The sequence below is a fragment of the Papaver somniferum genome, unplaced genomic scaffold (genome assembly GCF_003573695.1).
Source record: "Papaver somniferum cultivar HN1 unplaced genomic scaffold, ASM357369v1 unplaced-scaffold_47, whole genome shotgun sequence".
Taxonomy (NCBI): Eukaryota; Viridiplantae; Streptophyta; class Magnoliopsida; order Ranunculales; family Papaveraceae; genus Papaver; species Papaver somniferum.
The window spans coordinates 599,351-743,529 of NW_020647304.1; the positions used below are offsets into that span (position 1 = coordinate 599,351).

Consider the following 144,179-nt stretch of genomic DNA (forward strand, 5'->3'; position numbering starts at 1 on the left):
AACAACATACCCTGTCATCATTAATCACCCAGAATAAGTAAGGCTCCATAGGAAACTGAGGAGGAGGGAAGCTACCATGCAAAATCTGGCCGCGAACAAGTAATGGAACCTGGTCCCAGTATGGGTAATTAGTATGGCGAGCACGCTTGTTGGAACCTCTCCCTAGAGGATCAGCATCCAGCATCAATCGTTCGGCACCATCGGGCATAGACTTCAAGCGATGAGGGATGGCAGCAAAAACATCAAGGTCACCATTGGTAGATGTCCCACTCCGATAGTTCACAAGGAAATTGGCGACAATATATTTGGGAGCATCCTCAGGCATGTATGTCGACCAATCAGACGTAGATCCATGACCCTCGCCCTGGTCTCTCCACTCATTCATCAGACGGAAAGTGTTGCCATTCCACTAGGTCAAGGCCCGAGGCGGAAGAAGCTGCAACAACACTTCATAGTAGAAAGGGCTAGTAGGGTTATACAAAGGAAAACGAAAGCCGAGCTCTAATTGCCCACGAGTAACGATAACCGCCTCGGATGACTGATCATATCTGTCGACATCAGACTTTCTCAATACACCCCCGTCTGTCCCGAGACCAGGGATACCTCGTAGTTTTGAAGGCCAAATTCTTCCTTCAACTGTTCAATAAACTCATCATCATACAAGTCTTTTGAGACTCTCTTATCAGACCTACATGAAAAAGAAGGAGATTCATCGGGGAAAAGGGAATTTATAGCACGATAATCGTGATGGGATGGACTCTCAAGCCATAACAGGGAATCGATAGAAACGACATCGCCCTCGGAGAAGGTATCACTCACGCACCTTTTTTCGGTCATTGACGGAGAAGAAGAAGCCATGGCAAGAAAAACGAACAGGGAGATACGAGCTCTGATAAAGAGAAGAGCAAAAGGAAGAACTAACCACAACTGTCACGAATCTCACCAACAGAAACAACAAAGACGAAGATTGAAAAGAGAAGAGAGTCACCGGAATTAGTGGCGTCGGCAACAAAGGGAGGAAGAGAATAAAGATGAACAACACTTCGTTTCTCTGAAAAATGGCGAACAAGGGAGTGAGAACATAAGGGAGGGTATTTATAGGGTACATCGTCTCAACCGATAGCAACGGTTACGAGTCATAAAGGAGAGTTAGTGGGAGACTGCATGGCGGAATTCCCGGCACGCTCGAGGACGTGGGAAGATGGAACGATTTTCTTTCCCTCGTGTCAAGCACACGAGCGAAAGAAGGGGCATAAATGTAGGTGTAGATAATCGACAGGGCTAGGTGGAAAGATCCTAAGCTATGATACATCAAAGAAAAAAGAGCGGCGAAGCACAGGATAGAACCAAACGGCGCAAAGAGCGAGGTATCACGTGGGTCGGACGTGATGGCCCAATAGGTGTCGGATGTGATGTGACCCTTATCCTCTGACAGGTCGGGCGAACAATCAGAAAGCACTCGGTCAGACGAAGGAAGATGGTCAAACAAAGGAACGAGAAGAAAGAAGGGCGACATCATGCTAACCAGGCGATACAGACTCGGCCTCGGGTGAAGAACTATCGGTCAAACCAAGAAGTCGGGCGATCAGTGAAGGTCCGGTAGAGAACAACTAAAATGATGTAATGTGACCAACATTGTAATTCTGTTGTATGTTGACTTTGGCCTATAAATATAAGGGCTAGTCGAGAGAGAAAGGGAGGTCGAAGAGGGAGAGAAAACAAGGCATCCTACTTGAGTTGAGAGAACATCACCACTAGAGAGAGAGAGTACAACTTGTAACCAAGGAAGAAGAATAACAATACACATCCTTTCACCCCGTGGTCGTAGATAATCGCACCGAACCACGCAAATCCTTGTGTCTATACTTATTTATGTTTCTTCATGTTGTGTGGAATCACCCTATACTCCATCGTGGTTAGCAACTCTCGGCGGTATCCGGTGATGAAGCAATGCGAAGTTAGGTTCTATGTGATGTTTGTATGGGTCCTTTAGATAATCGATTTGCAACCGGTGCTGGTGATGGCGAGATTTAGTCGGATGGTGGAGGGAGGTGCTGTGGCTGATTTGCAACCAAGGAAAACAAGAGTAGGCAAAAACCTCGAAGTGAAGGTTATAATGTTAGAACCATCCCTTGGTTGATGCCTTACATATCTAATAAACGAAAAATGGGTCATTTGTCCAAATATTTTTAAATCACGGTTCAAATGGACGAGTAAAAAACAGTTTGGGTGAAATGGCCAAAAAAAATAGTAAGGATGAAACTGGATGAAAAATAGCAAGGATGAAACTGGATACCTCCTGTGTAAATTAAAAATAAGAAAAAATATTTAAAAATGGGCACGATGAAACTGGTTACATCCTGCCTATTTTTACATTTTTTTCCATTTAAACAGTATCAAAATCTAACTGTCCATTTCACCCAAAAATTGTTGATTTTGGTCTTTTTAACCAATTTTGTGTCTAATAAATTAGAACCAAGAAGTAAAAATTGAATTTTTCTTGGATATAATGTTACTTACAAGGGTTATATATGTCTAGACCCTTTGAAAGGTATCATTTACATCTCCAGACATGTTTGCTTCTCGTTCATCCTGATTCATCTCACTCCTCTTCTAGTGATGCTTATCTTTCATCCGTCTCAATCATCTCATTTTGACACAGCTATATATATATACATTGTCACTTCCAATTAAACATCTCAGAATACGATTTTGTCATTAAGAATGAATATAACAGGACTACCAGAGGGGAAAATGACATTTGAACACCCAAATCTTGTTATGCAACCAAGTCATTAAAAATGAATATAACATGACTACTAGAGGGAAAAATGACATTTGAACACCCAAATGTTGTTATGCAACCAAGTAACTTTTTTTTTTTTGATCGATTAACCAAGTAACCTTTGCATGGAGCTTTTATTCAAAAAGAATTTTTATATTCCCACTTGTATTACTGTTGCAAATAAAGAAGAAGTACGAAAAGTTGCTTCAATGGAAGAGTAAAATGCACTTGTTCAAGATGGCACATGGTCTCTTGTATCTCTTTACGATGCTTACAATCTAGCTGGTTGCAACTGCCCAGGGCCGACCCTGAGGCAAGGCAAACTAAGCTTTTCTTTGGGGCAGCACACAGCCAGGGGCAGCAAAAAGTGGTTTTTTTACAATGGGTTAAATATTACGCTAGAGATAATTTTGCTCTAAAACGTAATTAAAAATAAAATATGGGTTTTTTTACAGAAATAGACCTGTTTTTTTGGGAATTTTCAAAACTAAGCCTGTTTTTTTTATTTATTGCAAAGCTAGGCAAGTTTTGACCAAAAGTGATAGACGGAAAGTTAGCACAGTTAGATGTAACTTAAAAGACATAATAGTCCTCTGAATCACTGATTTAATGTTATATCACTGATTTAACTCAGTTAAATCAACATGACCACTATACACGTGGGTTCGGATATGCCATGTGGACTGCTTACGCGGGGATCTTATAACGGAGAAACTTTGTACATGTCACCATTCACAGTTCCATAATCCACAGGAGTTTATCTTATAATTCCACCATTCTTCAAATCTTCCTCCAGCTCCAAGCCTCCAATCTTCTCCTAACTGAACGTGAACACCTCTCCAATACGGCCAACATACGTATCATCTTCTGTATCCCTCCATCAAGCACAAATATCAGCAGCACCCTTCCAAACATATCGGCCATAACACCTAATCCATTCTGTGAAAGTAGCACTTAGAACCCGTTCTTCTTCCTTGAATTAGCTTGCTGTCAAACCATCATTATAGCCACCACTGCCACATGAGAAATTCCCAACTTCCAGTCCATTGTTGCGAACCAAAATTGTGTAAAAAACATCTCTACCAGCGACCAATATTTCCATCAATACCACTGACTGCAACTAAAATTTAAGCACCAGAAACCCCAAAAACTATTGAATATAATCAGTGTTGGCTGGGTATTCGCAGCACCACCAGTTAGCTCCATCAGCGAAACCCAGCTTCTTATAACTCTTGCCAGAGTACTAGCTTCTTACATTCTGACCCTCCACAATTATTCATCAACTGCCTCCTTGTTGATGTTTCAAATCACCATTCTCTGTATCATCATCCATCAATTGGGTTAAAACCCATTGATACTGCCGTCATCAGTTCAAGACTAACCGTGATTTAGGGGCAGAGTACGAATAAGGGGTTATTTTAGTGGTTCCACTGTAAATATATTTAATAATTAACCGTAAAAGGCAAATTCTAGAAGTCGTGAAATCCTCCATGTTCTTTAGTTATATGAGAACCGTGATGTTAATGCTCATCTTGATTAACACACAAAATGTCTGCAATAGAAAGACGATATCGAGATGTATACCCATTGTTATCGTTTTTCTCCTAGTTTCCAACAGCAGTTGTGGAAGAACTAACAATTCGGTTACCACTACTCCTTTGCAATTCTTCTCCATGCTCGCTTATATGAGAATTATGTTCAGTTGAAGGTAGTGCTGCAGGGATATGATATATTCATGTGGGACTTAAGCCATGTACCGATACATGAAAGATGAAAAGCGTGTCTACATTTCGGTAAAAGCCTAATCTCGTATTTTCTTGGAATTCAGTTCAACATACAGAACAATCCATTCCGTCGTTAAGTTCATCTCTTTTCGAGTACTTACAAACAGTTATCGTCTTAATTAATGCATACGTTGTGACCTTTGTTCAACCAAAGGACTTGCTTCATAGGGATTCATGTTTGGTGGGTGGTTTTTATACATAATTGGAGTGGGTGAAATAGGTTCACTACGAAATTGCTTGTCCAGCATTGAATTCGTGTTACCTCAGTATCTTTTCCTGTTTAATGTTTCACAAAATTGGTTAAAAAGACAAAAATCAAGAATTTCTGGGTGAAAAAGACTTGTACATTTTGATACTGTTTAAATGGACAAAAATTAAAAAGATACCGTTTAAATGGAAAAAAATATAAAAATAGCCAGGATGTAACCAGTTTCATCCTACCCATTTTCAAATATTCTTTTTTATTTTTAATTTATATCAGGATGCATCCAGTTTCATCCTTGCTATTTTTTAAGTTTAAGCCGCGATGAATCCAGTTTCATCCTTGCTATTTTTTTTGTCCATTTCACCCATACTAATTTTTACTCGTCCATTTGAATCATGTTTTAAATTTTTTTGGACAAATGACCCATTTTCCGTTTATGTTTTCACTCTAAACATAACAGGGTCGATGGGGCAACAATCTTCCTTTTTCTTCGGGGTAGCAGTATCTCAGGGACGGCCCTGGCAACTAGCCTCGGGATTAAGCACAATTAATGCATATGGCAGTGTAGAAAGATACAAAGTCAGATTGGTTGCCAAAGGTTATCATCAGCAACACGATCTTGATTTCGAGGAGACTTTTAGTCTTGTAGCAAAACCAACCACTATAAAGAAAACTCTATCCATAGCAGTTCAATATGATTGGCGTACTCACCAATTGGATGTCAGTAATGCATTTTTACATGGTGATCTGAAGGAAGTTTTATACGTGACTCGACCACCAGGTCTTTTGGATGCATTTAAACCTGGTCATATGTGCTTTATTTACAAAGCTATTTATGGAAGCAACTTCTAAGGGCCTAGTAGAAAACGTTAAGTTCTACGCTTACTTCAATGAAATTTGTTGATTATGCAGCAGATCCTTCGTACATCAATTGGGATCACAAATCACAGTTATGGTGGTATATGTTGACGATATTCTGCGTACAACCCCTTTTTCAACTTTTCTTCAACAAGTTGTCTCTCAACTACAAGTTCAACTTCCTATTAAAACTTAGGAAATTTACAATATTTGTTGGGCCTGGAAGGGACTCCAGTATATTGTTAAAGAACCACTTTTTAGGGACCATGGTTTCTTTGGGGGACCATGATTTTATTAGGCCAACCTCCATATATTTATAAGGGGTGTCCTAAAGTTAGGTAAGTACACATTTACCTTTTACGTTAATATAAAATAAAACAAACCTAATAATTATATAAATCTAATCATATATATCTAATCTAAATGAATTTATTAACCAAAATCAAAATCAAAAACAAAAATAGGGGGAATCGAAATTTTCTAGTTTTGAAAAAAAAATTATCCGCTTCTTCTTCTCTCTTTGTTTGACGTTCCTCGTTCGATTGAAAAATGAGTATTAACCATCAAAATGATTTGAAATGGAAGTTGCAGAGAGAAGTTCGGCTAAGAATTATGTGAAGAACTTTGTCGAACTAACCTAACCTAATGGAAATGATGATCATGAAGAACAGTTTGGCTATTTCGCAAAAAAAAAATTCTCAACCGAACCTTAGTTCGGTTATGTCGAAAAAAACATTTCCCAACCGAACCCTAAGAGTTCGGTTAGTAGCAAAAAACATTTCCCACCCGAACCCTAATAGTTCGGTTAGTTGCAAAAATAATTTCCAACCGAACCTTAGTTCGGTTGGTAGCAAAAAACATTTTCCAACCGAACGCTAATAGTTCGGGTAGTTGCAAAAAACATTTCCCAACCGAACTTTAAGTTCGGTTTGATCGTAAAAAGTTTTAAATTTTTTTATAACCGAACTATTTAATGATAACACCAAATATAGAGCTTGGTTTGATCGCAAGGAAAAATTTCAATCTTTTGTAACCGAACTTCTTACTGGTAACTAATCATTAATAATCATACTAATCATTATTAATCATACTAATCACTAATCATTATTAATCATACTAATCACTAATCATTAAGTTCGTTTTTGTTCACAAATTTGGGTAACCGAACTTAATTGCAAAAGAATTTAAAATTTCTCGCAAAGAAAATTTTCAATTATTTGTAATAGAACTTTTTAACGGTAACTAATCATTACTAATCATACTAATCATACTAATCACTAATCATTAACTAATAACTAATTAATCATTAAACTAACACATTTAATTAAGGAGGGTAAGTTTGATATTAAGAAAAACATTTAGATAAGGGATGACTAAGGATTACTTATAATGTCTTGCCTAAAATATAATCATGGTCCCCACAAAAAAACCATGGTCCCAAAAAATGGTTCTTGTTAAAAACTATCTCAGATCAAATATGTTGTGGATCTTAATTTTACAGAAACATCATATGGAAGTTACTAAACCTTGTCAGGAACTTATTGTTGCATTTTTCAAAGTCATGCAACCAAGATGCAGGAGGCCAATTAGAGAATCCTACTAATAACCAGTCTCATGTTGGTGCTCCTCACTATCTCACCTAGACAAAATCAGAATTATCATATGCTGTAAATCTGGTTTGTCAATATATGCAAATCTGGTTTGTCAATATATGGAGAACATCTAAGAGTTCCTCATCTTGTTGCATCCAAGATAATACTCGGGCAACATCAAGGGTAATCTAGGGGATGGTTTGCGTTTTACAAAAGACACTTCTTTTCTTTTGGGATTCTTTGATGCAAGTGAGACTGGTTGTGTTAATGACATAAGATCCACAAGGGGTTATAATTGTGTAATTCTAGGTTCTAATGTGATTTCTTGGTCTTTTAGAAAGCAATCCACCGTGGTTAGGTCAAGTATAGAGACAAAATACATAACATTAGCACAAAGTGCTGTTGAAATTGTGATTGTTATTTTTTCTTTTTTTGCGGTATCTTCATTTTCCGATTCTATTATTTCTAAACTTGACTGTGGTAATGTCAGCTCTATTTCTCTGGATACGAAATCCAGTCATGCACTATAGGATAAAATATATACAATTTTCGTTTCTAATTTCTTTTGTTATTAATTTTATCCATAAAGAAGAATTTCTTATCTTAACCTTGCTTATAAATGTACCACAAACCGATTGGTTGGAGACACTAAGAAATTATTAAACAACAAAATTATAGAAGCCGCTAGTCGTGCACCGATTTTTCCCTTACTTTTCCACACTCCTGTGTGACACGCATCTAATTAAACTTTAGTTTATAGCCTGTTTGGATGTAACTTCAGTCGTTGTTTTTTAACTTCGAAAAACAGAAAAAGTCAAAAATTAATTTGGACATATAATTGTGAATGACTTTTACAAGTAAAAAAGTTAACATTTTGCTTCTGACTTCTACTTCTAGTATCTAAACAAGCTTTTAGAACGGTGAACTCTTTTATGACCCACGGTGCATCATATTTGAAAGCCTTAGATCAATACCATTGCGGCTTGCGATTGGTGTAGGAATTCGGCGGATAGGAAGCATTTAAGCTAGTCGATCTCATAATTTTACAAATTTACACCCATCACCTATGTGGCAGCATCCAAATAAAATCGCGTGATGGCCTTCATTTTTGTATTTATGGTGTATAAATGAGCCTCTCTCCCCCCTTCTTTTTTAGGGAAACCATAGTTTCATAGTGTATCTGTATTTCTGAAAAATGACCACGCCTTCGGCGTGGGTGCTACCCACCTCTACCATAAAGAATTCCGGTAAAAACTTGCACCACTCTGGGTGAAACAAATGTCTTCAAAATGTAGAGATAAAACTATTATTTGACATTTCCAGGATATCAATAGTTGCAGTTGGATGTCGGACCAACACATTAATTAAAAAAAATAAGCACAAAAACGAGCACGGCGTGGGACTATCCCGGTATCTATATAAGATGGCTTCCTAGACTCCCTGAATAAACTCATCTTCTCATAATTCTCCTCTTATTCTCTCTTTAGCAAGCATTTTTTTTTTATTATCAATGTCCTTAAGGAATAACGATGATAATCAAAGGGACTTCAATCGTTTGCCAGAAAGATTCATCAAGGTCTGATCGCTGACCAACGTAATTATTCTCAGTGTTCAACATCATCTTCATCAGAAGTATCGGCTCGTCATGGAACACATCCACATGGATATATCATTAAGTGCACAAAGACTTACTCCAACCTTCTTATTTCTTTCGATCCTTGTTGAAATTGTCAGTACTATCTTCCTTGTAGTGTTTATTGTCTTTGCAGCCATCCTAAAATTCTTCATGCATTTTGTAGTAGCTTGTACTATAGTTTATCGTAAAATGCATCACCGGCAGACAACCAGCAGCTTGGAAGAACAAGAAGGAAGTGGTGGTGGTGTAAGGTTATCAATCATCATCAAGTGACCTACAGAAACTTTCTAGTTTTGAATATGAAATAGTTGAACCTACTCATCAAGATTGCATTGTTTGTTTAGAAAGGCTTAGAAAAGGTGAAAGTTGCAGAAGTCTACCAAGATGTAACCATGTTTTTCATGCTAATTGTGTGGATACATGGTTGATTCACGTTCCCTCATGCCCACTATGTCGACAAATCGTTGTTAAACTTGAGAATTGATATGGTGGAGATTAAATATATTCCCTTATATGTGGAGTATAGCAAGCCGGTCCTGATATTTTTTTTGCCCCGACGAATATTTTTTTCTTGTCCCCATAAAATTTCTTTTGATATTTCTACCTTCGTAGACATTTTCCATGTTTCTTTCATTAATTGTAGGCATTCCTAGTTTAAACCAGAATCAAAATTAGTGTGTCAAACTATGAATGAACGAACATAACTGACTTAATTATTAGTTGCAACTTGAAGTACCCAGGATGAACATGCCATAATATTTATAGAATGTGCAACAAGGGCAATTGGCATACAAACTCTGTTATAAGTGGAAATCGACAGTAAGTCAAAAATTCTAAAACCATTCAATAACTATATGTATAACTAAATTCTGGGGCCGACGATAGTGAACCATTCTGGAACGGTGACGGATCTTATGTTAAACACTATTGGCCAATATTTTTGCGACACATAGTTGTGCATGATTTTGGAATAGGAATACCCGTTAGATGTGAAGAATTTTCACCTGTTAGTCTTAAAGTTTTACAATTTTACATCCATGAATTTTATGTGCCAGCTCCCATGATGGCCGACTACTTTGCGTCTACTTGTCACATCTCTGTCTGTCCTTAATAGAGGTGGTCTCTGTAATTAATTGAGGTGGTTCATCCAGTTCTTTCTCGTATTTATGGTAAATGAATGAGCCTTCTTCCCTCTTTTATAATATAATCTTTGTTTCATAAAAATGAAAAGAAAACTAATATATGAGAAATTTAGCTTATGAGGAAACTATTATATGAGAAATTTGGTGGTGTGGAAGAGGCTTGGGTCCCTAAAGATTAGGAGATGACTTATGGGTGGGGATTTTGGCGAGGTATTCTTAATCAGTCCGCAATCCTCAAAATGGGTCGAAAATTCCAATGGGAAGAGGTAATAAAACAAAATTTTGGGATGATGTTCGGTGCCACGAAAAAACTCTTAAAGAGTTGTTTTCAAAGTTATGAAAAGTGAGTAGAAAGAAAGAATCTCTAGTTGAAGATTTAAACAATGGAAGCGTAGAATTGCCGTGTTGGAATATAGAACCCTGTAGAGGGCTTGAAGAGGAGGAGATTCAAGAGGTAATGGAGTTCTCTAGAATTCTAGACAATCAAGGGATACTGGCGGCAGATGACAAATGGGAATGGATATCTAATTCGCGAGGTATGTTTTTGGTCAGTTCTTGTTACTCTTGGCTTATGCATGATTTGGGTCGAATTTCTCAAACTAAATTTCCTTCCGACTATATATGGAACAAAACAATCCCTCCCAAAATTAATTTCCTAGTTTGGGCAGCAGCTAATAGAGTGGTGCCAACTCTATCCATGTTGTCGTGAAGAGGTATCGTAGCGGTGAATGTGTGTCCTTTTTGCGAGAACAGTGAGGAGTCAGTGGAACACCTGTTTCTCCATTGTCCTTTCATTTGGCGGATTTGGGATCATTTTTTACATCAGCTGGCATTGTTTGGACTCATCCGACGTACGTTCTCGAGTTCCCATGAAAATGGAAATTGAAGGTATCTACCAAGCCTCTTGTTTTCTTGAGATATTTCTTGCCTTTTGCTATTTGGTGGGTTGTGTGTTGGAAAGAAATGACATTTTGATTGCTAAGAAACAAGTGAAAAAGCTTTTAAATGTTTTTATTGTAGACATCAAAGTGTTGCTTCTTATTTGGTCCATTAATGTTGAATCTTTTAGAAATGTGAAGCTTGAGGACTTTATTTTTGATTGGGAAAGCTTATTTAGAGAGTACGTTTGTTGTAAACTGTCTAAGCGTTTCGCTAATCTCTTCTTGTATCTTCGAAGGTGCCATCTTAGCACCCTTTCTTATTTATTTCATCTTTGCCTTTTTCAAAAAAAAAAATGAAAAGAAAACGAAAGTTCGCATTCGAAAACAGAGCAACTGTTAGTCGAAAGCCGGCGCGAGTCAACACTGGGAACTTTGTGACCGACAGTTATCTTGGGAAGCGTGGAGAGGCTGCAAGTATAGTCGGTCTCTGTTTATAGATACGACTAACAGTTGCTCTGTTCAAATTTATTAATATTGTTGGGAAGGATATATACACTTCTTTTATAGAAGTTGAATAGTGAAATTGTTGAGAAATGAAAAGCTATTTTATAATTGGGGAAGGATTCGGTGACATGGTTATATTGACATAATCATGACATGATTTGGGTAATGTTTTTATAAAATTCAAGCGACAACGAGTTTGAACCTAATTTTTCGGTGACATGTTCCACTTATATAGCTCTACATTCCTGCCAAAAATAAGAGTATTCCGATATACGAAACTTTACCATCCACAAAATTTAATTTCAACCGTTAATCTTCAACGGTTGATTTATTGATTTTATTTTGACGAAAAGAGGGGCTTTGGAACCTAGAATTATTTATTAAATTACCTTATTCAAATTGGGATTTGAATTGTTATATAGCAAAAGTAGTAAATAAATATACCCTCACATTCTATCACATTGCACACTGATACAACCAATTTACAATGTGAGTTCTTTGATCTATATGAAACCAAATAAAATAGAAAAGACTAATCTAAATAGTGGTATTTTGATTATTCTTCAACCATGTAGAGGTTTCTTCTTCAGTAAGATGAAATCCGTCAGAGTAGCTTACGTTAATCATGTAATCCCGACCCATTCGATAGCTATTGATCTCTTTAGTATAATTCCTGATCATCGTCACATCGGAATTGATTTATTGATAATATATACTACATCCGTTTCTGGAAAAGTGTTACTTTCATTTTCTCAATTTGACCTATTTTTAAGCTAAAATGGAAGAAAATATGAAAGTAACACTTTTCCAGAAACGGAGATAGTATATTTTAGTAGGAAATACTTTTAATTTCTTAAAGTGTGTTTGTATCCCGGTCATCTGAAAAATAACCACGTCTCAACTGCAGCGTCGGTGCTACTGCTACCTAACCACCACCCTATGTTGAGATCAAAACAAAGAGGTCCAGAAAAGACATGGGCATGCATTCTGTCCCGCAGAGTAATTATCCAATTAAATAGTTGAAGTCGAAACGAAACGTCCATTCCAAGCTAGTTAGATCTCAAAAAATACCAGTAGAAATTATGTATGCCTCATTGAGTCATTGCCTTGTGAAACAGAGATGTCTTCAACATACAGTATATTAAAAACGACTATTAGATATCCTCCAGGATTTGCAGTTGGAGTGTTGGACCAGCATATTAATTTTATGTATAAAAATTATTCCCAGAATGAAGATGAACCCTGTTTTTGGGGGCACACATTTTAATTAACAAATCATCCCACTATCACATTTTGATATCTATATAAAGTGGCTTCTTAGACTTCCTGAATAACCATCTTATCTAAATTTTTCTCTCTTACTCTCTTTTAGCAAAGCTTTTCTTGGATTAGTCTCCTAGTAAAGAACAGTGATGATATGTAAACAAAGGGATTTTCAATCACTTGAAGAAGCATGAAGGTATATCTAAACGTCGATCAACGTAATTATTCTCAGTGTTCAACATCATCATCAACAGAAGTATCAACTCCTCTAAGTCCTACAACTCCTCTTTTAAGGCATGCAACTCATCTACACGATCTTCTTATTTCTTTCCTTAGTGAAATTGTCAGTACAATCTTCCTTATAGTGTTTATTGTCTTTGTAGCCATTATAAAAATCGCAATACATATTGTAGTGGCTTGTAGAATAGTTTATCGTGGACTGCATCACCGGCAAACAACCAGAACCTATGCAACAAGCTTCAACGGCTTGGAAGAACAAGAAGAAAGTGGCGGTGTTAGGTTGTCATTCAGTGACCTGCAGAACTTTTCTAGTTTTAAATATGATATGGGTGAACCTACTCAAAAATGCATTGTTTGTCTGGAAAGGTTTGTAGAAGGTGAAATTTGCAGAAGTCTACCAAGATGTAACCATGTTTTTCATGCTAGATGTGTTGATTCATGGTTGATTCAAGTTCCCTCATGCCCACTTTGTCGACGAATCGTTGTTAAACCTGGAGTGGATCAATTACTACTGGCGGATTCATCTGGTAGCAGTGCATAGTTTTCCTTGTAAGATGTGGATTCGGATGTGAGCACCAAACAATAATCGCCAAAAGTTTACATCAAAGAAAAATAACAAAAAATTGCAGCTTTAAAATCCATAGTTTTGGAAATTTTGTGGAAAATTCCCATGGGAAGAAAGCTAGCTGAGCCCAACTTTGACCAGAATGGTTGCCCGAATCATCATTAGATTTTCTATTGGATTTTACCCGAAATGTTTGGAATCTTACCATCGCCCCTAAAAATGAAAGTTTACTGAACAAATTTTTTTGCCTTACATCTTGGTACTTTTACCTTTTGGTTATTTCGTAATCGAAAATAATTCATACACAACGTTGTGTGTATACTGCGTGAGAGAGGGATGTGGCCTATTTCTGCCCACCCCTATCCCAATGTAAAGAAAGTGACATTTCTATCCCTCTCAGTGCACACAACGTTGTGTGTAGCAAAACCGTTTCGTAATCTAGAATCCACTGTCCCCATCTTAAATAACATGTTTAACAATTGTTAAAGTCCATCCACGTACGGGCCCACGTCATCATGTGCCAAAAAGAGGTAGAACTACCTTTTAGTTACAAAAGTTTAGGTAGAACTTACGCATCACAAATCATACATAACTGTTGGTTACATCAACCAACACATTTAGGTATAATTAAAGCAGTGATTCTTTATAGTGATTCTTTACAGACGGCGAAAACGGACTACAATAAAACTCCCAGACTCAGTTTCTTTTATGAGTTCTGGCGGCCCCGCAGAGGATGGCAAGGGAGCCGATATTTGTGAGACAATTTGGGGGTGTTTTTTTTCCGGTTTTTTTCTCGATCGTTAATATTTTCTGTAATCAAAGTCTATATACTCTTTCCAAAGGAATCAGACTCTCCTAGAATAGTAATGTGTCTAACTACGATATTGATAAAATATGCACGCCATGTCGCCATTAGTGCTTTTCAGTAATCATCGTTTTGCATAGTGTTTCTCTGACCTGCACCATAAAATTACTTACAGTGAAAAAGTGAAAGTACCTATAAAATTAAACCGGGCTTGATTGGGGTATACCCAACTTAATTAGGGTATACCAAATGAGACAAAATAAGGTCATTTTGAAGTAAAACAGAAAACCCTTTAACCATATATTTTCAAAATGGTTAAAATGGCCCCACAATGATTAGCACTAATTTAATTAAAATGATTAGATTAGTTAAATTAGTTAGATTAGTTAGTTGATTTATAAGTTGGGTTTTAGAAATAATTAGAGAGAGAAGTAGAATGAAGTAGTAGAGGAAGTTTTGGGCGCAAAAGTTAGGGTTTTTGTAAAATTTGTGATATGAGTGATTCTAATCCTGATTTTGATGTGGGGGAATTTTTTAACTTTCCTCTTACGATGAGTACTTGTATGATGATCAACCAAATCGTGATCAAATGGATTATATGCATGATCCTCACTTTTATTTTCCTCAAACTCAAGATTGGGATGAAGGTCTTGAGCCAAACGTAGAATCCAATGACCCAGAAGAAGAGAATGGAGCTGCAAGTAATCAGGTAGACAATTTACCTGGTGAAGATTGTGATTTTTCCGTGCAAATGATCGGTTTTGATTTTTTTTTTATTTCAACTTTTGTTTCTCAGTGTCGGCAAGGTCGGCGATTATCGACCCTGCCGACTATAAGATCCGGCGTGGTCTTCGTTTAAATAACGCCCCGGATTTTCATAAGCATTGTTTAGTCGGCAAAGTTGAAAATATGAACCCTGCCGACTACCAGATTTTTTGCAACACAGGAGACGTTATATGAAACATGCTTAAGCCGGCATTGTAGTGAATACGGACCCTTCCGACCATAGATCGGCCGACACTTTTTTATATTTCGACCATGCCGGCTGCTATTTAGCCGGTATTATTTTTTATATCGACCCTGCCGACTTTTGTAGTACACATCAACTAACTTGTGATGTTTTGTAGATTGCATTGGTACCGATGACGGATCAGCCTCAAGCTCACAGTGTTAGGGGTCCTGATACTTCCGCACATTATGCTAATGATTTGGAGTGGAAGGAAAAAAACGACGCGGTCAAGTGGTTATTGAGAAATCAAAAAAGAAGATGTGCGTTCTAGTGAAAAACACCCAGCAAAAAGATACGCGGTTTGAAATGGTATGCGAGTGTAATGGGTCGCCGGATGCATGTCACTTATGTGTATGATAAGAAGACGACGAGGGTGTACAAGACGAATTCAAAGAAGTGTGGATGCCCATTCAAAATTATTTTTGGGAGGAACAAAGAAACAGATAACATGTGGAGAATGAGTAGAGTTGATGTTGGTTGGCATGGCCATAAAGATCCGGAAAGTCTTGTTGGGCTCTGCCAAGTTGAAACCGCACGAGTTCGAACAAGTAAGAACAAGTTGGAGAATTAAACCAAGCAAGATCCTTAGTAAGTTCAAGAGGGACGACCCAGATAACCTTTCTTCATTGTCTACAACTTATTCGGCCAAGGCAACTATCAAAAGAATTGAATGTGATAGAAGAAAGGTAATGGAAGAATAAAAATGGTTGGCACACAAATACAACTATACAGTGAGGCACCATGAGTCATCGGAGGGGAAGGTGGATCGTATTTTTCATGCGCATCCCGATATGATCTAAATAGGCCGGTGCTTTTACCAAGTTTTGTTCATGGATTGCACTTATAAGACGAATAGGTACAACATTCCTTTGTTGAACATTGTAGGACAAACCTCGGATAAGCAATCGTTCACGGTGGCATGGTGTTTAATGGATCGTGAGAATGATGATAGCTATATTTGGGCATTGGAAACTTTGAAGCTTCTCCACCACGAAGACAAGACTTCCAGGGTTGTAGTGACCGACAATGAGCAAGCAATAATGAACATCGTGAGGATAATTTTTCCCAATGCACAAAATTTTCTTTGCACTTGGCATATACAATGCAATCTTAGAAAGAATTGTAGGAGTCGTATCCAAAAATCGAAGACAAAGAAAGGTATTAAACGTGAAAAAGAAGAAGATGAACGTCTTAGCAAACTAACTAAAGAGGAGCGAGAGAAGGAGAAAGAGAAAGAAGACGAAGAATGGAAAGAAGGCGAGATCAAATTTGGCTTATTCATGAAAGCGTAGGATAAGTTGGTTTGGTCAATGAGTGTGGCAAGATATGAGATAAACTTGAAGGAGTTCGAGGATGATTGGGGCGTTAATTACCCCAAAGTAGTGGCATATTCAAGAGACAATGGTTGACGCCACACAAAGAGAGGTTTGTGTATGCTTTTACTTACGATTATAAACATTTCAAACTTGAGTCCACAAGTATAGTAGAGCAAGCTCATGAGAGACTAAAAGGTCTACTTTTCACGAGTCAAAATGGGATTGTGACGTGCAACATGCTATTCATGAGTACACTAATAATGATATCGACAAGATAAGAAAGCAATTCGAAGAAAGTAGGTTCCGGAAGTTGAAGGATTTAAAGGAGGATGATTGGTTGCTTGTTGGTATACATAGAAACGTCTCTCATTGGGCAATACGTTTCATGATGAAACATCTCAAGTTGTATCAAAAGTATGATGACCCGAGCACACCTTATAAGTGTATGATAATGAAGGCTATCGGACTTCCATGTCGTCATGTGCTTGGTAGGTATAAAACTCTCATTCCGAGTGAAGATATAGATCCATAATGGAAGCAACTATCTTTCAAACCGGCTCCAAGAGAAGATCCCGGTGAAGAGTTTGGCGACATGGAACTTGGGAGAATAATCCTCGATAAGTATCCCAAATTTAATAGGTTGGACAAACAAACTATGAATCACAAGTTGATGCCGATTGTTTACCCTTTTATGGAAGAACTTGAAGAACCGGCGAAACAAGATCCTTGCGGTAGACTACCTACCACAAAGACGAGGGCGGAAGAAATTGAACAAATTAAAGAGTATTTGAGTACAAAATGCGATCCATACGGACATGACTATACCGAGGCGCAATACAAAGAGGAGCCGGCTAAAAATAAAAGAGGTCGTCCGAGGAAAGAAACAACTACACCAACGGTGTTAAACTTGAATCCAAATGAAACTCCACCTCTTGAGAGTCAAGCAAGTATTGTAAATAAAAGGGGTCGGCCGAACAAAGAAAAAACTACACCAACCGTTTTAAACTTGAATCTAAATGAAATTCCACTTCTTGAGAGTCAAGAAAGTTTTGTGAAGAAAATAGGTCGTCGAGTAAAGAAAAACTACACCAACCGTTTCAAACTTGAATCCAAATGAAACTCCACTTCTTGAGAGTCAAGCAAGTCAAGGAGATGTTGTGAAGAAAAGAGATCGTCCGAGGAAGGTAGTAAAACCGGTATTGGAAGAGTATCGCGTACAACTCCCTCAAATTATTTGAGAGTTCTTTATTGGTACTGACGACGTCCCAATAATTGGGACACCTAAGTGGAGCGATTGAGAAGAATCTCACCCAATGTCAATACATAAGAAAGAAGATGGCCTACCGACTAGAAAAAGACAAGCAGTTGTATATCTCAATGAGGCTAGAAGGTTATATGGAGGACAAAGATTTTAAAGATTTGCTTACTAGTCTTAAAGGCTCAGAGGGAAATGCACCGATCAAATGGGAGCATTGGCAGAGAATGCCGGAGTGTGGCCATCTATTCGCGGATACGTGGTCATGCATGGTACATTTTTTTAGTAAAGGACTAAGTGTAGCATTTGCACCGAAACATGCAGTTTGTGTGGAACAGCTCAGGCATAGAAGAATTGTTATGGCTTTGGTTGATGGTAATCATTTTATTGGTCTACAACTCAACAAGAAATGTCCATTACCTCCTCGTTGTAGGTTTAGTTTTTGGGAAAAGTTCATATTCAACAAGAGCAGGGAATGGATGAAACTTTATAAGGACAACATGCACCTTTGAAATGCTTTAGATGAGTCTAGGGAATGTCACATAGATTTGACTAAAGGAGGTTCAATAGTAATGAGTGATGATTGATTATGATTAGTGATTATGATTAGGGAATGTCACATAAATTTGAATGAACTCTCTCCGATAGATTTCAGTGATGAGTGATTATGATTAGGGAATAAGGAATCTTTTTGGAGTACTTTTGTAATCGCATTCGTGTTTTGTGTAATGTACTTTGGAGTACTACAAATGAATGAAATGGATGTGTTTTTTTGGTGTATACTCCTTTGGTCGGCATTGTATTTATCACACGACCAAGCCGGGTATCCAAGGGTCGGAAGGTTTTGATTTCGTCAGGTTGCCGGCTGTACTGCATGACAGCACAGGAAAAAAGGCATGGGACGATCGGCAAGGTCTTGATTTCAGCAGGTTGGCGGCTTTTTTGCGGTCAGCAGGGTTTATGAGGACAACCATGCCGACCAAAACAGAATAAGTAAGTTGTTCCTGGATGTTCTTCACACATAGTAGCGACAGGGTTTATGAGGACAACCCTACCGACTACTTTCGTCGGCTATGTTAATAAACTGTTAAGTGCCGTATGTTAATCAGCCGGAACGCTTTGAATTTTGTATAATACCGACTAAAATCGAATGCAATGATTGTTAAGAACTTTTGAAACATAATTACAACATACAAACCTTAAATACTTAATTAGAGCATACAAACCTTAATTAAAGCATACAAACGATAAAAACTTAACCCTAACACATGTGGGACATAAATAATATCTTAATCTGGTACACAATTTCTTAGGAGAGGTAATTAACTTCATCTTACCGTCGCAACATGGATCTGTGCATGGTAGAAGGTTGATTTTAGCAACTTCATCTTCATACGGAGCTAGGCGCTCATCTATCCGATAGAAAAACCCACAGCAGGTGCGTTTTGAAGCATACGGATGATATACATCTCCTATTGCAGCTTTCATGAGAAATAAGAATCCCTTACAACCATCAATAGTGCATTTTCTTCCTTCAAAGGGACAATCCTTTGCAAAATGACTACTTAGTGTACAAAGACTACACATATTTGAGTGTGTTGCACTTGAAACTTCCATTCCTTATGCAAGGTTGAAGATGAAGTTGAGAATGCTTTTATAATAACAACACATTTAATGTCTTGATTTTAAATTTTCTAACCGTTGAGCATTCAATAGGTTGTACTTTGTACCTAAAAAATAATATTTTTATACTAATAACATTTAAGTCGGCAAGGTCTACATTTAAAACCATGTCGACTACCTATCCCTGACAGCACTATAGCATATAGCCTGGGTGGTCGGCAAGGTCGAGCTTACAAACCATGCCGACTTAGTAAAACTCTAATATTGTCTAAAACTGCACAAAAATGAATAAGTTCTAAAGCAACTGAAACTGAAAATTAACATAAGTTTAACAAGTCTAAAACCACAAACTAACAGTTCAAAACATAATGTAATAGTTCAAACCACAATCTAGGTTTCTAAACAAAGTGAAACATAATAAAGTTTAAGAATTTCATGGATCATTCTCATTGTTGTCATCTTCCTCCATATCACTAGCTTTTTCACCACCACTAGCTTTTTCACCAGTATCAGCTTTTGCTTTTCCCTTATCTAGACATATGTAGTCACCGACCTCATTGTAAGGGGTTCACTCCAGAAAATTCAGATGCCCTCAAAAAAGTTCTTGGATCAACCTCCTCTTCTTCCTCCTCCGATGATGTACATTCTTCATAGTTGAGGGGATTGCTAGGACTCTCCATAAACCATAGAAATTCTTTAGGATCTTCCTTACCCATCAGAAGTAACTTTCTTACAGGGCAATTATTTTCAGTTTCATCTTTAAGATCTTCTAAACCAGGATAAATTCTGTCAATAAATTCCAATAGCTCTGCTGCATTGCTAACAAGACAAGGGATATCTTCTATTTTTGCTTCTGGGAACCTAAACAATACACAAATAAGAGATATGAAAATTCTACACATTGAAACATAGTTCTGATAATACAGTCGGCAGGGTCGATAATCTGAACAAACCTTCACATAGGCCACGTTTTTTGGTTTACAGCCTAGCCTCGTTTCGGGTTATTTGCGTGGCTATTGGTCATATGTACAACTATAGCCACGTTTTGTATTACCATGTAGCCATAATGCACCATTTGGTCATGGTTTTAAACCTAGATCTATCAATTGTAGCCATAAGCACCTTTTGGTCATGGGTTTAAGTCTAGACCCATTACATGTAGCCATTGGTGAGAATACGGTCACATTAAGCAATTCTGTAGTGTCGAATATATAGGTTGGTCTTAGACACGCCTATTGACTCGTGACAGAAATGAATCTGATTAAGCCACTTCAATTTGTTTATGTGTCCGAATGGTTGGTCTCATTAGACACACATCTTGTGACTGAGACAAAAGGCTCTGCATGGCCATCAGCCATGTTTGGCTTTTGTTGAATCTCAACTAAAGTCAGGTGTATTAATGGAACCAGGTCAAGAACTCTAGGACCTGAACAATAACCAATTCTTTTTCTCCATTTCTTTCCGCCCTCTAAGCTTTACTGGGTCATGACACTTTTGCTGGAAAGATGGACACTACGGAGACCCCAAATACAAAACTAGTATGGGACGGTTAATAATGACTGGCAGTATAAAATAACCCTACTAGACATAGCAGTTTGCAGCTGCTTTAAATTTTTCTGTACAGTTCATACTGATGGTGTAAGCTATGACTTGAACCAACAACTTACAATACGGTTGTAAACGATCACAACCATTAGAGAAGACCCAACACCACATTGAGAAAATGATATAAAATATTGATAACTAGCACCTGTTTCATAGTTTTTGTGTTTGCATTTATACTCGTTCGATTAAAGATTTTGATTTTCTATTGGTCGAATAAACACCATACAGATTATGTTGTGCAGGTATAATTCGCTTTTAATGTTTTTAAAAACATATATCCCAACAGATTATATTTTGTGTGACTTAAATACCACCTGTCAAACCATGATTGGTACCACATACCACATCAAAAATATATTTGTCGAAATATGTAACTAACCTATGTTCAATTTTTTAAAAAAAAAAAGAAAAAAAAATGGGAGATCAAATTGATGATTATGTGATCCAAGTTTGTGGTTTCTTACTGCAAGTCGATGTATGACTAATGAATCTAGTGAGATCAAACGAAGTCCCTCGACGAATTCGAATAAATCATTTAAAATGGGTTGAGGCTAGACGAAGTTTGTACTTGAATAAAAATATAAATATTTAAACCGACCAGAAAAAAACTAAATATTTAAGCATAAAAAAAATCGGGCTAGCTGAAATAAAATTCAAAGTCCAAAATTGATGACTAAAGGTGTCATTGAGTGAGACCGAAGTTAATAAGATCCAGTGAACTTGAGTAAAATTAGATTCGATTGGATGTAATCTAATTCCAACCGGTTTCTTGGTTGTTTTTTAGTTTTTATACCAAAAGAAATATATTTAAATTAAGCAACACTTGAAAGAAGTGTTCCTCCAGTAATCTAAGGCTAATAATGTTAGGTGGATCAGTAATCGGATCCTTAAATTTGTGGATAATTGGTCAAAATAAGCATTATCCAATGACCGTGGGATAAAAGATAGTACAATGTGTTTGAACTAGAAGGGATTGGGTGGGTAATCGGTCATATTAGGTATCATCAAGTAATTTTGAGTATGATTTGATGGAATGAAGAAAAATTCTCAGTAAAGTTGGATTAAATTTGTGAATAACCATTCAAAAGCGTTGCCCAGTGATTGTGAAAGAAATTTGAATATAATTGGATTAAATTAAATGGAATTAGGTAGATAATATACCATATTGAGTATGGGTATGAGCATGATCATGTGATTTTAAGTATGATTTAATGAAATTGAGCAACATTGAGTAGAACTGGAATAACTTTGTGGATACTCAAGCATTATCCAGTGATTTCCGAAGAAAGTTGAGTATAATTGGATTAAATAAGATGGATTCAGGTGGGGATGATCAGTTAAACTGAGTATTATCTAGTGCATTCAAATCCAACAAAAAAAATACAAAATATGAATGCATACCGAAAAAATTATTGTGAAACTGAAACATGAATTGGTGCGCCGAGAAAAACTATCAATTTAAACAAAAATATTCGGAAAATTATAAACTCCTATGAATCAATATCTCATGTCGAAGAAAATTAACAAAAGTACACCCATTAAAAAAATAGCCAATAAGAAGATTTAATCGAAGTTTGTGATCCGTAATTGGGTTAATTTACACTAAGATATCTAGCGTCCAATACGATCACACAGGATCGAACGAAATCCAAAACCATATAAATAATTTTTGGCATTTTTTTTGAAGCATAAAATAACGTTATTAATAAACTATAAAGAAATTGTACACGAATATGTTGTGCTTAAGGAGTCAGCTAATACAATTTGATCCATAAAAATTGGGACAATATGGTTTCATGTTGTAGTCGAGAATGAACCTGGATGGCTTCCGTCTACTGCTTGGTTTGATAATCTATACGACATCTGGTTTCCCTCTCGGTGGTTCTGATTTAGCGTTTTATGTGAAAATAATCTTATCCAATATTTATTTTTGATATCATACCTGAGATATATCAAGACACCCTTTGATATATTGTCTTCTGTTACCGTCCTTGTCTTTGTCCCTATGATCCTGGTCCAGGTTAAACTATAAAATTAAAGAGAACCAACTTAAAAATAAAATGAATTCCCATATATGTTAGCTAAAATGTTAAAATGTATTTGCATTATGCTTTAATACCACTGGACAATTATGTCAACTGACTCAAGTCTGATGAAACAACATTGCTGATGGGGGTGCTATATTGCTTGGGATGTACCCAAAACCAAATAAGACAAAACACCAATTCCCTTTGATTTGATACACCCCGAGCAATATGCTACCCCCAATTAGAGCCATGGAAAAATACCAAAACATTTTAAAGATGCGTTTTTGAAATCCAGCATTTTCCATGATTGTTAAAGGTTGTTACCACTTCTGCTAAGGGAGGATATCAATCCAAGATCCAACGATTGAGATTACTTTGTCCTATATGGATTGGTACCCGCCTCTAACAGTAGCCGTATCAGCCTTTAGCAATCGTGGCATTTTCGTCATTTTCCGAATTCATTTTTATTAGGTTTACATAAATTACACGCATTTGCTCCTTGCTTTGTTTTCTCCTCCTCCAGCAACCCTAAGAAGAAAAAAAAACAGTATGCAGCGGCGCAAGATCTGTCTCTAACTTTCCCCAGAAATCCTCTCCTTTCCCTTCAAATCAAATCTAAAAACACTGTTAACTACTGAGACCGAGAAGAAAGTTCATCTACAAAGCTATTTACGAATCAAAACCGAAAACTCGATGGGCTGATCGAAGTAGAAGAAGATGGTGTTCTTCAGCTACTGCAACTCAAACAAGAAAATGGTATTCAAGGTTAGTTAGTCCATCTCGCTCTACTGTTTTTCACGTTACATACAAGTCTCAATAGATTTATGTTTTATAGTTGTTTTCTCTGTGTAGATTCATAAGAAGAAGAAGCCCTAACATGGGTTCCTTTTGGGTTCTGTATACGGGGTTCGTATTTCTTAAAACCCCCTTTTTTACAAGACCTAGTCTAAATTTAGCATCAATTCTTTCAGAGCCTTATTCTTCTCCGTGTTTGAGAAAGAGAATTTTTTCATTGAATTCCCACTTTATTTTTATTTTTGGAATTTTACCGAAAAAAATGGAATCATATTTTTCGTACATTTTCTGTTCAATTCTTGTGCTTTAGAGAAATTTTGTTTTTTGGTTTTGCTGATTTGGGATTTGGTGGTGTTAAAGGATGCGGAGCTTGCCCAAGTAATGGAAGGATCAATTGATTATGATCCCATTACTCCTGAACTGTATCAAAGGGTATCTTCAATAATCCATGTGAAAGAGGAAGATGTCATTACCATCTCTTGTTCACCAATGAATTCTGGTTATCGTTGTCGTCTTTTGAGGTTACTGGCAGGGCAGTTCAAAATTTATTTCAAACCTTCAAGGGTAAAATTTTATTTTTCCTTAATCTTTTGCTTTGTAATTAATTTGGCTTGATTTGTTACCATCTAGTATTTGAGAACAGAACTATAATTTCCTAGTAATGTTTGTCGATTCGAGATGTTTTAATAGCAGAATACCTGACTTTGACAGGTTGCCATTGTTGTGGCTAGTATGTGTTCACAATTTTGCTCTCCAGGTACCATGGTAAATATAATTTCTTTGTCTTGATGTTCACCTCATCTTTTATATAGATTGAAATCTTACTATTGGAATTGGTTGAAGTCTTCTTATTATGCAGGGTACTTCTCGGGTGACAAAAAATCCCAAGCACAACAGCAGGTTACTTCTAGGGTGCCAAAAAATCCCAAGCACAACAGCCTGAAGCTAAAGTCGTATTCGCTTGCATACCAGGAGCTGATCCAAGTTTACTTCGAAGCGACTGATGTTATTATCAACTCTATCATTGTTTCTCAGTGTAGTGCTAAGTGGACTACCACTCCTGTAATAATATAGATTGATAATTTTATTCAAGTTTTGCTCGTTTCTATGCTTGTAAGTTTGGCAACAGGTCTTGTAACTTTATGGTCGATATACTTGCAATTTTATGCCAAGTGTCCAAGTCCTGGATGAATGGCCATTGTTATCGCATTTCCTTATGTTAAAGAGGCTTTGGTCAGAGATGTAACTACCCTTTATTATTAAAATAAATAATGTTTTGAATATTTTCGCTTCTAAATGTACATTTTTTGGGGGGGAAGAAATAGCGGTTCCGTAGATTCATATATATCAGTAGCGTAATTTGGAGGTTTAAGCCATGGCTGTACCAAATGTCACCCGTAACTATACATTGTCAATAAGCCAAATTATACTCTGCCGTCGTTAAAATGAATCCATGTGGCCTTAAGGTATACATTATCCACGTTCAAAGCTTATTGTGTGTCCATAAGAAATTTATGGTCATGCTTTTACTGGTTCCCTGTGTCGTGAAGGTATGCCATAGCCACGTTAAAAAAAATTGTGTCCTTAGAAAATTTATCGCCATGGTGCTACAAGTTTAATGCAGCGGTAAGTCATGAATTGGCCACGATAAAACAAATTTTACGTGCCTAATTGATAACAAAGGCCAGTGTTAAAATAAAATCTATGTGGCTTTAAGGTAAACTCTAGCCACAGTCAAATCAAATTGTGTGTCTATAAGGATCCTATGGCCATGGTGATAGTGAAAATGCTTAACTATTAAAAAAATAATGAGTACCATATAGACACGGTTTTAGAATTATGGCCATGGTAAATCATATTTTATATCCACTCAAAGTTTATGTAGCCATAAAGATACCACTTTGTCACGCCACCTGATGTCACATTTTTGGAGTGAAAAAAATCCATGACCAAAAGCCTATGGACACGGTGATTAAGTGTGGCCAATGTGAAGATTTGTACTAGTGGGAGGGGTTGTAATTATATACCACGCCGACTAACACACAGTCGGTATGGTCCTATTCAAGAAAGATGCCGACTATTAACTAAGGAAAATCAAGTTTCTGTGACCTAAAGTCGGTGTGGTACAAGTCTAATATAATGCCGACTAGATGTAAGTCGGCAAGTTTGGTTATTATACCTTGCCGACCCGGGTTATTGTCTAACAGTCGCCATGACTGTTATGAAAACTCGGCAGGATATTCATCTTGAGACCATGCCGGCTCTTACGAAATATCAAAAGTCGACGTGGTTTTAAATTATCGACCTTGCCGACTAAAACACACAAGTCATAATTTTTGATAATCTAACATAATATAACAATCATACAACACATCAGAATAATGGGTTTGAGTTTAGAAATCACTTACAATCTTCTTTTCGCCGGTGGATGGTTCTTCTCAACATTCTCAGGGATTGCATTCTCGGGTTTACTTATTCCAACTTTTTCCTCTAATTTGGGTCTGATGTTACATGTTAAATCTCTGTTGCTACTGGATCGTTTAGAATCAACCATTTTTTGTAGAAAATAAAAATTGAAAATTTTGGTTGATGTAATAAGATGAAGGAAGGAGAAGAGGAGAGGGATTAGAGAAGATAGATTAGGAGAAAGATTAAACGTTTTTAGTTTTTAAGTTTAGGATTTAGTTTTAGGTTACTTAGAGCAACCACAATCACGACCAAATTTGGAGACTATAACCAAATTTGGTCCGAAAGTGAAGCACAATGGGATGGACTAAAGCTAAATTTGGTATGGTTTTCTAGGGTTTGAGACTAAATGTAGTCGCCGATCGAGACTATAACTGAATTTAATGGGGCGTAGGTATAATGAGCGTTGTAGGTTAGGCGTGAATATAATGAGCGTATAAGATTGGGCGTAAGTATTGTGTGCGCTTGAGAGTGGAGCGCTAATCCAAAGAACGTCTCAGTGGGGCGTTTATATAAACTACACCAAACCAAACGTTCACAAAATGTATGCATGATATCAGACGTTAAAATTATTGCCGCCTCATGTTTTTTTTCCATCAAACTCACTTAATACTCTCGTCTCTCCCTTGGAATTAACACTAGGTTGGTGATTTTGTGAACGCCCCACGTCTGGCGATAAAAATACTTACGCCCCACATGAAGCGTGGATAATACTTACGCCCCACTCATGCGTTCACAGTAACGACGCCTGACCTCCATACGTTCATTATAACTCCGCTCACTGTCAAACGTTCACTATAACAACGCCAGACTAAATTATAGTCTTTCACCGCTGCGCTTCGTCTCTAAAAAAGCCAAAATATTTTAGTATTTAATCTCCTTTTTAGTATTTAGTCCCGTTCATGGTTGTGGTTGCTCTTAGTGCGGGGATTAAAGTAATTTTGTCACGTTTTGGCCTCCCTTTACTAAGGGCACTATGTCCATTTAAATCCGGATACCAGCAAACTAAAGAAGTAAAGGCACACTTTTCAGAAATGGAAATAGTCTATGACATCATAAAATGAAAGAAATGTAAGCAAACTTTTTCAGAAACGGGAAGCAGGCTAGGACATCAAGTAAAGACTTGCACAACTCTGTGACCGAGGACTATAACATCCCCACGCAATGTGAATGGTGCTAAGTCTAGACATGGGCATTATGCCACGCAAAGTTGTTACCGAATTTAATAGTGGAAGTCAAAACTGAATCATTCCTATTATCAGTTCACAAAAGATACACTTATAAAATATGTATATTCTTGTGAAACAAATGTCTTCAACATGTATGGTGTATACAAAATTATTATTAGACGCGTTCCAGGATTACAATACTTGCAGTTGGAGTGTTGGACCAACACGTTAAGTTTATGTATAAAATATGTATGGTTTATTGGCTTGTGAAACAAATGTCTTCGACATGTATATAAAACTACTATTATTAGACTCTTTCCAAGATAACAGTACTTGCAGTTGGACTAAGACTAACACGTTACTTATATATATAAATTATCCACACAATAGAAAAATGAGCATATATAGCGTGGTGCTATTAAGGTGTCTTCCCAGACTCCCTGAACACCTCATCTTATCTTCAAGTTTTTTCTCTTTTTTAGCAAAGCTTTTACTATATCAATCTCCTCGGAAGGTGTACAGTGATGATAACCAAAGGGATTTCAATCATTTGCAAGAAGCATGGAGGTCTTCACGTCTCCGACCAACATAATTATTCTCAGTGTTCAACACCATCATCATCATCATCAGAAGTATCAACTCCTCTAAGTCAGCTTGCAAGCACTCATCCACACGGTAGATACATGATTAAATGCACAAACACATATTCTAATCTTCTCATTTCTTTCCTTGATGAAATTGCCAACGGTATGTGCCGTGTTTATTGTCTTTTTAGCCATCACAAAAATCTCCTTACATATTGTAGTAGCTTGTACAATAGTTCATCGGAAACTGCATCACCGGCAAACAACTAGAACGGGCAACACCACAAGCATCAGCGGCTTGGAAGAAGAAGAAGAAAGTGGTGGCGTTATTAGGTTATCATTAAATGACATACAGAACCTTTCTAGTTTTGAATATGAAATGGTTGAACCTACACATCAAGATTGCATTGTTTGTCTAGAAAGGTTCATAGAAGGTGAAAGTTGCAGAAGTCTACCAAAGTGTAAGCATGTTTTTCATGCTAGTTGTGTCGATTCATGGTTGATTCAAGTTCCCTCATGTCCACTTTGTAGACAAATCGTTGTTACACCTGGAGCGAATTAATTAATATGTACTGCCGGCAAATCGTAGTTACTCAATCACCATAACAGACAAGAACTCAATTAGCCAATACATATACAATCCATTTTTTGTAAAGAAATGATAATAATAATAATCTGTTTGAAGCATTATGACATTAGTTTTGATGCATCATTTGCATTTTAATTAGTAAACCAGCCTGCACTACTAGACAAGCTGCCGCCGTTCATCTGCAATTTCACGTGTAGTTGCGCTTTAGAATTTCATAGGGCGTTTTAGAATTTCATAGGCATAATTAAGATGACCAATACGGACGGAGTCAGGATTTTAATGGACGGTAAATAAAAAGAGTAGCACATTAAAAATCGTTGCGTATCAAAATTTTTGTTGCACGTCAACATCAACCAGCAACAAGTGGTCTTGGATGGAAATGTCTGTTTCATTTTGGTCAAACAAATGAATTTGAGAAGAAAGAGGCAAGAGTTAATTACACTCGGAACAAGAAAATTACCGGTGTTTAGGTCTTGGAGAGTTGGACTCTTGGGATTTCAGGGGGTGAAAAAACCAATTGCGTTTTGATTTGGGTTTGCAAAACTAACACTCAATTCCACACCCTTGCACTACATTGCCTCCACCCCTGCCTGTACTTCAAATTTGTTTCTCGGTGTATGTACAATAACTGAAAAAAGAAAACTATAACCATTAAGTAGAATAAAATTGACTGAAGCATCAAACCGGGGATGTGGCTCAAATGGTAGAGCGCTCGCTTTGCATGCGAGGAGGTACAGGGTTCGATACCCTGCATCTCCATAATATTTTTTAATTTTATTTCGTTTTGTTTTTATTGTTTTCCCTTCGAACCATATTCATCTCTTCTACTGCCTTGGAAAGTGTTTTTATCCTCCTCCTTGATAGAGCCAGCGACGAGCTGAAACCTAACACCATCACCAGTCCACCGCCACCACCTTCTTCTTCTCTAAAACTAAAAGCAATACCAGCTTTTTCAGTCATAGAGAAGAGGAATTTCGATGAAAATGGCTGACTAGAAAGGTAAGCTGAATCGTTTTATCTTCCTATTCGTCTTTTAATTTGAGAATATGTGTTAGAATCTTATAAAATTTGTAAGTTAGGGTTTCAAAAAGTTGAAAGCACTTGGGGATTTTTCAGAATTAGATTGATTTAGACAGTCATATGAACTAGGTTTAGGTTATTTTTGATGATTTTTTTTCTGATTAATTGTGCAATTAGCTTGATTCTAGTTTATGGATGAACTGATTTTATATAATCGAGGTAAATAATAAAATAGATGTATTGCACTTCTGTCTAAGAAAAAGATTCCAATTTGGTGATATAGTTGTATTGGTGTTGAAAGTAATCACCAAATTGGTGGTATTGATGTTATCCGATATGTTCATTCGCATCAAATCCAACTCGTTAAAGTACAATAGACGCTACCTAGTTTCAAATGCTTCTTATGTTACCAAGTAGAGTATTATTTTAGCTTCATCTTTCGTATCACTGAAATCGGAATTGTCAGTTGTGTAAGGTTAACATGAGTTCACTAAATTGGGCATGAGGTCTGAGTCATAGAGAAGCATAAAAGAGAGAAAAGGGGTATAATGAGAAGCTTTTTTTTCATAATTGGATTGAGGCGACCTAATGACCTATTACCTGAGTTCAGATTAAGTTTCTAAAAGAATGCTATGTCGTTCCATGGGAATAAGTCCATTCGTGTTTTGGACTTTTAGTTTAAATGGTACAACTAAGAGCGATTGGTATCAGAGAGCTACATATTGGTATATCTTTGCAACTCTACTTTTATAAAAAAAAGAATGTTTTGCGCAGTGCTAGCCTGTTATCTCCGTACCATTTATCATCTTGTGCTTTATTGTCAACTTGGCCTTTCTATTTCCATGCCATTGTTCTCTGCTTTATCATTACCTGCAGAACACTATTATATTACAGGCTCAGGGCATTTGTTTTGGTTGCCCTGTCTTTTGAAACATTGTTTGTGTAGCCTTTTTGGAGACTACGTAAGCCAACAGACATTAGTCAACAAGTTTAGGTACAATATAAGTATTCAACTTTCAATACTATTTCCAACTGCAGATGCAATCTGTAGAGTTTGCTTTTCCATATATTTTAAATATTAGACTTGTCAAAAACGCTGCATTGGTTTTGACCATTTAGCTATTTGGATGGACAGGGACTTGTTCTCGTATTTGCTAGGTTCAACTTTGGAAAGGAACAGCCACTCAGTGATACACGGAAGTGTTTCTTTTGGAGAGGGTTTTGCTGATTGTCTTTGGGTTGGCTGGTCAGTTATTCTCAAATATCATTTTTAGCAACATTCAAGGTTCCAGAGGTATGACCAGAATTAGTCCGAAAAAGGAAAAGCATGAGAATGGGAATGAGGGCACTTCAGCCCGAACAAGACCTTTCACATTCGAGGAGATTATGCTGAGAAGGAGAAAGAATAAATCAAGTTCAGAAGCGGAAGCTGAAGAGTCAGAGAATCTTTTGGTGAAGGAAAATGATGTAACAATTCCAAATCATTCTGAACTCGGTGAAGCTCATGAAAAAATCAAGACTAAAGCTTCAGACGATAGTGAGAAGATCAGTTCCACAAGGGAACATGAGAGTACCTCTGTGGAGGAGGACCAGTTAGGTAGAAAAGATAATGTAAATTTTGATGCTAAAAGCTACTTAGTGGCGGAGAAACTAGACAAAGAGGTCAGTGAGAGGACTAAAGAGGAGAAGAGTGAAATAGGTAGTCGTGTCAGTAGTAGAAATGAGGAAGTTACAGCTGAGTTAGAAAATAAAACTGAGAAAGATACGACAAGTAGAGTTGAAGGGGATAAGAAGGAAAAACATAGTCATCACCGAAGCAGAAATGAGGAGAGATTAAAAGATAACTTGGAGAATGAGCCTGACAAAGTTACAAAAAGTACAGGTAAAAGGGATAAAAATGAAAAATCTCGTCATTACAGAATCAGAAACGAGGAGATATCAAGAGATGACATGGAGGTTGAATCTAACAAAGAATTAAGAAATGGAGCTAAAGGGGACAAAAATAAAACACAATGTCACCGTGGAAGTAGAAAAGAGGAGAGATCAACTGATGTTTCAGAGAATAAACCTGATAAAGATATGGAAAGTAAAGCTAAAGCGGATAGAAATGATAAATCGAGTCATTCCAAAAGCAGAAATGATGAGATATCAAGAGCTGACGTTGAAGTTCAACCAGAGAAGAGCTCTCGGAGAAAGGAGACATCTTCAGGCACAGAAAAGAGGAAATCTGACACTGAAACTAAAAGAAAGCAACGCCCAGGTGGTGATGAGAAGGATAGTTCTGAGGTAGACGGGAATGCTGTAAAGAAACACGATTCGGGAAAAAGATATGACTCAGAAACTGTGGGAAGAAAAGGTAGAAGGGAGTCATCTCCATCTCACTATGATGAAGAGAGGCCAAAAAGAAGAAGGTCAAGGAGTCGTGAAAAAAGGGATAAAGATAGGATGTCAATTTCTGATTTGCCTAGGGCTCACAAGCGTACTTCTTATCAGGAGCGGGAGCATGAGTCATCTAGGAAGTCGTATCCTGATTCTGATAAGAATAAAATGTCAAGCAATAGTGGGTATGGAAGTAGTCATTATCATCGTCATGGTGGGCATGAAAGTAGGCTTGGTGGCTATTCCCCTAGGAAGAGAAGAACGGACTCTGCTGTTAAGACGCCTTCTCCTACTGCCCGTTCTCCAGAGAGGAAAAGTGCTGGTTGGGATCTCCCATCTACAGGAACTGACATAAGCTCTGCTGGTTCCATGGTCTCAAACATACAAAACTCTGATCAAATCTTATCCTCCAGTGTAAATGAGGTGCCTGCTGTTCTTGTTAAATCAAATTCAGCAACGAAAAAAGCTGTATCTTCTGGGTCTTCCTCAAGCACCCTATCAGCGTCAAAGAATTCCACTGCTGATAACGTTCAACCAACATCTCCAAGGAGAAGGCTCCTTGTGGAGAATGTACCAACTTCAGCCTCTGATAAATATGTAATGGAGTGTTTCAATAACTTCTTTCTGTCATCAGATGCTTATCACATTCAAGGAACCCTGCCATGCATTCACTGTTCTGTAAGTGGACTTTCTTTTTTCATTTACAAAAAGAAATTAATTTTCTCTTCTTCTTATTGGCATTTCAATGGCTGTATGTGTGGTGCATATTAGATGAATAAAGAGAAGCGGCAAGCTCTTGTGGAATTTCTTACACCAGAAGATGCCACAACAGCCCTCTCTTTTGATGGTAGACTCTTCTCTGGATCTATTCTCAAAGTTAGACGCCCGAAGGACTTCGCGGAATCAGCAGTAAGATTGCTAATTATGTCTTGTTCTTTTTATTTCTACTTTAGTAAGTAATAATATTTCCAATTCATTATTTAATATTTTTGTTATGTTATGTTATCTTTTTCCATGACATCATCTTTCTGTTTCTTTCCATCTTGGTTGACACATAGAAGATCCTAGGCTTGTAATTTTGCACCTTGAGGTTGGCTAGGAAAGTGTACTGGTTTAGTTGATGAGACAAAAACAAAGATATGATAAGTCAATCCGGATAAGAGGTCTATATGAGGTCAAGGTCGTCTTTTAAACTTTTATTACTAAATTCATGAGACAAACTAACGCACCCCCCCGAAGCAAATGTGTTCTTGTGGATTCTAATAGAAGAGTGAAGCATTTTTATGCCATGTGACACTGTCATGGCATCTTGGTTCTTGCCTTTTGTGCCTCTTTGGATACTAAAAATGTAAAGTTTCTTTTTGTTGATTAGTAATTAGTTCACATTCTTGAAATGCTGCTGAATTATGATTGTTGGTGTATTGGTCCTGGCACTATCTTGTGGTTTATAGTGATATATATTTTACCTAGATATATTTTATATGTCATCTAAGTGGGCCCTTAGCCAGGAAATTTGAATTCTGATTAAGACTTGTGTTTATAGACAGAGTTCATCATCTTATTCTCGTGTAAGCTGGCAATATGACAACACTTCTGGTAGAGTTGCTAATTTCTTCTTTCACTATCATTTTTGTAGTAATTGTGAATGATCTGTGCCACCAGCAACAAAACAAACTCTTAACCTAGCAACTATATCAAAGCATGATATTGTAGAACTGTAGACGAACATAGCATCTTATATGATTTCCTCGTCCCAGCATCAGAGTGACAATCATGTGATAATTTTTATTAACTCCAGTGGAGCTACCATATTGTTCTTTATGTTAACACAGGTTAAAACTTTAGATGCCGTGTTTGTGTGTTGTTTGAACTTTGAACTTTCGATATTTGATCTGAAATTTGACGGGGAGCACATTGATTGCGTGTCTCCTTATACTGTATCAGTTTTTTTATGTATTTGATTTATAGCTTTGCTGGGAAGTCATGAAGTATTAATAGGAATCTATATTGGTACATAGCACTTTCTGAAGTCAATCGTGGATATAATTAGAATATAAATGCATAATGTATAGTCATTTATTCCTTTACTGTATTTTTAAGGAGGAAGCAACAATAGTAATCTACATTTCAGTTTTTGAGGTTAACTTGTGGTTATCATTCATCTAGTAGGTTTTCAGAAAGTTGCTATTTTCATGCAGACTGGTGTCTCACAGAAGCCAATGGCAGTTGTTGATGAAATGTCTGACGTCGTAAAGGACTCACCAAACAAGGTATGCATTGGTGCTAGGCGTAGTAACTGCGGTCTCTAATTATACTAATTAACTTGATTGATAATTATGGTTCTTTATTTGGTACTTTTGCCTGAATATGAATCACCCTTTGCTGTTTCATCATGTTTATGCCTCATTAGGTATGATGAGGCGAAAGTTTGAAGGTGTTTTGCACTTGATGTTTTTATTAGTTTTGAAGTATGCTATAATAGCACTCTATCATTGAAGATCGGGCTGTTTGTTTTTTCACATGCTTGCGGGAGAATCCTTAATGAACTTTTCCTTTTACATGTTTCTGGTTGTAGATATTTGTTGGTGGAATTGCGAAGGTTCTTTCATCTGATATGGTAAGTTATCACATATAGGATATTGTTCATTCTCAGAATATCTTTTTTCTTTCTCATCAATGCCCTTCGATGTTGTGTAGATTTTCTATAACCTAGACGACGTGTCTATGCTAACATGATGCTGTTTCCAGGTAAAGGAGATTGCTAGTGCCTTTGGAGCATTGAGAGCTTATCATTTTGAGGTTAATGAATCTGCCAGTGAAGCATGTGCTTTTTTAGAGGTATAAAACATAGCTATGGTTGCTTTTCTAAACCATAGTTGTGGCTTCTTTTCTTTTCTTTTTTATTTCCCCCACCTTAGTTAACCAATATCTATTATGGTCAATTGCCAATTTAGTGTGACCTAAGAATTTTGGTGATCCTTTGGGCAATCTTATGCTTCAGTATGTGGACAAGACAATTACTCTCAAAGCATGTGCTGGATTAAATGGGATGAAGTTAGGAGGGGAAGTCTTAACTGTTGTCCAAGCTACTCCTGATGCATCTATTGATGGGGTAATGATCACCACTTTTTTCGTTCTTGTTAAAGAAAGTCTCAAGTATGGTACATCTTTTTTAGTTTGTTGTTTCTTTGTTTTAATCAGGACATTGAAGAGCCACCACATTATGCGATTCCTGAGCATGCAAAGCCTCTACTTTCGAAGGCCACAAAAGTTCTGAAGCTACAAAATGTGGTAGTGTTTTCAGAGCTAATTATCGTGTTACAATCATATGCTAGCTGGACCTGCTTTTCTAACAACAAGGTTTACATACACATGTAGTTGAATGAGGAGGAACTATCAACTCTATCGGGACAAGAAGTGGAAGAAGTGTTGGAAGATGTACGCTTGGAGTGTGCAAGGTCTCTCTCCCATAATTTGTTCCGTGATAATTAATTCAACTGCGACACTTTTACTTGGTTTCACTTCGGTACATTTTAACCCCTCTCTTTTATGCAGGTATGGCACCGTAAAATCTATTAATATTGTAAGGAATGTTAACAGGCCCACCGCAGCTCCTGGTGAAATCATCAATCTGGCTAGTCTGGTGAGTTCTTCACCTCAAATAGAGGATAGATGTAGCCTGAAGAAAGTGGAGCCCACAGGTGTAGAAGTTGATCCGAACTTTGGAGAAACTAGTGGACCAGCGGCTCTAGGTGATGTCAGAGAAACCCTAGTAGATGGGGCAGATGCAGCAAATTGTAGTCCTTGCCATGCCGAAAATGAGGAAGATAATCTGGATACTATTGTTCCTACAAGTGACCTTGGCTGTGATACAGTATTTCAAAAATCCCCCTCCCAACTAGATAAAAGCAAAAATCAATTTTCGCAAACTATTAACAGTAGTGATGATTTTCCTTTGCGTAGCAACTCTTGCACTGAAAACAGTACAGCCGTTGAGGAGGAAGAAATGAAACTAGAAGAAGCAGGCCTTGAATTGCAGGAAGCTTTGATAGCATTGAATGATACTTCTTGTGCAAAGGATTCAACTACCCAAGACAATAACAAAAACATCGACATGACTGATGATTTTGAAGTAGGGTGCATTCTTGTGGAGTATGCAAGAACAGAAACCTCGTTTGTAGCAGCACACTGCCTACATGGACGACTCTATGGGGATAAAACTGTGGCAGTGGGCTATGTTGACCATGACCAGTACATGTCTAGATTCCCCAAATGAGGATTTGTAGATAGTGGTTTTTTATTTGGTCTAGTGGCTTGTCATACATAGCGTTAAATTTAGTAGATGCCATTTTTGGATAGTTGTACTCTTGTAAACGACGGTCTCACATTTTCGAAGTCTTCCAGATTTCAAAGAAGGATGGTATTTGGGTACTCCACTCTTCTTTGACAAATATTGTAAAAATGCAGCCATGGATGGAATAACTGAAACATGAGGAAGAAGCCGAAGCAAAGAAGCAGGATTATGTTATCGTTCCTTTTTATGTGCAAGTGAGGTAAAGAGCTACTGTGTTGCATTCTTGTTCGAACATTTTTGATGTATTCCGTGAATTAGAGTGAAAATCGTGTTCTGCATCTTTCTACATACAAGTTTAGTTAACTTTTCTGTCATTGTTTTTTCAATAAACTAATAGGATCATCCGATCTATGAGGTTTTTTGAAAATATCAGAAGTCATGTTTATAATTAAGTAGTGCTCTGTACATGCTTGCAGTCATGCCAGACTTCCATGATAGAAATGTTTCGTAGAATTACAACCTTGATGATTAAATTTGGGGATTGATTTTATTTTTTCCTTCCTCTTTGTCTATAAATTTGAAGTCAAGCTCTAAACCACTTCCATAATAATCTTATATTCACATTCACTTTCGTAGTTGTTGCAGGTAATCTGAAAGTTGTTTATGCTTCTTGATTAGTTGCTGAAATTTGGAGCTCCTGAAACTCTGTTATCGGACTAGAGTCACTAAACAGCTAGTTGCTCTTTTAGTATTTGGTCTTAAAGGTCTTACTGAGGTTAGCATTTTGCCAAGTTAGTTTTTAATTTGAGGATCTTACTTTGTTGTTATGTTATGTGTTCATAAAGTGAGAAAAATAGCATACTGCATCTCGACTTGTGAATCTAGAAGGGCCATAATTTAGTATATGCAGTAAAAATGCGAATAATACATCATGAAAATGCTTTCTTCTCATGTTCACTCACTAGTTCCAGCGTAATTTGGATTTGGTTTCGCAAATTGATAAGGGTTGGTACATTTGTCTTTAACCAAGTAGAACCCACAAACCATAAGATCAACCTGCAGACCAAACAATAAATTAGGTGTGTGGTTCGTATCAACTGGGTATGCTATAGACATGACAACAACAGTCTAGTAACAAAATAGTTGGACAGATTATACAGTTGTTAAGGAGCTAGTTACACTCTGAAGAGAGCTTTCCGGATAAAGATTTTGCCTTAATTCAGATTTTTGCTCTTAAATAGCTATTACACTCAGATTTTTTTATCTTAAAGAGCTATCTTGATTCACATTTTTTTCTCTTAAAAGACTATCTTGATTTAGTTGTTGTTGCTCTTAAAGAGGCATTTAGATTCAACAGTTGCTCTTACAGAAACATTTTGTTGCTAAGTTGAGACTGGTTCAGTTTCTAGCTTTCCATATTTTACCAATAGTTAGCACCGTAAGAGAATATATCGAATCTATTGCTCTCTGCTCTAATGCTTTCTACTTTATCTGGGCGAAGCCAACAGTTTCAGTTCACCTGTTGGGCAGGTTGCAGTATATTTATTCCCAAGTATTCTTTCCATTCACCCCCATGATTCATTTACCCAGAACAGGGGTAGTGGCAATGATAATCACCTAAACTTAAAACACTAGCTAATTTTCCCTTGGAGAAACATGAGCCCACAATGGATTCTTCATGACAACAGTAAACTCCTGTTTCTCTGACAAATCTATATCATCCCCAACCTTAGCCGTCCACTTGAATTCCTTGATGAAGTTAGCAACAAGATACTGAAAATGAAGCAATGCCAAACCTGAAGCAGGACACATTCTTCTCCCAGCTCCAAATGGTATCATGTTAATCTCTTTGTTCCCTGTTACATCTGATAATTCTTCATTCACACTGCCATCTTCATTCAAAAATCTCTCAGGTTAAAACACCATTGGATCTTCCCATACTTTTGAATCCCACCCGATTTCTGCAACCATGACATTCACCGTAGTTTCTTTCGGTATGACATATGCATCTAACCCTACATCCTGAGTAACTGCATGAGGTAGAACAAAAGGGCTTGGTGGATGCCTTCTAAGTCCCTCCAGAATTACAGCTCTCAAATACGGCAGTTCTTTTAAATCTTCTTCTTTGGTCTCATCACCATCTGATATTTTTCTGATTTCATCATATAATTTGGATTGAATGTCTTGATGTTTCACTAAATTAGCCATAACCCATTGTAAAGCTGTTGATGTAGTACCAGCACCTGCAGTGAGAAACTCAGAACATAAAGTAACAATTTCATCTTGTGTCAATTTTCTGCCACCTTCATCAGGTAATTCAAGATTCAGTAATGAATCAACATAACATAAACCTAAAACTTTCTCATGATTTTCACACGTTTTCTTCTTCAGTTGTTCTTCTTTTCTTGATCTAATTAAAGGAATTAGCACCTTTTGTTGGTCAGTTCTCAGCATATTCATTTCTTCCCATTTTTTCTTGAAAATTATTTTAGTCAATCTGGGATAAAAGTTTAGAAAAAAAAAATCTGAAGACTAAGATTTCTCCGGAGTAGTCTCCATAAAGGACCATCAGAAGCACTGATATTATGTTTGTTACTTGAAAATCTTTTCAGCGTTGCTGCTTCCGGTGGAAGGGCAGCAAAAACTGCTCCATTTCCGATCAAGGCTTCATGAGCCAGACTTGAGGTTGTAATGAAGATTGATTTACGATGACCGATAGATAAAGTTAAGATAGGTCCATATTTTGTTTTCAGCTTTCTAACAGTTGGTTCTAAGAACTTGTTTGTTTGCAGCTGACTCGGCGTCTGAATCTGAGTCAACTCCTGACTCGGACCGAGTCAGCAGTCAGACCGTTTGTTTTCCATTTTGAGTCAGATCTGACTCGACCTCTGACTCAGACATAACCCCTGACTCGGACTCATTTGAGTCAGGTAACAAAATACTCCTGATTCATGGGACCAAACCACTGACTCACTTATTTCCGAGTCAGATGAGTCAGATCTGACTCAAAACAAACATATCGACTCGGATTCAGATGAGTCAGGTGATTTCACTCAGATCCAGACGACTCAGATGAGTCAGGAGTAAACAAACATGGTGTAAGTCTGCAAATGATTTTCTGAGCCACTGGAAGTTTGTTATGATTGGGATTGAAATAGGACCAGGTGGTAACTTTGTAGGGGTTTTCAGGAGATTGATTACACATTTTAGGATTGCACAAAACCAAAGTGTGATTACGATTATCAGCCAAATGCATTTTTCCATTGATAGGCACAACTTGTGAGGTTATATGCTCGTTGAGGACTGTAAGGTTTCAGAGAGTTATAATATTGAAAAGATAAGATGGACAACAACAATAGTCTTTATTACAATCGCAATAATGCTGTGCTATATTCCCAACTAAAACATGGGTCGGCTCGTCTCAGCCACAATAATGATATACACATTCACTGTGGTTGTTGTTGCCAGTAATTATCTAGAAATGCAAATGTAAAGAGAAAATTGTTTAGGCTTCAAGAATCAAGATTTGTTGCTGAAGCTCTGTTGTTATTGGTATATTCTACTTCAAGAATCTGAAAGTAGTATACAACTCGCATCTAAAAACAAGAAGTACACACAGTAGAGCATTAAAATGCGAAACTGCAGGTCTTCTTCCTATCATTTAAGTTGTTTGTAAAATCTACAAATCAAAGAGGTGTAAGTGATCACTTCTGGACTGCAGTTCTGTAGCTTTCTGTTTCCCTATTAGATGGTTATGGTTCTTTTGTGAAGCGATTCTATATAATAGAGACTTTCCATTTCTCAACTCCTTGCTCATCTACAGCTTCAGAAGCCTTGCAAAGTACATTTATCTATTCAACAACACTCACTTCTGCTGCCTCTACAACTGCAATTTCTTGTAGCTGGAGGTAGAGGAGGTGAAGGTGGAGGTGGCCGCACTACACTCGAGGAGGTGGAGGTGGAGGACATATATCAAGAGTAAATGATATACTTTATGTCACTGCCCAGTCCCTAACAATAAAGAGTAATGCTACTCATACCGCCACTATTCCCGTGAGAAATCCGGTGGATCAGATCCAATTGTTGAGAAGGGAGCGATTCTTAACACTTGGGTTAGTAGCGGGCTGAGTTAGGAAATGGGACCCTCTCCCCTCCTCACACGGTATATCCTGCGAGATTCACTTCCGCTGGACAAAGCATTGTTGAACAATAAAATGTATACCAAATTGACCATTTTCTCTTGCTAAGAAAATAAATTTTGAACTACCTCTAGACAAATGACTACCGCATCCAAAAACTACCATTTCTAGCTCCTATGCATATATAAACAAAGAGACTGATTTGTATGTCACATGTTTATACAAATACACAACATTCAAAAGTCAAAAGAGAATTTTCTAAAGCTACTCGAGGGGTTAAAACAAAATCTGCCCATTACATTTTCGAGCCCGCTCATACCTATTATTCAAATAGGTACGAATGAGAAAAATAACTCGTAACCCAATATATAAAATTGGCATGAGCAGACTTGAAAATTCAGTATGTAGTTTTTATTTTGTACTTACTATTGATCATGGGTTAACGAATTATGCCTTCAAGAATCAATGAAACTCTAGCACCGTAATCGAATTAGAAGAGAAGAAACAGTAAGTTTAAAGTTCAGATAAAAAACACACTGTTCTGGGATTCTGATGATGTATTAGAAGAGAAGAAACAGTATGTTTGTGTTTTCAAGAGAAATAATCACTGCTACTTATAAGGGAGGACTGACGTGTCAAGTCCTTGGGTGAAATGGACCTTAGTAGCCAGGAACGTCCGACCACCTCACAAATCTCACCGAGAAACGCGGTTTTGCGCTCCTCACTGAGATTCGCGATGAGCGCGCTCCTAACACGATAGAAATGCGTTCCTATTCGGTGAGAAACGTTTCAATATTATCTCTCAGTAAAAGAGAGTTGACGAAAGGGGAAAAGAAAGCAGAGAAAGGGGAAAAAAAGAAGGAAGAAACAGAGAAATAAGAAACGAGAAAAGATAGTATAGAAGAAGAAAGGGAAGAAACTGCAGACGCGCGGTTGCACAGAAAGAAGAAGAAAAATAATATGAAATTTTGGTACTAAAATCCTAGAGTTGTTATCACTTACTTCCTCCGTTCCACTTTAGATGATGTTTTTGGAGTTTTCACGTAGATTAAGGAATGGAGAGAGATATGAAAATTTTCCACTAATACCCTTAAGAAAAGTCTTCAAGCATTAATTGCTATTAGTGCATTTAAAAATAAATTTAAAGTTTCAAGACAAAAATATAAGCGTGTAGTTGATACTATTTTCAAGTATTGTGGAACACAAAAATAATTCTAAAACACCATCTAAAATAAAACGGAGGAAGTATCATTTAGTTTGGGTAGGGGTGAGCAACGGACGGACGGTTGCGGATTAGGGGTCACCCGCAACCAAACCGTCAAAGTTGCGGATTTGGAAATTCAAACCGTGACCGGCCCAATCATCCGCGGATTTGCCCTTTGCGGATCAGCGGATTTTGCGGGCCGGTTGCGGATTAACCGCGGATTTGATCACAAGAATCATCAAAAAAAACTAAGTGTAGAAATTAGAAAGTTACAAACTAGAGTGCAGACGTTTTTTTAACACAAAAGAGTTATAATTCAGTAATTCAAAAGCAACAATAGACATAAGATAGTTAACAGCTAACACAAAAGAGTAGTAATTCAAATGCAACAAGTCTGGTGCCAAGCCATATGAATCTCTGATGCCAAAAACTAAAAAAGAGACCTTGGATTCAATCCGTGATAGATATGTCTGGAATTTCCTGCAAGATTTCTGCCGCATCTGTAAAATGAGGAGTTATAGATAATCAGTAAACACTATAAGGCAGATATAAGGCAGCAATAAACAAGAAGAAACAAAAACCAATCAGCATTGGTTAGTAAAGACCATTTAAAAGGGCTGATCACAACTAGACCGCAGACCCAATCGACATTGAGGAACAACAAGCCAGAGTTTTAAGATTGATTATGACTAATCAAATTCCAAGGAGACTAATAGAAAGTTATGCACGCAGACCCTATAATGAACTGATCAGGTCAAATTTGCACACAAAAAGTTATGCCCCATAGGTCTCGACGGTTGCCGGGTTAACTGTAGCCATGCTCTCATCAGGATCGTCAACAGGAATAGAAGGTCCCTTAGTACTTGAAGCCATCTGCTCTCAGATTCTCCTGTTCATACCCATTGACAGTAGATATTGAAAAATAAGATTGACAGAATCAATGATGCAATGATCTATAAACTAAAAGAGTTAAAATCAACTCAAATAAGAAGGCTCACTTTTGGGATATACCTTACCAAGGGAATGCTTTCTACTCGCAACAATATGGATTAGTCAGATTGCTATTTGAAAAGGGACAAAAAAAAAGAGTAAAAATTGCGAAAGTTATCATACAGGCATGCAACTACAGTATGCAGGCACAAAAGCTCATCATTAATAAATTTGCATAAGCTGACCAATAATATGAGTTATCGATGAGTGAAGCGGTAGATCTAACCGAAACTCTCTAATGTTGGATACGATGCTAGACATAAATATAATTAGCCGAGATGTTAGGAAACCAAGTTTCAAATTCGACCCACATGCTATTCAAAAAATCTAATCTTATAATGAATACATATTAGTAGCCGCTATGTAATCATGCTACCGTTTGCAGGAACCTAATTTTGAAAACAATAACCATCTAATAAAAATGATGTACACACTGTACCCACATATGTAATACTATAAGTACTCTAAATCAGTTATCAGTATTCACATGATTTTCCATCTTATGTACATGATTCACATCTTAAATACTACAGGAAATTGCGGATACACTAAAGCTAAATGACTCCACCAGCAATTTTTCTCTATAAGACTATTCTTCCATATTTATTAGTAAGGTATACTATTTGATAACATTTTACACAGAAGCTGTACTACTAAGCTACATACATATATGGCTACAAAGACTTGCAACATGCATAGGAGGAAAAAAATCAGTATTACAAAATGCAAATAAGAAGATATGTTACAGAATGCAGAGATAGCAACATCATACCCAAACAATTGTAGCACTGATAATACAAGCTTCACCACCTACCCAAGGATTTTAAATACTGTTCTCCTGAAGATTCTTCTCTCCAATCCGTGGATCTACCTTGTTTCATAAATAACATACATGAATTAGACAATCCACACCCACAACTGGTTTAATTTTCAGCACTGATAATGGTCTTTACCGACCAAATCACCCAAAATCTCTAAATTGGAAGAAAAAACTAATTTAAGAAAACCCTAAATCAAACATACTCAAAATTATTTTGACATCTAAGAAAATTCCAAACCAATTAAAACGAAATCAACATCACTAGAACATATAATAATCATTGAAAGTCAAAAGAAATGAAAATGAGAGAACTACTTACAGTTACTGATGCTGATGCTGCTCAGAGAAGAAGAATGAATGAGAGAACTAATTTACTGTGATGAGAAGAAGATGAATCGAAGGATATTTACTGTGAATCTGTGATGAGAAGAAGATGAATGAGAGAACTAATTTACTCAGAGAAGAAGAAGAATCGAAGTCTCTTCTCTGAGACTATTAGGTCTCTTTTCCTCTCGAAAAAAACTGATGCTATTAGGTTTCACCGAAAGCTAAAGATGTTTATATATCAAACTCCAACTTCCCATATTGTCCTTAATACATTTACTAAATTCCCTATATGTCCTACGGTGCGGGTAATCCGCGGTTATCAAATCCCAACCGCAACCGTAACCGCACCGCGTGCGGATTTGAGAATGCACCCGTGTCCGGTCCATAACTCTTGCGGATTGGTTTTCACCCGCAATTTTGCGGACGGATACGGGTCAAATCCGCGGTTCCGGTTTTTATGCTCACCCCTAAGTTTGGGTCGTTCTTACGTCATGTTATTTTGGGCTAGCTTCAGAGCCCAAGCCCAACGTCTTCCCCTACTCACTGCATACATAATACCTACACTTCCGCCTCTAAGATGAATGGATGCAGACATACAAAAGTACAAAACTAGCTTTAGAATACTCCAAGAGAAGAAAAAGTAAATAATGAACGAGATATTGTAGGAAAATCATTAGTATGATTATAAAACCTAATTTATGCTCGTGACACGCTTTTCGTATCACATTTTTGTAGAATTTCACGTTTTCCATTTCCGATCTCGTTCCCGCTCCTGGCTACTAAGAAATGGACTGTAAAAAACTATAATACTATAAGAAACTGACTATTATACCCCATTCAGTTTCCCTTCTCAGTCTTCCCTTCACGATCTCCGCCCCAGAAACACCTCACTCATCTTGTCCATCTCCATTCCCAACAAAACCAACTCCCTCAATCATCTCCTCCACCACCACCAACACTAGTACCACCGTGGATATCAAGGGTTTTATAAGTACGTTTTTTCGTCTGATTTTAGTGGTTTTTTTTCTTTTTTGTTTAGTTATTAATCTGGGGATTTTAATTGCATGTGATTGTTCATTGAGCTAATATGTTACTGCTTGGTGTATCTGAGTGTATCCTTTATTGGTAAGAATAACCTTAGTAACACAAATGTGTCTGGGTGCATCTTGTGTTATTACTTGATGTATCCATTTACATCTTGTGTTATTGCGTGTGTTTGTGTGTTTGAAATACTTATTTGTGCATACTTATGGTATCCTTGTATGTATTACTTGTGATTCATAGTTTATCTAATAACTTTTTGAACATTTAACTCATAACATGCAAAATAATTTGTTAGTGGAGGTGGGTTTATTGAATATGCGGTGGCGGCGATAAACTTTACAGTTAAAAGATCACCTGAAGTATATGCTGCTGAAGGTGCAGGCTTACCTGTAGCAGGCCTTACTGCATTCAAATTAGACTCCTGCTAGCTTTCTATGATTGAGCTGGTGTTCGGTTTTTTGAATGGGACTGCGAAGTTGAATTGTTTGTGGTGCCAGCAATTGATAATGCACCACAGCAGCTCCAAGCGGTGGTTAACTGTGGTGCTGATTATGCTCCGCAACCCATACTGAGTACCATTGGTGAATTTTCTCCACATCCTGCACTTCATAGCATTAGAAGAGGTGCATGCACTTTGTTTGCTGTAATGTAGCACACTCAAGCATATGATACGGCGTACGAGTTACTCTGCCCCTTGTTCTTCGTACATTTGCAGAGTTCACACCTAAAGTTATTTTACATATTGTATAGACTCCTGTTAAATAAACCAAAATTTAATTTGCCAGAAAGTTAGTATGAACATAAATGGCAACTCGGTAGTAATAAACGACATGATTGGAATTTCCAGAACAGGGATAACCACGGCAACTCGGTGTTATCCACTTGTCCATTTTCTTCAGCAGATATGAATATCGAGTGGTAGGCTATTTATAGATATGAAGTTCAACTAGCATAGGCTTCTCCAACCATTGAGAATTCGATGACTTAGCAACGAATAGGAGTAAGTACCGAGAATTGGAGTTGATTCCTTTTTTCTTTGGAAATGAAACTCACATGCATTTCTCTAAGAATATGTCCCCTAAAGCATGATGAATGTTACAGATGACATGTAAATACCGATAAGTTTTGACCACATTGGGCCGAGCAGATTGTTGGAAATGATCCACTAACAGCATGCGCGACAATAATCTGACATTAAGGATTTCCGTGAGACTCGATGTTAGATTTATTTCATAGATACATAATTTAGGATCTTGAACTTAATGATAATCACACAATAAAATATGCAAGAGAGTTTATGATAAATACCTTATAGTATTAATCCATAATACATGACCGATGATCTTTGTAGCAGTTGTAATACCTTGAGAAACTCTTAGTTTCTCCTTCTTGACCTTTTTTTTTATGTAATGAAATAATAATACAATTCATGAACCCAATTTTGATGGTTATAGAGTTCCTTTTATAGGTAGAAGGAGGACCAAGGTTCATAGGATTTAGAATTTTCATTTAATCTCGACCGTCCATCAAGGAAGAGGGAATATGAAAGGATCCCAAAATTGTAACCTACATGTTTAGCAATATTCATTATTAGCCAAGTTATTACATGGCCCAAAAGGATATTTCTATGTGTAGAAATATTCTTACATTCTCCCACTGGTCCATGTGATAATTTGTATTATGGTTAATTGTAGAAAACATAAGGCGCGCATAATTGCTAAACAAAATTTGATGGTTAACATAATACCTTGATCAAGCAAACTACTCATGCGAGTCATAGCGGTGGCACATTGTCCTGTTATCAACATGTTCCCTTCCATGTACCACAACACAAATAACTTACTTAACTAGGCCTTAAATTGGGATATCATAATGGTCCAGTGATGTCTTCAAAAGAAAGACAATTTCTGTTAACATTCATCCGTTTACGTAAGTGTATACTAAACATGGATACATAAATAATTCAGAACGACATTAATAAGAGCTCATAAAGTGTTCAAAAACAGGCACATAAATTAGCTGAATTCAATAATCAATTACTCCCACAGACCTAAGATTTTATTCTTTTCTTAAGAGGTCTTAAAATGTAATTGTTCAATAAGTACATCTCTCAATGTAATTGTGCTTAACTGATACATGAACAACTATTGTTTCTGAATTTCTTGATTCACGCATATATACTCAAGGTTCATGTGTTTTGTTCCTTTTGTATGATATCGTGCTTTAATGCTGTGATACTAAGACGATAAATTTCAGCAATGTAGAGACAAACTTAAATCTCTAAGTCTCGCAGTCATAAATATTCAAACTCAATTGTGGAATTAATATTAATAGATTCTTCCTTTATAGAATCCATACATCCACAAAAATTGAAGTCTGAAAACCCAATCAACTCTGTTGGGTTTGCTAACTAATTATAAGACATAAATTAAAATAGTATCTCAAAATTCTTGATAGCTTTCATGTAATTTGTTCTTCGATTCTTTAGGCATTTAGTTAACATATCAACAACTTGTTATAAGTTTCGTATCATAATTAAGACGTAATGAAGATTAAATTTATATCTTCTATCCAACATGAAATAAAATATGTTGAATATGTTATTATCTCAAAATTCCTTGAACATTCGATATATGCCTTATATGAGAGCTTTAGTAATCCATATGATATTACTATCACATGGTAAGCTTCATTAATATCATTTGTTTCAAAAAATATAGAGATATGCATAAAGTCAAGATCACTACTTGTAGGTAGTATGTCTTAACATACAAGACCAAGAGTATGAATTTCTCCCACTGATCTTGAGGTATATGCATAAATCTGTAATAATTTCATCCAAAACTTGAAATATTTATAGTTTTGTTGAATTTCATATACCATTATGGGAGGATGCTTAAATTTCATATTTTGATTTCTAAAATTTGTAGACTAAAATTTATCATTAATAAAGGCTATTTTCACATTTAATTAATGCAACTCTTAGGTCATACTGAGCTACTAATAATACTATGATAATTCTGAATAAGTCTTTCTTTGACATGAGAGAAAAACTTATTTATAATCAATGCATCGTTTCAGAGTAAAATATTTGGAATAAGTCTTGCTTTATACCGTTTAAAATTGCTATTACAGCCGTATTAGGTCGGAAAGACCCACTTTCATATACAACTGATTTGTGTCTTTCGAGCAATTAAACAATATCCGAGACTTGACTTTCAACCAATGATTTTTTCTCACATAGCATCAATCCATTAATCAAAATTATTACACACAATATTTGTGAACCTAAAACTGAGTCTTTGCTATTCCATATCAAAATGTAATAAATTCTTGTAAGAAAATCATTGAAACAACATGAATAACTTTCTTTCAATCTCTGTTGAGACCTTCTTAATGCTGGTTCATGTTGTTATCAAAAAATTTCTTTATTGGCAGTAGTTATATTATGGAGTATTGGATCACTAATTTGTGGTCTTTCATTATCTAACATTCTGATAATGAGAAGATTCACAATATAATAAAGGGATCATTATCATGATTTCTTGAACAGATATATGCACGTACTCCCACTGATTATGCTATCATTAACGAATTTACATTTTCGGTTTCAATAAGTCTCATACTACGGTTAGAATGTTAAAGAATACCATTTGGATTATGTAGGAAAACCAATAAACTAATAATAGTTTCCAAATCCAATTTTCGTTATTTGGAATGTAAGCCCTCACCTCCAACTGAAAAGCCATAATTTAAAGGTGATTTAAACTAGGTTTCCAGCCATTCTAGTCCAAAGTGTGTCTTTGAAACTGCTTTACTCGGAAATCTATTTAAATTACACAGTTGTTGAAAGAACATACATTCACTGATATGTGGTCATTATGCATAACTCATCATGCTTCTAACCATTTTCATAAAAGTATGATTTTGCCTTTTGTTATACACCATTATGCCAAGGATAATTTGGCTTTGTGTATTGAAAAACAATTCCAATTTTTTTGAAGATACTATGCAAAAGATTTAGGATATTATCCTGTTTTGTAATACCTTTCACAATATTCACCACCTTTGTCAGACTTTATGATTTTCACTTTATCTATAATTGCCTCTCAAATTCAATAATGAATGTTCAAGAAAACATCCATAGATTGGGATCCATAATGCAATCAATAGATTTACACAGTAACGCGAAAAATTGTCGGGTGATAAACAATTTTATCTTCCAAAAATTGGACCATTAAAAGTCTACAAAATAATCATAATCAACAATTAATAAGAACAAAAGCTGAAATTTATAATAGAGATAAATGACAATTAAGCTTACAGTAGTTACATACCTTCAATAAGATTCTCCTGTGAGTAAAACCTTATCAAGGAACAATGTGAGACATGAAAAACATCAGTACATATTTTACATTCTCATAATTCAACATTACGTTTGTTAAATACTACAACTAGAATTACCTGTGGGCAACTCACGTCCTAAAATGTATTAACAAACTCGAATAATTCTAAATATGTTCATCCTAATATAATGTGAATTGTAGTCACCTGTGGGTGGCTATTATTTCACATGTATATGAAACATTTGGGTAACCTTAATGCTTGTTTAAACGTGTGAACCAAAACTACTTGTGAGCAGCATTGTTCTAATCGTTAAATCAAACTAAAAATGACTCAAAATACATAATAGTTACAAGATAAGAGTTTAGTATCACTGATAACTAAACTATCTAGAAAATATGTACAATTGCAAATATCACACTCACTTTTCTTGTGATATTGCACAGTCCCACTCAATAATATGGACATACTTGATCTGATCATAAAATTAGTCGATTATAAACAATTATGAGTATCCCTAAAACATTAATCACAAAAATTAATCCAAAAAGCATGTCATATAGAAAATATGAAAACATTAACCCATTTATAGGAAAAATATTCAAACATGGTGAACATTTCTTAACCCAAAATTGAGCATTAAGCAAGTCTATAAGTATGTTTCTATAATGAATTTCATTGAAGAAAAATTCTTTGATGCATCACTAGTTTAATTTGATGCAAGTTTGAAAAATCATGATGAATAACACATATAATGTGGATTAAAATGAAGGGTGCAAGAATAGGCAATGAACATCATATATTCTCACAAATATGAAGGAATTTATCCAAAAATAAACCTTACTTTCTATAGAATATGCAACAAGTTTTAGATAAAACAACATAATAAAAATACATATAAATTTAAAAATTCATAATAGGGTACTCAACTCGATAATGAGTTAATTAACGTAAATTTTCTTTTATGCTTTTTTATAAGAAATGATGGAAACTTAAGCGTAATTTAATTAATCATGATCTTTACTGTTATGTCTAGTAAATGCAGTCTAAATTGGCACTCAAGGTAGAAAATGTGGAGAAATGATACTAGACACTCATTAAGACGAAAAAATGATTCAGATCCATAATGTATAACCAAAAATCATATCCTTAAGTGTCTTCTTAAACATGTGAACTCGAATCACCTGTGGGTAATTGGCGTTCTAATACATTTAAGCAAAAAAATATAGTAAGCACTTGACAATATAATGATTATGTCCAAAGAAATTATTTGAAATCACTGTGGTGATCGCCAAACAATCTTAACAATAATGCCATTATCATAATAATTCGATAGTCGCTAAACCTCACCTTTACGGTTTGGCGAATTCCTGCTTACAATGACAATATGATTATTGCTTAAGATAAAAACACTCCAGTATACTGTGGTGATACTAAAGAGTCTCGACATAATGATCTTGCGGACAATAATCTCGTTTAATAACAAAAAATAACGTCAGGAGAAAAAATCCTACCATGATGCACATACACATAAACCATACCGTAATATACACTTAAATTTAATAGTGTTAAAAAAATGGCTTCTATTATAAAATCATTCGATAAAAATCAACTCAAAATTTTGCTTTAACGTTTTCAATTAAGCGGAAGCATATTAGTTGGATCACATTTCTTTAAATAATAAAAAAAAAAACTTCATAATTTCTTAACATTATCGAATAAATTGGTTTTAATTATAAAATTGATTTTTTTTTTCTAATGACCTAATGAAATTCATAATATTGAACGACGAAAATCCTAAACAGATCATTTCTACAGCCAATTCCATCAAAGGCTAAACTAATGGCCAGGGTCCACATCAACGGGTTGTGTTATGCTTTAAGGAAACTTTAAGGTCCATTTAAGGTTCATTTAAGGTCCATTTAATTTTCTTAATGGAGATTAAAGACGAAACATTATTGACCCTCCATAATAAAACTTGAACGTGAAAAGGAAAAGAAAAAAGAAATCAAAACGTTATTGACTTTCCTTAAGCCTATGACTGTCAATTAATGCCCATTAAAAAACGTAACTTTAAGTTCATCATCTGTTGGTCCAAATTCTTTTGAGTTCAGACCACTGAAAAATAACGCACCCATGGCCATGATGGTGACACGTCAACGTTTCCATGTTCCCCTATGAACCTTACGGAGAAATAAAAAAAAAGTACCAATAATCTTCATTTTTGATTCCCATCATTCCACATATTATATGTATATCTGGTAATAAGCTTTCGTGAATCGAAGGCTATGCATATTACACACTGATTTGGATTTTTGCTTTTGGTCTTGAAAATTAAGCTCATAGACGTGAATACGGACATAGGTTAAAGACATCACGATTTTCGCATATCATTATCGGATGATCATGAGTTCTAAACACATGCTCTGATGCCAACTGTTAGATTTATTTTATAGATACATAATTTAGGATCTTGAACTTCATGATAATCACACAATAAAATATGCAAGAGAGTCTATGAGAAATATCTTATAGTGCTAATCCATAATACATGACCGATGATCTTTGTAGCAGCTGTAATACCTTGAGAAACTCTTAGTTTCTCCTTCTTGACCTTTTTTTTTTATGTAATGAAATAATAATACAATTCATGAACCCAATTTTGATGGTTATAGAGTTCCTTTTATAGGTATAAGGAGGACCAAGGTTCATAGGATTTAGAATTTTCATTTAATCTCGACCGTCCATCAAGGAAGAGGGAATATGAAAGGATCCCAAAATTGTAACCTACATGTTTAGAAATATTCATAATTAGCCAAGTTATTACATGGCCCAAAAGGATATTTCTATGTGTAGAAATATTCTTACACTCAATTCCATTTGTGCTGGTTTATCAACATATTGAAGACTTTTGGCAAACAGGTCTAAATTTCCAGCCCTGATTGCCACAAGATGAAACGAAATTCTCCAGCCAGCAATACACACGAGGAATCCTTAAATTTGGTTGAGAAACTTAAGAATAAAGTAGTCTAACCTAACGGTACCTTATCAGTAGCAATGTATGTTCGGTTCTCCTTGCTTTTTCCAGCAATACGCACCGTAAGAGGGTAACGCCTAAACTGTGTATGTGTATCTGTGGGTTTCCTCATATAACCAGCAGAGGTATGCCGGATGACACTCTGAAACTGCGCTTCCAGTATTCGTGAAAAGGCCTAACAGATGAAAAGAAGTTTCGCTGATTGCATCGGTGGTCAAGATGTGTTTAGGCCGTTGCTGAGCATAGGCCAACTAGGAAACAGCCTAGGGCTCCCAAATTTCGGCCCCCAAAATCCTATTCGTTATGTGTAAGACATGATACACTATATGTATCTTTTTTTTTTTTCTTTTAGTTTCCCGTCAAGTATTTGAATTTCCCATCAAATCCACTTTATTGTTTTTAATTTATAAGTTCTATGGTTTTCTCTATTTCCTGGTTCAAAATGAAGAAGCAAATTTACCTAATGAAATCAAAGTAAAATTTTCATTTTCCATTTAGTTTTCTTTTTTAAAATAAATAAATCTCGATTCCATTTCCAAACTTTTAAATGAGCAATAGAATGTACGTAGTTTTTGTGTATAAATATATTGCAAGGCGGGCAATGGGCAATAACTCATTTTAACAACGCCTATATCAAGCTTAAAAGTTATCTAAGGATTCATATGGGTTCCCACGAATAATGTATATGTGAAATTGAAATTTTGGGTAGTTTTCTTTTGCCTGCCCAAACCAGAAAAGCAAAATAATTAAGTGTCGAATTTCTTAAAATATACGGAAGATTGAAACCCCAATGAGTATACATCATATATGTTGACAACTCCAATTACAGTTGGCTTATGCGACAATTCCAATTACAGTTGGCTTATCCGAACAAGGTTATACAAAGTTAACAGTAGATTTTGATAGTATAATCCATAATTTCTCTCGAAAAAAACAGGAGTACTTATCTTTCAAGATGTAAGGTATCTTTTATTTTTGGTTTTTCTAAAAAAAAAATTCTGGCCAATTTTATCATTTGATTGTCTATAATATCTTTTTTTTTTTTTTTTTTGATAAACAAGGAACCCTTTTATTAATGGGTTTTCAAGGTTACAATGTGTTTAAGATCGAAAATAAGAGAATACAACGTAACAAGAACATACCGTAAGAGTACAATACCGAAAAATCCGACAAGAGAAAGAGAAGGATTACCGGAGTAAGACAAATACAAGTATGAAAAGATCCGATTAAATCGGAAGAAGGATGATTTTTCTCGAAATTAAATTCCAACCATTTAGTTTGTTTTTCTCGGAATGAAATCAAAGTAAAATTTTCATTTGCCATTTAGTTTTCTTTTTTAAAATAAATAAATCTAGATTCCATTTCCAAACTTTTAAATGAGCAATAGAATGTACGTAGTGTTTGTGCATAAATATATTGCAAGTCGGGCAATGGGCAATAACTCATTTTAACAACACCTATATCAAGCTTAAAAGTTATCTAAGGATTCATATGGATTCCCAGGAATAATGTATATGTGAAATTGAAATTTTGGATAGTTTTTTTGCCTGCCCATACCAGAAAAGCAAAATAATTAAGTGTCGAATTTCTTAAAAATATATGGAAGATTGAAACCCCAATGTGTATACATCATACATGTTGACAACTCCAATTACAGTTGGCTTATCCGACAATTCCAATAACAGTTGGCTTATCCGAACAAGGTTATACAAAGTTAAAGTAGATTTTGATAGTATAATCCATAATTTCACTTCGAAAAAAGCAGGAGTACTTATCTTTGAAGATGTAAGGTATCTTTTATTTTTTGGTTTTTCTAAAAAAAAAATTTGGCCAATTTTATCATTTGATTGTCTATAATATCTTTTGTATGAACTCAAAAGAAAAGAAAAATATTTTTTCCTTCGTTTCTTCTAACTTCGCCCAGATCCCTAAATTAATTTGCTACGGCCCTGCTTGGGAATTATGTTTGGTCGGAATGAATTCCTAAGCTGCGCATATAAATACATCAACAAAGACAAGATGAAGGGGGATTCCTCTTCCAAGTTTTCTTTCGCTGCTGGTGACGGACAGTGACAAGGGAAGGAGGCGAGAAAGTTGTGTTAGCTGTAAAATTCATTTGGAGTTGAAAAAAAGAGAAGGCGACGGTTTAATTTTTTTTTTTTTTCTCTTATGATTATTTTTGGATGGTTTTAAGAAACCCATAATTATGTATTGCTAGATTTTCGTAACTAGGGTTTCGTGGTTGAAACCACATGGAGTTGTAGGTTAATTGAATTGATCCATATTTAAAAAGACCTTTATGATTTGAATTAATTAATTAATTCCATGATTGTATTTTTTGATTTAATATAGAAATTGGTTGTTGCTTCACCAATTATGTATGATACAGTGACTTCTGTGCATAATTGATAGGTTCATAAATATATTTTTCTCATTGTCTTGGGAGCTCATATTTAATTTCGTATTATGTTCTCGCTAATGCAATTTGATGGTGCATTATTGGGTTAAGCATTTTGATGTGCTATACTTAGGTATACTAGTGATATTTGCGACTCTAATACATATAATATGGTTTTTTTTTAAGCATAATACATATAATAGGTGATGTCGATAGAACAGATAATAAATAAATATTCATGAATTATGTTTCATTACAGTAATTGAATAGAATTAGTTGTAGATACTGGCTACCGATTTTCCATTGGATTCATTCTATCAGTTTAGTTAATTTTTTTTGTTTTTATACTTTCAAAAATTAGAAATTCATATCTTGATTGGTTAGTCGATTAGGAATACTGGTTACGGTATTTTCCACCGCTCTCTGTGGGTTCGACCCATACTTTCCGTTGTCGACATTATACACGTCGTGCAGTTGCGGTTATGTATATGTATAAGTTTTCAACCCTATCAGATATCTTGAGACTATCTCATGTTTTGAAATGAATTATTTTAATTGTTATATAGTGTAGGGAAACGGTGGTTTCCTAGTTTAGGTTAAATTCTTAGTTTGAGTTAATTACCATATTAAGATGGAATACCTAAATTGACCATGGTTTCCTAGTATGAGTCGGTTTCCTAGTCCAAGGAGGCCAAGACTTGGGAACCAAGTTTGTGACTCCTATATAAGGAGGTCTAGGCTAAGTGTTTTAGTCATGGAATCCTCAATGTAAATCTCGTAGAGATGTGAGGGATTCATCCCACCTATTGAGGTGGTTATGTGAGATACCTAATGGTGGAAGGATGATGTGATTTGTAGATAGTGGTAAAAGTGGCTCGATTCTCAGACTTGCGAAGGATAAAATATAGACTTAAATTCTAAAACTAAAATAGAAAACAAACTAAAAATTGTCACAAACTCAACCAAAAATGATATCAATATTAAAAGAACACTGAGGCTAAGATTCCACTATTTTCCAAGTTCAAAGTGATTTAATCCCAATATTTATATTTATGCAATTTTCTCGTTCAATTTGATTGTAACTATTACAACAAGTAGATTCTCAAAATAACAAGTGTAAATCCGAAGCATAGAACATCAAAAACCTAGGTCCAAGTATGCTCTATCAAAAGAAATAACAATTGCTTAACAAGGATCATTCAAACAATTTTCAACCAAGGCAAATAATCATAAAATAATTGCAAATAAATAAATAAAATAGAATATACCACTTCTTGTTGGAAAAATAGCTTCCTCTATCGCCTCAGCAATGGTATTTAGCTCCTCATATTAATTACTTGCTCAAAATATTTGTTTATGGTTCAAAAGTTGATTAAAAGAAACTATAACACTGATTTTTTGCAACGATGTAATGGAGTTGCAAAACAAAGGACTGACTGTTACAAAGAAGTCACTGTAGCAGCGTTACAAATTTGAGACGATGTTCTTATTTGCAACGTTTGTTCTTCAACAGCAGCAGCAGCAGCAGAAACACAGGTTTTCCTGCAACTTGATCAATTCAGCTCTGTAGTGCTACAAACTCCTCTGCGACTGCTCCAATAACTTCGTAACCTTCTCTGGAACTCGAACACACCTTTTATACTGCTCAGAAACCTAAAAATAGCGTTTAATTCTCTCTTTTTCTTTTCGTGCAAGCCATAGCAATAATCTTCTCTTCCAACTTCCTTATGCGTTTCTAAGACTTCCAAATCATCCGAAACTCTTCCTTAGATAGAATCTCACCTTAGGAAACAATATCACGCCTTTAGTATCCCTGAAATTCCTAAAATAATTCCATAAAGTTTCCGTATACAACTCAACCTCTGTTTCCTTTTTCCGAATTATCTAGCCCAATTTGATTGATTCCAGCGCACATACCAAGCCTGTTATGCTCAATCACGTCCAGCCCAACAAATTTCAGCGATTGAATCTCTCTAAACACCTTCGAAATCCAACCCAAAGTTTGGTTCTTTACTGGATATTTTTCCCGCCAAAATTTCATTCGAATTTGAGAAGAAAATGACCCCCCTATCCTGTGCTGGTCTCCCTTTAGCAGATGCCTGGAAATGGGTCACCCCGTAGTAATTAGGTTACCCCTTATCCAAAGTGAGAGTCCGTATAATAATTTTCTCCCACGAACGCAAAAACCATTTTTTTTAGCCAATTTCGCCGCAAAAGCTTATTTCTCTAAAAATACCTACAGGGACATAAAAAACCATAATAAATATAAAATCGAGCACTAATAATATATACAATTGAGATTATATAAGACACAAAAATGTGCCTATCAAATACCCCCAAACTTATTATTTGCTAGTCCTCGAGCAAATCAAATAAAAAATAAAATCCTAACTCACTGTCGCAGGCATCGTCGATTGCATTTAGCGTATGCAATAAGCCTTTAAACCCCTAGGTGGCCCTAGTGGCCGAGTTATAGTCTCGGGAGGGCTTACAAGAGATATACCCACAAAACCTGTACTCCAGACCTTAGCTATCTACACAGAACCTTGGAAGGCACTAAAGAATTTCCTTGGTTGGCATACTTATTGAATACAGGAGGAAGTACCCTGATGCGAAATTCCAATTGTTGTACACGAGTTTGCACTCAAGCATACTAAAATTCATATAAAGTGACAGAGCTCTACTCAGATAGTCGCACTATGGACATCAATATCCGGAGTCAAAACTAATCACATGGATAGATCAAGAAGATGGATATAGAAAAACATAGATGGTTTTGATGTTTACTAAGTGAACGGCGTTTCCCATATCTGTCTGAAGGCCTCCGCCAAAATGAACCTATCCTAATGGATTGAGATACTAGTCTGACTAATATCAACACACTGGCATATACAAGGGAACCAGTGGTCGATAACCTAACTCTAGGTCAACACAACTGGCATATACAAGGGTACCAGTGGTCGACTTTATTGAATTTATTCCTTTTGGTCAAATGGTCTGGTCTCAATTTCTTTTTTTTTTCATCTTTTTTTTTTTTTTTTTTTCATGGTATCTCAATCACTCTAATTCACCCTAGCATTGGTAACAACTTGAATCGTGAGCCCCACCTAATCACTTAGAGAAACATAGTTTAAAAACAAAACATCAAAAGAAGTGAAAAGGACTCAACGAGATATGGTGAAACTATCATGTTATTCTAACACTGAGCTCTGTGCTTTTATGAATACTCTTTAGATGTTTCCATCTAATCAGATTGGTTCCTCAACTCCTACAACCAAAATGCTTCCATCCACTTAGATTGGTTAGTGCATCCTTAATAAGCATAAATTTCTAGGCTCTGGAGTTTATTATGCAACTAAAAAGTTTCTCCCATACCCCAAACTTAAATCTAACATTGTCCTCAATGTTCTAAAGATGAAATTAAAAGCATGAACAAGGAGAAACTGTTACCATTGAAGCAAAAGAGTTAAGGAAAGATATTACCGTGTTGCATGAGATTGGGTTACCTCCCAAGAAGTGCTAAGTTTAAAGTCTTCAGCCAGACATCAAGTTTCATAAATGGCTAGTTACCTTTCAAATCATATATCAGTAGTCGAAATAACTGTGGGTCATCAAAACCAAATAAAACTGCCACTAATATGAAACAACTGCACAGGATCAGAAAAAATAACATAAGGAGCACAACCTCATTGAAAGTTTCTTGCAAGACAACTGGATTTATTTGGGGCGCCCATTGGGCTTCATATGAGTGTCTTGAAAAACAGATTCATCCGAAAACGGGACTTTAATAGCTGGATTTCCTCCTGGACAGTATCAGGAGGATCGGGTTGAGGAGTCTGAATAGACTCAAGTGATACCTCATATGCAGTAGGCGAGTCCCAAGTTAGGGACTTCTACTGGGGATAATTGACGATCACTACCCCCAACTTAGAATTTTGGGTGTCTCTAATAGACTAGTCACAATATTCCTAATTTCTAGACCATCAGGTTCTGAAAAAGGTCAATTGCTTTCTCTGAGTTATAATGGTGGTTCATCCTCTAAATTCTTTTGAGGTATACTAGCTGTAGGACTTATATGTTTCATATCCTGTATGGTCAACCCTAGAGTTTCCTTATTGTCTTGAAGCACGATTTCTGGCCTGCTGTCCTGATCGGATGCTATAATCACAGGCAAAGTCTTAGATGGCCCTAAGAATGCAGATTTAGGGTCCAACTTAGGAGGCTCTTCTAAACAAGGGATTAAGGTAGACTCAAAAGCTAGTAATGGTTCGAACCTAGCTTTCCATTTATCAGTATCTAACATAGGAATAGAATCCAACATAGCATTCACTTGTTCAATGCTATCTTCGTCGAAATCCATGTAAAGTGGGCTAGACAACTCTCTAATGGATCTTCTGGTGCGATATTTGGTAATGACTCCTGAACTAAGGTTCCTATCATGTTCACCTCTTCAATGCACGTGTCATATAGCTCAGAATGTAGCTTATTGACATTAAAAATATTTAACTCAATAGTCATATTACCAAAAGATAGATTCATAATACCATTTCGACAGTTTATGATCGCATTAGACGTAACTAAAAATGGGCGACCTAAAATCACAGGTATCTGGTTCTCTGGGTCTGGGACAGGTTGGGTATCTAAGGACACAAAATCCACAGGACAAATAAACTTGTCGACCTCAATAAGAACATCTTCTATCACACCACGAGAAATCTTGACAGACCTATCAGCTAATTGCAATGTTATCTTGGTAGGTTTCAATTCACCGAGCCCTAGCTTTAAGTACACATGGTATGGGAGTAAGTTCACACTGGCTCCTAAGTCAAGTAAAGCTTTGTGTACCCTGTGTTTTCCTATCGTACAAGCAATGGTAGGCGCACCTGGGTCTTTATATTTAGGAGTTGTGGGGTTCTGAATGATCGAACTTACATGACTAGCTAAAAAGGCTTTTTTAAGGACACTAAGCTTTCGCTTTCGGGTACACATATCCTTAAGAAACTTGGCATAAGCTGGAAGTTGCCTAATTGCTTCTAGTAACGGAAGGTTTATGGTAACTTTCCTAAAAACCTCCATTATGTCATTAAAGTTGGATTCACTCTTTGTTGGTACTAATAGCTGTGGAAATGGGGCTCTAGGCATAAAATAGGGCCTCTCAGGAACCGAATTGACATCATCAGAAACTTTATCAGTCTCCTCATCTATGGTTGGTCCTGAGGGGTGAACTACAGTATGCTCACTATCGGGCATGGTTACCTGATTGTCTACTACTCTACCACTCCTAAGGGTTCTAACAACATTCAATTGATTCGATGGTTTTGCACCTACTTCATGAACTCCTCTAGGATTGGGATTAGTCTGACTAGGGAACCTTCCGTTATCTCTCTCACTTAAGGTCTTAGCTATTTGGCCGACTTGAAGCTCTAACTTAGCAAGAGGCTGAGCATTAGTTTGAAAGTTCCGCTTGGTTTCTTGTTGAAAACTAACTTGGCTCTTTAATAACATGTCCTGGCTCTGTGCTAACATATCCTGGCTCTTTCTTAATATACTAAGAGATTCCTCTAAGCTCGTTATTCTATTCTCTGAAGAGTTCTGAAACTGACCTGAAGAGTTCTTATCTGAACCAAAACCTGGGGGAGCATTAGAATTACTAAACTGACCTTGACTATGGCCTTTAGACCACGAAAGGTTCGGATGGTTTCTCCAACCAGGATTATAGGTTTCTGAATATGGGTCAAACTTCTGACGGTTATCGAATCTAGTGTTATTATAGAGAGCATTGGCTTGCTCTTCATTATTATGGCCTTCCCAAAAAGGCTCTAATCTACCACTAGTGTGACACACTTATAAAGCTTCTAACCTTTTTGCTATAGCAGCAATTTGGCATCTGATTCAAAGTTTCCTTCTACCCTATTAATATTTCCTCTGCCTAGAAGAATTGTTTTCTGGGGTCCCATATTACTTTCCCATTGTTGGGTCTTTTCGGCGATTTCATGCAAATATTTCATCGCATCATCAACTGTTTGGTTTTCAACCCACCTGTACAAATAAATTCTACTGTGGTTGTAGTGGGATAATCTAAACCCTCATAAAGGATCTGAACTAACCTAACCTTTTCTAAACCATGATGAGGACATTGGGCTAAGAGATCATTGAACCTTTCCAAATACCTATACAAGGATTCTCCCTCCTGTTGAGAAAATGTGCAGATTTGCGTCCTAATAGACGATGTTTTGTGCCTAGGGAAAAACTTGTTCAAAAAGGTAGATGTAAGTTGTTCATACGTTTCAATTGATCCGGAAGCCAAACTATATAGCCACGATTTGGCTTTATCTTTCAAGGAAAAGGGGAATAATCTGAGTTTCAAAGCATCATCATCAAGGTTTCTAATTTTTAGTGTACTACAAATTTCCTCAAAGTCCCTGACATGGAAATAGGGGTTTTTATTTTCTTTCCCTAAAAATATTGGGAGCAACTGTAAGGTTCCAGGCTTAAGTTCATAATTTGCTTCAGTTTCAGATAACCTGATACACGAGGGACGAGTAGTCCTAGTAGGGTTCAACAAAGCTTTTAAAGTTGCCATTTCTGGCACTATTGGAATATCAGGGATTTTCTCCTCAAACGGACGTTCAAAAACAAAATCTTCAAGATTCGGTCATTCTAAATTGAGGTAATCGAGACGCTTAGAACTATTAGGTTTCTCTTTAACAAATCTACCTAGGGCGTCTCTTTTACGTTCAGGCATGCAAAAGAATAAAGTGGGGAATTCTATGCAATCACAAAACAAGGCTGACTCAACCAAATCAGACCTATTGATTTCTAGCAAACAAAAAGCCTGATGGCTCCACTTAGATTGTTTCTAGACCAACTTCTATTCTTTCAAAAAGGAACTCGTTATAATCTGAGCAAACCCCTCTGGAATCAATCCGAGTCAAAGTAAGTTGAATCGAGGCGAGGGAAGCTCAGTGGAGCTTTGATACCCAAGGCCTTACCGGTTACAAGGCGACGCAGTCACGCATTCAACTCACAGAAACCTTCAAGAACTTCGAAGTATGCTCAAAAGAGTAACCAAATAAAATAATATAAGTTTTTTCTTGGGAAATATTTTGTTTTAGGGATTCAAACCATGAGTCTTTCTTAAAGAAATATCAAAGTAGTATTGATCAATTTCGCAAAACAACATAGGCATAGCTTATGACATCTAACCAACGAGGACTGTTGGTAAATGGGAAATATTGACTAACAGGCATGCCATGTCTGACTTCTTGGAAGACATTTTTCTGAAATATGTTCTAGGGGATGATGATTCCATTAGAGAGACTTACTCATGATAGTAATGTCCACCAAATTGGCTAGGGGGTGTCCTAGTGTCATGTTGATGGTCTAGATTACCCTTTCATCTTTAAAGAACTAAATTACCCTCATCCCATCCCTTAAAAAGACTAAATTACCTTACAGTGAATTTAAACCTAATGAATAAATAAATAAATAAATAAATGAAATTAAAAATTAAAATCAAAATCAGTTTTTTTCATCTTTTATTTTCTCCTCCAGTTTTAACTGTTATTCTCCATTAATTTTTTTTCAATCCCTTAAACCACTGGATGGAGTAACCAGTATGCGTAATGTAATGTAAGGTATGAGTTTTTTGTTTTTTTTTTTTGTGTTCGAATTAGATTAGATACATTCAAATTTAAGTTAAATTAGGGTAGCATTTGATTGAAAACTCAACTACGATTGGTGTTACGGTTACGGTTGGTTATTCTTCAATTACCAAACGAACTCTCTAAAGGTGTTACGGTAGGTGATTAAAGAACTACCAACCGTAAATCCTTAAAAACTATTTGAAATATCCAGCTACGGTTCATTTTGTAACCGTAAAATTATTTACGGTTGGTTTCGAATTTAACAGTACTAACTGTAAAAATTCATGAGTAAAATAATTTAAGTTTTTGAGTTTGATTACGGTTAGCGCTGACTTAAATGTTATTAATCGTAAATAGTTACGGTTGGATACTAGCAACAGACAAACGAACCGTAACTTATGACCGACTTTGATTTAAATGGTATCAATCGTAAACGATTGCGATTGGATACTAGCCATCAACAAACAAATTATAACTTATTTACGGTTCGTCTCACAGGACAACAATCCAACCGTAACTGGTTTGTGATTGGTCACAATTTTAACCAGTTACGGTCGGATGTTCTTCAGATATTAACCGTAATTGACCCGTACGATTGGCTTCTATGGCTAACTGCAACCGTAAATGGCCCCTACGGTTTATGGTTAATTCCAACGGTAAATTTCCCTGAAATGGACGTTTGAGCTAAGAGATTAACCATTATAGGATCTCCATCGTGGGTATTTGTAAAATATGGTTTCTCTAATATATAGAGATTCATCCATCTCTAATTTTCCACTGAAATCATTCATTTTGGTTGAGCAAATCAAAATCTAGTTTTTTGAAATAAATCTAAAAAAAAAAAAAAAACTCTATTTCATCAATCCATCGAACCTAATCTGATTTAATTTTTCACTAAGTCCAAACGGGCCTTAGGCTTAGACTTAAACTTAAACTTAGAGCAGAACCAAGGCCAGAAAAACTAAAAGTCTAAAAAAATCTTCTTCTTGTAAAAGGAGAAGGAGACAGAAAATAAGAGAAGTAAAGAGAGAGACTTCTTATTCATGTGTGTATAGAATACAAAAGTTTATGACTCTATTTATAGAGTTTACATACTTGGTTCCCAAGTAATAGGGTTTCACTAAAGTGGGCATCTATATAATAAACTGCCGTTTATAACACTCCCCCTAGATGACCACTGTATCTAAGCTTACTGCCTCGTTAAAACCTTGTCAGGAAAATCCTAAGGGACAAAACCTGATCGAAGGAAAAATAGTACAATTATGAAAAACTTTTAACAGACTTGGACATGTATATGTTGCCTCATTAAAACCTTGACAAGGAAAACCTAATGGGACAAAACCTTGACGAAGGAAAAAGAGTACAACGTGATAGTCCAGTAAAATACCTTTTATGATGCTCCCCCTGATAAGTACTTCATTTAAGTCTTGGCTTGCAAATCTTCAAGTCGACACTTCCTAATTTCGATAAACGAATTTCTTGAATGCTGGAGACGGCAATGCTTTCGTGAGAAATCTACCAGTTGATGAAGTCTTCTTTTGTGTTAGTCTTCTAACAGTAGTGTTCCCAAGTCTTCATGTTTCTTTCAATACATTAAGTACTTGTGTCTTGGATTGCTAATTTCTTGGAGATGATTTGCAGAAATAGTTGATGTTTTTCTTCAACAAAGTGCCAAGATATGAATACCTTATCATACTGAAAAAAATCGTATTTGTGAGAAGGAAATCCAAATTCTTAGGAGATGATTAAGTTGATTTGGTTCAATCAAATGTGGGCATCCATTAAACAACCAAAATTGATACAACTCCCCCTTGGATTACCATCATATTGAATTATATTACCTTACTAAAACCTTGCCAGTAAAACCCGATGGGAAAAAAATTGGATGAAGGAAAAAGAGCATAAATATCAACATTTTGAAAGAAAATTAACGTCAACGAGATGTTGCCTCATTAAAACCTTGTCGGGAAAACCACATGGGATAAAACCTGAAACGAAGGGAAAAAAGTACAACTTTTGACGTAAATATGGATGCTAACCCAACTATATGAGTTTTACAGTAGACAAGCATCAAAATAAAAAAAAGAAGAAAAAAAAAACAAACAAACAAAATATTTTTTCCAAGCAAATAATAACCCAGTATGAACAAATTGGATCTCTAATTACTCTGACGGCCGCCAAACTTAAACAAGAATAATTGTCATCACAAGGCAAAGAGTTGCACGGTTGCACCTATCCGATGGGCTAAATCAGATTAGGTTAAGACAGAGAAAGCGCTTATCTAACTCGAGAAAAACGCCTTGAGGCTGATTTAGATGCTGCTCTTGATAAAATCAAGATGTTGGAAGATGACTTGAAAAAGTTCAATACTAGTTCAAGCAAATTAACCACTATGCTAGGAGAAAGTAAAAATCATCGTGATACACGAGGATTGGGCTATAAGGGAATAAATGCTCCAAGTACTAGGAAAGAGGTAAAATTTGTCAAAGCTAGTGATTCTTCTCAACAAAAGGTTCCCACTGATGGCAAAAGTGAAATACCTTCTCCAGCATTTAAGGTTCAAAAGAGCAAAGTTTATCAACCTCCAAAGTTAGCACACACGGATCGAGGTAAGAACATTCCTTATGTTTGCCACCATTGCGGAAATAAAGGTCACTTGGAAAGGAGATGTCGTTTCCGTATAAGGAATGAGAAACTTTATGATGTTCTTGTTTGGGCATCACAAGAAGTTGTGAAACCAAGATCATACGTTAAGACTGATCCTCTTAACGTTACAGGTTGTAATTGTCCAACCTTTAGGCAAAGGAATCAGTGTTATGATAGACCTAGATTTTACTATAAACGTCGTACGAATCCTTTTCATAATCATAATGGTTATCAAAAGGATAACTTCGTAAATAAGAAGACAAAATCCAATGCTCCCAATTGGAGAAATACTAACTTGCAAAAGAATAGTCAATCCAATTCTCTTCCAAGAATTCTAGAAGAGAGTGATGGGAAGAAGATTCGGAAAATAAACACCTGCGTAACATCTTCTCAATTTCTTGTTTTCTCGACAAAGAGGAGTCAGAAGAGGTGTGACATGAGAAGTTTTAATCTTCTTCATACTCCACGAATCCAAAAACTTAACATACTCTGAGACTTCCTCATCAACATCTCTATCAATATCTGAATCACCTTCATCAGAAAGTTCATCCAACTGTTCTTCTAGGAGAGTTTCCCAATCAACAGTTTTTGCATCAAGAGAATGTTTTGATATTGACTTAGATGTGACAGTTCTCTCAGGTGAATCCAAGCTTTTAGAATCATATGGTAATTTCTGAACTGGTACATTATTAGAGATAGACTCGTTCATAATCAGATCGCTACAAACACAGACTTATAAGGTCTTTAACATGTTTACCTGCTCTGATACCAATTGAAAAAGAGGGGGTCTAACAACACCACCCAATATTTCGCTTAGCAATCTGTATGGACTAACTCCGAAATACTTTGCTAGAGAATCAACTAGACGATCAGACTCAATCTAGATTAAAGTATCTCAAGGAGTCAATATCTCTCACTTGTTTTGATTTACTCAAGCTAAAACAATAGCGAGTCTTTAATCAAACACAAGGAATAACTTGGACGGTACCAAAGACCAATATCCAAGGATCAATCAATATCAATCAACAACCAAAGGTTGGATTTCCAATCGATAATCTTTAACGCACAACCTGTATTATTTCAATTATAAAGATAAACAATATAATACGGAAAATGAAATAACACAGACACCAGAAATTTTGTTAACGAGGAAACCGCAAATGCAGAAAAACCCCGGGACTTAGTACAGTTTGAATACACACTGTATTAAGCCGCTACAGACACTAGCCTACTCCAAGCTAACTTCGGACTGGACTATAGTTGAACCCAAATCAGTCTCCCACTAATTCAAGGTATAGTTGTACTCTTACGCCTCTGATCCCAGCAGGATACTGCGTACTTGATTCCCTTAGATGATCTCACCCACAACTAAGAGTTGCTTCAACCCAAAATTGCAGACTTGATAATAAACAAATTTGTCTCACACAGAAAAGTCTATCAAATGATAAATCTGTCTCCCACAGAAAAACCTTAGGTTTTGTTCCGTCTTAAAATATAAAACCAAGGTGAGCAGGAACCAATTGGTAATCCGGTCTTATATTCCCAAAGAACAGCCTAGATTAATCAATCACCTCTAAACAATCCTTCTTGACTACACAAGCAGTTTGTCGAGGAATCACAAACAGTGAGACGAAGATGTTTGTGACTTATTTATATTGCCTATCGGAGAACTTTCACGATCTCAAGCCAATCAAAGATTGTACTCTCACGATAGAAGATGCAACATCAGATCACACAACTACGATAAAAGTAGTATCAGTCTGGCTTCACAATCCCAATGAAGTCTTTAAATCGTTAACCTGGTTTTAGAGAAGAAAACCAAATGTTAAAGGAGAATCGACTTTAGCGAGCGCACTAGTATCACACAGACGTGTGGGGATTAGTTTTGCCCAATGCTAGATGTCTCCTTTATATAGACTTCAAATCAGGGTTTTGCCTTAGTTGTAAAGCAATCCATATTCACTGTTAGATGAAATCCAGATTTAGATTCAAGCTAATATTTCTCAACTATTAGATCAAAAACTTAGCTTGTCACACACACTTGGGTAGACGTTTACTGGGTTTGTGAAAACCGTGCCCAAACGTGTATGTGTATGTTGGTTCAACATAGTAACCCAAAAGGTTAACCATATGAGCATTTCATATTAACCTAGTTTTTCTTCACCATAACTAGTTCAATTGACTCAAATGAACTAGTTAAAGAGTTGTTCAATTGCTATGAGATCTTATGTAACTATACAAGACACAATTGAAACAAAGATGATTCGATTCGATGAATCGGCTCATGAACTTTATAGCCACGGTTTGCATAAAGCATTCCTTAGTAATTTAAGTTTTATGTTCAGAGCACATCTTTAGATCATAACCACTTAAGCTCACAAACAGGTTCGCGGACTTAAGGCAACCGACAGAGTTTTCCAAACTCAGCAAAAAATCTCGGCAAAGAGACTTCCGCCAGTTCACGGACTAGGTTCGCGGACTGAGTTCGTTGACTAAACACGCAAACGAGTTTTTGGAAAATCCCAGCAGAAATTCTCGGTAAGAGAACTTCCGTCAGTTCGCGGACTGGGTTCGCGGACTTGGAAAAGCCAGTTCCTCCGGTTTCTCTCAATCAACAAAGTTCGAAAACTTCGGATTAAGGAATACATGGTTATGTAATCTAAACTATCATTCCAATCATTGAGACATTCTCAGAGGAGGTTATATAGCCGTTATTCACAGACCGTTTCATGTCAGAGCAATTCTCAAAGTAATTGAAACTTTTCACTGAATTTCGTCACTAGGTGAAGATAAACTTGATCAAAGCGAAACGCTTTACCAATACACGATTTCGAGAAAAAGATAAGTAGTGAATACTCAGCTCGAAATGTCAAATGTGTATGATTCAGTCTATATAACATACGACTTTTTGTCTCATAAGAAGTAGGAGATAGAATAGATATACTTTTGAGTGATATATAATTTCAAGTCTCCACATACCTTTTTGTTGATGAAGTTCCACGGTTCCTTGATTAGATCTTTGTAGTTGTATGATGAATCACCATGAAGTCCTTGAGCTCAACTACACTTTTCTATCCTAATCCAAGACTTAACTATGTAGACTAGAAATCAAGACTCATAGTTTTGATCACTAACATTAACAAACATGCTTGATATAGAAACGCATGCGAGGTCGACCGAGTTATGCTCTAACAGTTTCTCAAGGAGATTAAAGTCTTGGATGGTGTTTGATAGATAATGGCTGCTTGTTTTTTTAATTTTCTAAATTTTCTTATGTCTTTAGCTTTGTGGGAAGTATTTGTTTGTGTTCTAGTGTGGGTTTCCAGTTTTTTCATGGTTATGTATCTTTCTAGTTGTAATTTGTAATTTGTCTGCTAATTCTCCACTCTTTCAACCGTATGTTGGAGGTTCATGGAGGCTCCAATACACGTACAATGCTGCTTGTGGATTTCTGAAATTCCTTCACCTTGGTGAACCACACTGTTATGTTGAATGAGGTTAGAAAGCAATGCCCTTCTATCTCTTATTGGGTGGAGTTTTTCTATTCAGCTCCTGCGAAGTTGTATTATATGAACCAAACTCTTGTTTATGCGCAAGGAGTGCAGAAAGGGGATCCTCTCGGGCCTCTTCTGTTTGCCTTAACTCTACACCCTCTCATTCACAACATTGCGCGCCAGTGTCAACTGGAACTCCAGGCCTGGTACCTGGATGACGGAACTCTTATTGGCGACACCCTGGTGGTGGCTAAAGCCTGGATATAGTGCAACAAGAAGGGTCGGCTCTTGGCTTACACCTTAATGTGTTTAAGACGTAGATTTATTGGCCCACAGTTGACGCCAGAAGTGTTTTTCCAGGTGTTTTCCCTGATGATATTAGCAGACCCTCAGACGACGTAAAATTATTAGGCGGTCCAGTGAGTACGAATGACCAGTTCTGTAAAGAATTTGTGGTTAAAAGAGTTCAGAAAACTGTAGTCTTAATGGAGGCTATCAAGAAGCTTAAGGATCCACAGTGTGAGTTACTTCTTCTGCGCAATTGTACAGGGGTATCTAGGATCTACTTCTCTATGCGAACAGCCAAAACAACACATTTGAGTGAGGCCCAACCTTTGATTGATGAGATTTTGATGACATATCTTCAGCACCTTGTCACGGGAGATGGCCAAGGATTTGGTAAGCTTCAACAAAGGTTAGTTACTTTACCCATTCAACATGGTGGTGCATGTGTTTATACTATGTACGATACTATGCAATATGGTTATGTTGCATCTAGTTTACAAACTATTTCGCAACAGAGTAATATCTTGCGCCACTCAGAGGTGTCTGATTTTATCCCTAGTCTGGAGCATGCTATAAGTGTTTACAATCAAGTATGTGGTATTGCTGAATCACCACTTAGTATCCATCATGCCTCCCCCCAATCTATGCGTTCTCTGGAGGTTAGATACTTTAGTGCTGTGTTGAAAGACTTACCCATTAACTTTAATCTGTCGGCACGTGATGTTGCTCTTTGGCAATGTAACAAGATTAAACATGCACAAGATTATTTGTTGGCTGTTCCGATTGAGGGTCTTAACCAGAAGATAGGTCCTAGACAATTCAGCGCGGTTTTGTGTTATAGACTGGGTATCCCTCTTTTCGAAGAGGGTAGCACTTGTCCTTGTTGTGGCAGAGACATGGATATTTATGGAGACCACGCTCTACATTGTGTCAAGGATATTTGGATTAAGTTCCGTCATGATCTTGCTCGTGACACTTTTGCTGACATATGTTACCGTGCTAGTGTTCCTGCCAGGAAGGAAGTCGACTTAGGTCTCATCTCCAATACTGGCTCGGATTTAAGACCTGGGGATATTCTAGTTCATAACTGGATTGATGGGCGTGATGTATGTATGGACGTGACTGGTGTCTCTCCCTTCACATGTGATGGAGTACGTGCTTTTACCCCAGGGCAAGCTCTCGCTAAGGCTATTGATCGTAAACGTGTTAAGTATCTTGAGAAATGCACAGAGCATGGGCTTGGATTTGGGGTCCTTGCTTTCACTACCTTAGGTGAGCTCGGTGATGACACAATCAAATTCCTTAAGAGATTACATAATTATATGGCTAGTAATGATGCAAATGTCAAAGTGGAGTATTTTCTTTTCCATAGGATATGTGTTGTCATTCAAAAAGCGGTTCGGATTCAGCTTGTTTCTAGACTTCCCTCCAATTTCTTGCCACTTTGATAATGTATCCGACAGTTTTTCTGATTTAATACAAGCCTGCTTTGGCCTTAAAAAAAAAAAAAAAAAAAAAATCACTCTAACGTTGGGTGTGGTCCTGTGGAGGACAAAGTATCACCTCCATTTGGGAAAATGTGTTCCTGTAATTTTGTTAAACTACCCAAACGAAGCTGCACGTGAAGTGGTATGGTTACATACAAATTATTGGTACATCTTGCTAACTTCTCAACACAAGACCAGAATTTCATACACTTTATATAGAAACTAACCGAGTAAACTACCGTAGCTAAAAGGAATACGTAACTTATACAATGTGCTTCATTAATCACAAATCCTGCTGCAAATTTGTCTTATAACTTCATAATCATTTAGGAAATTGTTGAAGTCCACATAAGCAAGCTTATACTGTCTCATGGGAAATTTTAGTATTCCAAGGAGAAATTCAAATTGGAAAAAAAAAGAAAAGGATGATGCGCAAAATAGGATGAAGTGTTTTCTTTTTACTTCGAAAAAGCTTTAGGATGCGTGTTGGATATTTTCAGTAACATAGAAAACAAAATGGTTTTCGTTTTTGGTTTGCCGACGGGGAAGCGTCCTGTGTTGAATAGACACAATGGATGTTAGTTGGAGATGAAGTGGCACCCCTAATGGGTGTGATGATTCACAAAAGAAACAACCATTCCCATTAGATTTCTTATGTGTCTTTTGAAATGAGGAGGCATCTCCAATATGTATGAGTTCCCTATAAGTAGTGATGATTGGCTTCATTTGTAAGTATGAACAACATCTAAAGCTTTTGTTTTCTCTCTTCTAAGCATTATCATAATCTCATTCTAGTGTGTTCTTGATTGGGTCAAGGGGTACAAACCCTGAGTCTAATTTATCTGTTGTAGGGCTTTCATTGTATCTTGAAGGCATTATTTCGCATACCTATTGTAATCGCCAATTTATATTGGGAGGATAGAAATTGTCTAAAAGAAATCTATTCGAGCCTTGAAAGTCATCAATACAACATTATCTTTGTGTTTATTTCATCTTCTATTTTGTGAAAGGACAAATAGTCCCACATCGCTATAATACGCTTAATTAACTTAAACATAATATGGAAGGGATGCTCCACTCATTGCCAATTGGTTTTGAGTTGGATGCCCGCAGACTTTAACATGGTATCAAAGCTAAGCCCCAGATCTAGACCTGCGTACGCCGAGTGTAGGCTGAGTTACTGGCCGAAGTGTTTAACCTACCACTTTGTCACTTGTACACCCGAGGTGTAGTATCAGCCGAGGTGTTACCTCCTGATTTAGTCACTCACCTGTGTACACCTGTTACCGATGGACTGATAACTCGTACGTAGGTCCACGTGTAAGGCCCAGTGACTGGCCTTACACGTGTGAAAGGACAAATAATTCCACATCGCTATAACCCGCTTAATTAACTTAAATATAATGTGGAATTGGCCCGCTCCACTCATTGTCAATTGATTTTGAGTTGGATGCCCGCAGATTTTAACAAACCCTTTTTCCAACAATGCAAAGGGAGAAAAACTCAGATAAGAAATGGAGAGAAAAACACAAATGTTTTGAGATAGAAAGAGATTGATGGCGTTTGAGAAATCCTCGAAAAAAGACTGAACCTAACTAAAAATGATAAGAAGTGGAAATCGTCTTTAAAAATCATGTGGAAAGAGAAGAAACCAAGGGGAGAAAGCTCAGATCGACACTTTGTGCCTGTACGTCATCTTTCTCATTTTTATTATGTAACCGAGCATTGATGTCACAGAATCAACATCCAATTTTATTTTATTTTTGAAGAGAAACAGAAAATTTATTGATATCCAATTGAGAACCATAACATTTATTGCTAAATGTAGAAAGAATCCAAAAAATATCTTAGTATCTCTTATCTTAATTGATAGAGTAGAGATACTATATTTCTTTTGTTCTATATAATGGGCAGGAACGTACACAAATTAATTTTCACGTCTATAAACTTGACAAATATTTATAATGGGTGGTGTTGTAAAGAATAGAAGCAACAACAATGTCAAAATTGTTTTTGTTTATTTGCTCATGTTTTTGCTCTTGATTCAGAATTGCTCATCACAACTCTTAAGATATATCCATGTGCATGTAGCTAATGATCTGGGTGAAAATATGGATCTTAAAATGCACTGCAAATCCAAAGACGACTATATTGCTGAAAGATGGGTCCATTATAAGGAGGACTACACTTGGCAGTTTAAGCGAAGGGTTATATTAGTACAACACTATTTTGGTGCTGGATGACATGGTACGACAGTTCAACTGGACACTGGATTGTAGGAGACTTCGAGATCTACAATGCCAAAACAGACGTCAGAGATTGTGGCCTTAATTGTAAGTGGTTGGTGCGTAAAGATGGCCTCTATCACCATTTGCCAAGGGGCTGGGTAGGGATATATACATGGTGAGGCCCCTGACCAGGTGGATCTGCACCGGATATGTTGGTAATAAAAGTAGAGGCTTGTTTAGTTGTTGTTTTTTCTTCATTGTGTCAATGGTTGTATGATGCAATCATGAAAATATTTCAAGATTTTGATATAAAAGTTCCACAAAAATAATATTGTGGATTTCAATATTTATTTTTTTTCTCAAGAATCTTCTTGGAATTAATATAAAAATAAATTTTGTATCGAAACTTTTTCCTTCTTTTTATCTGATAAAAAAATATTTTTCTTCAAAAATGTAAAATTTTAATTAGTAATTCAATTATATTAATTTTTCAATCAAAGCTTCAAACTTTAGAAAATTAAGTAAAATTGACTGAATTGAAATTGGATGAGGTTGGTAATCGGTATTGATCCATGAAAATCGACTATACCGATTATTAACATACAAAAACACCGAATACACTAAATGCGAGTCGGCATTGAATTCAAACAAAATACAATACCAATTAATATTGTCGGTATTGCCTTCATTCAATAAACAAAACAAACAACAAGAATCGGTATTGCTTTCATACTCATATCAATATGACTGCTTAACCGTGAACCTAATTTTCACTTAATTTTTTATTTAAAACCTGTAAAATTCAACCAAATCAATGTGAAAATAAACGGGAATCACCCACCTTTTCTCCGGAACCATTTAACTAAGTGGTTGATCACCGGAGTTGTCTTCGTCTTCTTCCATGATATGTTGCTTTATTTGAGCCGTAATTCCCACATTAGGATCTATGCATTTCCGTTCATATAGTTTGATTCGAAGGAGCATGTTTATAGATGGTATTGATCGACGAAGAAATTTTTAGAATCATCGATTAATTGACGATGAAATGAAAAAATTATCGAAAAAGAGGAGGGGATGAAATGAGTGGGGGATGAATTGGATAAATGACGGGATACAAAGATTAATTCTTGTTTTAGTTTTTATTGGATAAAGAGCAGTATTGACATTTCACCATTAGAAAATGATCCTTAGCAGGGGCGGAACTGTGTGGTTACTTGGGCCGGCTTAAGCCAGCCCAAAGTCTAAGAAAACTTACATTTTTATAGTGCATTTGTGTTTGGTTCACAAAGATCAAGGCTAAACAATAGGCTTAAACCAGCCCAAGTTAAGCCAAATTATTTTCAAGCCATCCATCAATTATTTTCTAGTTCCGCCACTGCTCCTTAGTCAAAATCTGAATTGAACAGCCGAATTGTCTAAAAAATTCGGTACGCGCTGGCATTATTCATTTCAGTTCGGCGCTGTAATAATACGGCCATATTGTGAGGGATGATAGTACGTCAAATTTTCGTGAAGAAGATAGGAAATAGGAATTGCTAACTAGGGTTTCGGGTTGTCTTATCAAACCCTAAAAAAAGCCCGAAATCATTTTTTCCCCTCTCCAATAAAACCAGCCGCTCTGCTTCCTCTCCTGCACCTGAAAACCCTAACCAGCAAAATCCTACTCTGCCTCCATTTACATATCAAATCAAAAAGCTGAACCGGAAAAAACCAAATCATGGGTGAGAATTAAGAAATGAGAATCATCCGATCACTAATTCGTCACAAGCTTAACTCTTAGTCTTACCCAATTTGCCATTTGAAAGTACTAATTTGTATCAATGTCAAGCCTTCCGGAAGAAGTGTACCTGGAAATCCTATACAGAGTACCAGTGAAAACAACATTTGTATGTAAGTGTGTATGTAAATCTTGGTTATCCTTAATTTCTACTCCTGATTTTATCAAAATGCATCTCAATGTTTCAATTCAGAAAAATAACCCTAAAGTTATGATTAAATACCATGACCCGGTTAATCAAGGTACTATTACTTTCTCTGTTAGCTACGATTCGTTATCTTCGTCGACAAATGAGTTTGAAGACGAAGCTATTGCAATGGATTACCCATTGGAATCTGATGGTTATCTGTTTAAAACATGGGGTACTTGTGATGGTTTGTTTTGCTTAGGTTTTGAAGTTGGTGTCGCTGATGTTCTTTATCTTTGGAACCCAGCAACACGAGAATACAAGGAATTACCTGAATCACCAAATGAATCTTCTGAGAGTAAAGAGATTGGGGTTTGTGGGTTTGGTTATGATGATAGGAATGGCGATTACAAAATTGTGAAACTGTTGCAGTATAGGAGAATGGTGGAGGATAGTTATCCGGTAGACAGGGAGGATCCAAGTCAAGGAATGTCTTTAGTCGATGTTTATACCATGGGGTCAAATTCATGGAAAAGCATTGCATCTGTTCCGTATAGTTTTCCTATTTGTGGAGATCCTGGGGTGCTTGTTAATGGGGTTCTTCATTGGTTAGGATATACCCAACCCAAGCACTACAACGTTCTCTTGTTATGGTCTCTTTTAATATCAACGAAGAGAGATTCGAAGAATTGCAACTGCCAAAACAACCCTTTGAGAAAAAGAATGTATTTGTAACTGTGGGAGTGTTGGAAGGGTGTCTTTGTGTCATTAATAGTATTGATCCCAATTACTTTCAAATATGGAAGATGGAGGCTTATGGAGTTCGAGAATCGTGGAATTTACGTCATGTTATTACCAATGAAAGAATTGCGAATGACTCTTTATTAACGTTGGCTTGGTTCAAGAGTGGTGAGTTTCTGTTTCCGATTCCTGGTGACCTAGTTTTTTATGACGCAAAGAATGGAACAGCTAGAGAACCAAATATCCATAATTCGTCATTGGATTTGATGGAACACGTGACTTATTATGAAAGTTTAGTTTCATTAAACTCTGGTACTTATTTGAAGCCATGGACAATAGAGGAGGAGATAATTTAAGAATGAGGAAGAAGCCTCTGCGGAGAAGCATGATTATGTCATTAGTCCTTTTTATGTGTAATTGAGGTATGGAGTTCCTATGTTGCTTTTCACATTTTCAATTAATCTTTTCTTAGAACTATTTTGATGTATGCTGTGTGTTTATGAGTAAAAAGGGGGTTTTGCATCTTTCTACATACAAACTCAATTAACTTTTCTGTCATTGTTTTTTTAATAGATTTTTAGAATTATCCAATGTCTCTTTAGGTTATTTATAGATATCTGAAATGATCTTTGTAATTGAATAGATACTATTACATAGTTCTCCATCCATGCCTGCAGTCAGGCGATATTGTTCAAATATGCTTCTTATGTAAAAGGTAACTGAGAAGTGAAGAATCGTTAAAATTTTATAGTCTTAAAAAAAAGGTTTGTGGTGTACTCCTGTCTTTTGATATTATAAGCTGAAAGCTGAACAATAGAAGAATCTATCTATTTTCAAATTCTTAACCTCTTTGTTGTGTTACAAGGTTTTTGGTGACGTTTAGTCAGACTTCAGTCGCAGAATGTTTTATAGAATTACAAGCTTGATTTGGTGTTTTGCCCATTTGCATTCACTTTGGTAACCTAGAAGTGAAATGTAGAAGGGAAGGTGTTTATGCTTCCCAAGCTGCTGAAGCTCTGTTATTGGACTAGATAACTAGTTGCTCTTTTAGTATTTGGTCTTAAAGGTCTTGCTGAGGTTAGCATTTTCCCATGCTAGGTTTTTACTTTGTTGATGTGTTCTGTGTTCGTAAAGTGTCAAAAATAGCATATTGAATATGGATATATTATCTCTCCACTATATTGACGAATACATATGACTCTCTCAGAATGAGTGTCAACTTGTGAATATAGAAGGGCCATAATTTAGTATATCCAGTAAGGAATTTGAATAATATGTCATGATAATGGTTTTCTGATCATGTTATGGTCGTCTGGTCCATAGTCCCTGTAATAGTTTGTTTGGTTGAGAAAACTGTGTACATTTAGGTTGTTCCTTATAATAGTTGTGTGAACCATATATTATGAGTGGGATCAAAACTCTGCTGCATCATTGTTGAGATAGTTGTGTGAGTAGCTTTTGCTCGTTCCTGTCCTTTTTTTTTCCCCAGTAATAAGTTGAAATTCTTAAAAGAATCTTTGTTTTTGGTGATTTTACTGAAAAGTGTGATGGCATGTCTCCAGCAGCTTGTTTGTACTTTGCATCACCGATGTGTAATAGGAAAGCATATTCAATCATCATGAGGTGAAGACTTAGATAATTAAGAACTTGCAGCCTGCGAAATATTTTTCTGTTAGTGCTTGTATAAAGTACATTTTAGTGACGCTGATTATACCAAAATAGATAGATTCATCAGAAACAAAAATAATGTTGTTTTCATTTGTCACTGTATTTTGATTGGAGGACATTTCTTGTAGTGGCAGCAGGTATTAGAAGCTCTCCAACCTACCAACTAATTTGAGAATTTTGACATGAAACATGGGGTTGTGTATTCCCATGTGGATGTATGTTCTCTCTGATTGTCAAAATCTGGATCAGTTTGAAAACTGCAAAAAATTAAACAACTTCCAGGAATGGTCGGGCATTCCATGTCCAAGGTTTTTTGAGTTTACAGGAATCTGAAGAAGTGTGCTGTTTCTGTCCTTTTCTTCAGAATCTGAAGTTCGTTAGCTCTCTTCAGAGATTGGTCTTGATGAGTTTTCCAGTTCTGAAGTTTCTACCAGACTTATCAATTGTCTCTTTCCTTGTTTGATAAAATAAGCAGTTTGTTGCAGTAGCAGGTATTCCCTCTGTTCTTTAATATCTTCTTTATTTTGATTATGTATAGATGGAATTTGATTTAACTTTCTTATTTACTGTCGAAGTGCTAGGTATCAATTTATTTTCAGTATCTTAATTTTGGTCTTGCATCTAAGACAGTCTGCAGTTATCTTCTTGTGGTTGTAATTTTCATTTCTGAGAACACCACCCCACAAGAAAACCCCAAAATAAAGACCACCTAAGGCACCAATGGGATCGAGCACCGCAACACCACCAGCCACTGCTGCCAGAATTCTGCAGAGATGTCACACCACCACTACTGTCGAACTTTATTTCTCTTGTGTTTTGAGTTTGAAATTTGTATTGTTCTTGAGTTTTCTACTATTTTAAATGAAACTTTGTTTCCCTTTTTAAAAAAATTTGTGGTATTTTATTACATCTATAGGCACAAAAAAATGAAAAAGTGTGCATAGTATAGGTATGAATTCGAAAACCAAATTTGAGTAGTTTTTGTTAGAATCCTATTATTGGGGCTTTGAAGTCAATGGTCTTTTGGGGGCTTTTTTGGGTCATTAGTAGTAATTCTATAACCCCTTATCCAACTATTTTCAATAATGTCTAAAATACCCCAATTTGATTAGTGTTAATTATGGTAATTAACCAAGTTAATAATGATTAGTGTATAGATTAAGATTAATCATACGACTAATCTTTTTCATCGATTTTTTTATTGATCCAAGAAGATGATTTTCAAAATAAAAAAATTAAACTTTTTTGAAAAGTTTTAAAACACTCAGGAGAACCTTATACTTGATTCCCAATAATAATTTGGGGATTTTAATAAAGTGCCACACTTTCAATTTCGTGTTTAAGAAAGTGCCACCGTTTTTTTCAGAATTTATTTAGTGCCACACATTTGACCTTTTCCATCCAGTTTTTTTCCAAGCAAAAGTTTACATCCGTTAGTGCATAGGTGGCAGTAGTTCAGCTTAGAAAAAGACATTTACACCCTTGAAATATCTCACTACAGTTCATGTCTTCTTTGGGTCATTTCATCGAACAAATAGACCGCGTTGTGCTCATCCAGCAACAACAACATCATTTGATTCATTTGCACTTCACAACAGATTCTAGTGTCAAAAGCGAAAACAAAGTGCATTTCCATTCACATAGATTTCTACAAGTACAAAGAAGCAATCACACTAACATAAAAAACGATGCGCCTAAACTTACATTTTCCTTATTATGTACTTAAAATCACCACTGAGCAGATTTCAGAACAAAAAAAGAAAACACAAAACTCAAAACATAGCTAGGATACTTGGCAGTATCATCCTCCACTATCTCTAGCACAACAACAACGAAGTAACTAGGATATTCAGTTTAGACCCTCAACCCCGGTGGTACTTGTTTCATGGCTTTCATTCTACCTTCTTTCGGCACCAGCATCAGCAACCTTCCGCACCTCATCTGCTGAAATAAAAAACAAAATTACATTTAGAATTGATATAGAACATTGTACTTCACTCAAAAATTAGTTATCATAAAGTTGCTAATGCGACTGCAGCTTCTGCTGAATCAGTTACTTTATCCATATTCAGCTTCTGCTCATCTACTTGCAAATTCAGCTGTAACTCACGTCCCTTAGCAACAATCACTAGCACCATCTCATCTTGTATGATTCACCATTGCAACTGCATCTTCTCCAATCTCTAATTCAACTCAATCCTATAGCAACAACATTCATATTTGTTTGTCTTTCTCTGCAGCCATCACCTTCAGCTCAGCTCAACACATCAGCTCTCCACATTAACATAGCCTCAACATCAATTCCTATCAACTCAGACATCCTAAGATTATCAAGGTCAACAATATCATCCATTTAATTCTTCAATTCAAAATTAATACAATAATTACCTAAACTCTATAACTCATCACAGTAACAGAAATTCAATTCAATTGATTGAAGAAAATTACCTCAGACCCAAAATCTAACCTCTTACAATTAACCAATCTTCACTGCTAGCTCGGTTCGGCTTCAACCAACACCAAATAGCCATCCCAAATCCTTCCATGAGTTCTTCTCATGAAACCCTATATTTTCACTGCAAACAGAGATTCAATCAATAAATCCTTCTCCATTCCTCGTAACAGTAAAAACCCATTATCAATTGATCGATTTTGTGATCAATTTCTCACAAACCCAAAATTCTCTTCAGTCAAAATAGAACCCTCACCAATTCATAACTCCACAATTCCATCTCCTTCATCATTCATGCAGTTCACTAACTAATTCCCTTTATTCAAATCCAGAAACCTTAACTAAGTCTTTGATTTATTTTTCGCCTGAGTTTGAAATGAAACCATTAGTGAGAAAATCAAACCCTACTTTCAATTTCAAACTCAGAAAAAAATAATGAAAGAAAAATTTCAATCTCAATTTCAAATCCTGATGGAAACCCATTAGTCAGATATGATTAGAAAACAAAAAACCCATTAATCCGACCAAAATCAAAGCCTAATTTCAATTTTAACACAATCTGCAGACCTTAATAGGTTCGATCTACAACAGCAACTCCATCCTCTTCATCCCGTGCTCAAACAATCACAACAGCATCACCGACAACCAACTCTTAACGTTTCTCTTAAGTTTCTGATATCATAATCACAAAATCTTCTCACGGAAACACGAAAAGAGAAGAACAGGGGAAAGAGGAAGAAGAAAGAACTAACGGGGAAAGATGGTGAACCCATGACTAGTATAATAGGATTTTCAAGGGTAAATATGTAAATCACGACAGATTATTTTGACCGAGTCAGCGAAAAAGACCAAGTGTGTGGGTCCTGACGGAAAAACTAACGTTTGTGGCATTTAATAAATTCTGAAAAAAACGGTGGCATTTTCTTGAATCGGGATTTGCAAGTGTGGCAGTTTGTTAAAAATCCCAAATAATTTTGTTGATTCAATACCGATGAAATCGGGAAAAATTTGGAATTTTTTGTAGTTACGGTTGAGAAATATTGTCGACCCAGCCGTGAATAATAATTTACGGCTCGGAATCGAAGATATCCCAGCCGTAAATTACTTTCACGGCTGGGTCGACAAGAACTCCCAACCGATTTTTTTTCTTCTAATTTTTGTGAGTATCAGAAATAGTTACGACTAGGTTTTTCAAGCCGAAAGTTCAAGTTACGGCTGGGGAACCTAGGCGAAAGTAGCATTTTCGGCGGGGAAAACCTAATCGAAATTAGACCTATGTTTGTATTTCTTCTATGTGATTATCTAGAATAGCTTACGGTTAGGAAATCTAGACGTAGACACTCTTTTATGGTTGAGAGTTCTTACTTTTCCAACCGTACAGATAGGTTCAGGGTTCACGGTTGGGAAACATGTATTTTCCCAACTGTAATACATGATTCACGGTTGGGAAAGTGTGAACTCCCAGCCGTTATACAGTTTCAAAAACTGTTTTTTTGTTGGGACCTTAGTCCCACATTGGTAGATAGGGCTTAATTGGGTAGTTTATAAGTCAATGGGATCCCTCATCTAGTCAACCGGTTTTCGAGTTGAGTTCTACCCATGGGCTTATGACGAGTTTAGGGTCGGTACCCTAACATTTGGTATCAGAGCAACCACCACGACTCATACCCGCTCCATGGAAGGGGTGACCTATAGGATGGATTAAGGTGTAGGGGCACCTATGTGTGGGCGTAGTTGTCACCACATTGAATACTGATAGTCGAGTGGAGCCGCCATAAGGAAAGGGCTACCATCGGGTCAGTGTCGACAGAGTGGGCCAATGAGGGTGTTGGGTCTGGAAGCGTGGTGGGATGTGGGACCTTAGTCCCACATTGGTAGATAGGGCTTAATTGGGTAGTTTATAAGTCAATGAGATCCCTCATCTAGTCAACCGGTTTTCGAGTTGAGTTCTACCCATGGGCTTATGACGAGTTTAGAGTCGGTACCCTAACATTTTTTCTCTCTCAAATTAATCGAAATGTATTTTTAAGTCAATCAAAAGTAAAAATAAATGGTGGGTTTTCTTAATTTTGTTTATCATTTCTACGCGATGGAAAAGACGAAAAAGAAGAGAGGAAGAATAATCGATTTTAGTTTCTTGTATGATCATCATCTTCATCATGATGCGATGAAGAATCACGATATGATGGAGGAGAAGAAGAAGAGAGAAAGAAGAAATATATATTTAAGTTTTTCAATAATCATGATTTCATCATGATGAAATTATGATCATCATTTTCATTATGATGAAATCACGATGAAATGAAGAAAAAGAGAAGATTAATCTCTTTTTTTATATATTATAGTGATTTATTATAATATGTTTATAAGAAAGGTATAATTGACTTTTCCTATTAATTAGATTTCCCCATCCATATTTGGATATTAGAACTCAATGAAGCCCCAAAAACCCATGGACTTTAAAGCCCAATAATATGAGTCTTTTTTTTAATGGGGAAAGAGGAATTCATTGAAATTATAAAGAATTGTTTTGGTCACCATGGATTAATTCTTCAATCCAGGAAGGCCAGTTTTTACATACCAATCTGCTTTATCAAGAAGTACTCTTGCATACTTTGCTAAAGAGTCGGCGTTATTCTTAGCATTACACATGTCCATGTTTCAAAATCCGAAAGTAAAAATAAAACATCCCTTATTATACTACTTGTAGTCCATTTCATAGCTGTTGAGTGGCCTTGAATAGCATTCACTACATTCAAGCACTCGCCTTCCAAGTGAATATTCCTAAATCCCATTTCCTTAGCCCATAAAACTGCTTCCAAGCTCCCAACGCTTCTGCTTGCTCCGCATCTACTCTAATTTTTGGGATGCATCGCACTCCATTGCATTCACCTGCATGGTCTCTAGATATTAGTCCAATACCTATTGAAACATTCTCATTTATCAATGAAGCATCAAAGTTAATCTTCTCCATGTTTAAAGTTGGTGCCTACCACACTTGATTAACTAGTAAAACATTATTAGCAGTAGATTGACTGCCATGTCAATAAGATCTCCATTCCTCTAAATGTTTAGTGATATTTCCTGCAATTATCCTGTCATCTGTCTGAACATTATCAAACACTTTTGTGGACCTTGCTTTCCACAAATACCAAGTTATAAAACCAACATATTCAACTGCCCTCTGATCTAACTGCACCCCTGCATTGTTAATGCTAAAGATGGAACAAAGCCAGTTATGAAAATCAAGATATATTACTAATAGTATGATGCAGAATTTGGTTCACAGAATTCCACACTCTCACATCTACAAGGCAATCAATAACCTGGCGTCTTTAGGGGCGATCCCAAAAGAATTAGGGGCGACACAAAAGACAAAATAGGTTGAAAATACTTATATGCCCCTTCATAATCGGTAGTTTAGTATTTTTTATCTACTTATTGTGACCATGTATTTTTTTTATGTACCACAATCGACAGATAAATAACATCACGAAACAACCGATTGTGCAACTAGATAAATTCAAAATTCCATTGGTTTTTGCAAAATCTCAATTTGGGGCAACTCTATATTCGTTAGTTATATGAACTATCTTGACTACCGATTATGGTAGGATATTTGCAAAGAGAGTCACTGTATAATCGGAAGTCAGGATAACTTCATTTACTACCGATTATAGGTTCCACCAAAATTCAAAAAATAGAGGATTTTGGAAAAATCTCATTTTGGGGCTACTCTATATTCGGTAGTTATATGAACTATCTTGACTACCGATTATGGTAGGATTTCGGTAAAGAGGTCTACTGTATAATCGGCAGTAAGGATAACTTCATTTACTACCGATTATAGGCTCCACCAAAATTAAAAAAATTGAGAATTTTGGCAAAATCTAATTTTGGGGCTATACTTTATATTCGGTAGTTATATGAACTATCTTGACTACCGATTATGGTAGGATTTCAGTACAGAGGTCTATTGTATAATCGGAAGTAAGGATAACTTCATTTACTACCGATTATAGGCTCCACAAAAATTCAAAAAATAGAGAATTTTGGCAAAATCTCATTTTGGGGCCACTCTATATTCGGTATTATATGAACTATCTTGACTACCGATTATGGTAGGATTTCGGTAAAGAGGTCTACTGTATAATCAGAAGTAAGGATAACTTCATTTATTACCGATTATAAGCTCCACCAAAATTCAAAAAATAGAGAATTTTTTGCAAAATCTCATTTTGGGGCTACTCTATATTCGGGAGTTAAATAACCTAAATTCAATGTCGATTATGGTACCATTTTTTCCAAAGGTCTACTTTAATCGGGAGTCAAGATAACTTTATTTAGAACGCGCGATTGGGGGATACAAAAAACAATTGTGGGATATGCATTACTTCCCCCAACCAGTAGTGTCTGTTAATGGGTGATTTTTGGGTATGAAAATACTAAAATACCCTTTGGTTAATTAAAAAACATTATGAAAAGACTATACTACTCTTTCCCATAAAACTTAAAATCAAAATAACCAAAACATATCCCCCATTCTCCTCATTCTGTTCCTGCAGTCACCTAAGGTCAGGGTTTTGAAAAAAAAGTTTCTTCATCTTCTTCATCCGTTCTTCATCGACGATTAATCGTCGATTCAAAAATTGCTTCGTCGATTAACCTACCCGAATCATATCAATCCCTCCACGAAAGAAACCAAATGCCCAATCGAACTCAAAATCAATTGGTGAATAGAAATTAAAACAAAGACTTGCTAAGATTGCTCAAGAGCAAGAAGAAGAAGAAGAAGAAGAAGCGAACTCGGACAATCAACCTCTCGCAAACATGGCTTTTGTGAGAGGGTAAGTGATTTTAAACTACTTTATGAGTGCTTAAATTGATTTATAACAATGGGTTTAGGTTAGAATCGCGAACTCGAACTCAAACAGCTGAGTTACAGAGAGTACCAGCACTGAAATATGTATGAATACAATGCCGGTATTGGGTTACGGCATTCAATCTAGAATGAATACAGTGGCGGTATTAAGTTACGGCTTAGATGTTAGCATGAATAGAATGTCGTTATTGGGTTACGACAATGTCGTTTCCAAAGCCATAGTCGCCTGAAACTGAATGATATGTACCGGCATAGAAATTGGGTTGAATACTATGCCGGTTTTAGGTTACGACATTCCTTAATAATAATTCGAGTATGCCCGTAGTGGACTTAAAACTTACAGGAACACCTATGAATTTTTCACCAGTAACATCATAGGTTTTAGTTTGCATTGTATGCCGGTACCAAGTTACGGCATGAAATCGTTTTATTTCCAGAGTGCCAGTAGTGATCTTTTGGTATCCAGGAGAATTACATATGACTACCGGCATTGTCGATTGGTAATGTTAACTTCCTGAACGGTGTACCGGCAAGAATTATTTGCTAAGTTTCTATGTCGGGAGCCATGTACCGGCGTGGTTTGTTTAAGACAGTCTATGCCAGTACTTAAACTGAAAATGAGTTGTCTTATGTTCATTTTGTGTGCTTATGATATAGGTCAAAAGCCAAGGAAGCTAACAAAAGAAAAACTAAAGATGTTGTCACTAAGAGAAGAAGGAAGGACGGTCTTGATACTCCTCAGTCTCCGCCTCCTCGAGGAAAAAATGAAGGTCGCAACAAGCGTTTGGGGGCTAATACAAGAGGGATAATTTGGGAGAGTGGTGGTGACCGTAGTCGACCTGTAATCCGTGAACCTACTGATGAGTGCAAATATTGTATATATTTATCCCTTTTTGTTGGCATTTAACTCATCTTTTATGCATTAATTCTACATTTTATCCCATATTCTGCATTTTCATTGTTTTCAAGAATAAATATTTTTCTTACTTAATTTTGCATTTTTAGGTAATAAATAAAGTCTGGATGACTTGCGGAGCAGAAAAGAGCTGAAGAGTAGTGAAAAGCCGGAAGAAATTACGCAAGGAAGCCGCAAAGAATGGAGCGCACGTCCAAAAAGCTAGGAATGGGCTCAAGAAGGAAGAATTGTTCTTAAAGAAGATATGGGCTTGGCATACCCAAGGCCCAAAACCCTTACCCAAACCCATTTTCTATATCCATACCCGCCTCCATTCTCAACCGTTAGATCGGATCCATCTCATCATCCAATGGTCGATCCTTCGTAGAGCATCAAAATCTGAAGTCTCTGCAAAACACCATAGTGCCTAAATTCCAAACCTTCAGATTAGATTGTAGTTGAATCCAACGGTCGATCCTATGCCTGTGCATCAAAATTAAATACTCCCGCTTTACACTACAGTACCTAACATCATCTAACACCGTTGACTTCGTTGTATTTCACAATCCGACGGTCGACGTGATTCATCTCTTATATTACCGTTAGATCTACCAACCATATTTGCATCCAACGCTCAACGTTTCTGATCATCATCTCCGATGTACATGCTCCACAGTGAAAATTCCTATACCCTAAAAACCATCGAGAGTTTTTTCTCTCATTCCCTTCTTCTCTTCCGTTCTTCTTCCTCCTCCCTGTTGCCGTACCGCTCCACCACCAACTCCACTGCCGCTCCACCGTACCACCATGTCCGCCACCACCAACTCTGCCACAACCACACCACCTACCGCACATGGTAACTTTCAATCAACTTCATCAACATCACACGATTTCAGTGACGTGTGGAATTGATGAGAATGATTGCATGTTATCAATCGAAGCTAGAAAAGGCATGGGAAGGAGCAGTGAAGTCAGAGGAAGGATGGGTCAGCGATTGATTGAAGAAATTGCGCCATCAAAGTAAGATTTTACGAAACCCTAATTTCTCAATTTTTGGGATTTTTATAGAAAACCCTAATTTCTGTTAGGGAGAGCAAAGGGAAGCTAGAGTAGGGATATGGGTATGGTTGAATTAGGTGAATTAGGTAAAACCAAACCCTAATTGTACTGTTTTCAATTTGGGGATTTTTTGGGTAGAAACCCTAATTGTATAATTTAGGGATTTGGGTATAAATAGCCTTGTGTGTATGTTGTAAAACTTATGCTGGACTAGCCAGTGTCCAGGACTGTGAAGTTCTGTTAATGTTCAATTTCAGTTTCAAATCAATTTTAGTTAATTTTCAATTTCTGTTTTATTTCATGTTTAATTCCATGTTCATTTAGTTTATGTTCTGATAATTTCTGTTTGTTTCTAATTTCAATTTAGTTTTGTGTTTAATGTTAGTTCACTGTGATGTTTAGTTTCTTCAATTTTCCTAGTGCATGTTCCTGTTCATGTTTGTGTTCCATGTAATGTTAATGTACCTGTCATGTGATACATGTTTTGTGGAATGTTAGGCTAGAAGCCTTAGAGCATTGTGTTGATTGAGCATTGGGGAGAAACTAGTGCTCACTAGTGACTGTGAGCAAACTAGTTCTCTTCCCACTCTAGTTGTATGCCTAGGCTCTCTTGTCTTGTCAACTGTTTAGGTTTAGTTTTGTGTTTAATCATGTTTTGTTCACTGTTAGTGGTAGAAGTTTAGCTTTGAAGCTTTGGATTGATTGAGCAGTGGGGAGAAACTAGTGCTCACTAGTGACTGTGAGCAAACTGGTTCTCTTCCCACTCTAGTAGTATGCCTAGGCTCACCTTCACCATTTCACCTTTCATTTTTTTGTTCTTGCTCACCTTCACCATCTCCACTGCCCTTGGCTTAGGCCTTGGTTCCATTGTTCTTGTTTAGTTTCATTGTTCTGTCACTGTTACCTTTGCTTCACTGCTTTTACTACTTGCTACTGCCTTGTTTTCTTCCCCTTGGCTTGCTGCCTTTTCCTTGCTGCTGCTGCTGCAACCTGCTGCTTTCTTTCCCCTGCTGTGCAGTACTGCTGCTGCTTTCTTTTCCTTGCTGCTGCTGCTGCAACCTGGTTTCCACTGCTGCTGCTGCAACTGAGCTTGGCTCACAGCATAAGCCCAGTCCAGGTTAAAAGGCCAAGAGCCCATTGATTGTTCAAGGACCATAAGCCCAGTTAACTGCTTGGCCAAAGGCCCAATTCACTCTTGGAGCAGAGGCCCAGCCAATTAAACCACAAGCCTAAATCATTTCAGCACCTAGCCAACTGAGTCCAAGGCTCAGTTCACTTCAAAGGCCCAAGGCCCAAAGCACTTCATTATCACACAAGCCCATAGTCCAAAACAGAAGCTTAATCAAAGCCCATTGGTACTCATAATCCATTGGTACCAAATCCCATAGCCCATTGTTATCACCTTAACTCAAAAGCCCAATAGCAATTTAGAACCCAAAATAGCTAGAAACTACAAAACACAGCACCAATCCCCGGCAGCGGCGCCAAAAACTTGGTAGGCCCGGGGAAGCGTGAAAATTAAAGCGTAATAAAAACGCGCCTACACTGACGACCGTGCACTTGCGGTATTACTGTAGGCGCGTTTTTATTACGCTTTAATTTTCACGCTTCCCCGGGCCTACCACCTACTGAAACTGTTGAGGACGATGAGCATGATCAAGAGGAAAGTGAGGAGGAAGATGATGAGGTTCATCCAAGTCAATTAGCAAGCCAAAGCGAAGTTGGTGGGACAAGTCAACAACTAACTCAAGGCGAGGGCAAGAAGGGCAAGGGCATAGTCAAAGTAAAAGTTAAAGGTTCTCACCTTACTCACATTGATGACATGATACCTGACCTTGAACGTGGTAAAATTTGGGGTGAAGCTCCGGAACCGAAAAACTATTTGAATACAAGGACTCGTGGGCTCGTACTATCTATCAAACCTATGTAAGCCATTTTTATTTTGTGCATATGTATTGTTATATATTTATGTAAAATTTCTTAATTGTATTGTCTCCTAATTGTAGGATCATAAGAAGGTTGTGCGTGTTTGCCGAAACCAAGCCGCGGATGGTTGGAATTTGTCCGAGGAATGTGAAGAGGTCCAAACAATAGTAAAGGATTCTGGTCTATATGCTTTGGTTGTAAATTATGTGAAGCCTGATTCTGTGACTGTCAATTGCTTCGTCGAAAGATATCATGGTGAAACTGATACCATGCACTTCCCTTTTAGGGAGATGACCTTCATCCCTGAAGATGCTCAGAACATTCTAGGCTTGAATGTTATCGGCAAATCAATTGCAGAAGGAGATAAGTCTCCAAACCTAGAATGGTCGAAGTTGCACGCTCTGACTAACAAGCTGTTTGGTTGGGATTACAAAACTTCTGTGGAGAGCTTCTATGTATCTAAGACTAGTAGGACAAATACATTCAGCTGACGCTGCTTAAGAAGAAGTTTGAAAAAACAAAGGAAAGAAGTTTGGAGGATGGATGGGACCCTGCGCAAATTCGTTATACAGCCGCTGCGTACCTGTTATACATCTTGGGCATTAAGGTATTCCCTGACACTAGTGGCAACAGGGTTAGTGCAAACTACCTTCAGTACTTGGATTCGTTGGAAGATGTCTATAACTATTCTTTGGGCACCGTGATAATGGCACATTTGATGACCGAGATGAGAAGGGCCTCTAAGGCTAAAACAAACCAATTGTCGGGAATTTCACTCTACTACAAGTAATTTTGTTTTTAAACTTATATTATTAGAGCAAATCCTATGGGTAGTGTCACTCTTTCATTTGAAAGAGTGCATTACCAATTTGAACAAATTAGGGTCTCCAATGGGTAGGCTTCGACCCACTTTTCCCCCAAATCCTTCCATACACTCGTTCAGATGGACGGGTGGTTGGGAGTGTAACACTAGACATGGACTGTCCCCCGTCAAAAATTTTTGCAATTTTTTGAAGTAGACGGGGGATATCAAGCAAAGGAGTGTAACACTAGACATGATGTTCAACAACGACATATTTTATTTGTTTGTCTTGTAGGTTCAATCCATCATAATAACACCACAAAATGTATGAGCCAATTGTGAAAGCAAAGGATGCAAAATGAATATTTGAAGGGGCTTTTCGTCTGGCCCTCTTTTAATGATACGCGTGTAGTTGTAATCCCAAACTATCTTCTCCAATTCTTGCATAACGCTTCTCCCTTCCCATTCCACCTTTCTAAAACTTACTTGTGCGTTATAAATTGTAATTAGAGAAGACACGTTCGTCTTATCCTTTTCCTTGAAGCCTCTGAGAATTTGTCTCGATTTGATAAATGCTTTGGTCAATCTCTTTACATCCTCCATTTCATGAGGTTTTAGCTTCGCAACTAGGGAGTGACCAAAAAAATCTTTCGGATCCCGGTGGTTATGACGGCCGAACGAAACCTCACAATCCCATTCATTGTTCTTTTCATTTAAACAAAATACAAGCTTAAAGGGGCAATTATTCCTCGTATGGGTCTTGTATACCCTATTAGTCTTCTTTGGATATACATAATCCTTTCTCTTGTGGCTATTCTTCTCCTTGTATTGCCCACTTCTCTCGCAAACCATCTCAAAACGGCTTTTTGAACCTTGGGTATTCCTCACCAACACACACATGTTCTTTAGAGCAGTCTCTTTAGCCCAAGCAATTGCTTTGGATCTTTTATTCCCTACATAAGGATAACAATGGGAGATTATAAGGTTCATTACAAGCAATCCATTGGTAATATTCAAGATATTAGGTGAAAAGAAATCTTTGGTAACATACCGGAGGCATTTTATAGTATTCCGACGTATCCCGACCGAGCGGTTTTGCATTTGTTGGATCAATATATGTCACAACCTAAGGATCGAACGAAAAGAAAATAAATTAGTTCCAAAAAAGAAAAAATTAAATACTATGCCGGTACTCAGTTCCGGCATGCTCGATCACAGTCCCGGCATGGTCGAACGAAGACCAATTTTGAGACGCTTCAGGCATTAAAAATATATTTGAAAGCAATGCCGGTAATACTGGTTTCGGCATGCTCGTGATCTAAGTTACCACGCCGGTAGGAGGTTCTGGCGCGGATCATACTTAGTATACCATGCCGGTATTTAGCTTTGGAAAACACTCCTTCGTGTAGGTTTTTTTGTAGGTACCATCATAGTAACGTTAAAATTAAACAACGACGGTACAGTCTTCCGGAGCTATCGGTATCTAAGAGTCCACGCTGGTACACAGTTCCGGCGTGGTAGTTAATTAACTTTACATGCCGGTATTTAGTTTCGGATTGCTTCCTGTATGTTTTTCATGCAGTACCGGCATGGTAACCTTAGAATTCAACCATGCCGGTAACATATTCGATAAAATATTCCGTGGTAGGTAAAAAGTAACTTTTGTACCGGCATAGTTTTTTGGTTGCAAACTATGCCTCTTTTAGTTTCAAAATGGGGGATATCAAGGTTCCGGCATGGTCGTAATATGAATACTATGTCGGTATTCGTGGTTCCGGCATGGTATTCATACTTTGACCATGCCGGTACTGAGCTTTTAGAGAAGCAGTAATGGTGGATTCAAAGTCAACCTCGCAGCTTTGCCAGAGTATTGGGAGTGCTTATATGGTGAGCTACTTTACTCTCTTGGGTTGGTTCTTCACGAAACACTTCATGCTCATAAAATTCATGTTCCAAAGGTGTTGGTTCCACAAATACTTGCAATTGTGAGTTGTTGTCATTAGCAGAAAATTGAAGATATCCTCCTTGTTGTAGTTGAGCTAAAGTTTCAGCAACAATTCTCTCTTCACAATCATCCTCCATTTTCACCAAAAAAAATTATCTCTCAAAAATTTTCCCTCCTTCTACTCTCACCTCACCCACCCACCCAAATACAAATAAAAACACACACTAATCTTTTATCAAATAATCTTATGATTTTTCTAATTATAATTAATCACTAAACCTGATTAGTAAGGGGTAGATTAGGAATTAGATAAAATACTTAGATAAGGGGTGACCCTGATTTGATATTTGGATCCTGTTTTTGTCCTTTTCCTCTATCCCCCGATTGTGTTTTGTATCCCCCAATCACGCGTTCTTTATTTACTACCGATTATAGGATAATCAAAATTCAAAAGATAGAGGATTTTATTTTGGGAATACTTTATATTCGGAAGTTATATAAACTAAATTGACTCCCGATTGTGGATTAACTTCCGATTGTAAAATTATCTACCGATTATGAAGGGTAGTTTGGCCATTAATAAAAACGGGAGATAAGGGATAGCTACATTTTACGTTTGGGTGACCCTTTTTTGTCTTTTATGTCCCCTCTAATTCTTTTGGGGTTGCCCCTAAATATGCCAGGATCAATAAGTGAATGATGCATAGACTCAATATTAATGATGCATAGACTCAATATTACTGTTGGAGTTTTGTTCATGACACTTTTATATTTATATACATATATAGAATGTGTAGGTTTTATAAAAACTTATCTATGATGGTCTTATTTTTTCATTATACATTCTAATTAAAACAAATTCATCGGATTATTCGCATCCAATCCGTTCATCCGTGCATCCATTGGATGCAAATCCGTTGGATGTTGGATTGATGCGGATGCCAAATTTGAAATGCGGATTGAAATTGATTGAATGCGGATGAGGTAAAAACCGCCCCATGCTCACCCTTACCTGCCACCCTAAATCACAAGTCGGGTTTCGGGTTGTTTTAACAAACCCTAAAAAGCCCAAGCCCCAACTATAAAAACATAATTCCCCCCCTCCCCCAGTAAATCAGCTGCTCTACTTCTTCCTCTCCTCCAAAGCTAAAACCCTAACCAGTAAAATCCTACTCTGCCTCCATCTACTTATCCAACAAAAATCTGAACCCTGAATGATCCTATCACTAATTTGAACTTGGTGCTGCTAATTTTTCATTGAAGAGTATTAAACTTGTTTTTTTTTTCTTCCATTTCCAACAAGAATAGGGAGTATCAATGTCAAACATTCCAGAAGAAGTGTACTTGGAAATCCTCTACAGAGTACCAGTGGAAACAACATATGTGTGTAAGTGTGTATGCAAATCTTGGTTAGCCATAATTTCTGCTCCTGCTGTTGTCAAAATGCATCTTAATGTTACTATCCAGAAAAACAACCCTAACCTCATGATTAAATACCATGACCCAATTCACCAAACTACTCCTTTATTCTCTGTAAGTTATGATTCGTTATCGTCGTCGATGAATGAAATTGAAGATGTTGCCCTTAATATGGATTACCCATTGGAATCTTATGGTTTTCTGTTTAAAACATTGGGTATTTGTGATGGTCTGTTTTGCTTAGGTTTCGAAGTTAGTGTTACTGATGTTCTTTATCTTTGGAACCCAGCAACAAAAGAATACAAGGAATTACCTGATTCACCAAATGAATCTTCTGCTAATCAAGAGCTTGGGATTTGTGGGTTTTGTTATGATGATAAGATTCACGATTACAAAATTGTGAAACTGTTACAGTACACTAGAATTGTGGGAGATAGTTATCCGGTCGATAGGATCGATCAGAGTCAAGGAATGTCTTTGGTTGATGTTTATACCATGGGGTCAAATTCATGGAAAAGCATTGAATCCGTTGCTTATAGTTTTCCTATCTGTGGAGTTCCGGGGGTGCTTGTTAATGGAGCTCTTCATTGGTTAGGACATACCCAAGCGCTACAGCGTTCTCTGGTTATGGTCTCTTTTAATGTCAACGAAGAGAGATTTGAAGAATTGCAACTACCAAAACAACCCTTTGAGAAAAAGAATATATTTGTAACTTTGGGATTGCTGAAAGGGTGTCTTTGTGTCATCAATAGTGTTGATTGTGATCGCTTTCAAATATGGAGGATGCAGGACTATGGAGTTCGAGAATCGTGGAATTTATGTCATGTTATTACCAATGAAAGAATAGTGAATGATTCTTTATTAATCTTGGTTTGGTTCAAGAGTGGTGAGATTCTATTTCAGATTCCTGGTGACCTAGTTTTTTATGACACAAAGAATGGAACAGCTAGAGAGCCAAATATCCGTAGTTCATCATTGGTGTTGATGAAGCAGGAGACTTATTTTGAAAGCTTAGTTTCTTTGAACTCTGGTACTTTTGTGCAGCCATGGAGAATAGAGGAGGAAATAATTGAAGAATGAGGAAGAAGCCAATGTGGAGAAGGATGATTATGTCATTAGTCCTTTTTATCTGTAATTGAGGTACAGAGTTCCTACGTTGCTTTTCACGTTATCTGTTATTGTTTTCTTATAACTATTTTGATGTATGCCTTGTATTTAAGAATAAAAGTGGTGTTCTGCATCTTTCTACATACAAACTCAGTTAACTGTTCTGTCATTGTTTTTTCAATAGATTCATAGGATCATCGAATGTCTCTTGAGGTTATTTTTAGATACCAGAAATGATCTCTATGATTGAATATATGGTGCTCCAAGAAAATTTGGTTTACGTTTAGTCAGACTTTAGTCACAGAATGCAACCTGGATTTGGTTTTTTGCCCCCCTCTTGATAAAATTTCAGTCAGGTTCTAAATTACTTCCTTAGTACCCATGTATTTGCATTCACTTTGGTTGTTGTTTCAGGTAATCTAGGAATGGAAAACTCTGAGGTTAACATTTTTCCCATGCTGGGTTTTTTACTTTGAGGATCTTACTTTGTTGATGTATTCCGTGTTCATAAAGTGTGAAAACTAGCATTTTTAATCAGGATATAGTATCTGTCCACCATATCGACAAAAACATATCAGTCCACCATATCAGTGCTACTGGAAAATGGGCTTTGGATATTGGATATTGGATATTGGATAGTATCTGTCCACCATATCGACAAAAACATATCAGTCTCTAAGAATGCATGTCAACTTGTGTATATAAAAGGGCCATGATTTAGTATGCGGTAACGAATATGAATATATATCATGAAACTGGTTTCTTCATCATGCATGTTCACTCACTAGTTCTAGTATAAGCAGAAGCTGCAGAACCAACAAACCATATGTCTGTTGTTGAGATTAACCTCTAGGACAAAGAATAACTAAGCTATGTGTTTCTTATCAACTGTGTATGCTATAGAATGGCAACACCTGTCTAATCACAAAACAGATAGATAGGTTCATCTTGCCATGAAATAATTGTGATGTGCTATGGCCCATAGTCCCTGTAATAAGTTATTAAGTTGAGAAAACTGTGTACTTTTACTTGTGATTAATGGCTATCCAAATGACTGCAATTGTGAACCATATATGTCGACTGGGATCAAAACACTGCTGCATCATTGTTGAGATAGTTGTGTGATTAGCGTTTGCTCGAAACTCTGCTGCATCATTGTTGCGATAGTTGTGTGAGTAGCTTTTGCTCGTTCCTATCCTATTTATCCTGTAATAAGTTGAAAATTATTAGAAGAATCTTTGTTTTTAGTGATTATACTGGCAAATGTGATAGAACGTCGCCAGAAGCTTTTGAAAACAGTATTGCTCATCTTTGTTTTGGTCAGTCTCTTGGATGATATGCAGCTATGCAAGGAAAACTTCTTTTTTGTAATTTGCAGTGGCTAACATCACCGATTTGTAATAGGAAAGCATATTCAATCATCATGAGGTGAAGAATAGATAATTAAGAACTTGCAGCTTGCGAAATTTTTTCTATTAGTGCTTGTATAAAGTGCATCTTAGTAATGCTGATTATTCCAAAATAGATTCATTAGAGACAAAAACAATTACATGAGTGACAGCTTGCGAAAAATATTAAGTTAATTCTTGTATAAAGTACATCTTAGTACTACTGATTATAGCAAAATAGATTCATTAGTGCAAATGTTGATTTCATTTGTCATTGTCACGTATTTCGATTGGAGGACGTTTGTTTTAGTAGCAGCAGTATTGTTCCTACAAATGATTTGAGAATCTTGAAAATTGTTCACTTGCATGAATCATGGGGTTGGACATCCCCATGTGGATGTATGTTCTCTCTAATCTTTCAAATCTGGATTCTGGATCAGTTGGAATTGGAAAACTGCCAAAATATTAGACAATTCCCAGCAATCATTGGGCAGTTTTCACATCTAAGGTTTTTTGAGTTAACAGGAATGTCTTTGAAGAGTTTGGATTCCGGATTTCCTTTCGTAAATGAAATCAGTCTTACAGATATGTCATACCTAGAAGAGATGTGCTGTTTCTGTCCTTTCTTAAAAATCTGATGATCGTTGGCTACAAAAGCTTGACTGAGTTCTGTTCGTTGCCTTCCCTGCAGCAGTTGTATTTGTTATTTATCGGAGATTGATCACAGGTTAGTAAACTTTATCAGTCGCAGCCTTACCTCTCTCACCAAGCTTCTTTTAGAAAATTTAGAGGAACCTCTTTTGAATTCTAAACTTTTAAGGGTATAAATACGTAGTTTGAAGGTTGCACTATTGGCACCTTTCAGAGATTGGTCTTGATGAGTTCTAAAGTTTCTTCCAGATTTATGAAGATGGATTTTGATTTTGTCTGAAATTAACCACCTTCTGTGTGTCTTTAACCTATGATTTTAAATCCCTCTTTTCTTAAAGATCTGTATGTATATCTATCCTGTTCAACAAAATTAGCAACATGAAGATGTATATGATGCAGCCGGTTTGATCAATTTGTAGCAGCCTAGCAGGTAGTCTCTCTGTCTCTGACTTCAATATCTTCTTTACTTTGATTATGTGTAGATGAGATTTGAGGGGTGGTATGATTTGATTTCAGGTTTTAACTTTCTTATTTACTGTTGTTAGAATCACTGGGTATCAGTTTTGTGTTCCGTCTCTGAATTTTGGTCCTACTTCTGTGGCAGTCTGCAGGTTATCTTCTTCTGGTTGTAATTTTCTTTCTTTTTGATCAATTTTGTGGCTTTGGTTGTGTTGCAGGCTCGGAGCTCATTATTTTGCTACTAATGGAAAATCTGCAAGGAAAGGCTATGGTTTCGGCAGAAGACCCAGAGATACAAGAATGAGATGCTCGAGCTCAACATTATATCTGAGAACACCCCACAAAAAACTATAAAAGAAGACCTCTGAAGTTGAAACCCCAAAGCGCCCAAGCACCCCAATACTTCCAGCAACCGTCGCATTTCCTCAACCACTGCTGCAATCAAGCTGAAGATTTTTTTTTTTTTTTTTTTCTTTTTTTCTGTGCATTTCGTGACTTTTTCATGACTTCTTCTTTTAGGAAGAAATATAAATTTGTTGTTCCTCAAACCAGTGAATTTTTTTGCAATCAGCAGCAGCAGCATTGAGTCATTTGGGCAACAATTCTATATCCTTTACCAGTGATGTCTCAGGGATCCCCTGAACTGAGATCTACCTGATAGGTAGGGTCCAGGGTCCTAGATACAACGGCACAAAGCCCCTAACGAGGTGTAGGGCACTGCCATGGACCGAAATGTTTGTCGGGTTGTCTTAACGAACCTTAAAAAAGCTCAAGCCCTGACCCATGCTTTTGTTCTGCTCCTATTCTCCTTCCACTTGAAAACCCTAACCAGCAAAATCTGATTCTGCCTCCTCCATCTAGATATCAAAATTAAGAAGGTGAATCAAAAAAATCAGAGTGAGAAATGATAATGATCCTGATCAACAATTGGATTCAGGCTTAACTCTGAAGCTAATCCATTGTTGCGATTTTGCAATTGAAGAGTACTAATTTGCAGCAATGTCAAACATTCCAGAAGAAGTGTACCTGGAAATCTTATACAGAGTACCAGTGAAATCAACATTTTTATGTAAGTGTGTCTGCAAATCTTGGTTATCCTTAATTTCTACTCCTGATTTTGTCAAAATGCATCTCAATGTTTCTATCCAGAAAAATAACCCTAAACTCATGATTAAATACCAAGACCCGTTGGAAAATCGTTTGTTAGTGGAACGTCGCGGTGTTGCTTTATATTCTGTTAGTTATGATTCGTTATCATCATCGATTAATGAATTTGAATATGAAGCTGTTGAATTAGATTACCCATTGGGACATTTCGATTACTTTTTCAAAACAATGGGTATTTGTGATGGTTTGGTCTGCTTATGTTTTCAAGTTGGTCGTCGGGATGTTCTTTTTCTTTGGAACCCAGCAACAAGAGAATTCAAGGGAGTACTCGCAGCACCAAATGAAGCTTCGGATACTAAAGAGCTTGGAATTTGTGGTTTTTGTTATGATAAAAGGATTGACGATTACAAATTAGTGAAACTTTTACAGTGTAATAGAAGTTTAATGGTGGATGCAAGTTATGTGGTAGACAGGATTGATCAGAGTCAAGGAATGTCTTTAGTCGATGTTTATAATATGGGGTCAAATTCATGGAAAAGCATTGAATCTGTTCCGTACAGTTTTCCTATGTGTGGAATTCCGGGAGTGCTTGTTAATGGAGCTCTTCATTGGTTGGGGCATACAGAAGCTCTACAGCGTTCTCTGGTTATGGTTACTTTTAATATCATCGAAGAGAGATTTGAAGAATTGCAACTTCCAAAACAACCGTTTGACAAGAAGAAAATATTTGTAACTGTGGGAGTGTTAAAAGGGTGTCTTTGTGTCATTAATAGTATTGATCCCAATTGCTTTCAAATATGGAAGATGGAGGATTATGGAGTTCAAGAATCGTGGAATTTATGTCATGTTATTACCAATGAAGGAGTTGCGAATGACTCTTCATTAATGTTGGTTTGGTTCAAGAATGGTGAGCTTCTATTTCACATTCCCGGTGACCTAGTTTTTTATGACTCGAAGAATGGAACAGCTAGAGAACCAAATATTCTTAGTGCATCTTTGATTTTGATCGAACAAGAGATTTAATTTGAAAGCTTAGTTTCCTTAAAATCTGGCAGATATGTGGGGGAACCTCCACCAGAGGAGGAATAATTGAAACTTGAGGCAAATGGATTCTGCTATTTAGTCTCCTTATTATGTGCAAGTAAGGTACAGAGTTACTGTCTTTGAACCTTTTTTCATGTATACCGTGTATTAAGAGTAAAAATGGTGTTCTGAAAGATAATCTTTAGGTAATTTAATAGCTTAAGTTTGAAGTATACGCCTGGCTTTTGATATTATGAGCTGATCAATGAGGAAAGATAGAGGAATGTTGTGAATTTTAAATTCACAACCTTTTCTTTTTTGTTGCAAAGAGATTGGATCAATGAGAAGTTTAGTTGGACTTCAATCACAGAACATTTCATTGAATTACAACCTTGATTCAGTCAGGTTCTAAAATACTTAGTGACCTTGTATTTACATTCACTTTGGTTGTTGTTGTTTCAGATAATCTTGAAATGGAAAATGTACAGAAAGCTGCTCATGCTTTAAGTTAAGGCGCTGAAGCCAGGAGCTGCTGAACCTCTGTTATTGGGCTTGACCACAAGTTGCTCTCTTCGTATTTGGTTTTAAAGGCCTTGCAGAGGTTAGCATTTTACCATGCTAGTTTTTTTACTTTTGAGGATCTTACTTTGTTGATGTGTTCTGTGTTTGTAAAGTGTGAGAAATAGCATATTGAATCTGAATATAATCTCTCCACCATATCGATCACTCTCTCAGAGTGCATGTCAATTTGTGAATGTAGAGGTGCCATAATTCAGTATCTGCAGTAACAAATTTGAATTCTTTATCATGAAAATGGCTTCTTCTTCATGTTCGCTTACCAGTTCTACTGTAATTTGGATTTGGTGTTGCAAGAACATAAGGGTATATTCGAGTTTTTAACTGCGTAGAAATCCACAAACCATATGCCACTGTGAAGATCAACCGGGAGGACAAACAATGAAATAATCTGTGTGGTTCTTATTGACTGGGCATGCTATAGAAATGACCACCTGTCTAATTACAAAATTGATAGCCAGGTTATACAGTTGTTAATCTTTGCTTAAATTCATCAAGGGAACTGTTAATACCTGCCATGAAATAAATGCGATGGGCATACTGGTTTATAGTCTGCAGAATAGGTTATGAAGGTGACAAAACTGTGGATTTTTAGGTTGTTCTTTATATTTATTGGCTATCCAGATGGAAGCAATTGTTAACCATTTTTGATGAGTGGTGTTAGAAGCTTTGCGCTGCTTTAGGTGATTTTACTGAAAAACGTGATGGCAAGTCCCAACCGCTTAGAAAACAGTATTGCTCATCTTCAAAAGGATCCATGTCATTTGTTGGTCTGGATCACACACTCTCAATGGCGTTGTTTAGGTCACAGTCTCCTGATTTGATTAGACCTAGCTTCAAATTGCACTGTCGTAAGTGAATTCCTAATTTGTAATGTCTGATTACACTACTAGCTACATTTTGCTTGAAAAATTTATCTGTCTGCTAAAGAAATTAAAATTACTGTAGAAAAATGTCAGACTGGCATTGAAAAATCACCTATGAGTCATGATTCATACATGAATTAGCAAGAACTTCATTATTTGATCATTGAGTTTTGACAGATTTCACAGTAGAATATTACTTATTTGGTTACGATACATTAGCATCTCTAGTGCATGCTTCAATAAGTACTTCTATACGAGGCAATAGAAGGAATACTCTGTTCATGTTTAAAGAAATTTTCAGGATCAAACTTGCTTTTCACTTGAACCAACCTTTTATAATTCCCCTTAAAGTACCTTTTACCCCAAGTTCTACCTGACAGATAACTTGCAGTGCCATTCTTGCTTTGACCTAAATCAAGGTCTCTGTAATTGACATAAGCTTCTCTTGGACATTTTGAAACAAATGGAGCCATATATCTGTATAGATTCCTCATCCAGGTAAGATACTTTTTAGATGTTTCCACCCCTTCTTCTTTGTTCCATATCACCACATACATGATCATATACAGAGTTCCATTTCTATGAGGAAATGGAATTGCTGATTCTGAAATCTCATTCATTCTTCCACCATAAGGAGTGAATATTATGACAGGATTCTCTTTTGTTAAAACTCTTCTCCATAACCCCTCTAGTCCAATTTTGGAAATGGGGCGTCTTACGTAATCGGATTTTGCCTTGAAGGTGTTCGCTGCTTTGCTTCTGCTCAGTAAGTTATTAAGAGGACCGTCCACGGGAAAGTTTCCGAAATATAGCGTTGATCGAACCCAACTCGTCTCAGTACAATCTTTACTTGTCAAACCCAACTCAGGAAATCTCTCTTTCATCACAAGTAGGAGTTTGGTAGTAGTTCCTAGGTACATGGAGTTGAATGATGCTTGGATTGTTTTCTTTCCTTTCTGAGTAGTAGAAGTACCCAAAGTGAGGATTACTCTCATGAAGAGTTCATTAGGAAATTTTGGTGCAACTTCTTGCCACTTGTGAACAAGTCCAGTTGCACCTTCTTCTAAGGTTTTGGTGATGGTAAACATAGTCACAGTAGGTGGCACAGGAACCAACTTGATCTTCCATGAAAGAACTACTCCAAAGCTTCCTCCTCCACCTCCTCGAATAGCCCAAAACAAGTCCTCGCCCATGGTGTCTTTGTTGAGAATTTGTCCATGCGCATCGACTATTCTAACATCGATGACATTATCACCTGCAACGCCATATTTTCTTAATAAGGAACCATACCCACCTCCACTGAATTGTCCACCCACACCAACCGTCGTGCAAACAGCTGCAGGGAAACCAAGGGTTCGATTTTTCTCTGCAATCCTATAATAAAGTTCGCCTAACGTTGCACCTGATTGAACCCATGCGGTTCCATCTTTTGCATTTACGTTGATGGCTCGGAGGTTTATCATATCAACGATTACAAATGGAACATCAGAGACATAAGAGAGACCTTCGTAATCATGACCTCCGCTTCTAACCTTAAGTTGAACTCCATGTTTCTTCGAACAAATTACAGATGCTTGAACTTGGGACTCTTGCAAGGGTGTAATTATAAGAAAGGGTTTGAGATTGGTGGATGATGATAAAGGTCTTTGGTTATATATATTGGACTCCAAGATGGATGTGTAGTTTGGATTGCTTTTTGTGTAGGTCGGAGTGTAAGTATGAGAATTCAGCGAAAGACATTGGAGAAAATTTTCATGAATATCTGAGGTTGTTGATAAAGTTCCAAATGAGACTGAGAAAATGAATAATGAAACTACAAGTAGATATGAATTTGAAAAAATACCCATCATAATTTGGTTGTTTCTTGTATTGATGTGAAAAAAGGGTGCGGTCCTATGACTACTTATATGATAACTTTCCTGTAAAGTGAATTGCACATTTTGCTTCACCAGAAACATAGATATTTGTTTCTTTAAAGACAACCAATTAAATATGTCTAGCTTTTTTTTGAAGCATATATGTGTAGTTGATACTTCAGGTTTTCTTTATGCTACAAAGGTGATAATTATGATGAAAGTCATCCAGAAAACAGGAAACAAGTCTGAATTGAAAGGGGAGTTCAAGAGTGTACATGTTAAAAAAAAGTCCTTGAATGGTATTACTGGTTAGGTGGTGCTGGTTTGATATAACTTAAAAATAATACTAGCTCTTGAAACATATTAAAAAAAATTCGCTGACTTGAGATCTTGTTTTCCTTAGGTGGCCTAGTGTCTTCTAATATCAGCAGCAATATGGAAACTATTTGGAGTCTTTCAAATTGGGAAAATGCCCCAATACAGGATGCAGTGTTGGGAAACTGCCTCAACGTTAAATATAGTTGGGAAAATGTCCCAAAGTTATAAAACGCAGTTAAGTCCGCATGTGTGAGCTCACTCACGCGAAAAAAAGACAAATACCCCCTTCCAAACTCAGGATTCTGGGTGTAAAATTCAGGGATCAGTGTCTAAGGTTTAGGGGTTCAAGGTTTAGGGTCACGGGGTTTAGGTTTTTCCGTCATTCTTTGTCCTTTTTTTTACGTGTGTGAGCTCACACATGTGGACTTAACTGAGTTTTCTAACGTTGGGGCATTTTTCCAACTATTTTTAACGTTGGGGCAGTTTTCCAACATTGCACTCTATATTGGGGCATTTTTCCAAGTTTTCCTTTTTTGCTATATAAGTTGGAGTTGCCCTACTTATTAAACAATTGATTAATTGAAAAGAATTAGAAGGTTATTCATGTAAGGAAACGTGGGTTTCCTAGTTTAGATCAAAGAAGACATCTGAATTCTAAAAGGTTCCGGAAAGGCTCTGTTAGGGAAACATAGCTGGCTTAGGACAACTTCCATATATAAGATGGGTTTCCTAATTGACCATGGTTTCCTTGGGAACCAAGTTTGTGACTCCTATATAAGGAGGTCTAGGCTAAGTGTTTTTGTCATGGAATCCTCAATGTAAATCTCGTAGAGATGTGAGGGATTCATCCCACCTATTGAGGTGGTTATGTGAGAGACCTAATGGTGGAAGGAGTACATCATTATGGTGCTTATGGGATACTTATCGATGTTGGAAGATATGTCGTTATGGAGTATTCATATGGAGATGTTGGTAAGACATCTTGTTGAGGAGAAGATCATCTTGGTGGTGCTGGATTAGATTATTGGTGTTGAGCTAAAAGCGTCCATGGTAATTTATATCAGGGTGTGCAGAGAAGATCATCTTGTGGTGGTAGATAATGTGGTAAACATTATCTCGTATGGGTAAAGACACTACTTTGGATCTTATAGGGTGCTTTTGAGAGTTCTTGTGTTCGGTCACATTGTGGTGAGTCGATAGATTGATTTAGTCAATCAGTTGTGTAATTCTCTGTGGTGATTCTATAATGAATAAAGAGGTCGTAGCCGTTTGGTGGATGTAGACAATATCACACACATTGTGTGTATTGTTGAACCATGTTAAATCCGTGAGTACTTTACTTCTTGTTGCTTTGTTTATGGCTTGCATCTGTGTGGTTCTCTTTTTATTCTTCTTATCCTAGATCGTAGTGAGGTTCATGGAGCAATCCGAGAGATCAAGTGTTTCTTGGTAGCTAATATGTTTCCGCAAGATTAGCAAGTAGATGGCTTTGAACCACAACAATTGGTATCAGAGCGATCCAATTGTCCCAAAAATTGGTATCAGAGCTTTAGGCTGGATAGAAGGTTTGAAGAGAGAAGTTTTAGGTTTTCTGGATTGGCAGAAAATTTTGAAGACAAAGGATTTGGTTTCATCAAGTATGTGAGGATTTGATGTTACAGCTTCCGAAGATGCAGAGTTTGATGTTATCAAGTATGTGTAGGATTTGATTTCATAAGTTTTGAGAACAAAGCAAGTAAAGTGTACTTCTGAAGGAATGAGATTATATCAGGTAATCTGCATTCGGTATGGTCAAGATGTATGGACATTGGAGATTTGACATTGATTCTTATTGGAGCATAAACCCTATGCATGGCTTCAAGTAAGTTTATTTATTCTCTATACTTCGTACCATATTCTTGTGAACTGTTTGAAAGACCTGCATGGATTGATTTTCAATTAATCAATGTTTGCTTGGAAAGACACAAGAAGGAAAGAGTATCGTAGTTGGAATACAAATATTGTTTTGTATGTTTGTGGAAGTAAAGATGGAATATAAGCATGTCAAAGTCTCATTATTGTTCCATATCAAGGGAAACAATAATTTGGTTATCAATCGTCATCAGTTAGATTATGTTTCTGCTTGTCTTTAACCTGAAGTTGAAGAATGTGAAGATGAATTCATACTCGTTCTTTCTTAGTTGTTTGTTACAATAAGGATTTGGGAAATCTCTTAGTAGGTTTCGTTTTGGAAGTATTGATCGTTGGCCAGGATTTGATATGTTCCAGAAGTGAAGAGTTTGATTCTCAGTCTTAGTATTTGAAGCATGTGGCTACAAATAAGTTGAAGGACAATGATCGTTGGATGAAGATGTGATATTGGTTGTGGTGGAGCTATGGTTTCTTATTATTGTATAAGAAGCAGTTTGTCGACACAGTTTGTAGGGTTTGTTTGTCTGTGTTGAGTATGGCTTGTGTCGGGTAGAACAATGTTTTCTGGAGTTTCTCTCGTACTTTTTCCGATGGAGAAGCTAGATAGTTTGTGATCTTTTTGATTCTTTCCGATGACAATCAGTCGAAGACTTGTTTGTTTGTACACCATTTGAAGTCGATCGGAGATGGTTGAAGTGCAAGACCTTTGTGAGAAACAAGTTGGTCTATTTATGTTGCGGATACGTTCCTACTTTTGTGAAGACCCGTTGTGAGTAATTAAAAGGGTATCGCTTGGACACTTCAAGAGTTTAAAGAATAAAGATACAATACTACAATGTGTATGGTGGTATGGCTACGAGCTAGCGAATATTACTTAGGAGAAAACACGGTGCATGAATTTGAGAGGGCTACAATTTCGGCGTGTTTTTCTGTCAAACTTTATTATCTATTGGCTATTTGATTTTCTGATGATCAGTGTAAGACTTTCTGTTGGAGAGAGCTAAATTATAGCAATGGTAATATTTGGAGGTTTGCTCATTTGCTACAGTTATAGAAATTGATTTCAATAGTGACAGAGCCTGTAGAGATGAAGGTAGAAATTTCTATTGAGAAATTTGGTTCAACAACGTTATAGTTTCCGTCAAGTTATTTTCTCTACATACTTTGATAAAATAAACAAAACAGCGTCTTGAATTTCTTGGAGCTTGAGGAAGTTACCAAAGGTTTCAGATTATGGCTGGGGTGTGATTAGGTCTCTGTGTAAAGGATGGATTATCAGATTTCGAACGTTGGTGTACGTTTTGAAGCAAGATTGGGAAAGGATATGCACAATATAGAATGTGTGACATTATGCATTGTTATGAAGGTAGCAGTGAATTCTTCGACGATGGTCACAGTTATATCCGAGTCTGATTGTGTTGTAGTTTGACTGTCGCGAGGTCGAAACTACATGATTGCTATGAAATTGATAAAAGACTATCTTGACAATTATGTTAAAGCCCGTAAAAAGGAAATTATTGTCAAATCCTGTTGAGGTTGCTGAAGTGGTGTAGAAGGTGATTGGTGTGTCAGCTGTCGAAGTCTCTGTGAAGCTATACACGTGTTTAGTATGTATGCATTAGTTGAAGATATGATGAGTTTTTTGAAGGAGTAAAACTCAATTGGGAAATATGGTTGTATAATCATGATCCAATCAGAGATAGGATCGTAAACCAAGATTCATAAGAGATGAACTCGAGATTGGCACGCAGTGGCAATGATCCATGGATTGGTTGTATTTGGTGCGCAGTTAGAGTCATGCTCAATATGCTTTGGTACATACAAGATGGATAGTTTCTTGGAAGCTAGCATGAAGGTTGGTTTATGACAAACTAACGCAAGGTTTCTCGTTAACTCGCTTTGGAGGACATGCTCATGGAAAAGAGCAAGTATGTGATCAGTTGTTTAAGTAAGCAATTGACTCGGCTGGAGTTTAGAGACGAAAATGAAGACTATGGTTCTGCTAAGGTAATACTTAGGCAGACGCATGGAGTCTACTGTGGTAGTTTCATTTGCTTATCGTGTAGTTATGGATGTCAACCCTAACGGATGTGGTGCGTAACTTGGAGTTAGTGTCTTAGAAGAGCGGAACATTGACTCAGGTGGAGCAAGGAAAGCCAAGACGGAGCTTTGTTCGTAGTATGGAGCAAGTTCGGAGGTGGCGAAGGCTCAAGGGCGCATAATGACCGTAACTAAGTTCGATGGAAGCATATGGATAATAATGTTATATGGTCTGATTGAGTTGGCATGCAATACACCTAGAATGATGCCAATCAATGTGGAGTTGTGAACATAAAGGAGTAAGGTGTATTTTCTCAAGATGTTGCATAACAGATGATCATATGATGTTGATTTGTTGAGATGGTCAGTTTTTCACCGTTGTGGAGATTTGTACAATCACCAGTAGGTTGGATTGTTAAGTTTAAGTTGGTGATGTTCAAGTTTGGTTTGCTCTCTTCTGGTGGAGGTTCTACGGAATAATTTGGGTGAATTACATTTTCGGTTTGATTCCTATTGGGGATATGTAGGCAACCAGTGATGGTGCAATCGATGTTCAGAAGATGGAGGGACAACAAGTTGATCGTCTCATGCATGAATGCATGATCCGAGGCTGAGAATTGTAAGGAAATGTGGGTTTCCTAGTTTAGGTCAAAGAAGACGGCTAAATTCTAGAAGGTTCCGGAAAGGCTCCGTTAGGGAAACATAGCTGGATTAGGACAACTTCCATTTATAAGATGGGTTTCCTATTTGACCATGGTTTCCTTAGGAACCAAGTTTATGACTCCTATATAAGGAGGTCTAGGCTAAGTGTTTTTGTCATGGAATCCTCAATGTAAATCTCGTAGAGATGTGAGGGATTCATCCCACCTATTGAGGTGGTTATGTGAGAGACCTAATGGTGGAAGGAGTACATCATTATGGTGCTTATGGGATACTTATCGATGTTGGAAGATATGTCGTTATGGAGTATTCATATGGAGATGTTGGTAAGACATCTTGTTGAGGAGAAGATCATCTTGGTGGTGCTGGATTAGATTATTGGTGTTGAGCTAAAGGCGTCCATGGTAATTTATATCATGGTGTGCAGAGAAGATCATCTTGTGGTGGTAGATAATGTGGTAAACGTTATCTCGTATGGGTAAAGACACTACTTTGGATCTTATAGGGTGCTTGTGAGAGTTCTTGTGTTCGGTCACGTTGTGGTGAGTCGATAGATTGATTTAGTCAATCAGTTGTGTAATTCTCAGTGGTGATTCTATAATGAGTAAAGAGGTCGTAGCCGTTTGGTGGATGTAGACAATATTACACACATTGTGTGTATTGTTGAACCACGTTAAATCCGTGAGTACTTTACTTCTTATTGCTTTGTTTATGGCTTGCATATGTGTGGTTCTTTTTCGATTCTTTTTATCCTAGATCGTAGTGAGGTTCATGGAGTAATCCGAGAGATCAAGTGTTTTTTGGTAGCTAATATGTTTCCGCAAGATTAGCAAGTAGATGGCTCTGAACCACAACAATTGGTATCAGAGCGATCCAATTGTCCCAACAATTCAGTCAATTCATTGCTTGTTTTACAACCCAACGTGACAGTACTGACCAGTAACGTGTTAGAGACAGTATCCTTGCACCGGATACTTGTGCATTAGAGATGCATACCACGAAACGATTACAAAAACTGATATTTGTTCGAGTTCAAGAAACACAAGCTCACATGCCGAAACGTGCAGAGGAAAGACTAGATTGTAACGATCCACAACGATCTAGTCCCGCCAACTTTCGCCGCCACATCTTGAGATTATAGGTAGCCTTCGCTGCCTTTGGAGAATTAACATGATAAAAACACACTCAACGTTTCTCATTTGCAACCTTAGTTAGAGCATCAATAAATTCAGTCAAACACTTAAAAGATGATCCATCTTTTTGCACTTCCTGTTTAGCAACTTCCCCTACACTCTTCACCTTTTCTCTAGCTCTCATCCCTTTCTCTGAATTCATCAGTTCATCAACTCCTTTACAGATATTTCCTCTGCCAACAGCTACGATTTCTTCTCCTACCTTACATGCAGTGTTGCCCCTTGGAACCTCCACCCCTATTCCAAACCCATCCACCACAATTCTAGCATTGAGTGGTTGCTCAGCCATCATCGGCCATACTAAAAGTGGGACTCTAGATGATATACTTTCCAACACTGAATTCCATCCACAATGACTCAAAAACCCACCTATCCCCTTATGTGATAATATACGTCGCTGGTTCATCCATTCTCGTGCAACCAAATCTTTTCCTCTCACTTTCTCCTCCAACCCATCAGGTAAGATCCACATTTTTGATCTTACAACGAAAATGAATGGTTGGTTTGACATCTCTAATCCATGGATAATTTCATCAAGCTGCAAGTTTGAAACATCAGCTTGTGTACCAAAAGATACATACACCACAGACCCATCTTCATGTTCATCTAACCATCTGATAGTTTCATCCGGTTCATCTTCACCGTCCATATCATCATGATAGAGAAAAAGCGGGCCCACACACCAAGCCTTCGCCTCCTCTTGTTTGTAAAATGATTCGAGGTTTCCTACGTGCTCATTTTCTAGCTCAGCAAACCTGTTCACAATAACACCCCAGCTATTAGTTTCGGACTCGCCCAATTCATCAAAGAATCGGGTTATCGGGTTATCCGGATCAGAAAAATGAAATAAAGCCTCTGGTATGTCAACTCTGGTCAGGCTAAAAGGAAGAGTCAGACCAGGAAGTTGAACAGACTCTTGAGAACTCGAACTCATGTTATGATGGTCATTGGCAAGCATTATGAAGTACTTCGAAATCACCATAGATAACACACCCATGCCATGAAACACGACTCTAGGTACATTAAACTTGCGGCAAGTGTCAAGTGTAAATCCTAAGAAGAAGTCTGATATAACACAAAGGGCCGGGTAATGAACCAGAATCTTTCATATCTTGTAAAACTTGATCAAATGATTGTTGCAGTTCCGCGGTTGCCGCAAAAAAATGTGGGAGATAAGACATTGATGGTAGATTATTAGTGTTCTCACAAGGTGTTGGTAGTTCTTGAATAGGTGGAAAAGCGATTTGCTTGAGATGGATGTTAATGTATCTAGAGATGGATCTTTGGATTTGAAGAGCATTGGCTGGACTAGTAATGATAGTAACTGTTACGTTTAGGTTTGATAGATATTTAGAGAGGTCTAGTAATGGAAGTGTATGACCTTGAGACATGAACGGAAAGATTACCACATGATGAGAGTTTGGTTTTGCTGATAGAGAAGAAGTGGGAGAACACAATTTGGTGGTGGTGGTGGTTTGAGATTGCATTCTGGTTCTAGCTAGAGAGACAGTGACTATTCTCGCACATATATACTTGTGAGGTCCCTGAGGAAATGAGGTAGCATTTGATTTCTCAAGATGACCCTATCAATAATAGCCAATTAGTTTCCGGCACGTATGGACAGTCTGATTGCTTTGTGTGGTTGGGTCTTCAAAGCCAGAGAAGATAGAAATGCAGTAAATAACTAAATATGGGAAGCACAATATATGGGTTAAATGTTGTTTGGTAACTTTGGTTTCAAGATTTGCCGTACCCAGTCTTAAAAAGGGATATGGTCATAAATATATCACATCGAAAGGATGATATGTTGCATTATTGTCATAAATGTTGTTCTTGTATGGTCTGTTCGATGTACAGGAATAGGCTACTAGGCAAAGCTTCTTCTTGTATGGTCTGCATTATGGTCATAAATGATTGTTCCCAGTCGTCAAATATGGTCAACAATTGCAGGATAGCCTTTCATTAATTGCTCAAATGAGCAACCTAAAGGTCCACAGATTTGTCACCTTCGTAACCTATAACTTGGACCACAAAGCTTATATTATTGTTTGGTATGCGGGTTGTTCTCACAACCCATACAGTATCTGGGTTATACTCATACGTACCCTTATATCTAGGGGGGAACACAAAACTATTCGAGAGGTTATTTCTAGTCTAGCTTTAAAGGAGTTTGATTAAAAGTATTAGTATGTCTTCACAAGTCTAGTGTATTTACATTGAATTCATCGCTCAACAATACATATTGGTAAAATTTGGTAGTTCTAGAGAGCAAATACATATAAATTTGAGCATTAAGCCGTTTCTCCGACAATTATCTTAATTTTTTTTTAATTTTTTTGACCTAAAAAGAAAATGTAACAAGGCTAAAAAGCCCCCATATTTTGGGGATTACAATTTATCTACCGTCTACGATCACACTACAAGAAAATCTAGCTATTGCTACACTATATGTTGCCACACCTCCAATATAGGTGTTGCAAAAGCAAATTTCTAGTCACAGTACTTTTCAGGTGCAGCTAAAAGTTATAATTTACTGCTGCAAAATGAAACTTTTTCCACATAATTGTAGCAACAATATGAAAAGAGTGACAAAAAAGTATAATCTCTTGCTGCAGCAATAAAGATTGGGTGCAACAATAGACTTCTTGCTACACAGGTTATCGCGACACTAGTAGGGGTTTATACCATAATCATTGGGTGGTGCAATGTATTAAGTTTCTTGTAGTGTCACCTTGCAGTGAGAGATAAGTTCTCTGAAAACAAAAACAAATTTGGAAAAATTCCCATTCCCCCCAAACGTATAGTAACAGTTGGATTTCAGTGATTGTTTCTTCTTCGCTTCTAGGTCTCTTATGGGCCTTGACCTTGTTGTTTCTCTCGTTCCATAAAGTCCAACATATAGAAAAACTACCAATGGCCAAAGTTTTTTCCCCTGTTCTTGTCTGTTCTATTTCTCCACGCCCGTAGCTGTATTAATAAAGAACGATTTTTTGGGGACCATGGTTTTTTTGGGGGACCATGGTTTTATTTTGGATAAAGACATTAGAAGTAAATCTAGGTCACCCCTTATCTAGATATTTATATTAATACCTAAATTACCCTCCTGATTAATTTTGGGTGATGATTAGTTAGTGTTAATAATAGTTAGTGTAATGATTAGTGAGATGATTAAGTTAAAGATAATAAGTGAGATTAAAACATGAAAAACGATGGATTTTACCAACCACAACCGGAGGAAGGGTATTTGGGTACCCAGGTATGCTTCAAACTTAGATAATGTTGGTTGAATTGCTCCAAACTTTCAAAAAAAATGAAATTTTTTATGTAGATTAGGGCCAGTTCGGTTACCATATGCCAAGAACATGTAACCGAACACACCTGAAAGTGTAGTTCGGTTACGTTTTGGAAACATGCAGGTTACCGAACTCGCTCGTTAATGGAGGTTTTGGTCGTACAGTGTAATGTTCGGTTACCTAGGATAAAATGATAGGTAACCGAACTTTGAACTTAATAATTTATTTGGGTACATCTTGTGTGTTCGGTTAGTTCGCAAACTTCAACGCAACCAAGTTTCCAACCGAACTGCAGGTTAAAAGTAACCTAGTGTTAGAAATTCGGTTGGTTCGCAAACTTCAACATATTTTGCGAATCAACCGAACTGGGCTTATATATGCATATATGCAATTAGGCAAGCATTCGGTTACTACGAAATTTATTTCTTGGCGAATTAGGTAGAGTTCGGTTACGAAGTTTCAAAGGTAGAGTTCGGTTACAAAGAAAACTTAATATTTTTGCGAACGAACCGAACTTGTGGACTTCTCATTATTTTTGTAAACTAAAGTTCGGTGATATCCTTATTTTACAAAGGAACCGAACTTATGGACTTGTGTTGTTCTAATACAAGGAGTTCGGTTAAACGTATTTTTTTGCGAATCAACCGAACTCTGAGTTCGGTTAAGAAAAAATTAATTTGTGATAACCGAACTTTTCTCTGAAAAAAAAACTCTCCATTAAACCTGTCTGCAACTTCCATTTTCAACTCATTTTAATGATTCCTTCTCATTTATTCAACCAAAAACGAATGACAAGTAATGAGTTTGTGAGAATACCTTTGTCAATGTTTTAAATTAAGCTATATATATATAGTGGTGGTGGTGGTTGGTGGTGGTGGTAATCGGATGTGGTGGTGGTAATCAGTGGTTGGTGGTGGTGATAATCGGAGGTGGTGGTGGTGGTAATGGGTATGTGAGAATATCTTTGTTAATGTTTTAAATTAAGCTATATATATACATGCTCAACCCTCCTCATTCGCACCCTTAACTAGCTAGAGCATTAATAAATTTAGTTAAACACTTATAAGATGATCTTTCTGCATTCCCTGTTTAGCAACTCCCCCTAAACTCTTCGTCTAGCTCTGGCCACTTTTTCCTTTTCTGATGCGAAACATAAATTCATCTTTTCCTTTGTGATCCATCTCCATGTTCTTCAAGATTGTTTATATTTTTCATCTCAGTGCGGTACTTCAGATTCTACTTTTGTAACAAGTGATACTTTAATTATTTTTTCTTCAACAAGTTTACAACTTCCAACTATGGAACAGTCCGATTTTTTTAATTCTACTGTTATCCCTGGTCCAGTTTCCACGACAATGCATACTTGGTCAAAATACCGTATTTTAAAGCCAAAACTTGTAGGGTCGATCAGACTTCGTAGCTTATATACACGTTATGCATCCAGTTCCAAAAGCCTTAAGTTTTATCCTAGAGACTCTTCCTGAACCAACTGTCTTTGCAGCTAACGTAGCCCGGGGTTGGGTAAACCAGTTGTTAAGACCGGTAGATGGAAAGTTTTCTTTTTATACCTGAAGTGCCAGTATTGTTTTTAGTATAAACCAGTTGTTGCATCACCATATGTATAAACCAATTATACCACCGTTCACGTTGTTTTTAATTAGCTTGTATTTCCTTGTGATGGTTCTTCAAGGAAGTCTATAGACTCTATACTACTTCCTGTTAGTGGTTCTTCTGATTCTACTTCTGCAACAAGTGATACTTGTATTTTGCATTCTTCAACAAGTTTAAAATCTACAACCGATGAGTGATTGTTTGAGTTCTGCTGATCCAGATTCCACAATAATGCATACTAGGTCCATATCTGGCATTTCAAAGCCAAAGCTTCTTGACTCAGACTTTCTAGCTCATATACATACTAATCATCCAGTTCCAAAAGCTTTTAGTGCTATTTTAGAGACTTTGTCTCAACCAACTATCTTCCCAAGTAATATAGTTGGTGGTTGGCTAAACCAGTTATTAAGACCAGTAGATAATAAAGCTTTTCTTTTTCTTTCTAAAATGCCAGTGTTTTTTATTATAAACCAGTAAGTTCCGTCACCAAAAGTCTGAACCGGTTATATCACTATTCATCTCGTCTTTAATGAGCTCATATTTTCTTATACTGGTTCTTCAAGGAAGTCTATACTACTTCTTCTTGTCAGTGGTAATTCTGGTTCTATTTCAACAACAAGTTATGTTTCTCTTTTTCCTCCTTCATCAAGTTTACAATCTCCAACTGAGGTACGTTCTGATTCTTTGAATTCTACTTATCCAGTTCCCGCAACAATACATATTAGGTCCAAATATGGTATTTCAAAGCCAAAGATTATAGGGTCAGACTTTGTGGCTCATATACACACTAAGCATCCAGTTCTTGTTAAGGCATACAATACGTGTGTGTTGCCTAACACACATATATCTTGTTAAGGAAGTCTATTGTATTTTTAGGAAACTATTCTAGGTTTGGAAGTCTTTTGTATTTTAGAAAATTGTTCTAGTTTTAGAATTCATCCTATCTTGGAGTTCAAGGAAGAGTTAGTATATATATATGTATCTTGTAAAGATCAATTGTACACACAAGTTATATTAATAAAACGTCTTCTATTCAAGTTCGTGTTCTCCTCTTATAGTTGTGTTCTCTCCCAAACAATACGTGTTCTATCTTGGTATAGAGGTCTTGCTATTGCTACTGCTGAAATTATGTGGATTCAATCACTTCTATATGAACTTCATGTTTCTACTCAATCACCTCCAGTTCTATGGTGTGATAATCTTGGTGCCACATATCTTACTGTTAATCCTATATTTCATGCAAGGACGAAACACATTGAGATTGATTATCATTTTGTGCGTGATCAGGTTGCTTTGAAACTTATTGATGTTCGGTTTATATCTTCTAAGGATCAAATTGCGGACATTTTTACAAAAGCTTTGTCTAAAGATCGGTTTTCTCTATTAAGGTTCAAGCTAACGGTTCAAGATCACCCGTTACGCTTGCGGGAGGGTGTTAAGGCATACAATACATGTGTGTTTCCTAACACACATATATCTTGTTAAGCAAGTCTTTTGTATTTTTAGGAAACTATTCTAGGTTTGGAAGTCTTTTGTATTTTAGGAAATTGTTCTAGTTTTGGAATTCATCCTATCTTGGAGTTCAAGGAAGAGTTAGTATATATATATGTATCTTGTAAAGATCAATTGTACACACAAGTTATATCAATAGAACGTCTTCTATTCAAGTTCGTGTTCTCCTCTTATAGTTGTGTTCTCTCCCAAACAATACGTGTTCTAGCTGTTCCAAAAGTCTTTAGTATTATTTTAAGGATTTCGTCTGAACAAAAGTCATTTTGAAATGAGTATGATGCTTTACATGGTAATAATACATGGAAATTGGTTCCTTGCATACCCAGTATAAATGTTCTGGGATGTAATTTGAAGTCTCATGGGTGTATAGAGATATACAAAGCTAGATTGGTGACCAGTTAATGGGTTTCACCAAATTGATGGGATAAATTACGAGGAAACATTTATCCATGTGGTTCAGGAAACGACCATCAGGCGTGTCTTTGGTGTGGCTCTACATTGAAAATGTGCAACTAAGACAATATAATTCTGGAAGATGCATCTACATAAATCATGGTTGGAGACAATATAATCAATCTTGGATCTCGAGATCATATCAAACACTAAGCAGACGCCTTGACAACTTTGTTTCGGAGAGATTCTCAGTAAAATCTCAGGAGGAATTTCCAGAATCCTTATTTCCAAATTTTATACTTGTAACATGTATACTAAATATTTTGTACACTTTATTACACCCTCACTTTTTCTGCATAGTTGCATATTGTAATAAGACTCCTATACAGTACAATCATAATAGAAAAATGATATGTTTTTCTGCTACTTTGTCTTCTCTATACTAATTACATGGCATCATCAGAAACAAACAATCTCTGTTGTGTTTCTCCATTGGTATCGAGTTTACCATCGACCCAATAAGATTTCTTGATCGCAAGCCTGTTAGATATTTTCAAGGTTTGCCTCTATGCAGAGTTATACGGTGATCGACCTAGAAGTTTCCATTCAAAATTGAACAGACGCGTCTCTTCCCGTAAGACACCGTTAATGGAAAGTCAAGATATGCAAGTCTTAGACATCAAATGGTAAGACAATTACTCAAAAGAGGAGTAGTTGCAGTAAACTATATTGAAACAAGTAAGAACTTCGCAGACCCATTTACAAAAAGTCTACCAAAGGCAGTGGTTTCAATAAAGTGTAATGAAATGGGATTAAGGTCTGTGAATGAAGTTTGATCGCCCATAGCAGAAACCCAACCTATGTTTTGGAAAGGATAAACAAGTTCAATGTGGTACCAACAAGTTATGGAGGTGATTATGGATCACTAATACAAAACTTCCCATTTCTAATTAGTGCTGGTTTTCTGCAAGAAACAGGATGGATGAAAATCCTTAATAAGTCTAACTTTTATCACAAGGTGTCTCGTAGAAATACCTTTGAAACTTGCCTATATAAGTATGGAAATCAGGCCGTTTCCTAAGAGAAGAAGACCGTTCTCTAAAGAAGACTCATGAATCCAGGATTTAAGCACATGTCCATTAATGTGCGAGCTACATAACACACTATTCTCAGAAATCAATATGTGTTGAAATTCCGGTTTTATCATTAGGGGTACTTGGTTCAAGACTAGTTTCACCACTGAACCTCGATAAGGCTTTGAATTTCTTACACTAAGTGAAGGTTCAAATCCAAAAAATACCTATCATTTATGTATTGGTTTCAGCGATGATGCTTATTTCCCGAACTAAGCGTGAACTATGTTGGCTTGATCCCACTTGGGTGCGTAGGCAGTCACTTTAGTGATGCAGCCACTCTGATTTAATTTTTTTTTTTTTTACTTTGTGTTTTTCTCATTTTTTGAAAATAGGGGGAGAATGTTGGATATTTTCAAGGTTTGCCGCTACGCAGAGTTATACTTTGTAAAACCTAGAAGTTTCCATTCAAAATTGAATAGACGCGTCTCTTCCCATAAGCCACCATTAATGGCTTTTGGAAGCGTCTGTTGGTGATGAAACGACACTACCAACAGGCATGAATATCACTATAAGTAGCGAAGATGTTCTCCCATTCCAACACATCAAAAAAAATATGTTTTCTTCTTCTCTAAAAAGCATCATCAGAACCTTATACAATGTGTTTCTTGGTCGGGTCAAGGAAGTACAATCCTTGAATTTGATTACGGTGTTAGGGCTTCATTGAATCCTGAAGGAATAATTCGAGAGACCGTTTGTACTCGCCAAATTTATTGGGAAAGGTCGAATTATTGTCTAAAAGAATCGAAAGATCCTTGAAGTCAGGGGTACACCATTTTCTGTTTCTGTTTTCATCCTCTTGTTTAACCCAAAATTTCCAACAAAGCCTTTACAAAATCATACTGCATATGCTTCAATAAAATTTAGTTTTTCCTATTATTTCTCACCCCCACTTTTCCTATTTTTCATTTTTCATCTCTATTTCCATCCATAATTACCCTAAGTACTACGAAATGAATTTTTCAAAATCCTAAATAGTACCTCTTAACTTTCTATTTGCACCCATAAACTAAACTCCACCCCACCAACTAATTTAAAATTATTGTGAATAGAGACACAAAATAGAGGAGAAGAAGAGAGACAAAAATTCTATTAAGAGTTATTTAGTGTTTGGGTCGTAGATTTTGGTATGCCTTAGTGTTTGGATCCTAAGTTTGTCCAATTTAGTGTTTGGATCGTTGACCCGTTAGTCAACCACATTTCTAATCAAACAGTTAGGAGAGTTATATTATCTGTTAGTGTTATTATTTACCTGTTTTCCATCACCCGAATTCAACTTGAAAGTTCTTGGGCATTTCAGCAAACACCTTCGGGGAATTTCTAAAATCATGTAAATCCGAAATTCCTAAATAATATTCCTTTATCTGTAGCATAAAATGAAATTAGGAGAGGACCATTCTGACATCTAGCGTACAAATTCCCAAAGTACACTGCTAACAAATCTACAAATGTTGTTCTATTCAAATTATTCAAAATTGATCATCAAAAACAAATGTTTGTTAAAGATGAGATTTCAGTACAAGGTCTTTTTTTTTGAAGATAAATGATAGATTGCAACATGGAAGACTAATCTGCAAATTCAGATTCTTCAGGAACAAGCTCAGTTTGAGCCATCCTTCCAATAACTGAATTTGTGTGATAAGCATCCAAAGAGAAAGATACTGAGTTTTCATTACAGAATTCAAAAGCTTTGACAGTGTCATAAGCTATAGCAGGAATTAAAAACCTAGGTGTATCATAAACACTAAAATCAGTAGAAGCTTCTTTTCTTCCTTTCTTTGCTAGAAGGTGTGCTACTTTGTTGCCCTTTCTGTTGACTAGCTGAAATCCTCCAAAAGATACCAGTTGTGTTTCTAGATTTTTCACCTCATCTAGAATTGCCTTAGTTTTCCAAGTAATGGAATTATCCTTTCCTAGTAGATAATTGATAGTTGCTTTGTTGTCTCCTTCAATGACCAGGTTCTGTAGTTCTTTAGTAATGGCCCATTCTGTTGTCGCTAGCAGAGCTAGAGCTTCTGCTTCTTCAGCTGATGATGTTCTGCATATTGCCATTCCTGCTCCTCCATAGGTACCTGTCCAGTTACGTAAGATAAAACCGATACCTACATCAGTTTTAGGAGATATCCAAGAAGCGTCACAGTTAATTTTAAGAGTCCTAGGTTTATGGAACTGCCAAATATCGTTAGTAATATGTGTTTGGCTATATGAGTGTCTGTTGTGTTTTGTGTCCTTGGATGCCAATATTCATAATGTTGTGATATGGCTTGACCTAGATGTGTTGGGGACCTTTTTTTGTCTTCAAACACCCAGAGACATCGCTCTTTCCATATGAACCAGCACTTAGTTGCTGCTAGTGTCATGGAAATGGAATTTATTTCTCCCATAGTCCAAGCATTGTAAATATCAAGAAAAGAGATATTATTGGAATTAGGGTTAGAGAATACTCCCTGTACTGGAAATGGTTTTAATTTCCAGATTTCTTTTGCATATTCACAATCGAAGAATAAGTGAAAATTTGACTCCTCATGTTGTTGGCAGAAGACACAGTTTTCATCAATTCCTAGTTTCTGTCTTGTTGGTAATGCACCTTGTAGACATTTCCATATGAATAACTTTATTCTTTGAGACGTGTCCATGCTCCATAGACCCCTCCAAGACTTTTTTGTTTGAGTATAAGTTTCTGAAGCTTGATATTGCAATTTTGCATATAGTGTTTTAACAGTAAAGTCACCATTTCTCGTTAGTGTCCATCTGATTTTGTCTCTTTTCAGAAATCCATTTGCTGTTGTATATAGCTTGATGCTTGTTATTTCTTTCACTAAAGTTTCTTCGAATACTGAATTTAGTAAGGTGATATTCCACTTTTGTGTTTCAGAGTCAATTAACTCTGAAACAAGTGTTATGTTGGTGTTGCTTGTGAGAACTGACTTACACAGAATCCCTTCTCTTGTTGGGATATATTTATCTTCCCAAATTTTAATAGATTTTCCATCCCCCACTTCCCAAATACTATATTTTTTTATGTGTTTTATTCATTGGATAATGCAGTTCCAAATCCATGAAGAATTTGATTTCATCTTAGATAAGAGAGCACCTGATTTCTTGAAGTATTTTCCTTTGAGAATTTGATCTTACAAATCATCTGGTCTGCTGACTAATCTACATACTATTCTACTTATCATTTCTTGATTAATCTTGTTAGCTTCCTTGAAACCTAACCCCCCTTGTTCTATAGGTTTGCACAAGAAGTCAAAGGATTTGATGTAAACTCCTTTTAGGTTTGTGTTTTTTCCCCACCAGAAATCACGCTGAATGTCGTTGATTCTTTTTGTTATCTTTTTTGGCAAAACAAAACAGCTCATAGAGAAAATTGGCATACTGGATAGAATTGATTTATTCAGTACCATTTTTCTAGGTTGGGATAAGATTTTGCCCAGCCAGTTTTTAATCCGTTGTTCCATTTTTTCTATGATGCCATCAAAAGTTTTCAACTTTGATCTATCAATGAAAAGGGGAACCTTAGGTGGGTATCTTTTAAGATAATTCTTTTAATTTTTAACATTCTGCAGATTATTCCTTGGTGCCTTTTATGGACTGTTTTAATGAAGAAAAAACCTGATTTAGAGAAGTTTATAACCTGTCCAGAAGCAGAACTGAAGAGATTGATGGCATCCAGAATGTTTTTGCAGCTTACTAGATCAGCTTTAGTAAATAGAAGCAAATCATCTGCGAAGAATAGGTGTGATATAGGTGTTGATTTAGGAGTTAACTTGATTCCCTGAACTACTTTTGAGTTTTGCAACAAAGAATACGAGAAAATACCTCCATACAAAGTATGAATAGGTATGGAGACAGTGGGTCTCCCTTCCTAATCCCTCTAGAGGGTTTAAATTCTTGGCAGGGATTGCCCTTAAGGAGGACAACAACGGAGGGAGATGATATACATTGGAATATCATTTGACACCAGTCCTTAGAAAAACCGAAAGCTTTAATTGAATTTATTAGGAATTTCTAGTTGACCCTGTCGAATGCTTTCGACATGTCCACTTTTAGTCCTATGTTACCTATTTTTTTCCTACCCTTCTTCATTGAGTGAACTACCTCATGAGCAGATATTATGTTGTCCGAAATTTTCCTTGATGAAAGAAAGGAAGATTGAAGTGGCGAGATTATGTTTTCTAATATTTTTTTGAATCTATTTGCCATAAGTTTTGCTATAACTTTGTAAGGTGTGTTATATAGACCAATTGGTCTGAAATCTGCAGGGGATTTTGGATTTTTTATTTTAGGAATTAGAAATAGAAAGGTTTTGTTTAAATTGTTATGCAGAAGCTTATTTTTGAAGAAGTCTTGAATTGTCTCCACTAATTGTGTTCCAACAATATCCCAATTGTGTTTGAAAAAGCTTACCGGGAAGCCATCTGGTCCCGGCGCTTTATTTGATTTTAATTTTTTTACTACTTGCCAAATTTCTTCTGATAGACACATTTTTGTGTCTAAATTGTACTCAATGTCTCTATTGTTAGTGCTCGATTTTTGTACTAATTTTGATGCTTTGTGTGTTTGTAGGTGTTTTTGGAGAAATACACTTGTGTGGAAAAAGTTGCTCAAAAAGTGTTATTTGGACTCCCGGAGAAAAGTACTAAATACACCATCAATTTGGATAAGGGGCACCTCAGTTGGGCACCTGCTATTCGCACCCCCAGTTTGGTTAGGGGGACACCATCTTCAACATTTCAAAAATTCGTTTTGGCGGGAAAATTTTATTCTCAACTGTGTAACTTTCGATCAATTCTTGAAGGAGTTCTAGGTAGACTAAAGGGCTGAAACTTAATGGGTAGTTGTGATATGTCCTAAGAAAGTTACTATGGGTGTTTGTTTCGATCAAATTTGTGTGGATAACTTGGTTTAATCCAAACAGGGAGTTGGAGGAAAAACATGAGCTTACACGAGTTGTGGTGAATATAAACGTGTACTACACGTGTTTGGAAGCCTTAATCAACAGTTTGGAATGTGAAGAAGATTTACAAGGAATTTAATCCAGCTTCAGATGTGTAAAAATCAAAATCATTGATAAAAAAAGAAAGAAAATATCCCGAGTAAAAGAAGATTATTTGGGATTAATGGAGGAGATTCAACGCGTGTTTTTTCTTTAAATAGATTCGCTGGGAGTCCTAGAGAGGGTGTCAAGAGTCTGGGGGGATGAGGAGAACCAGAGAAGAAGAAATTCGAGTTTTCCCAAACTCGGTTTCTGCTGTTGCTGCTGCTGCACCAAGAACACGAAGAACATAAGACCCATACTGAGCAGTCTTATTTTGCTACAGTTGCAGCGACTGTCGCCGGACAGTCTTATTTGTTACAGTGACAGTCTTATTTGTTACTGTCGCTGGACATTCTTATTTTCCGAGGGTCGTAGTTCTCTGGTTTGTAACAAATATAATTATTACAAACCCGGTTTTGAATTATTTCTCCCTTTTCATCATTTGTAAACACCTTTTGAGCAATAATAATGATTTTTGAGCGTGTTTCCAACATGATGAGCGTCTAATTCTCCCACAACCAAGGAAATGAGGAAGCTATTTACACATGAATAATTGATAACTATTTTATTTTCTCTAATATTTAATTATAATTCACTCAATCACTGCTTTTGCAGAGTTTTAAATTATTTACGTAATTTTCCTAATCAGTTGTGATTCAATTAGATAGGTTATGCTTTGTTTAGATAATCTATGCTTAAGGGATACAACTGATGTTTGAGAATTTGCTTGATTATTAGTGAGTTAAGATATAAAGGACTTAAAAGATAATTAGAGTTTTGGATTATTTACCATCATTAATTCATGTGTAATAGTGGAATCAGTGTCTTGGTTGTTTTCTCATACCTCTCGCCCACTTTGTTAATATTTTTGTATATAATTTTATTAAATCTTTAAATTTAATCTTCACAAGTCCGAGAGTTTGAACCTCATTACTACAACATCATTCAAAAATTAATATCATTTTGGCGCCGCCGACGCGGATTTGGGCTTTGGTAGAATTTTTAGGTTTTTTTTTTTATTTCATTTGTTCTTTTTATGTTTCTTTGGGTGTGTATTTGTATTACAGGTTTGAAGTTGGATACTAAAGACTTGGAATCAAAGCTTAAAGCCAAAAGAGAAGGAAAAAGACAAAAAAAAAATGCGAAAGAAAAATTAAAAAAAAAAGAGAGATAATTTTTTTTTATTTTTTTGAGACCTTCCATTTTTTGTAATTATTTTTTTTTATTTCTTTTCTTTTGCACTTTATTTGGACTTTGGACTTGGACAATTATTTTTTTTAAACCCTAAGGAAGGGTACATTAAATATAAAACTATTTGCAGGGAAGGACGACGATTACAATATCATCTCGGCCCCTCGGGTTCGCACATGACATAGGAGTCGTGGCCCGAGTCGACTTCAGCGGTTCTGCGCCCGTCTGGTACGGTAGGTAATCTTTCGAAACACTCGCGAATCCCCTGTCAGCGGGTTTATTATATGCCTTAAGGTGAATATATGCATTTGAATACGGTTGTTTTAATTTCCTAGTAAAGGGCAAGGCCTGGCCAAATTAAGATAAGGACTCGGATTTCATCACCGTTTCCTTCTTTCCCTCCTTAGGAAAACGAAACCAAACGCGAACCTAAGCTTAAAATTTTGACTAGAACGAGACCTATAAGGTAACGAGCTTAATAGGAAAGTTGTTAGAAAAATATTGCTTACTCTTTTGAGAATACTTTGAAGTTCATGATGGTTTATGCGAGTTGAATGCGTGACTGCGCCGCCTTATAATACCGGTGAGACCTTGGGTATCAAAGCTGCTCGCAGCTTCCCTCGTCTCAATTCAACTTACTTAAACTCGGATTGATTCCAGAGAGGTTTGCTCAGATTGTAACGAATTCCTTTTTGAAAGATTAGAAGCTGGTCTAGAAACAATCTAAGTGGAGCCATCATGCTTGTTGTTTGCTAGATTTTATAGGTTTGATTTGGTCGAGTCATCCTTATTTGTGATTGTGTAGAATTCCCTTGCGGTTAGGATGTCGAACTGTTATTATAATAGCCAATACAATGAGTATCCGACTGAGCATCTTGGACATTATCCTTTTTATGACCATAGTGTGAATAGTGATTGGGAACGCGAAAGTTTTGAAGGTTATGGTCCATACCATTGTGAGACCAATTACTATCCATATACCCACAGGTCATACGAGAAAAACAATCCTTCTATTTCTCTAGAAGGGTCTCTCAAGAGTTTTAATGAGTCAACACGGAAGTTATTTATGAAAGAGACTTATAATATTCTTCTCCCAGAAGAGTCCGTAGAGCGGTCAACTAAGATATCTCTAGAAGAGACCCTCAAGCAATTTACTGAGAGTACAAATAGGATTGTGGAAAAACTTGCTCAGGATAGTCTTAATTTCCAGTGTAGTTTTCCCAATACCACCCTCGAAAATAAGGATAGTTTTTATTCACATAATCAAGATGACGAGGTTAGAATTGGTAACACTACTTGTTTTGATGAGGTTCGACCTTTTTCATGTTATTATAATGAGGACTGTGATGAGGATAGTATTGATGAAGAATCTGAAATATATAGGCATAGTGACGAGGAATTTGTTTCTCCCAATGAGCTCTTTAATGATAATATTATTTCTAGTTCAAATCCAAATAATTTTAATAATTATTCACCTATTAAAAAGGACGAGGATTTAACTAGAGATATCCCCGTTTTAGACGATATAGTATTTCTTGTTTACAAAGCCGATAATGATTTAGAGGAAAGAGTTTACCCTGAGAATACTGTTTTAGAATCTAGCGATTTAGAAACACTAGTATTAGAAGATAATAAACTCGTAGAAATGAGTGAGGATGAACCCAACTTAGAAGAATCAATTGACCATTTCCAGGAATCTGATGACCTAGAAATTAGGGAAGTTGTGACTAGTCTTTATAGAGAAACAGAAAACTCTAAGTTTGGGGGTGATTATCATTCTCCGTGTTCTTTAACTCTTATAAAGTTCCCTCGTGTAGGACTTGACATTTATGCCTCAACCATCTTACAAGATTATCTTCATACATGTTTTACCGAACCTAATGATGTCCAGAAAGAGGCTCAGTTGTTAGAGACCCATCCTCTGGTTGATGTGCTTAACCCAGGCTATGATACCAAGATTGACTTTGTTTTCCCACCAAAAAATTTTCTTCTAATTGTGGGAACATATGATTTTCAGTTGTGTCGGTATTTAAGTTTTGAGACTAAACCTAATTACTTTAGGATTTTAGGGTCGACACATTTTCTTAAGAATGACCATTATTATGGTCAACTTTGTGAGTCAAATCTAATTGACTTAGAGGATCCCCAATTATTCAGGTTGTTGTTATGTGCTTCTAAATTTTTATTTGAGTTTTTACAGACTCTAGGACCTAATAATTCGGATCTCACTTTTGAGGAGTTGCAGCCTAAAGAAATATATTTAGACCCTTTTATAGAACCTGAACCTGAACCACAATTAGATGTAGTTGTCTTAATCAAGAAACTAGGTAAGGGAATGCTAGTCTTGTTCACTTTCTTGGTTTACTGCAGTTTCCTTTGGTCAGCTCTATTTGGTTTTGAAGACCCACAGTTATTCCGGCTATTGTTATACGGTTCGGGTTGACTAATCCTTTCCTAAGTCTGACTGAAGAATTTAAACTTAGCACTTCTTTGGAGGTAACCCATGCTCATGCAACATGTTAATATCTTTCCTTGACGCTTTTTCTTCAAGTGGTAACAGTTTTTCCCTGTTCATGCTTTTAATTTTATCTTTAGAACATTGAGGAAAATGTTAGATTTAAGTTTGGGGGTGGGGAAGAACTTTTTAGTTGCACTTTTGAAACTTCTAGCGTCACATGGTATCCGGTTAGCTAAGTTTACATATTGTTTCTCACCGAAAAGATAGAAATTGGAATGCTAGGGATAACAACCTTTTGATACATTAGAGAAAAAGACATTGAGATCCTTGAAATTCAGGAGACAACTTGTTCCTTTTAGAGGGTAACCGTGATGAACCTAACCATACATGATGGAAAGGCAAGTAGGTCAGGAAATGCCAGAAAGACAAAGCAACCTCACAATGTAGTCTTAGTTACTGGATTGCGACTCTCTCTCAGTAGAAACTTATCATCATCAACAAGCGGAGCGACATCAAAATCTATGAACAAAGTTGAAGACGTTTTAGGTTTAGATGCAACAATAGAAAAGAATAATTCAAAAATCAAAGTTGAAGTTATAAGAGAAAATGATATAAGTTGTTAGAATCCATGATACCAAGACATCACAAGTTGCGAAGATCCAAGTTTTGAAAGTCCTTCTCTCATGGCCATGTAAATTGTTGTCTTGTAATTTTTGCTCTAAAAAAAAAATGAAATGAAAAAAAAAATTGAAAAAAAAAAACAAATGAAAAAAAAATGAAAAATGAAAAAAAAAAATCATTGTTACGTCAAGGAAGTAGAAATTTATAAGGCCAAAGGGAAGTAGAAATTTATAAGTCAAGGAAGAAATCGAAGAGAAGAGTTAATTGTCAAGGTTCTATGAGGTTCGATAGTTTATCATCAACAGTTGAAGACCGAAGAAGACGTTGTTTCTACTGAGCACTATGAGAGAGTTGAAGAAAGATACATTTGGTTGCTTTGTTAGTCCGCTTTCAATCTGGCACAAGATCTTACTAGCACTGGTTCAACTCATCACGTAATTAGTCCAGCTGTGTAGCAGATGTCCCTGTCATCTTTATCTCTCTCCTAATCTTATCCAGCTGTAAAGCGGATGCATCTTACAATGTTTATCTAGCTATGTAGCGGATATCTCTTTATCTAGCAGTGTTGCGGATGTGTCTCCCATTTTCTTCAGTCAGCTTTAGAGCTGACACCTTTAATTTCTCTGGCATTCTAGTTACTTGGAGATAGGTTGAGAATATGTATGTCCTCATAGCTCTTTGCATACTTGTGACCAAGTAGGATTAATGGTTTTGTGGGTACACCTCTGGTAAACCCTCCCGAGATTAACTCGGTTTTATTTTTTGTTAGTTTTGCTCGAGGACTAGAAAATAATAAGTTTGGGGGTATTTGATAGAAACATTTTTGTGTCTAAATTATACGCAATGTCTCTATTGTTAGTGCTCGATTTTTGTACTAATTTTGATGCTTTGTGTGTTTCTAGGTGTTTTTGGAGAAATACACTTGTGTGGAAAAAGTTGCTCAAAAAGTGTTATTTGGACTCTCGGAGAAAAGTACTAAATGCACCATCAATTTGGATAAGGGGCACCTGCTATTCACACCCCCAGTTTGGTTAGGGGGACACCATCTTCAACATTTCAAAAATTTGTTTTGGCGGGAAAATTTTATTCTCAACTGTGTAACTTTCGATCGATTCTTGAAGGAGTTCTAGGTAGTCTAAAGGGCTGAAACTTAATGGGTAGTTGTGATATGTCCTAAGAAAGTTACTATGGGTATTTGTTTCGATCAAATTTGTCTGGATAACTTGGTTTAATCCAAACAGGGAGTTGGAGGAAAAACATGAGCTTACACGAGTTGTGGTGAATATAAATGTGTACTACACGTGTTTGGAAGCCTTAATCAACACTTTGGAATGTGAAGAAGATTTACAAGGGATTTAATCCAGCTTCAGATGTGTAAAAATCAAAATCATTGATAAAAAAAGAAAGAAAATATCTCGAGTAAAAGAAGATTATTTGGGATTAATGGAGGAGATTCAACGCGTGTTTTTTCTTTAAATAGATTCCCTGGGAGTCCTAGAGAGGGTGTCAAGAGTCTTGGGGGATGAGGAGAACCAGAGAAGAAGAAATTCGAGTTTTCCCAAACTCGGTTTCTGCTGTTGCTGCTGCTGCACCAAGAACACGAAGAACATAAGACCCATACTGAGCAGTCTTATTTTGCTACAGTTGCAGCGACTGTCGCCGGACAGTCTTATTTGTTACAGTGACAGTCTTATTTGTTACTGTCGCTGGACATTCTTATTTTCCGAGGGTCGTAGTTCTCTGGTTTGTAACAAATATAATTGTTACAAACCCAGTTTTGAATTATTTCTCCCTTTTCATCATTTGTAAACACCCTTTGAGCAATAATAATGATTTTTGAGCGTGTTTCCAACATGATGAGCGGCTAATTCTCCCACAACCAAGGAAATAAAGAAGCTATTTACACATGAATAATTGATAACTATTTTATTTTCTCTAATATTTAATTATAATTCACTCAATCACTGCTTTTGCAGAGTTTTAAATTGTTTGCGTAATTTTCCTAATCAGTTGTGATTCAATTAGATAGGTTATGTTTTGTTTAGATAATCTATGCTTAAGGGATACAATTGATGTTTGAGAATTTGCTTGATTATTAGTGAGTTAAGATATAAAGGACTTAAAAGATAAATAGATTTTTGGATTATTTACCATCATTAATTCACGAGTAATAGTGGAATCAGTGTCTTGGTTGTTTTCTCATACCTCTCGCCCACTTTGTTAATATTTTTGTATATAATTTTATTAAATCTTTAAATTTAATCTTCACAAGTCCGAGAGTTTGAACCTCATTACTACAACATCATTCAAAAATTAATATCATCTTCCCTAGTTGGAATTTCAGTGATAGTTGTATTCTCCTCAGATGAGATGCAAGGTTTTATGTGTTTGAAAATTTGTGAATCAGAATCTGCATTTGTTTCAGTGAACAAGTCTTTGAAATAAGAAGTCATAGTTTCTTCTATCTCATCTCTAATTTTTACTACCTTATCATTCTTATCCTGTATGCATTCGATATGGTTGCATTTTCTTCTTTTCAAAGTTGTTACATGAAAAAAAAAGTTGTGTTTCTTTCACCTAGAGCTATGGTATTATTTCCAGACTGTTACTTAGCAGTGGCTTCTTGTGTGTCATACAATCCTTCTAGTTCTAAGGTTTTTTTGTTTATTAAGCTAATGATACTTTCCACAGGGGGTTTTGCTGACAAGTTTGCAATAGTCTTGATCAGAATTTTAATTTTCTTGTTAGGTTTCCCAAAAACAACAATTTTCCAGGTGGTTAAATTTTTTCCTATAGTATCTATGTTGTACAAAAGATCTAAACCTGGTGTATTAGTTTCCATAATCCATGACTTTCTTATTACCTCTATGCAGGAGGGTTCTTTCAGCCAAGTATCATAAAATTTGAAAGTAGGAATTAGGTGCATACTCCTGGGTGTTAGTGACAAGAAAATTGTACTACGATCTGAAGCTATTGATACCAAGTTTTCCAAAGAAGCCTCACTAAATTCTATGTTCCATTGTGCATTGGTTAGAACTCTGTCTAGCCTCTGCTTGATATTAGCCTTTCCTTCTCTCTTATTAGTCCATGTGAAAATGTTTCCTTTATATCCTATATCCTCCAATCCATTTCTCTGGATTAAGTTCATTATTGGTTCTATTTTTTTCCTATTGAATGGTAACCCACCTTCCTTCTCATCCTCATTGAAGATGATGTTTAGGTCCCCAATTACCATCCATGGAATTTGGTTTAGGTTAACCCTCTGTGATATTTCTTCGAGATATCCCATTACTTTTAATTTTAAATCAGATTTAGGAGACCCATAGAAACAAGTGAGTAACCATTCCTTAGAATGGAAATTGTTTTTTACAATAACGTTAATCATATTTAGATTTGATTGAATTACTTCAAAATGGAATCCATCTACCCAAGCAATTGCTAGCCCCCCAGCTATTCCATCTGGGTCTACAATGTGGGTATTTGGAAAGTAGTTCAACATGTTCCTCATTAAGCTTCTCTTTGATTTTGTTTCAGAGAGAAACAGAACATCTGGTTTTTCAAATTCAATAATAGTTTTAAGATGTTGCTGAGTTCTCTTTTGGCCACACCCCTGAGTGTTCCATGCCAAATTTTCATTGTTTTAACAATCTTTTGGCCACACCCCTAGTACAAGGTCTTTAATAACCAAACTTTTTTGCTGCTAGTGCATCCAATGCACAAAAAATCAATTAAATTAGTAAACACCACCCATTACTGACGACGAATAGAAAAACCAACAGGAAATTCTTACTCACCCAAACCTTTATCAAATCCTCATCCAAAATTACAATAACCTCAAAAATCATTAAACTTCAGCAATAAAACTTCACTAAAGTCAACGTTTTTCAGAACCAATTAAAAATCCAGATCGATTATCAGTTCAAAGCTACATATTTATCACTTACCTTAGACCTACTTCAAAAGGAATTCCATCGTATCTTCCCATACTCATCTCTAATCCATCTTGGAATTCAATTTAATATGATATTTTCTTTTATCAAAATGGAACTTAGAGAGAAGATTTCGAGCATTAAGACCTTGCTCACTGTTTGTAGTTGTTGACAATCACTAAATGATTTTCATCATCGAACATTCAAATGGAATAGCAAACGTTTAAATATTAAGACTAACGGTTGTTACTGTTTGACTAGAAAATACCGTTGACTAACGGGTCAACGACCCAAATACTAAATTGGACAAACTTAAGACCCAAACACTAAGGCATTATCAAAATCTACGACCCAAACGCTAGGTAAGTCTTCTATTAATTTGTGTGTAATACAAAGGTTTAAGACTGTATCTATAGAGTTTACATACTTGATTCCCAAGTAATAAGGTTCCATTAAAGTGGACATCTATATAATAAAAAGTTGTTTATAACACTCCCCCTAGATGACCATTGTATCTAAGCTAATTGTCTCGTTAAAACCTTGTCAGGAAAATCCGATGGGACAAAACCTGGTCGAAGGAAAAAGAGTGCAATTACGAAAAACTTTGAACAAAGTTGGACATGCATATGTTGCCTCATTAAACCTTGACAAGGATAAACCCATTGGGACAAAACCTCGACGAAGGAAAAACAGTACAACGTGATAGTCCAGTAAAATACCTTTTACTATGATGCCCCCTTGATAAGTACTCAGTTAAATCTTGGCTTGAAAATCTTTGAGTCGAGACTTCCAAACTTAGATGAACGATTTATTGAATGCAGATGATTGTTGTGCTTTCATGAAAATATTGGATAGTTGATGAAGTCTTCTTTTGTGTTGCACAAGCAGTATTGTCTTCGACTAATACTTTTGCAGAGTCTACATTCTTCTTCAACATATTGAGAACTTGTGTCATGGATTGCTAGATTCCCGAGATGATTTTCAGAAGTTGTTGATGTAGTTTCTTCAACAAAGTGTCAAGATGTAGATAAATTACCATAAGTGAAGAAAACTATATTTGTAGTCATACCGTATATGGATCAGAATGACATCCAAATCACGAGGGCTTGCTATGTTAATTTGGCCAAACAAAATGACCTAGTTAATGGTGAGAATCCACCAAATAACCTAATTTATACAACTGCCCCTTGGATGACCACCATGTTGAACTAAATTGCCTCACTAAAAACTTGCCAGTAAAACCCAATGGGAAAAAAATTTGGACGAAGGAAAAGAGCACAAATATCAACATTTTGAAAGAAAAATAAACGTCAACAAGATGTTGCCTCGTTAAAACCTTGTCAGGAAAACTACATAGAACAAAACCTGAAACGAAGGGAAAAGAGTACAACTCTTGACGTAAATATGGATGCTAACCCAACTATATGAGTTTTACAAAAGAAAAGCATCAAAACAATAACTCTAGTCTATTTCAAAGACGAGTTTAAGCTAGCATAATTCTAACTGCAGATTTAAGAAAGAAAATAAAAGAAAATAGAACTTATGCTGCTAAAGCGTGGATTTTTTTTTAAGGACTCTTCAAGAGACCTGTAAAGTTGATAACATCAACTAATTAATCCGAATTTTTGGTTTGTACCCAATTTTTAAAAACACAGAAAGGATTGTTAAACCTGACATAATATCGATTCAGGTGGATGCCAGAATATAATTTGAATCTTCAATGGATTTTAAATTGAATATGTTCTCCGACCACATTTCTTGTGTGAATGCAATATAAATCCTTCAAGGACTACCACGGCAAATGCATCATATATTGCGAACAAAAATTTATTGAATCAATCCTAGGGTTTGAGAAAAATAAATGAAACCCTCAAATCGTTTTTTACAACGATCATATCTCTCATATAACACACGAAGATTACACCAACATGTAATTTTTAAAATTCATGCTTGCACGACTAAGGTGTTAAGTCTTGGATCCAAATATTGTGTTATTCAAGAGATTTCAATCCAATATAATTTGGATTTTGTGCCTACCAATCACATACGTTGATATTCCTCTGCAGAGGGGTTAACAACCACCATCTTTATTATTTTAGTATCTACCATATATGAATATTCGAAAATAATTTAGCTTACTACGATCCAACACAATTCTCAAGTGTATGCATATATTGAAAAAGTTAAATTTTACTGGTACCAGTGCCCACGGGCGTTATGGTCTCCTATTATTCAAATGAGGAGATATAAATTTTGAGAATGTGAATCATGTTATCATACACTGTCTTGGAGAACTATTTGTATCCTATATAAAAATGCTACATACTTTCTAGATGTGATTGGATTTACCTTTTCAAACGACATAAGCTTATTGGAAAGCTAAATGAGATTTTTTCACGCCTATTTAATAACATCCTTTTTCGATTTAATCATGATGGGAGAAAAATGATATAAAATTAAAGTTAATTAACACCAATTTTTGCTGGTAGTGTATAGTCTCCCCCTGATTATGGCAGAAATATTTTCATCTCATAAAAACGAAAAAAAATTCATAAAGTATTATCTGATTAATACGAGGGCATATACTTATAATAATTTCTGGATGTTAACAATACCAGGTGGGACAATAGATACTGATTCCAAGAGCCATAAAAAATTTGTCCCAAAATTGTAATCTACTTGAGATACAAATAATTGAACATCAACAATGTATTTTATTAGTTACAACCAAAATATATAAATAAAACTCCAAAATAATTTCATGACCTCAAGGATCAACGATTTAATGAACTAGAATGAAATTATGGACACTTCTTTATCAAAAGAAAATTATATCAAGATCGATATAATCACAACAAGGACTAAATATATAGCTAACAAGCCGGGTACACACCTTTTGATCTTTAGGGTCCAATTCCAACTACAAGTGGAACAACTTCAAAATTTTGGAGAACAATAAGGAAGAAAACTAAACATTGCTAAATATCCCTCAGGAATGCAGAAATTCTCCGTTTCGTTGATGTTTGTAATTGTGAATAGCACAATAACGAAATCTCATCCTTTTAGGATCAATTGAGAAAACCGTTTTTAATTGGTTTATATTATTCGTTAAAAAATAAATAAAGAAATCACTATCATTATGGCCTTAAAAAAATTCACTATTTGATTGATGAATGATTTCTTTCAAGGAATAGAAACCAATGATTCATGGTCATTCTTTTAAAATTGACGTAAAAAAGAAAAACCATATTGGCTAAGAAATTAGATAATAACGAATCTTTTTGCATCTCATATCGCAAAATTGATAGAGAAAAACTAACACCAACTGGTTTCTACGATTTATCAAGATCGCATCGACAAAATAAAAATTTGTCGTTATTGTCGCCGCATATGGAAAATCAATTTTGGTTGAGAGATGGTTTCTTGTATAAAAAAATAGAAACCATATAAATTTAAATCACATGATCTTCATCTAATGGAGGAAGATGCCAAACTTAATTAGCCGTAGGTTAACGAACCATGCACGTGATAACACTAATTTTTGGTGATTACAATTTCATTAAAGAGATAGAGAATGTATACCATTTGTTCCATATTTTTTCTTTTCCTTTCTCAATAGCAAAAACAAAAAATTGAGAAGAAGGAAAGATTGAACTTATTTGGTAAGATGATTACCTATACGTCCCATAAACTAGGGAATATATATAAAATCTATCCACATGAGATACACCTTGATGCGTGAAAAGAAAAAGCATCATCTCCCATTAACGGTGGTTATTCAATAAGGAAAGAAAAATAATGCTTAATTAATCAATTGATTAGTATAAAAACATTAAAAATAAAAAGCAGAAATGAAAAAGAAAATCCAATTAATTTACTAAGTAATGATGGGAAGTTCCTTGTGACGGTCTGTTGTTCTTATACACCGTCTGTGATTAGTGAAATCTACACAAGGACAAAATACAAGTTAGCAAAGTAATAAGAATCAAGCAAAACCAACATACAAGGTTAAAGAAATAATTCTCCATACCGGTCCGGAACTTTATCATCTAAAGTTTGGCTCGTCTGATCCCACAATATAGAGGAAGAACAAATATTTTCGCTTAGTCGGTAAAGCAACATGACTGATAACGTATTGTGAATAGAGAAGGAGACACAAAATGAAGAAGAAATGAGAGAAAAATTCTATTAATATGTGTGTAATACAAAGGTTTATAACTCTATTTATAGATTTTACATATTTGATTCCCAAGTAATAAGATTCCATTAAAGTGGGCATATATATAATAAACTGTCGTTTATAACAAAAATATCCTCTTCTCCAATTTTTCTACTCTACTTAATACATTTTGATCAATAAGTTAAATACTTTCGTTTAGTTAATTATTGGTGGAGTATTTAGGGAAACAAAATATACTTGCCTTAAAAATTGTGCAAACTTGAACTAGGTCACTTAATAGTGGGACTGAGGGAGTATATTTTATGCTTAGTAATAATATTTTGAAATATTAGGAAATGAATTATTATTTTTTTGGAGTTATCTATATAAGGAGTTCTATGTTTTGGTATTGACTGAAAAGGCGAGGGTACCCAAATATACCTCAAGCTAAAACTTTTCCTTCCTATAAGTCCTTTTTCCGAAAGTGATTGTCTATGGACTGAGTCGAGACAATACAACTAATCGGTTCACACTTCGTGTGATCGTCAATGGATATGAGATCGAGACAATACAACAACGAAGTATGTTTACTTGATACAAATGTTCAGACTTAACCAAACACAATAGGATTGCTTATCAAGTAAATAAGAATTAACATTTGTGTAATTTACTTTAATTATAATAAAACAATTATAATGCTTTAAATAAAAGTAAATGACACAACAATATTTTGTTAACGATGAAAACCGCAAATGCAAAAAAACTCCGGGACCTTGTACAGAATTGAATACTCTCGGGATTAAGCCGCTATACAAAATAAACCCACTTCGTATAGTTGAGACCAAGCAACTAAACCTATAGTTCACCTAGTTCCATAAGTATTCCCATGCCTCCAACTTATGAATAAGTCACGTACTTGGAACAATTCCGTTGGTTCGTATTCCAAACAGTAAAGGAACAACAAATCCGTTTGGTGTCAACTCTCTTCAACCAAGTGATATGAGTCGGACAAAGGCTCTTCTGTTTATCCTAACATAAACTCCTTCGTCAGGTTCTTAGATCTATCTTATGTTCAATTACCCAAAGTAATCATAAGATTTTGCAATCAATAACTTTAATACCAAAGAACCGTATTGATGCCGATCTACTCAAATATTCTATCAAATCTACCACAAGGATAAACCGATTATAGTGAGATCCTCTTTTTGCCAAAACAAGTATTGTGCACACCAAAGATTTGTATAACCAAGTCAGAAATCTTCTATCTCTTCTTTGTCTTCAAATCTTCTTAGATCTTCAATAAACACCTGCACACAACTACTTGAATCTCTTGTGATAAATCACACACAGAACGGAGTCTGTTAACAATGGATTATCACAAGATCGTCTTTAGAACTAACAACAGTCTAAAGATCCCTGTCGAAACTTCGAACTAGTTTGAGTGAATTTTATATCAGAAGAGAAGATTCTCAAGCATAAAAAAACTAGGAGAAATCAAAGTTCAACCACCGTTAGTCAATCAAATCAATCGAAAACAAAAGATAAACCGCAATTATCTAGTTTCCCACCAACGGTACTCGTAGAGATTCTCAATCCCAAAGAAGTTTTTAAATTGAGCGGCCGTAACAGATTTCGCCTAATTAGGTTACTCTCCTCTCCGAATAGGCGGCTTCACCAGTAAAAGTACAACATAGAAAGTTTACTGTTACGAAGGATTAGCTTGCCCTAAATGCAAACTTCAAGTATTTATAGACAAGGATGTTTGGACACCAAGGAATTTACAAAACCGAAAATATTCTCAAGATATTCAATAATAATTTCCATATTCAGTTTTCATAATTCCTGAGAATGCTCTGTCCAAAAATATTGATCGAAAATCTCCTTGGAAAGTCTTTAACTAGCAAATGCACATTACGAATTCTTATTTTCCATATATAATTAAAAACCTTAATTAAAAGATTCTTAACTTATTTAATTCCGATTCTGGAATTTACTTCCTTCTTAGCCGTTAAGGAATATCTTTGAACAATAAAATATAAGTATTAATGCACGTGTTCAAAGAGTGTCGACATCCTTACTTTGTAAGTCCTCTTTCATACTTACATACTTGAAACCGATTTACCGCGCTTCCAAACAAGTTTAGAATTGGTTCGTATGACTTTCATGAGCTATGCGATTGATTAAGAACTCTCAATCACAAATCATGGGTTTAACGGTTCTACCAAAACAAGTTTCGGTTCTACCTCCATGTGAGTACTGTGCATAGTCACACTAGATGTCCAAAATTCGGTTGACTAGGTACTAGGATCGGTTCCCCACATATATAGGGTAGCTAACTCATATATGTTCACATGTCCATAGGATCGGTTCCCCTTTGCCTAAAAACGTTTTGCACATGTCCATAGGATCGGTTCCCCTTTCTGCTATAAACCTTTCTGCACCCAATACAAGGATCGATTCCCCTTTGTGATGTGTTTCACCTATTACTAGGATCGGTTCCCCTTTACCCAGTGTTAGGTCTTACAAACTACACAAACTCGATCATACCATCAGATGATTACTTAAGATCAGTTTCACTAATAAAAGTCATACCAATACAAAAGTCAGGCCTCATGTGAATAGTTTTACCAAGAACAAAAACAAGTCATGAGCGGTTATACTAATCACACATATTGGTCGTTCATAATGCAATGAAGAACAATCCCAATAACGCCTGGCGATTTCCTTTTCGATTTACAAACAAAGTTCATGAACTTACTTCCTTAAAACACATGTAAAAACATTGTTTCCTAGGATGAAATCCTCACCTCATACCCACACATAATCACAATAATATTCACACGATTATGTCGATGTCTTATCTACAAAGTTTAATGGTTAAGCAATAAACCTCGTATTGTATTCCTTAATACTATGTCTATCTAGAGTGTTCATGCTTCACAATTTTGTTTTCAATATGCACGACTTGAAAGATATGTTAGGGAATGAAACAGTTCAAGTCAAATATCACTAACCTCTAGTGGAAGGATGATGTTGTGGTTGTAGCTCCTTACTTCTTCACTTCTTCAAGTCTTCGCAATACTTGTAATGTCTCAAATCCTAATACTTTCAAAATAACCTATACGAAGTTGACTCTAGTACATTTAATCAAGCGACTCTTAAATGAGTTTTGGTTCACTAAAATATGACAACCAAACTTGACATACCAACGCTTGGTGGGTTCAACCGAGCTATGCTCTAACATAGACGGTCTTTGATGAATGAAAAAGTAGTGTTTTCCTCGAGAGTGGTATCTCGGAAACATGAGTTTTGGATTTAATTTTGTTCAAGTCTTCCGCCCTGCATCAGTTGGTTCACCTGAATCATGTTTCGAGGAAGAAATTATGGTGTTGTTCGAAGAGCCGCTCTCAATGCTGAGAAAGAGCAAGTGGTAATGTATGATCTTGAACGGAAGGTTATGGCACTCACCCTCCAATTGGCTGAAATGCATCATCAGCAACAGCCCCGTCATGGTCCTAGCCTACAACGATTAAAGGAAGTGACCAGTGATGAACGAGAATCCTCCTTGGCGACTAGAAGAAAAGATTTCAAGGAGTTGCACATAATCCGCTAGATTCGTTGGAGTCCGGGTTAAAGCTTGAATTTCAAAGGTTTGATGATATTTTTTCTTTTTTTTTGGAATTGAATAATATCAAGTTATAGTGGATTGGAATTCACCACCAATCTATAATGTTTACCCTGACGATAAGTTTTTAGTATGTCCCAATTACGTTGATCATTTTCATGAACCTGTTTGTACGATTAGTTCAGTGCAAGTGTTATTGTGTCTGAAAATAACTTTGCAAAGCTTGGATTTTCCGAAGGATTAAATAAAATTATACGAAAGTTAGGTTTTTCGACGCTATTATAGTTAGAGTTTTCTAAACGAAGACAGTTCTACTAAAATCAGAATTTGAAGATTGCACCATATTTCGATTTGATTGAAATTTTAACAGAGTAAATAAAGACTAATTGAGTTTAACATACTAAATTTGTAGGATCACAATCTCGCAATGACAACGTTTCAGCGAAATTATCAATGACACAACATAACAGCGTCGCAGAACAATTTCAGAAATGATAAAATAAATGACGTCATCTAAGATCACGAGAAAGATGTGATAGTCCTGCGAAGATTAGAGAGTTTGCGAAATTAACATTTGTAAGGCTGCGAGAATGTCGCAAGAGCATACCCGAAAATAAAGGACAGATTAGCTGTCATCCACTATGTATTTCCTTATAAATAGTCGTTCGAGTTGTAAAGAAGGGGGGGATCTTTTTTGAGTGAGAAACAAGTAAATAGGAGAGAGAAATTTCAAAGCAGAGATCATTATTGATTTCTTTAGCTTTTATTGTAAGAACATTCAAAGATTAATCAATAAAATTAAGAGTGTAAACCTAAAAATGAGTTGATTAACAATGAAATCATATGAGGGGTGTAGTGTAGGATTTCCTGCAACTACATAATGGCGCTAGAAACAGGGACGTGTTGAAGATTATTTTAGAAAAAGATGAAGATTGAAATTGAGATTTGTGAAAATTTAGAGTGATTGATTAAGAATTTTCCATAATTTCTTGCAATACTGTTAACATTGAAGAAATGGCTAGAAGAAGAAATACATCCGAACAACCGACTACTGTTAGAAGAAGCAAAAGAGTTGCCGGAAGAGAAAGAAGTGAAATGGGAGAATCTACTAGAATGAGAAGTAATAGAGAAAATCCAATTCAACCACAAATTCAACAAACACTAGTTCAAGGGAGGAATACAGATTATGATAGGATGAGCATACACACTTGGCAATCAAATTCGGCAGAAGAAGTAGAAGAAGAGCAACAAAACAGAAATTATAGACAGGAAGAGAGAAATCAAGAAGTAGATGAAGGAATAATTCATGGAGATGAGGAAATTGGAGCATTAAAACGTTGAGACGAAGAATACATGAAGAAAAAAGAGCTGAGGCAGAAGAACGTGCAAATTTAACAAGGCAAAATCAAGAATTAAGGATGGAGAATATAAGACTACAGAATTGAAGATCGAGAAGTATTACAAAATCATATTCAAGATCGACTAGAAGAGAAATGAGGCAAAACTCACCCACAATCAATGCTGGAAACAATATTCAAGAAGAAATATCAAATCCTAATGAAGAATACCGCGAAAATAGAGAAAGAGCTGATGATCGTTACGCTCCACAAAATGAAACTTTTGATGATAGGAAAATGGTGGAAATCAAGAGAACGAACAACATCAGGAACGAAATGACCAAGATGGTGAAGGAAATCGAGAAGAAGGAAGAAGAATTTTACATGTGAGAGAAACTCAAAGAAATCAAGAATGATCTCAATTGAAGAAATCAACAGACAACTGAAGAAGAAATTGAAAGACATTATGCTGAACAAGCACGTTTAATCTGCGAACGTGAAAGATTGAGAGCGGAAATGGAAGAATAAGATCTTCAGGAGACAATTCACCAGAACAATCATGAAAATCGAGAAAGAATACGTACACAAAACCGGAATAACGGTAATCTCAATGAGGAGTATGATAGAGTAAAGAGGATCGCTGAAAGACAGCGAGTTGAATTGATAAGAAATGAACAAAATCATGGAGGGGAAAATGAAAGGCATCATCATATGCGAATTCAAAATATAGATGAGGAAGAGAATTGCAGAAGAAGACGAGATGAGGATAATGAAGAAGAAATGCAAAATTTCGCGAGAGAAGATAGACATGAACGCAGAAGAAGAGAGGCGCAGTTAAAGAGAACAATGGATCAAGATTCAGATGTAAATAAACAAATCTTGAAAGAATTAGAAGAAATGAGAGGAATGCTAAATAATAGAGGAGAAGTAGGTAGAAGGCAATTGGATGAAGCAATAGAAGAAGCTGCAAAAACTCCATTTACAAGGGAAGTACAATTAGGAGGAATACCACCGAAATGCAATTTTCCCGCATTAACCAGCACTTTTGATGGAAAAACTTGTGCAATTCAACACATTAAAGCCTATGCGAGATGCATGTTACAATGGGAAAATCATGATGCCGTATTGTGCAAATATTTCGCATCCAACTTAACAGGAGAGGCGTTAAAATGGTTTGAATGTCTACCAAAGAACACAATAACCTCCTTCAATCATTTGCAGACTACATTCTTGGGGGCGTATATAAGTAATAATTCCCCGCGACCTGGTATAGAAGATGTGTTTGGATTAAAACAAAGGATTGGCGAAAGTTTGAAACACCTGACTAAAAGATGGAGAACTATGTGTAGCGAAATGGCTGGCCGTGTAGATGAGAGATATTTTATATTATCATTTATCAATGCTATGTTTGCAAAAAACCTATTGTATGTCCAAATTTTCAGAGTCAAGAATACGATCACAATGACTGAATTGCGAGAACTTCAAGAAGAATACATTGCTCTAGAGGAAAGGAAAAATGAAATGGAATCATATCCAGTTGCGAACACCATCTCACAAACAGCGAATGCAAGCTTATTACCCAAGCTAATAAACACAGTGGCGAATACTTCGCAAGTACAACAAGAGAGGGTGACAAGTAACAATCAACAAAAACTGGTAGCTATGGGAAGCCGAGATCAAGAAGAGTATGAAAGATAAAGAAATTTCTATAATCGTGGAGGAAATAACAAGATTCAAAGACTCGATCAACCACAAGAAACTTATGGAGGTCAAAGACAAAACTATAATAGAGGACAAGGAGGTCACAAGGTAATATGGGAAGAAATCAAGATGCCACCTCTAAATGCAAGTGTGGAGAAGATATGGGAAGCTATAATCTTGATGGAGAATATACCAACACCTTGGAACATGGGAACGGAACCACCTCCAAACCACAGAAGTCATGCGTTTTGTTCTTATCATCATTTTCATGGACATACCACAAATGATTGCAGAAATGTAAAAATAATTATTTTGAGTATGATAGATCAAGGAAACTAAACGACTTTCTGGTAGGGCATCCACAATCTCAACCACTGCCACCACCACCAAAACATCACAAAATGAATACGATGAAAAAGAAAGAAACATTCTTCATAGAAGTTGGTGCAAAAGCAAAAAATATATTTTGTCACTCTATCGTACATTCATATAAGACAATTGAAGCTTTTCATGATAGTGTTTTGAGTAGAGTGTACGCAAGAGATAATGATGGAAGAGAAATTATGAATATTTCCAAAATCTCGCCACTAAAGGAATGGCAGAGACAGATCATTTCTTTTACCGCAGAAGAAATTCCCGAAGGAGAAGAGGTGCATGAAAATCCATTGGTAGTGAAATTAGAAATTAATCCAAAACCGAAAGAAGATGAGGATGATGAAGCTGAAGATTCATGGGCAATCAATAGAATTCTAATTGATACTGGAAGCTCTGTGAACATCTTATTTTATCATACTTATAAAACCATGGGTGGAAGAGATGATGATCTTATACCATCAACATATAATATATATGGTTTTAATGGTACTGTTAACAATCCTAAAGGGGAGGTTACTATGCGAATTCCATTGAAGGGAATATCTTCTGAAATCTTATTTTATGTCGTTGATGTAGAATCACCCTACAATGCGTTAATTGGTCGACCTTGGCTACATGAGATTCTAGGTGTAGCTTCAACTTTTCACCAGTGCATCAAATTCCCTCACCCCAGTGGTGTAGGAATAATAAAGGGAGATTGGGTTGAAGGAAAGAGGTGTTATGAAACTGAGATAGAATCTTCCGAAGGAAGAGCAAACAAGAAGGAAAATTGGCGACACAAAAATAAAGATGCACAAAGAAGTGAGAGGTTGATGGTGGATACAATCGAAAGGAAAGGAGAAGAGATATTACGAAATTAATGCTAGATCAGAATAAAAATAATGAACATACCACTACTAAGGAAGCAGCAGCAGAAAATAATAAAGAAGCAGAGGATGACAAAGGTAATAAAAACAATAAATGTACGAATGATTAAGTTGTTGCGATACTCTCGCAATAAGAAAAATTCTCAAAAATACATTTGATTGAATAACAAAATTGAGATTGCGAAATTCAGATACAATATGATGATTTGCGAGACTCTCGCAGAGATAATGAATTTTACAGAAAGTAATCAGAGTAAAATGACGAAAGAGAAAGAGGCAAACCTTTATGGCGTACACCCTAGTTCGCGAATACAATTTTGCAAGAGGCAAATGTAAGACCTAAAGTACGTCATATAAGGGGTTACCTATTGCATGACTCAGGGAAAGGCTACACCACCACCGGAACCCGAGTCATGGAGATTTGGGGTCAATGAAGCCCATCCGGGAGAGGCACCTTGGATTCCCAACTTAAGCATATGACTTAGGTTGGGCGACTAAGGTAATAAGGACTCTCCCAACGAGTGCATATCTGATCAAGGCGCCGAGGTACACAGTTGAGTCAAGAGTGCCAGAGACGTTTGAAGCTTACTTTGCCATTCTTGACAAGTTTTGGCTTATACTGCACTCGGCCTGAAGAAAACCCCACTTAGGGTACAGTCTCGTAAACCATAAACCCTATAGGTAAAATGGATAAGAGGCTGCGAAAACAACTAGTTATTTTTAAGACTGGATGGGAAGAGCTAACCTTGTATGGTATAAGTTCGTCTCCTTGAAGGGGAAACCAGGGGGAGATAAGGGAGGCGCCCTCCATTAGGGAGATGATAAGTGTCTTAAGACGCAAATGTCATGAGGCTTTTTATTCGCAAGGATATTAAGGTTTGTCATATTTGTGCAACAATCCTGAAGAGGAAATAATACAAAAGAAAAGGATAAGACGAGATCAATGGGTTTTCGCATGAAAGTGCGAAGACGTCCTGCGATTTCATCGCAAGACGGCAATGTTATGGGGATTCATTTTCGCAAGAATATTTAGGCCTGTCATATTATCGCAACATTCCTGAAGAGGCCATAATACAAAAGAAAAAGTTAAGGCAAGATCAATGGGTTTTTTCATGAAAGTGCAAGGACGTCCTGCGATTTTGTCGCAATGACAAGAGGTGGCATAATAAGACCTTTAATTAGGAAGGCAAAATAAGACCACACAGATTCTTCATCGTCAGCTTCGCTATCAGAGATAATCAAATTGGGAGTATTCTGTGGGATTTCTTCTAAAAGACAAGGATAATCAGAATGTGGGATATTATGATCGTCAAAAACCATTTGGATAGTTTGATTGCGAAAATACATAGCGTCATTCTTAAAATTCGCAACAATGATCTTGATTTGATTCTTTAATCTAGAATATTTGTCGTTGCGAGAAGAAAGATTCTTTGCGAGTTCCTCCTTTTCAGCTTCAAGTTCTTCAATCTTTTCACGATATTTATTTTTGGATTCTGCGAACAAAAGACAATCAATTATTAACTTGATGAGAATTCATAAGAAACAAAAGATTGGTAAAGAAGAGCAGTTAGCAACCTTATCTGTCAGATATCATATCTCTAATCAAGGTTGTATGTTCAACTTGGAGACTAACATTTACGCCTAAATCTTTTCTAGCATCATCTAAAATTTTCGCATCCCAAACAAATTCATCCTCACTACTTATGAGAAGACGAGAACGAATTTGATTTTCCCTTTCGCAGAGTTCGATATTCTTGCGGTTAGCTTCATCTCGTTCAAGTTGAACTTCAAGGAGAGCCTCTTGGAATTTCGCCAAAGCCTTGGCACCTTGATCGGAGATACGATCCTTATCATCTATGAGACCGCTAATTTTGGTTCTTAACTCATTGGTTTTCTCATTAGAATCAATAAGGAGACACTTAAATCGGTTGGCTAAGCCTAAACTAGATCTATGATCAATTTCTAAAAGGCGAAATTTAGATCTAAGCTCATTTAGAGAAAGAGATTAAATTCTATCATTTGAAAATCTATTTAAGGAATTGTTAAGACGCTCAAGAAGGGTATCATTATCCAAGGCATTAGGAAATGAACGAAGAAGGGTAGCTTCATCAGAAAGACCATAAATGTCTGCAAAAAGGATCATTTAAAGGGAAAAGAGAAAAGTAACATACCGTAAAGCTGATTATTAGCTTGCTGAAGACTAGAGATTTTTTTCTTATGCGAAGAAGAATCAATTTCTAATTTTCTATTTTTCTCGCGAAGACCTTTAACTTCAGCTTCCAATTCTTCATTTTTTTGCGAAATTGAAGATTCTTCTTTTCAAGATTTTCGCGTCTACTCTCTAGATCTGAGGCAACAGCAAAAGAAGCTTTTCCAGCCTGCGAAAAGATATAAAAATATTAATATAGAAAGAAATTTTGAGTTATAACAATGAAGAAGTAAAAGGATAAAAGTATACCAGACTATTGAGAGAATGCAAGAAGTCGGGAGTCACTGATCTAGAAACTCCACGAAGAGAGCTATCACCATCTAGTACAGGGACATCGCAAAGGGTAGCGAGAGCTTTGCAGGTATTTGCGAATTGGATATCTCCCATTCCTTGTAGAGAATCAGAAAAGAGGCCAGAAAGCTTAGCCATAGAAGATTCAAGTGGAGAATCTTAAGTTGCAGCAAGATCATCGTTGTCCTCATCACTCTTGTCACTTTAGAAATTTTCGTTAGGAGGAACATTTGAAGGAGAAGAAGAACGAACTTTCCTTTTCTTTAGAGGAGGACCAGTTGATTTTTCCCGACGAAGAGCACCTTTACCTTTATCACCAATCTTCGCAACATCGGAAGATTCTTCTACTTCAGCAATAATCTTCACACACAGACAGAAATAAGAAATGGAAGCATGGAAGTAACAGTACACTGTTTAAAATAAAAAGATAAAATTGAAGAAAATTTAAAATCATAAGAGAAAATTTTTCACCTCATCTGTATAGGAGCGAAGAGCTAACAGAGTACTAGATTTCCCAGTCCTGTTATAACTATCTTTCAGTTTTTGGATCTGCGGAATGCCGCAAGAGTTAGCGAACAAAATAATAAAAATCAATAAAGAAATATAAAGTGAGTTAAATGAGAAGAAACATACCTCTTTCTCCTTTTCGGGCCAAGAGAAAACCCAAGGTTGATAAGCAGCGAGATTCGCAGGAAGAACATTTGACCCAGCAATGTAGGGTCCTTTTAGCATTAAAGGAAAAACACACCATTTATCATCTTTAGATTGGCGAGGAGTTGTGTTTTTACCAGAATGCCAGTCAATATCTTGCATGAGAACTTTGGCTTCATCAATGTTATCTTTCCTTTTTAAGCGAATACCCCAGCGAGTATTCTCTTTCTTCATGGAGATAAGTTCATAGTTCTCAAGGAAATTCGCTACTGTGTATTTCTCAGCAACTATCTCTAGGTTTGTGAATTTAGGATCCCTAAGTTCTTTGGAGTAAAGAGATCCTCTACCAGCACCACGATTAGCGAACTCTAGCATCAGACGGATGCAGTCCCCACTCAGTTGGAAGATAGCTTGCGAAAATCCCGAGTGAGCGAGAATTTCATAAAATAAAGGAA

The 144,179-nt window shown here is 36.4% G+C and overlaps 6 protein-coding genes, 1 long non-coding RNA gene, 1 other non-coding gene and 3 pseudogenes across 23 annotated transcripts; 7 read left to right on the forward strand and 4 right to left on the reverse strand.

The window, feature by feature from the left end:
• The first annotated feature begins 24,153 nt into the window (after window positions 1–24,153).
• LOC113342742 lies at window positions 24,154–25,137 on the forward strand. 3 transcript variants are annotated; one of them, XR_003356815.1, is made up of 3 exons: window positions 24,154–24,454; window positions 24,602–24,647; window positions 24,734–25,137. XR_003356815.1 is itself a non-coding variant. In XM_026587185.1 (3 exons), exons 1-3 carry the CDS (start codon window positions 24,272–24,274, stop codon window positions 24,962–24,964), a joined length of 468 nt encoding a protein of 155 aa, XP_026442970.1. In that variant the 5' UTR covers window positions 24,154–24,271; the 3' UTR covers window positions 24,965–25,137. The 3 variants fall into 3 exon arrangements, 2 of the variants coding, with proteins under 2 accessions (XP_026442970.1, XP_026442971.1); XM_026587185.1 differs by having other exon boundaries at window positions 24,602–24,655; XM_026587186.1 differs by having other exon boundaries at window positions 24,750–25,137.
• A 4,246-nt stretch (window positions 25,138–29,383) lies between these two features.
• TRNAA-UGC lies at window positions 29,384–29,457 on the forward strand. Its single transcript has one exon. It is a non-coding gene; the product is annotated as a tRNA-Ala (tRNA).
• A 61-nt stretch (window positions 29,458–29,518) lies between these two features.
• LOC113342727 (neurofilament medium polypeptide-like) lies at window positions 29,519–37,348 on the forward strand. Of its 3 annotated transcripts, none has more exons than XM_026587167.1 (11): window positions 29,519–29,697; window positions 30,854–32,775; window positions 32,869–33,006; window positions 34,296–34,367; window positions 34,673–34,714; window positions 34,846–34,935; window positions 35,099–35,209; window positions 35,299–35,388; window positions 35,476–35,555; window positions 35,653–36,650; window positions 37,028–37,348. In XM_026587167.1, exons 2-10 carry the CDS (start codon window positions 31,015–31,017, stop codon window positions 36,371–36,373), a joined length of 3,105 nt encoding a protein of 1,034 aa, XP_026442952.1. In that variant the 5' UTR covers window positions 29,519–29,697; window positions 30,854–31,014; the 3' UTR covers window positions 36,374–36,650; window positions 37,028–37,348. The 3 variants fall into 3 exon arrangements, with proteins under 3 accessions (XP_026442952.1, XP_026442953.1, XP_026442954.1); XM_026587168.1 differs by having other exon boundaries at window positions 37,037–37,348; XM_026587169.1 differs by having other exon boundaries at window positions 35,299–35,385.
• A 480-nt stretch (window positions 37,349–37,828) lies between these two features.
• Window positions 37,829–39,687, reverse strand: LOC113342759 (annotated as a pseudogene).
• Window positions 39,688–41,996: 2,309 nt separating this feature from the next.
• On the reverse strand, window positions 41,997–44,230 carry LOC113342726. 4 transcript variants are annotated; one of them, XR_003356803.1, is made up of 5 exons: window positions 43,864–44,230; window positions 43,497–43,595; window positions 42,746–42,764; window positions 42,469–42,623; window positions 41,997–42,234 (listed from the first exon to the last, which is right to left on the reverse strand). It is a non-coding gene; the product is annotated as an uncharacterized LOC113342726 (long non-coding RNA). The 4 variants fall into 4 exon arrangements; XR_003356800.1 differs by having other exon boundaries at window positions 42,746–42,795; XR_003356802.1 differs by having other exon boundaries at window positions 42,340–42,623; window positions 42,746–42,795.
• A 16,583-nt stretch (window positions 44,231–60,813) lies between these two features.
• Window positions 60,814–60,913, forward strand: LOC113342804 (annotated as a pseudogene).
• A 13,086-nt stretch (window positions 60,914–73,999) lies between these two features.
• On the forward strand, window positions 74,000–77,520 carry LOC113342788 (F-box/kelch-repeat protein At3g23880-like). 4 transcript variants are annotated; one of them, XM_026587217.1, is made up of 2 exons: window positions 74,000–75,547; window positions 76,922–77,520. In XM_026587217.1, the coding sequence occupies exon 1, from the start codon at window positions 74,301–74,303 to the stop codon at window positions 75,117–75,119; it is 819 nt and encodes a 272-aa protein (XP_026443002.1). In that variant the 5' UTR covers window positions 74,000–74,300; the 3' UTR covers window positions 75,120–75,547; window positions 76,922–77,520. The 4 variants fall into 4 exon arrangements, with proteins under 4 accessions (XP_026443002.1, XP_026443003.1, XP_026443004.1 ...); XM_026587218.1 differs by having other exon boundaries at window positions 76,928–77,520; XM_026587219.1 differs by having other exon boundaries at window positions 76,931–77,520.
• A 14,363-nt stretch (window positions 77,521–91,883) lies between these two features.
• LOC113342729 (F-box/kelch-repeat protein At3g23880-like) lies at window positions 91,884–96,246 on the forward strand. Of its 3 annotated transcripts, XM_026587171.1 has the most exons (3): window positions 91,884–93,313; window positions 95,194–95,749; window positions 95,997–96,246. In XM_026587171.1, exon 1 carries the CDS (start codon window positions 92,072–92,074, stop codon window positions 93,251–93,253), a length of 1,182 nt encoding a protein of 393 aa, XP_026442956.1. In that variant the 5' UTR covers window positions 91,884–92,071; the 3' UTR covers window positions 93,254–93,313; window positions 95,194–95,749; window positions 95,997–96,246. The 3 variants fall into 3 exon arrangements, with proteins under 3 accessions (XP_026442956.1, XP_026442955.1, XP_026442957.1); XM_026587170.1 differs by having other exon boundaries at window positions 95,194–96,246; XM_026587172.1 differs by lacking the exon at window positions 95,194–95,749.
• Window positions 96,247–96,587: 341 nt separating this feature from the next.
• LOC113342743 (F-box/kelch-repeat protein At3g23880-like) lies at window positions 96,588–98,741 on the forward strand. Of its 4 annotated transcripts, none has more exons than XR_003356818.1 (3): window positions 96,588–97,792; window positions 97,941–98,031; window positions 98,371–98,741. XR_003356818.1 is itself a non-coding variant. In XM_026587187.1 (3 exons), the coding sequence occupies exons 1-2, from the start codon at window positions 96,778–96,780 to the stop codon at window positions 97,976–97,978; spliced, it is 1,053 nt and encodes a 350-aa protein (XP_026442972.1). In that variant the 5' UTR covers window positions 96,588–96,777; the 3' UTR covers window positions 97,979–98,026; window positions 98,371–98,741. The 4 variants fall into 4 exon arrangements, 1 of the variants encoding a protein (XP_026442972.1); XM_026587187.1 differs by having other exon boundaries at window positions 97,941–98,026; XR_003356816.1 differs by having other exon boundaries at window positions 96,588–98,031.
• Window positions 98,742–99,479: 738 nt separating this feature from the next.
• Window positions 99,480–101,219, reverse strand: LOC113342786 (berberine bridge enzyme-like 15). The gene has a single exon (XM_026587213.1). The coding sequence runs from the start codon at window positions 101,198–101,200 to the stop codon at window positions 99,587–99,589; it is 1,614 nt and encodes a 537-aa protein (XP_026442998.1). The 5' UTR covers window positions 101,201–101,219; the 3' UTR covers window positions 99,480–99,586.
• A 5,773-nt stretch (window positions 101,220–106,992) lies between these two features.
• LOC113342760 lies at window positions 106,993–108,815 on the reverse strand (annotated as a pseudogene).
• Between the last annotated feature and the right edge of the window lie 35,364 nt (window positions 108,816–144,179).

Excerpts from the sequence above, each read along its gene's own strand:
- LOC113342727 (XM_026587167.1), top strand. The coding sequence starts at position 31,015 with ATGACCAGAATTAGTCCGAAAAAGGAAAAGCATGAGAATGGGAATGAG. Across the intron at positions 33,007-34,295 it reads AGGACTTCGCGGAATCAGCA|ACTGGTGTCTCACAGAAGCC; the intron begins GTAAGATTGCTA and ends ATTTTCATGCAG. Across the intron at positions 35,389-35,475 it reads TTCTGAAGCTACAAAATGTG|TTGAATGAGGAGGAACTATC; the intron begins GTAGTGTTTTCA and ends ATACACATGTAG.
- LOC113342742 (XM_026587185.1), top strand. The coding sequence starts at position 24,272 with ATGGAAGGATCAATTGATTATGATCCCATTACTCCTGAACTGTATCAA. Across the intron at positions 24,455-24,601 it reads TTTATTTCAAACCTTCAAGG|GTTGCCATTGTTGTGGCTAG; the intron begins GTAAAATTTTAT and ends TGACTTTGACAG. Across the intron at positions 24,656-24,733 it reads TTTGCTCTCCAGGTACCATG|TCTTCTTATTATGCAGGGTA; the intron begins GTAAATATAATT and ends AATTGGTTGAAG.
- LOC113342743 (XM_026587187.1), top strand. The coding sequence starts at position 96,778 with ATGTCAAACATTCCAGAAGAAGTGTACCTGGAAATCTTATACAGAGTA. Across the intron at positions 97,793-97,940 it reads GTTGGTTTGGTTCAAGAATG|ATATGTGGGGGAACCTCCAC; the intron begins GTGAGCTTCTAT and ends AAAATCTGGCAG.
- LOC113342786 (XM_026587213.1), bottom strand. The coding sequence starts at position 101,200 with ATGATGGGTATTTTTTCAAATTCATATCTACTTGTAGTTTCATTATTC.
- LOC113342729 (XM_026587170.1), top strand. The coding sequence starts at position 92,072 with ATGTCAAACATTCCAGAAGAAGTGTACTTGGAAATCCTCTACAGAGTA.
- LOC113342788 (XM_026587217.1), top strand. The coding sequence starts at position 74,301 with ATGTCAAGCCTTCCGGAAGAAGTGTACCTGGAAATCCTATACAGAGTA.